At 42.5% G+C, this 117,958-nt stretch overlaps 1 protein-coding gene across 4 annotated transcripts; it reads left to right on the top strand.

Annotated features, from left to right (window-relative positions):
* The first annotated feature begins 2,961 nt into the window (after positions 1 to 2,961).
* On the top strand, positions 2,962 to 108,762 carry KDM2A (lysine demethylase 2A). 4 transcript variants are annotated; one of them, XM_033861226.2, is made up of 22 exons: positions 40,772 to 40,814; positions 40,922 to 40,977; positions 41,811 to 41,948; positions 65,290 to 65,428; positions 66,194 to 66,272; positions 66,675 to 66,721; positions 71,059 to 71,237; positions 76,841 to 76,947; positions 77,313 to 77,406; positions 78,593 to 78,746; positions 79,605 to 79,720; positions 83,264 to 83,390; positions 86,135 to 86,217; positions 95,148 to 95,231; positions 96,674 to 96,943; positions 97,487 to 97,618; positions 99,189 to 99,278; positions 101,212 to 101,924; positions 103,825 to 103,988; positions 104,583 to 104,741; positions 105,320 to 105,535; positions 105,968 to 108,762. In XM_033861226.2, the coding sequence occupies exons 1-22, from the start codon at positions 40,787 to 40,789 to the stop codon at positions 106,147 to 106,149; spliced, it is 3,357 nt and encodes a 1,118-aa protein (XP_033717117.2). In that variant the 5' UTR covers positions 40,772 to 40,786; the 3' UTR covers positions 106,150 to 108,762. The 4 variants fall into 4 exon arrangements, with proteins under 4 accessions (XP_073665340.1, XP_033717116.1, XP_073665341.1 ...); XM_073809239.1 differs by lacking the exons at positions 40,772 to 40,814; positions 40,922 to 40,977; positions 41,811 to 41,948 and adding exons at positions 2,962 to 2,980; positions 5,097 to 5,220 and having other exon boundaries at positions 85,823 to 86,217; XM_033861225.2 differs by lacking the exons at positions 40,772 to 40,814; positions 40,922 to 40,977; positions 41,811 to 41,948 and adding exons at positions 3,078 to 3,877; positions 5,097 to 5,220 and having other exon boundaries at positions 85,823 to 86,217.
* Positions 108,763 to 117,958: the final 9,196 nt, after the last annotated feature.

Below are 117,958 nucleotides of genomic sequence, written 5' to 3' on the forward strand. Positions count from 1 at the left end.
TTAATATCTTATTAAGGTACCAGCTTATTCCAGTCAGGGATTCTCTTCTCAATGCTTCTAGAAGGAATTTTTCTTTCCTTCTTTCCCTCTACTACTCTCTCCCTCTCCCTGCAGCTGCAGGTGAAGTCATATAGCTGTTCACAGTTCTAGTGGCCTTCTCGGGGAATCCCCAATCTCTGTTCTCCTTGAAAATGGCTCTTTTAGGGCAAAGCAGTGAGCCTCATGATATGCCCTTGCCAACCAGAGCCGTTGTGATTTTGGGGGGGTGGGAATCACTGGCCATCTGCCTATCTCTTATCTCACCCTGCACATCTGCTTTGGAATATTAACAAAGCCTGCCTGTGGAGAAACCACCGTGTATATGTTTAAACATCATGTTGCCCAGTGCAGACTAGTTAACAAATAGTTTTCAACTGGAAAAGAGCTGGCTGCAATCTGACAAACCTTTACTCGCAGTCCTGTTCAAAGTAAGTATTACTATTATTGTTCTTGAAGCCTTCTTAGGTTTCGTCCCAGCATACCCACCTGAGTTAAACCTGTAGGAGGCATCTGTTATCTGAAGGTGAGCAACTCAGTTCACTGACGGTTAATTACTTTAAGGGGTCCTGGATCTTAAGACCAAGTTGAGTTTCTGCTAGAGACCTCCTTCTCTCTCTCTTTGCCCCCAAGTATCTCATGGGTTTATAGGGATGAGTGGGAAGGAAATAAAGCCGTTTATTTTGCAAATAGCAATGAGGCCTGACAATGGCAAAAGTCTTTCTCTCCTTCTTAAAGACAATACAAACAAGCTGCTGCCTTTTTCTATACCTGCAGAGAGCCAGATGCCTATGGGATGGCATGTGGTAGTGCCAATGTTAAAGACTGCTGCCTTTTAAATATATTTTACTGTAGTCTGAAAGGCTTAGGCTTTAGGCCTGATAATTTTGGGTGAAGCTCTTCATTTGCCCTGAAAATCTAAGAAGTCTGAACAAAACTAGTGTTAGAATAAAGAATATTTCCCAGTGACTGGAATGCAAGAGGGTGATACCATGTTAACAAACCTTTTGTGTTGTTTGTGAGAAGTTGAAGTCTGGTGTGGCAAAGCACTAAACTCTTCTCTGTTAGAGTAGTCATGCAAGCTGTTTAACCTTTCTGTACTTCAAGTGTCTATCTTTGAAATGAGTGTAATGGTACCTACACTTTAGCTTGTCCCCCAAGGATGTTGTGAGACAAAGCAGAGAATGTCCGTAAAGCTCCCCAAGTTTGCATGTAGAAAAACCTCATGTGCTAATAAATAATGATACTTTGGGTTTACATACTGCCTTTGCCCTAGAGTCCAAACCTTGACAGAAATAGAAGATATCATTATTTCAATTATTGTCTTTCTCTAACGAATCCTAAAAGAGTTCCATGTTGTTCATGGAAGTTATATGATTCACTCCATGCCCTTCCTCTCTCCTCCATCCCCGGATCCCAGGAATCAAGAGTTTAAAAGGTAGGAAACCAAGGCAGGGAGAAAAAAGATCTATGTGACACCTCTCAGCAAGAGTGTAGTGAAGCCAACAGAGCTGACCCGGGTGCGTTAACGCCCAAGCCACGGTCCTTTACGGGATTTATAATTTAAACGGGCCCCAAAGCACGAGATTGGCTGGGGAAATGCCCTGATCGCGGTTGGGCTGCTCGCATGGCGTTGCTCAGATACCTCTGGCCGGGCTCCGTCGACGTCCCCAGCCTGCTAGCCCGTCGGGCAGCTGTCGAGCCGCGGGAGCCCGTTCGTGGGCAGGGCTGGCGCGGCTCGGCGGCCGCTGCCCCGTCGCTGACCCTCGCGCGAAGCTGCGCGCACCGAGAGAAGACATCTTCCCGGCCGGGCCTCCAGCGCCCGCCGCGGCCCGGGGCGGCGGGGTCGGCCCGCGGGCTCGGGACAGCTCGCGCACCCCTCCGTGGGGGGCGCCCCGATTCGCCGGGGGCGGGGTCACGTCCCACCCGGGCCGCCGGGGGCACGGGCGCTGCGGAAACCTGAGCGTGGCCGAGGAGCGGGGGCTTGCAGGGCCACCTCCCCGGGCGCCTCGGGCCCGCGGTGGGCGCGCCGGCCGCCACCGCCCCCGGGCCGTCGCGGCGACCACTCCCGCGCCTGGTACCTGTGGACTCCCTTGGCAAGAGCCCGGAGCTCCCCCGGGGGAGCCGAGCCCAGGACAGACATGCTACTCCCGTTTCCTGCCCCTTCGGAGCGGCGAGGAGTGGGTGAGGCGGGACCGGGCTGCTGCACCGAGGAGGCCCCCGAGCCGAGGGCGGACTGGCCCCGCGGCGAGGGCGCCAGGGCCTGCCCGGTGATGGCGGGCAGGCCGGCCTCGGCCCATCGGTGGGCGCGTGAGGGGAGGGAAGCCGGCGGGAAGGCGCTCCTTCCCTGCGCCCCCTCGCCCTGGGCAGTCTGGCCGGCCGGGCCCAGCAGCCTGACCCCGGGAGACCCCGCTTTGAGGCGGGCAACGGCTGCCCTCGCCCAGGCCGCCCGGCCCTCAGGTTGTGCGACTGTGACGGGCTGACTCGCGCAGAGGGCGGTTGAAGGGGAATGGGGCGCTTCTCCCCACTGCTTGGGGAGGGGAGTGTTGTGCTTTGTGGGGGGTCGGGGGGTCACCACCCTCCCAGAAGAGGTGGGGGAGGGCCGCCGGCGCAGCTGGCCGGCGAGGGGCGGGGTCACAGAGGCGAAGTGTGTGTTCGAGCGAGGGCGTGTGGGGGGCAGGGCGCGCGCGGAGGAGGATCTGTGGCCTGCGCGCAGGCGCGAGCAGCGGGCCGGGCCCGAGCCCTGGAAGAAGGCCGACGGGGAGCGGGGGCGGTGGGCCGGCGGGAGGGCGGGCAGGCTGACGCTAGGGGGGGCGGGGAGCCGCGTCGGCGTCGCGGGGGCGCGGGCGATTCGAGGCCGACGCATCCGCGCGTGCGCGCGCCGGCAAAGTGTCCGCGTTAGAGGGGAGTGACGCGTGCGCGTTCACGTGCACCCCGGAGAGCGGTAAGCAGCGAGGAGAGGCTTGAAGGGGGGTGGGGGGTGGAGAGGCTAGCCGAAGGAGGGGTGGGGAGGCGGCGCCTGCGCAGTGCGCCGCGGAGGAGCTGTGTGTATGTGAGAGTCTGACGGGTTCAAAATGGCGGCGGCTGCTTCAGCGGCTCCTCCTGTGTGAGGGAAACAACACCCCTCCCCGGCAGCGGCGGCGGCGGCGGCGGCTGCGGCTCGCAGAGCACCTTCCCAGCGGCTGGGCCTGTCGCCGCTCCGTCTATCCTGGGCAGGGGGCGCTTCGGGAGGAGGGGCAACGCCAGGGGGCCCATCCCCCGGAATCCCTCCTCTGCGACTGGGGAGTAGCCGGGGGCTCGTCCCGCAGCGCGGAGCCCGGGCTGAGGGGGAGACGCGAGGGGAGCCGGGGCCCCCAGCCCGGCGCGCCGCGCCGCTCCCGCCCTCTCCGCCCCCCGGGGCCGGGGCCCGCGTTCCGGGGGGCCGGGGCGGCGCGGGCAGCCTCGGGTCGGCCGGTCTCAGCTGATCGGCCGCCGCTCCCGGGCTCCGGCGGTGGCCGAGCGGCTACTTGTCTAGGGCACGGCGGCCCCGCGGCCGGGGCTGGCCCGGGGCTCGGGCTCGGGCTGCTGACCGCTGGCCCGGGGGAGGCGGGGGCGCCCCGGGCTCGGCGCCGAGGGGTCGCGCTCCCCTCTCCTGACGCCTCAGACTCCCGGTCTCCAAAGCCAGAAGAGGAGGTTTGATTCAGCAACTGTTTCCTCTCTTTTCCGGGTCGCTGTGACCCTCTGGATACTGGGTTGATCCACGGAAAAAACCCGAAGACGACGTTTGGGATTTAATTTTTCCTCTCAGTTTTTGGAATCTTTTACTTCTCACTTGGACAAGAACTCACGAGCAAAATCCCCGGTGAGATTCCCCCTCCTGTCGCCCCCCCCCCTTGGAAGTTTTGGTTCGCTGTGTTATCTAAAGACTTAATGTAAAGTTTCTATTTCTTTTTCCGATGGTTGAACGAACCATTGAAACGCCTTTTCCTGGGGGAACCCGGCGAGATTTTCCATTTTTCCTCTCCGGCCCTGGCTGCTCTCAAGCCCGGGCGGTCTTCGCCCAGGGGGTGCAAACACGGTTTCCCTCCCGACTTGGGGCGAGGGCTTCCTCCAGGAGGGCTCTGCCACGAACTGCTCTTGCAAACTGTGTCATCAGGTCCAGTGGTCTCGTAGCAATTTTGAAAGGATGCTGTTAACGTGGCCTTAATGTAGTTACAAAAAAGAAAAAAAAATCTGCATTCTCTATGGAAGCCATTATCCTTGAGAATATTTAGGAAAAAGAAAAACCTTTCTTGGTATTAGGGATCGGCCGTCGCGCAAACCGGTCTTTAATGTTTGGAAAAGATGAATTTTACTTACGTCTCTAGGTAAAATCTTTATTACTTTACACAGAAAGATCTGATACATTTTTGTGTCTGATTTGCAACTCCCTTGAATTTGTTTCAGAGTTGTACACATCTTGTGTTGGGGTGGAGGGTTGGTTTGGGAATGAAAAGATCCGGGGAGTCTAGGAAGGAAGGCGACGATTGCATACGGATTTACTAGAGGTGTATGGGAAATTGTTTTGGAGTCTATTTAAATCCTAATTTCTTGTTCTCTTCTTATATAGTTAGTCTGTCCTTTTCTTTAGTTTCTAATTACGGGTGAGAGAGAACTAATTTGGTTAGGATCTGGATTAGTTCAGTGGCTGCTTCACCTGGCCAGCTCTCTAAGAGAGAAAAGTCCTGTGTCCCACCCCCCCTTTTTTCTTTTTTTTTTTTTTTTTTTTTTGCTAATGCTGCCATTGAAGGGGAGCCTTGCGTATTGTAATCCTGTGGGGAGAAACAAGTGGTATAGCCCGACAGTAAGGAACTGAAACCAACATCTTCTTGCCTATAGGCCTCAGACAGTTGTAATGTGATTAATGTTGATCTTGACATGGAACCACTTGCCCCAGAGCTGAGAGGTCCCAAACTGATGAAGAGGAACCAGATTTCTCAGGAAGCCTTTAACTTACACATGTCCTAAACACTTCATTCCGAGGAAAGAAAGGTTGAGTTCGAGGATGAGTTCTCATCTCTGCTCATATCATTATTCTTTAGTGTTGCAATCTGGTTCCTAAGGAGGAAGAGGAAGGCAGCCCTGGAGTGGTTTCTTTCTGTAATTTCAACAGAAGAGTGAGAGATGGAACCCGAAGAAGAAAGGATTCGTTACAGCCAGAGATTGGTTAGTATTTTCTTGTCTTTTTTTTTCTTTTCTTTTCTTTTCTTTTTTTCCAATTTTGAAGCAGAAAAACTATTTTGTTTACATTTGTGAACATACTGTGATTAAAACTTTTCAGGTGGCTTTTCTCTGCACCAGAGGAGGGAAGGTGTATTAGTATCTCATTTGAATTTTAGGCCAAGTAGTTAGAGTCTTAGTAGTCATCCTATTTGGAAATGGATTTATAGGTAGCTTTTAACTTCTGCTGAAACCGTTGTAAATCAAAGGATTTTATGGATTACAGTGTGACAAGGATTCCTAATTTTGCAATACTGACATTGTAATAAATCTAATTGATTATGTTAGATTTGAATGTAAATTTGAGGGGCAAAACTGTTTGAGGAAGGATAGTTCCGTATAATTTTTTTAGATTATTGTGTACCAAGATTTTTGGCTTTGAGCTGGGGAGTGGAAATGCGGATTTTTTTTTTTTTTTAACACAAATTAACACTGATAGGGTTGAAGGGGATTGATTGAGAGAAGGGAGAATGCTGGATGCTGATAAAGTTCTGTATTTTGTATTTGGGGAGGGATGTATATGATACATCTTATAAAAGTAAATTTTTACTTTGTAATGACTTGGAAGGAATTAGCTTGTATGTGCATATGAATACTTTGTCCATTAGGCTCCCGCTTTCCTCTCAGGGTTTCCCTACTGGAGTTTAAGAATTTGATTTTTGTTTTCCCTAGTCAAAGAGAGCTTTATTAATATTCTCACCATATATTCGTTTCAGAAATTTGACTTTATTTGTAGAGTGGGGAATGAGGAAAGCCACAGAACTATATGCATTATGTAAAATTTGGTGAACTGAAAGACCTAGAAAATTACTAAAGGAATTTATGCTGGTTTTATTTGGCTCTGCATTTTAGACTGAATTTGGAGGAAAAAAGAGTGATTCTTTAATTCATTTTCTGATAATGTCCAGACTCTTTGAGAAAAGGCTGTTCTCCCCCGCCCACCCCCCCCCCCACGCCCCAGTGTGACTGTTGAAAAGGTGTGGTGTGTATTGGCAAGTGTATCCAGTAGGCAATATGTTCTAGCAAAGCTTTATTTCAGAGATTTGCTTCTTGTCTCCTAATCTGTGTGTTGAGATTATAATTCTTTATCTTTAACTTTTAGAAATAAAGTATATCATCAGTGGAATTTTGTACGTTTAGGATTTATTTTTGTTTTGACATTTCTTGAATTCAGTTTTTTGGGGGGAAAAGAAAGAAGATGCTGCAAAATTCTTTTCTTGGTTAGTTACTGCTATATGGATTTTCGTTTTTATCACGTCAGGCTGGTAGAATTGCTGAGCTGTTTCATAAATATCTGAGAGATCTTGGGATCCAGTCTTTCAAAGCAAGTTTTTATTTTTTAACAAGATAGGGAGGTAGTGGTAAGGAGATCCAAAGAATCTGTGATTTTTGTCCTGGTAAGTTTTTTTTTTTTAATTGTAAAATGATTGCTACCTGTTGCACACATTAACCTTTTCCTTATCTAGCATATTTTTTCTTTTGGTTTATGTGTTTTTGTAGCAGTGTTGTGTAAGAGGGTACAGCAAATATTTTGGGAGAATCTTGCTCACTTAGAATTTTGGGTAATAATCTTGAGTTTAGGGTGACTGATGTCTGTTTTCCTTTTTTAAATTACATGACAAAATATATATCCAAAGTGTAAATCCCTTCCATAACATAACTTTTTTTTTTTTTTTTTTTTTTTTTTTGCGGTACGCGGGCCTCTCACTGTTGTGGCCTCTCCCGTTGCGGAGCACAGGCTCCGGACGCGCAGGCTCAGCGGCCATGGCTCACGGGCCCAGCTGCTCCGCGGCATGTGGGATCTTCCCGGACCGGGGCACAAACCCGTGTCCCCTGCATCGGTAGGCGGACTCTCAACCACTGCGCCACCAGGGAAGCCCCATAACATAACTTTTGATATGAGAGCATATTGGTGGCTAATTTGAATGGCAGTCTGCCTACCAAACTTTTAAATTTATTTATTTATTTATTTTTAAAATTTATTTATTTTATTTTTGTCTGCGTTGGGTCTTCATTGCTGCGTGTGGGCTTTCTCTAGTGGTGGCGAAAGGGGGCTACTCTTCATTGCAGAGCACAGACTTGAGACGCTCGGGCTTCAGTAGTTGTGGTGTGCGGGCTTCAGTAGCTGTGGCACACGGGCTTAGTTCTTCCGCGGCATGTGGGATCTTCCCGGACCAGGGCTCGAACCCATGTGCCCTGCGTTGGCAGGAGGATTCTTAACCACTGCGCCACCAGGGAAGCCCTAAATTTATTTATTTTATTTTATTTATTTTTGGCTGTGTCGCGTCTTTGTTGCTGTGCGCCGGCTTTCTCTAGTTGCGGCGAGCAGGGGCCACTGTTCGTTGTGGTACGCGGGCTTCTCATTGCGGTGGCTTCTCTTGTTGCGGAGCATGGGCTCTAGACACGCAGGCTTCAGTAGTTGTGGCTCACGGGCTGTAGGGCGCAGGCTCAGTAGTTGTGTACGGCCTTAGTTGCTCTGCAGCATGTGGGATCTTCCTGGACCAGGGCTCAAACCCGTGTCCCCCGCATTGGCAGGCAGATTCCTAACCACTGCGCCACCAGGGAAGCCCTACCTACCAAACTTTTAATGTCTCTGTGGCAAGTGCTTATATTACAGAATTCTCTATTGATGAAGTTAGATATTTGAGGAATTTTAAGACTGACATGAAGGCATAAAGGCTAATTTTTACAGTAGCTATAACACTGTATCTCTTTAAGTCAAAGTATAGAATTTAGTTTTGTTTTGCAGTTACTGGCCATGGAACATAAAGTTTGAAAGAGAGACAAAATGACAGGTGTGCTAATTTGGCTTGGTGATTAAACTTTGTGTGGTCTCATACTATATGTTTGTCGAATTGAATTACCTAGTGCATTGATTATAGTGTTATTGGCTATCACTTCCATATTGTTTTAGAGGACAAAACCTAAATGGTTATCCCTCTGTGACATACTTTCAAAATAGCCTCTTGGGAGAGAAAATGTAGTATACCACTATTAACAGTCTGAGGCCAAACTCGTTTCAGAGCAAGAGTGACTTTAATATTGAGGATCTTTTACCTATCTTTAAAAAAAAAAAGTTGTATCCTTACTTATAAGAATATGTATTATTCATGATTGAATAGATCCTTTTTAATGCTTTTAACTGACATAGCTATTTCAAGTTCACAGACTGGATTTGGTGAGATAAATTTTGATATGTTTGTATCACCTTTGTGACAAGCCATTTTTTAAAAAATCAGACATAGCTAGTTTTTAAAAATTGGCTTGTCTTTTGTCAAACTAGTATTTATCTATTACATGTAGAAGAGAATTACACCTTTGAATATGGTATGTACGTGTAGATTTGGGGCATAAGCTCTTCTTTCTGGAACTAGAACATTTACTTATTTTGCAGTGTAGGGAATACAAGGGAGGGTAAATGCTGTTTTGATTTTTTTTAAACAAGCCACTGTTCTGTTTTTAATGAAAAGATTAGTAGTTTTGTGTATGGATTTCTAGAAGAAAGCCAGATAGATCTCCATGGGAAGTTGACATAGTTGAGGAGGTATTCAAGTGAGAGGTATAGAAGCTTCAGGTTGGTGATGGGTGGATATTTGGTTATCCTGAGGTAATGATGATTTATTTCTGTATTTCTAGTAAATTAAGATGTAGGACCTTACTGAGAAACATGGACAGGTACTAATTTTAGAACTTTTTTTCTTCATTTGGTTTCAGGAGCCAAAGTGTTGAAGTATTTCTGAATGTTTGTCACAGCCATGTATATTTAAATGTTCGTTTATAGGGAATGTTCAACATAATATCTTATAGTTTCTTAATCTAAAATATTAGTTAAATCCTCAGCAATTGTAGTCAATGATCTTTTAAGTTTTTGAAATCACACCAATTCTGAGTAATCCTTATTATTGCACAATAAAAATAAAATCAAGGACAAAATAATGTGCATCTGAAGTAAATGCTTAAGGTATAGTTACATTTAGTATGGAGAAAAATTCACTGACCCCTGCCAAAGGCAATTGTAGAAACAAATGAACGCCTAAATCAATGTAAAAAGGTGAAGACAATATACTTCAGGGTAAAAGAAGTTATATGACATGAATATTTTTTTCCCTTGACTTCACCTAAGCCTAGTGCTGTTATCTGAAGGGAGAGATGCTGATTTACTTGAGAATTCAGCTTGCTTGTCAATCTTGATGCTAAGATGAAGAGATTTTCTAAAGGATGTTATTATACTACTGGATGCTCAATCCTGTTAATGTGCCTTACATATGATTCTCTCTGAAATAGCTAAATCATTTATCTGTTGCAAGAAACTGAGGGCACTGAGTCCTTATGATATTCTCACCTTTCTTTGGGTCATCCTTAAAATTGTCTCCCCAGATTCAGGAGCAATGAACAGATTATCCCTTTTACAAACAGTCGCACTTTGAATGTCCCCGCTCTAAGGTCTTTCTGCCCAGGAATAGACCAGGCAAAATAAAAACCTAATTTTAAGCAATTTTTTCCATAGTTTATTAATAATTAAAAAAATTATAGATGGTCTAAATTGTTGAATTTGCTTATTTATCATCATTCCATTAGACTTAACTGTCAGTCTCTATTGGTGGAGGAGTACATTGTTCGGAGTGTTGCAGTCTCCTTCCTGGTGATGTAGGAAAAACTTGTTGCCCATTTTTGGCATTCAAAATGCAGATGATGAGGGAGCTAATTCTTTATACTTATGCATCAGTCTTCCACAGTTACCCGTATTTTGGGGACCCAGAATACAGGGCTGTATTTAAGCCCCATTACTTTCTCTTATTTATTTTGCTGAGCACTAATCACTACCATACTTAAGTTTGTTTGTGCATATCTCTCCATTAGAGTACAGGCTCCTTGAGAGTTGGGACTTTGTTTTTGTTTATGGTGTCTACTGGATGCTTTGAATAGTGCCTGACACATAGAAAGTGCTCAATAATTAGCCTCAAAAAGAGAGAAGAAAGTACTCTCAGTCTGCAATGTAGAAAGTGCTCAATAAGTATTTGTTGATATTGTTGAAAGCCCTCATAAGTATTTACTTTTCTTTGCTATGAGTTTTCTTGACTGCTAGGAATAGATCACTAGAATGGAGGAGAGTTTGGTATACAGGGATGAGCAAAATATTGGGGTATTGGGTTCTGTAGTATACATAAGAACCAGAAGGCCTAAGCTCTAACAAATGAAAACTTATGCTTAGCACACGTGCCACATGAACACATTTATAGTATTTAAGCCATTAGAACAGATAAGAAAATATTTAGTTAACTGTAAAAGCTCAGTCTGAATTTTAAGCTTCCTATCTCAAATCCTGTCCTAAACCCTCCATGTTACGGTTTTTGCTGACTTTAAGACAACCTTAAAGTTGTGAAGTTGCAAGCGACGGTGTTTGTGTTACTCTCAAGTCTTGGTTTTTGTAAACTGATACAGCCACTATGGAGAACTGTATGGAGGTTCCTTAAAAACTAAAAATAGAACTACCATACGACCCAGCAGTCCCACTACTGGGCATATACCCTGAGAAAACCATAATTCAAAGAGAGTCATGTACCACAATGTTCATTGCAGCTCTATTTACAGTAGCCAGGACATGGAAGGAACCTAAGTGTTCATCGACAGATGAATGGATAAAGAAGATGTGGCACATATATACAATGGAATATTACTCAGCCGTAAAAAGAAACGAAATTGAGTTATTTGTAGTGAGGTGGGTGGACCTAGAGTCTGTCATACAGAGTGAAGTAAGTCAAAGAGAAAAACAAATACCATATGCTAACACATACGTATGAAATCTTAAAAAAAAAAAAAAAGGTTCTGAAGAACCTAGGGGCAGGACAGGAATAAAGACGCAGACGTAGAGAATGGACTTGAGGACATGGGGAAGGGGAAGGGGAAGCTGGGACGAAGTGAGAGAGTGGCATGGACATATATACACTACCAAATGTAAAATAGATAGCTAGTGGGAAGCAGCCGCATAGCACAGGGAGATCAGCTCTGTGCTTTGTTACCACCTAGAGGGGTGGGATAGGGAGTAGATATGGGGATATATGTATAGCTGGTTCACTTTGTTATAAAGCAGAAACTAACACACCATTATAAAGCAATTATACTCCAATAAAGATGTTAAAAAAAAAGTCTTGGTTTTGACCATTAAGTCAGGGAATGGATACATTTGCTGTATACCATGCAGAGGGACATAACATTCTTATTTTCTGTTCCTTTTTATTTTTCTTCTTGGGGAATGAACATCCTTAGTCAGGTTTTATTAATGTGCTCTCTTTATCTCATTTTTGGGATAATATAGTGTTTTTGCATTGTGCTTTCACATCAACAGAGGTTAAAATTCAATAAACATTTATCATGTGTCAAGTACTAGGCTAGGTTCTTTCAAATGCGTTACCTTATTTAATCTTCAAAACAGCCCTGTAAGGTAGATGGTATAGTTTCCAACCTTAATTTTTTTTTTTTAAATAAATTTATTTATTTATTTTTGGCTGTGTTGGGTCTTCATTTCTGTGCGCGGGCTTTCTCTAGTTGCGGCCAGCGGGGGTCACTCTTTATCGTGGTGCGCGGGCCGCTCACTGTCGCGGCCTCTCTTGTTGCGGAGCACAGGCTCCAGACGCGCAGGCTCAGTAGTTGTGGCTCACGGGCCTAGTTGCTCCACGGCATGTGGGATCTTCCCAGACCAGGGCTCAAACCTGTGTCCCCAGCACTGGCAGGCAGATTCTCAACCACTGCACCACCAGGGAAGCCCCAACCTTAATTTTTTTTATCATGGTAATGGAGGCGTAGGGAGCTGCCTTGACTTGACCAGGGTCACAAAGTTGGTAAGGGGTGGAACGAGACTTTGAACCCTGTGTTTCTTCTTTCACACCTTATCATCTCTCTTGCCGTGTATTTCATACAGAAAACAAATGATAGGTACTCCTGTTGTAGGAAGTTGTAAACTGAGTGCTTCATCTTTTTTTGAGGCTACTGTTACAGTTTCTTTCCTAACAAATATCTGCTTAATAGCCTAAATGAGATAGCTACAAATATTTGACAGCTAACATTTGATTATGTTTTTTAAAAATTGGCACGTTCTTTCTTTTTTGTGAACTTTGAACTTACTGCACTTGATCTATTAAAATAGCAATATTCATGCAGTTTGTGTATATGTCAAGCCTTTTATTTATGCATGTCACTCATATCATTGTTTTCTGTTTTAAATTTTAGGTTCTTGGGGGTTTTCTCTATCTGTGAGTACTTGGTAAAAACTTAAAGCATAAAGATAAAAGGCAGCAGATAGTGACCAAATGAGTGGTTTTGGCAAATACAGTGGTGAAGCCTCCTTCAGGTAGGTAGAGAGGAGGAGGGAAGAGGGTGGTCTTGTAGGAGCTAAAGAGAGCGTAAGCTTTACTATAGATTAGTAGGACTAAAGTAGAAGATTTGTTTGGGAGGTAGTGTTGATAATGTAGGGAACACATTTTAAACAATTACGAAAGCCAGGTATGGAAAATAGCCGTTAGAAGCTGTGGTTTGTTTTTAATTGAACACTAATTTGATCAAAATGTTTTTTTTACGAGTAATATTTTTGTAATTTTAAGTCAGGGAGGTGTCTAGAAGAATACTGAAATAGATTACCTCTTGAGGTGATAGGTTACCTGAACTCTAGGGCAGTGGTTCTTGAAGTGTGGTCCACTTACCAGCAAGGTAAACATTATCTGGATGTCTGGGAACTAGTTAGAAATGCATATTTTTGGGCCCTGCCTCATACTTTTGGTGGATCAGAAACTCTGGGGTTTGGGACCCAGTGATCTGTGTTTTAACAAGCCAGGTGATTCTGTTGTGTGCAGAAGTTTGAGAACTACTGCTCTGGGGTATAGATAGTAGAAATGGAAAGGAAGAGATAGAAGCAAGACACTTTGGCAGTGAAGGACTGACAAAACTTGGTGAATGATAGATACCAGCATGTTAGGATGGAAAAGAGTGCTTGACTGGGGATCATGAGCCCAGAGTCCTAGTACCAATTCTATTACCAGCTATAGTTTTGAGCAAGAGAACTGACCTCTTATTGAGGGAGTTGTACTAAGTGATTTCTGAGGATTTTGGAAGCAAAGACAAATGAATTAAGGTGGACTCTGGGATTAAGTCTCGATTATCAGGAAGATCAGAGGGAGGAATTTTTGAAAGAGGGAGGAGTGAGTGTGGGCAGATGTTTTAGACATTTGGAACAGATTTGTTTAAAGCAGAGGTTCTCAGCTGGGTGTGATTTTTGCCCCCTGCCCCGGAGACATTTGGCAATATCTGGAGACATTTTTGATTGTCAGACTAGGAGAGTACTACTGGTATGTTAGTGAGTAGAGGCTAGGGATGCTGTTAAAACATCCCATTAAACATTCCCTACAACAGAACCTGCCGTATAGTGCGGGGAGCTCAGCTCGGTGCTCTGTGGTGACCTAGATGGGTGGGATGGGGTGGTGGTGGGAGGGAGGTCCAAGAGGGAGGGGATATATGTATACATATAGCTGATTCACTTCGTTGTACAGCAGGAACTAACACAACATTGTAAAGCAACTATACCCCCAAAACAAAAACCAAAACAAATTGCCCATAACAAAGAATTATCCAGTGTTAATTGGGTGAGATTGAAAACTGATTTAAAGAGAGCTATCCAGTAGATGGGTTCTAGGTTTCCATCCTGATTATCTGCTGTTAATCTTAGAGTTTTAAGTCCAACACAAAACATCTTGAAAGCATCTCAGATTGTTTTTCTCAGGGCTTTGCCCAAATAAGCATGAAGTGGTTTTTTTGTTGTTGAATTTTTGCAAAAGTAACTTCATGGTCATGGCAAATCCTCAACCTAGTTGCAGATTTCTTTATTATTCCTTTAAACTTATTCTAAGATCACTTGATTTGGGCAACCAAAGTAAGTACTCACTGTCTTGAGATGAATAGTTAAGTTATAACAATAAATCATCTTTTGGTATTCTCTTTGAAGGATAGCAAAAAATGAGCTAAAAGCTGTGGGTGTTGATGTGAACAAATATTGAAATACTTTTGATTACCATGTGGCTGAATAAACCCATGGCCATTCCTGAGAAACAACCTCATGAGCTGGTTGTGGCCCTCAGTGTGAATTTAAGGTAGCCCCAACCTTAATTTATCTCTTTATATCCCTGGATCACAGAAGTTACGAAGTCTTTTGTGTCAGGGCAGTAATCTAGCCAACCCTTTCTTGTTTCTGACAGTAACTTCAAGAGAATGTATATTCATAAATACGGTGATTGTATTGTAGGACTTTAATCATTTCCAATGTACCTCTGTGTTTACTGTCTTTTGATCATCTTATTCTTTTGATCATCACAATTGCAGGGGTTGCTAGGACATGGGGATGGTGCTACCATGTTGCACAATTCCTGAGGGACCCATTCACATTTCTTATTCTATGTGAAAGATGCTCTTGGAGATGAGCAGTGTGCAAACAAACAAAAAAAAGGGACTCTTTCTGGGTGGGTAAGATAAAGGAAGGGCTTCCCTCAAGGTGCAGTGGTTAAGAATCTGCCTGCCAATGCAGGGGACACAGGTTTGAACCCTGGTCCAGGAAGATCCCACGTGCTGCAGAACAACTAAGCCTGTGCACCACAACTACTGAGCCTGTGCTCTAGAGCCTGCAAGCCACAACTACTGAACCCGTGTGCCTAGAGCCCATGCTCCGCAACAAGAGAAACCACAGCAATGAGAAGCCCGCATACCACAATGAAGAGTAGCCCCTGCTCTCCGCAACTAGAGAAAAGCCCGTGCAGCAATGAAGACCCAATGCAGCCAAAAATAAATATAAATAAAACAAATTTCTTTCAAAAAAAAGATAAAGGAAAAGCCACCTTGTATATTTGAAACAAAGGGAGAAAAGAGTCCAGTCTGATGAATAATAGCACACATTAATTGAGTGTATATTATGTGCTTGGTACTGACCTTTTACATATATTAACTAATTTAATTTTCAGCAGCCCTTTGAGGTAGGTTCTGTGATTTCCATTTTCTAGTTTGGAAACTGAGGCATAGCACAGTTAAATAACTTGTCCCAGGTTATTCAGCTAAGTAGGGAAAGAGCCAGGATTTATAGTAGACAGTCTAAGATATACTGCCTCTTTTTCAACTTTGTTGGAACGCAGTTTGTAAATGTTCTGCTGTTGAATTTAGGGTGTTCCCCAAGTCATCTTTTCTCACTCAAGAGATTCATTCACTTAAATGTTTGCTGAGTGCTTACACTGTGTCAGGCACTTAACATGGGCTTTGCTTTTTTAGAACTTCCAAATAACTGTGGTTTCAGGTAGTGCTGAATACTTTGAAGAAATTAAGAGGGGGATAAAATACTTGTAGGGTGGGGATCACTCCTTGAGTTGGGTCATTGGTAAAGGCTCCCTGAGAAGATGGTGTTTGTAACTGAGACCTGAGCGATGAGGAGCCAGTCTTGTGAAGGTCAAGGCCTTGGGGGACCAGATCTGGGTCAGCAGAGCTCTAGGTTGAGGGACCACCTAATGCAAAGCCCTATGGTAGGAATGAGAAAATATTACAAGCACTTAACCACATGTCAGACACCATACAGGGCACTTGGGATACAGATACAGTGATGAGCAAGATAGGCATGGTCCCTCTGTCATCAAGATTACGGTCTGTTAGGGAAGTCAGACAATAAATACTTATAATGTTAATTATAGTTATGCAAAGGACTACAAAGATAATGTAGGAGGCAATGAAAGTGTATAATAGAGTGACCTAATCTAAACTTCAGGAGTGGGAAGAGGCATCAGGGAACACTTTTCCTGAGAAAACCTTTAAAGCTGAGACCTGAAGGTGAGTAAGAGGTAACCAGGCAAAAAGGAGAAGTGATTATCATATGCAGAACCTCCGAGGTTGGAAGGAATCTGACATGTTTGAGGAGCCTACCAACCAAACCAAACCAAAAAGGACGGTGTAACTGGAGAGAGGAAGTAAGTGGTGGAGACAGTTAAAATCCTGGCAAGGTAATCAGGGGTCAGGTCAAGTAGGGCTTTATTCTTTTCTTTTTAAATTTATTTATTTATTTATTTTTGATTGCGTTGGATCCTTGTTGCTGGACGTGGGCTTTCTCTAGTTGCAGCTAACGGGGGCTACTCTTTGTTGCGATGCGCGGACTTCTCACTGCGATGGCTTCTCTTGTTGCAGAGCACGGGCTCTAGGTGCACGGGCTTCAGTAGTTGCAGCACGTGGGCTCAGTGGTTGTGGGTCACGGGCTCTAGAGCACAGGCTCAGTAGTTGTGGCGCACAGGCTTAGTTGCTCCATGGCATGTGGGATCTTCCTGGACCAGGGCTCAAAGGGTAGAGCTTTATTCTGAAGGCAGTGGGAATGCAAAGTTCAGCAGAGGAGTATAACATGCTTGGAGTAATATCAGTAGCTGCAGTGTAGAGAAGGGATCAGGGAGAGGTAAGAATGGATTTGGTGAGAACAACTAGGAGGCTACTGCAGTTCAGGTAAGATAAGATGGTAGTATGGTTGAGAGTGCTGGCAGTAGAATTATAGAGGTCTTCAGGAATATTTAGGAAATGGAATCAAAGGACTTTGGTTCATTGGTTGTGTGGAGGGTGAGGTTAAGGGTTACATATAAGCATAACTCCCACGTTTTTCTCATGTGAGTGGTTTGTGGTGCAGTCCTTTTATTGAGATACAGGGCGCACTGAAGGAAGAGCAGGTTTGGAGATTGAGGGGAAGAGCTTACGTTCAGTTTTGAGTTAAGTTTGGACAGGTTGAGTGTGAAGTGCCTGTGAGACATCCTGGTAGAACTGTTGAGTAGGTAACTGGCTGTGGTTCTGGGCTTCAGGAAGGGCTTATTGGCATATAGTTGGATCTTACTGGCATACGTGTGGTAGTTGAAGTTGGGTAGACAGGGAGTGACTTACAAAGGGGGTGAGAAGGAGGAACCAGAGGGATATGAGGAAAATCAGGAGAAGTGGTGCTGGGACTTCCCTGGTGGTCCAGTGGGTAAGACTCCTCACTCCCAATGCAGAGGGCCCGGGTTTAATCCCTGTTCGGGGCACTAGATCCCGCATGCAGGCCGCAACTAAGAGTTCGCATGCCGCAACGAAGATCCTGCATGCCACAACTAAGGCCCGGTGTGGCCAAAATAAATAAATAAATAAATTCTTTAAAAAAAAAAAAAAAGAGTAGTTGTGCCTTGGGGACTTCCCTGGCGGTCCAGTGGTTAAGACTCCACACTTCCAAGCAGGGGCATGGGTTCAATTCCTGGTTGGGGAACTAAGATCCCACATGCCATGTGGTGGGGCCAAAAGATTTCAAAAAAAAAAAAGGATAAACAGTATTTATCAGGCACTGTTCTAACCATCAGTGTATTTTTACTCATTTAATGCTTGTAACTCTATGAAGTAGGTGCTTTTATTATCTCTATTTTATAGATCAGGAAAATGATACAAGAAGGGACTGTATAATTTGCTCAAGACCACTGGGTAGTAACTGGAGAAGTTGGTTTTCGAACCCAGGTTTGTATGGCTCCAGTTTGCATTCTTTTTTTTTTTTATAAATTTGTTTATTTAGTTTGGGGTTTTTTTTGGCTGCGTTGGATCTTCATTGCTGTGTGTGGGCTTTCTCTAGTTGCAGCGAGCGGGGGATACTCTTCGTTGCAGTGTGCGGACTTCTCATTGCGGTGGCTTCTCTTGTTATGGAGTACGGGCTCTAGGCACGCGGGCTTCAGTAGTTGTGGCACGTGGGCTCCGTAGTTGTGACTCACGGACTCTACAGCGCAGGCTCATAGTTGTGGCTCACGGGCTTAGTTGCCCTATGGCATGTGGGATCTTCCCGGACCAGGGCTTGAACCCATGTCCCCTGCATTGGCAGGCGGATTCTTAACCGCTGCGCCACCAGGGAAGTCCCCAGTTTATATTCTTTTTTTCTTTTTCCGCGGTACACGGGCCTCTCACTGTTGTGGCCTCTCCCGTTGCGGAGCAACAGGCTCCAGACGCACAGGCTCAACGTCCATGGCTCACGGGCCTAGCCGCTCCATGGCATGTGGGATCTTCCTGGACCAGGGCACGAACCCGTATCCCCTGCATTGGCAGGCGGACTCTCAACCACTGCGCCACCAGGGAAGGAAGCCCTCCAGTTTATATTCTTAAACACCACTTTACACTAATAGTGTTTCAAAGAGGAGAGAGTGGTCAGCTGAGGTGGATGCTGCTTACAGGCTGAGTATACTGAAGACTTGAGATTTCCATTGGATTTGGCAACATAGAGGTTATTGGTGACTTTAAACAGGAGTTTTGGTGGCATTTGGGGGCAAAAGACATTCTTCAAAATAAATGTGAGATTAAACAGAGACAGTGAATGAAGAGAAGTTTAGAGAAGTTTGGCTGTGAACAGAGAAGTGGAGTAAGTCGTTAGCTACAAGTGTAAGATCCAGAGAATGTTCTCTTCAATGTTTATTTGTTTGCTGTGTTTTGTTTTAAGATAGAAGAGACCACTGCATTTTTTTGTTAATGGCGTTATCAACTATTACTCCTTCTTCTGTTACTCTCCATATTTAATTAGTTGCTAAGCCCTGCTGGATTTCTGATATTCATCTCTTTGTAGTTCCTACTGCCACTTCTAGTTCTTACTCTTAGCCTGGACTATTGTAGTAGCCTTTTCTTAGATTTTTTAATTTTTATTTATTATTATTTTTTTTTAGTGTCAATTCTTTTTTTTTTTTTAAAGTTTATTAATTTATTTTGGCTGCGTTGGGTCTTCATTGCTGCGTGTGGGTTTTCTCTAGTTGTGGCGAGCGGGGGCTACTCTTCGTTGTGGTGTGCGGGCTTCTCATTGCGGTGCGTGGGCTTCTCACTGCGGTGGCTTCTCTTGTTGCGGAGCATGAGCTCTAGGCACACGGGCTTCAGTAGTTGTGGCACACAGGCTCAGTATTTGCAGCTCGCAGGCTCTAGAGCCCAGGCTCAGTAGTTGTGGCGCATGGACTTAGTTACCCCGCAGCATGTGGGATCTTCCCAGACCAGGGCTCGAACCCGTGTCCCCTGCATTGGCAGGCAGATTCTTAACCACTGCGCCACCAGGGAAGTCCCTCCATTATTTCTTATATTGTGCTCCTAAGGTTCTGATAATGTTATTCCTATCCTCTGTGACATTTCCATTCTGTAAAGTCACTGGTGGCATGGGACAGACACTGGACCTTGGTTCATGAAACTTGGCTTTGAATTTCAGCTTATAAACTGTGTAAACTTGAGCAAGTTATTTAACCTTGATGAACTTTCATTTTTCATGTGTGGAATAGTAAAAATAAAACTTACATTTTGGAAATAGCTTATTAGTGCTTGGTTAACTTTAAAGGTTTGCCACTATAGGCGCGAACTCCTTAGCCTGGTATTCAGGCTTTCCTGCACACTTGTGATATCCTGTCCCTACCCTAGGGTTTATCCTCTAAAACCCATTTGCAGTATTGTTTTCTTAATCCTATATGTTGAAGGAAACCTCTTTTCTGAACACTCATAGTTTTTCTCGCTATCTCTTGTGATATCTAACTGGATACAAGATAGAAAGCTTGATTATGTCTAGATTATATGCTCCTTGAGGACAGAGCATGGCACACAGATAGCACAGAACTATTTACATCACTGAGACTGTAACATTACGAGTTGGTTAACTTCGTCATGAGCACATGGTAGAATGTAATCAAATTAATTTACTGCATTCTCTTGTTAAGTGCTGACAGTACTGCTATAATTATCAGGAGGGTGGTGGTCAGACAAAAGAGAAGGGAGCCAAGGAACAAGAATTTGCCACGTCTGGTTGCCCCACTTGTTATGGTCAGTAGAGAAAGGTGGAACAGACTGCTCATGTTCTTGAGACCATCCAGTTACCTTATTTCTTATACCATGCTCACCAGGCTACTTTCTTAATTAGTTTGGTTCCCCTGTTCCTTGGGAAATGGGTTCCCTGGATAATGGGCATGAGTATTCACAGTGCTAGGCATTGTGAAGAAGTTAACTGACAATCCTTTTATCTTGCAGAGTTGAGTACTAGCCTACCAAGATCTCTCCTCTGGGGCTTCCCTGGTGGCGCAGTGGTTGAGAGTCCGCCTGCCGATGCAGGGGACACGGGTTCGTGCCCCAGTCCAGCAGGATACCACATGCCGTGGAGCGGCTGGGCCTGTGAGCCATGGCCGCTGAGCCTGCACGTCCGGAGCCTGTGCTCCGCAACGGGAGAGGCCACAACAGTGAGAGGCCCGCGTACTACAAAAAAAAAAAAAAAAAAAAGTCTCTCCTCTGAACCTTAAAGGAGACAAGAATGTCCACTTAACAGTAGTAGTGTCTACACTCTTCTTATGTACAAAGGTTTGAACGGTGTGTAGAATGCTAAGGTACCATCATACCTTAGCTCAGACCCTTTTCTCCGGGGAGAATTTCTTTGACTAGGTCAGATCTTCCAGTTATTCTCATAGTATAGAATACCTCTTATGTGTAGCACTTCTCAAAATTGCCACTTTGCTTGGGTTATTATTTGATTGTCTGTTTCCCTTTTAGAATATAAGCATCATTAAAGGCTGCTACAGTGCCTTTTCTCACCATTTTATCCCCGTGCTTGGTACAGGTCCTGGTCCACAGTAGGTTCTTGATGGATTTTTTTTCTGTGAATGTGCATATCTAAAATGCTTTCCCTCCCACCCCATTCTGTCTTCTTGGGTAAGCTCTTAGTAAGCTCTTAGTTGTCCTCTAAGACCCCCAGATGTTGCTCTTCTCTTGAGTTCTCCTCAGTTACATTCCCAAGACACTTCTTATGCATTTTTGCTCTGGGACTAGTCACTTTGTGTTGTAATTCTTTGACCACGAGTCTATTTTCACCCAGCTAGAGTAGACTCTTTTCCAGTTTTATTGAGAAATAATTGACATACATCACTGTATAAGTTTAAGGCGTACAGCATCATGGTGTGATTTACATATATTGTGAAATGATTACCGCAATAGGTTCAGCTAATATCCATCTTCTCATACAGATACAATAAAAAGAAGAGAAGGGGACTTCCCTGGCGGTCCAGTGGTTCAGCCTCTGTGCTTCCAATGCAGGGGGCACGGGTTCAGTCCCTGGTTAGGGAACTAAGATCCCACATGCTGTGTGGTGTGGCAAAAAAAAAAAAAGAGAAGAAAGGAAAAAAAATTTTTTCTCCTTGTGATGAGAACTCTTAGGAATTTCTCTTCCAACAACTTTTCTACATATCATACAGCATTGTTAGCTGTAGACATCATGTTGCACATTACATCCCTAGTACTTTTTTTTTTGTAACATCCCTAGCACTTATTTATCTTCTAACTGTAAGTTTGTACCTTTTGACCACCATCCTCCAGTTTCCACTCCCCCCACACCTCATCTCTGGTAAGCACTAGAGTAGACTTCTTTAAGGCAAGAACCATGTTGTTTTCAAGTGCTCAAGTGCATTTTATTGTGCTTAGCTTTATTGCGCTTAGCAAATATTGTAGGTTTTACAAATTGAAGGTTTGTGGCAACCCTGCATTGTCAGATGATGGTTAGCATTTTTTAGCAATAAAGTATTTTTTAATTAAGGTATATATATATGTTTTTAGACAATACTTTTGCACACTTAATAGATTATAGTGTAGTATAAACATAACTTTCATATATCTCCGAGGTATGCTTGTATGTCTATTGAAATGAACAGAAATGTGTTGTGTACTTTCTTGAAAGTACATAGACCATCATATATAACATAATAACCCTAACAATTAAAAAAACCTTAGCTTGGTAATCAGGAAGCCTGTATTAGTTATCTCAGCTTTATTTTATTTACCTACAAGGTCCTTCTCAGTTCTAATAGTTTAAACCAGGTGTTTTCAAAGTGTGACCCAGACCACGTCATCTGGGAACTTGTTAGAAATGCAGATTCCCAGGTCCTACCCCAAACTTACTGAATCAGAAACTCTGGGAGCGGGACCTGGACTTGTTTCAATAAGTCCACCAGGTGATTCTGATAGATGGTAAAGAGAACCACTGAAATTATTTTAGCAGTTAGTTTTTCTGTGCATTAAAAAAAAAAAATAGAGTTAACGACCTTAATTTAAACTTCATAGCTTAAAGTTATTTTTAAAACTTTTCTTTATATGTGTTTCGTACCAGTTGAATTTGAGGACATTTTTCTAAACTAGTTGTAGCTAAATATCAATGTATCTTTGAATCAGAGGCAGTAGATTCAGAAGTATTTGAAGACTGCTGCTTGCACAAAGTATGAGTGTGTGTATGTGCTTATATTTATATCTGTATATATGCATGTAGCATACATACATGTTTTTCTCTCTATCACTGGAAAATTCTCCATGATGAGTGGTTAAAGGAAGGGAAGGATACAGTACAGGCCTCTATTAGGCAGACTTGAATGAGTGGTATGGCAGAATAAGAAGTATTAAAAAGGAGAAGTTGCTTTTTTATAGTAGCAGATACACATATAGTTGGCCCTCTGTGTTCCTGTATCCTGCATCTATGGATTCTACCAACCATGGATTGAAACTATTCAGGGGAAAAATTCCAGAAAGTTTCAAAGAGCAAAACTTGAATTTGCTGCGGTGGCAACTACTTACGTAGCACTTACATTGTATTTACAATCATTTATATAGTATTGTATTAGGTATTATAAGTAATCTAGAGATGGTTTAAAGCATATGGGAGGATGTGCATAGGTTATATGCAAATGCCATACCATTTTATGTAAGGGGCTTGAGCATTTGTGGATTTTGGTATCCTGTGGTGGGGGGTGGGGGTTAAGGGGAGTTCCTGGAACAAATCCCATGTGGATGCTGAGGGACAACTATATTTACCTCCTATACCAAGGAGCTCTCTTAGCAACAGATTTTACCTCTGTGCTACCTGCAGCGGGTTGTTGTTGTGGACTGAAAGGTACTGATTATTGTTGATGTTCACTTACTTCCTATAGAGGGAGTTGCACACTTTACTATTGGAAACCATAATAATGGCATATCTCAGATGCATATTTTGTGTTTGGCACTATGCTAAGTGCTTTTATATGTGGCCCACTTTCATCACTGTTGTTTTGGCTTAATACCTTGAGTTTAAATTTACTCTCTGTTAAATAAAAGGGAACCTTTTGGAAATAGAGTTCCTAAAAAGAACTCCTTTTTTTTTTAATAGATTTATTTATTTTTATTTATTTATTTTTGGCTGTGTTGGGTTTTCGTTGCTGCGCGCGGACTTTCTTTAGTTGCGGTGAGCGGGGGCTACTCTTCATTGCGGTGCGTGGGCTTCTCATTGTGGTGGCGTCTCTTCTTGCGGAGCACGGAATCTAGGCGCGCGGGCTTCAGTAGTTGTGGCACACGGGCTCAGCAGTTGTGGTGCACGGGCTTAGTTGCTCTGCGGCCTGTGGGATCTTCCCGGACCAGGGCTCAAACCCATGTCCAGTGCGTTGGCAGGCGGATTCTTAACCACTGTGCCACCAGGGAAGCCCAAGAACTCCTTTTAAGATACCTACTTGAACACTTTCAGGATTTAGTAAACAGTTTCATGTTTGCTTCATTTACCTGTTGTACCTTTTGTGTGTGTGTGTGATTCATTATTTTTATAGATTATACTCCATATAAAGTTATTACAGAACAGTAGCTATATTTCCCTGTGCTTTACAATATATCCTTGTTGCTTATTTATTTTATACATAGTAGCTTGTACCTTTAGTTATTACCCATCTCATACTTTCTAAATTGAAGAAGCCTGTTTTCTTTCATCTTTCCTTACATGGAAGGTGCTTCTTCTTTTTTCTTTTTTTTCTTTAATTACTGTAATGGCCTTTCTCCAAGTCTTTTCTACCTATTAACTATTTCCTAGTGTGGTTACCAAAACTATAAGAATTGTCATAGGTTCAGAAGTTTTGTTGTTTTTGGTTTTTTGCTCATTTATTTATTCAGCAAACATTGTTGGGTGTACTGTTGATGTTTATTGCGTGTGCTGGGTATACAGAAATGAATATCTCTACCCCGTCTTCATAGTCTGATAAGAGCCATATAAACAAATAATTACACTGTACTATGATAAATGAAATTTAGGAAGTATAAAGTACAAGAGGCAAGAGGAAGGAGGGTATGACTGAGGAAAGAAAGTCTTCAAAGAGGAGGTAAACTATTTACTAAGCTCGATATTGTAACATTAAGGGTTGTCCAAGAGGCCAGAGGGTGAGGGGGGAAATTCCAAGCAGAGGAACCAGCATGTCCAGAGGCAAAGAAATATGAAACAGCACTACAAGCTCAAAACAGCATTGCCAGTAGTTCAGTGTTACTAGCGCATACAAATGGGAGAGGATCTGAGATCTGAAGAGTCTGAGTCCTGTTAAGTTGTTTGTACCTTATGCAATAGGTAGTGAGGAGACATTATCGGAACTAGAAACATGGGGATACTTGATGGTATCTGTTTTAGAAAGATCGCCCTGGAAAGGTGTTGTGGTGGATAGACTAGTGAGGGAAGAATTGCAGCGGTAAGGAAATCAGATAAGAATTTACGATAATATTTTAGAAAGAAATGATAACCAAACCTTGGTACCAAGAATGGAGATGGAGAAGAGACTGAGTCGAGGTACTTGAGGACAGAGTTGATGGGACTTGGTGATCCTGTTAGATGCCCTTGGAGAGGAAGATGACTCCTGAGTTCTTGGCTTGTATTCCCAGTTGATGGGTGGTGTCACTCACTGAGAGAGAATACCATGGTTCTATGCAAAGGCAAGAATGTAATTTTGATATATTTATATTGATCTTTATGTCTACATTAGCGTATTTATTTAATTTATTTATTTAAAAATTTTTTTTCTGCGTTGGGTCTTTGTTGCTGCACGTGGGCTTTCTCTAGTTGCGGCGAGCAGGAGGGGCTACGCGGGGGCTAATCTTTGTTGCAGTGTGCAGGCTTTTCCTTGCGGTGGCTTCTTTCTTTGTTGCAGAGCATGGGCTCTAGGCATGTGGGCTTCAGTAGTTGTGGCACGTGGGCTCAGTAGTTGTGGCTTGCGGGCTCTAGAGCACAGGCTCAGTAGTTGTGGCTCACGGGCTTAGCTGCTCCGCGGCATGTGGGATTGTCCCAGACCAGAGCTCAAACCCATGTCCCCTGCATTGGCAGGCGGCTTCTTAACCACTGCACCACCAGGGAAGCCCTACATTAGCGTATTTAAATCACCAATTATTTATTGGGTCTGCTCTATGAGAACCTTACTAGAGATTCTGGGCTGATGTCATGAGGTATCAACATAGATTTGGATGACTTTTTATTAGGTAAAACTAGTTCAGAAACCATTGTATTTTTAAATAATTAATTTTTTATTTACTTATTTATTTTGGCTGTGCTGGGTCTTAGCTGCAACGCTCAGGATCTTTAGTTGTGGCATGCAGACTATTAGTTGCGGCATGCCTGCAGGATCTAGTTCCCTGACCAGGGATCAAACCCGGGCCCCCTGCACTGGGAGCACAGAGTCTTACCCATTGGACCACCAGGGAAGTCCCAGAAACTATTGATTACTACATGGATTAATTATTTTTTCTCTAGGCCTTTTACTTTAAACTTGCCCAAATCAAAGGCTAATAGTATAATACTGATTCATGTGGCTTTTTAAGCCCTTTCTCAGTTCATTTCCCTCTGTTTGGAATATTATTCCATGTTGTCTGCTATATCATTTATGAAAATATTAGGAACTGTCCCAAACATTATCTTGTGGAAAACACAAACATCTGGAAACATCCGTTTACTTGTTACTTTTTTTTTTTTTTTTTTTTTTTTTTGCGGTACGCAGGCCTCTCACTGTTGTGGCCTCTCCCGTTGCGGAGCACAGGCTCCGGGCGCGCAGGCTCAGCGGCCATGGCTCACGGGCCCAGCCGCTCCATGGCATGTGGGATCTTCCTGGACTGGGGCACGAACCCGTGTCCCCTGCATCGGCAGGCGGACTCTCAACCACTGTGCCACCAGGGAAGCCCCTGTTACTTCTTTTTAAGTTTTTTTACCAGTTCTTCATATATGATATAAAATTCTTCCAGATTCTGTTTTTAAAATTCTATAAACTTTGTTTGTTAAGAATTTTTATAATTGTAAATAAATTATATTTCTCTTGAGTTTCTCCCTTCATGGAATCCATGTGGCCATTCTAACAGCACATTTGGGAAAGCCCCTGTTGATACTTTGCCATCCTAAGTCAGGTTGGAACTGTGAGGAACTCTCAGTTACCAGCCATGAGCCAATGAACTCTACTTTCACTGGGTAAAAGTAGAATGGGAGTTTATAGTGCCATGGTCAAGTGTCAAGTGGGTGGTGGTGGTAGTTTTAGATCTGGGAATACATCACATCTCTAGTCCTTCTCTCTCTCATTTTTTATGGATTGAGAGTTTTCTAATCACCTGGATACAGCTCCTTAATTTGATGACTTTATTGGTGGGTTTTTAAGACTCATTTGAAAACCGAAAACTATTGGCTAAAATTTCTCAATCTTGTTCTATGGTAATAATCATTTGAATGACTTAATGTATGCCCACCCATATTAATCAAATTCTGCTATTAATCAATCAATCTGCTAAAATCAAATTCCATATTAATCAATTTAGCTTCTGCTAAAGCTCTCATGGGAATAGAATGGCAAGCTGACACATGTCCATTTGAATCAAAACCTGTCTGTTCATTTCACAGGTGCCTGATAGGTTCATTACCACAGGACTTTAAACTAGGCGCACCGGCTTACGTGTGAAATAGGCTCTATTCGGTTTCTGAAAAGGAGAAGTTCCTTTGGGTATAATGCTTCTTTATATGCTATTAAATCCTAAAAATAGTCTATTGGTTAGTTGTACTATGGGATTAATATGACTCCTATTGAAATTGTAATTAAATACAGGAATAATACAAAGGAATGGAGAAAAATTCAAATAGGATTTTCCCATGGGTAAAATTTTGTTTACCTTTTCCCATACTGATCAGTCTTTTGGAATGTAATACTGATGACTCTTCCACAATTTATTAGTGTTTTTGCTTTCTTCCCTGAACTTTGATAGAATTGATATTTTGGGTGAGTGAATGAGGAAGAAGTTTAAAGGATTTTACCCTGTCTAGTGATAAAAGTTACACATGCTAGTTGTGAAAAATACAAGACAATCACTCATAATCTTAAACTTAACCATCATTAGCATATCTCCTTCCAGTTTTTTTTCCCCATGCATAAAAGTATTTTTATGTAGCTGGGATAATGCTTGATATCATTTTATATCTTGCTTTCTAAATTTATCATAATCATGTTCCAGTCACTAAAAAATCTTACAAGAGTTTTTAGTGACTAAAGGTATGCTGTGATTTCCTGTAGTTTATTTGCCCATTTCTGTTATCGAACATTAGGTTGTATCTACCTTTGGGGAGCATTAAAAATAAAAATACAGGGTCTTCCCTGGTGGCGCAGTGGTTGGGAGTCTGCCTGCCGATGCAGGGGACACGGGTTCGTGCCCTGGTCCGGGAAGATCCCACATGCCGCGGAGCGGCTGGGCCCGTGAGCCATGGCCGCTGAGCCTGCACTTCCAGAGCCTGTGCTCCGCAATGGGAGAGGCCACAACAGTGAGAGGCCCGTGTACTGCAAAAAAAAAATAAATTAAAAAAAATAAAAATAAAAAAATAAAAATACACTGAACTTATGTATTTTTTTATGTTTCTGAGTATATCCTTATCATTCCTACAAGTACAGTAATTAAGGTTATGAACATTAAAAAAACTTACTGTGGGGCTTCCCTGGTGGCGCAGTGGTTGAGAGTCCGCCTGCCAATGCAGGGGACACGGGTTTGTGCCCCGGTCCGGGAAGATCCCACATGCTGCGGAGCGGCTGGGCCCCGTGAGCTATGGCCACTGAGCCTGCGCCTCTGGAGCCTGTGCTCCGCAACGGGAGAGGCCACAACAGTGAGAGGCCCATGTACCGAAAAAAAAAAAAAAAAAAACAAAAACAACTTACTATGGAAAAATTTAAACATACACAAAATAAACAATAGTGTAATGAGCTCCATCACCAGCTGCAATGATTATCAACATATGGAACTCTTTCATCTGTATCCTCCGCTCCCTCTCAATTATTTTAACTTAAATCACAGATACTTTTATTTAAGTAATTTATTTCATCTGTAACATCCTTCAGTTATGTATATCTGAGTTTTTAGTAAAACTTACTGTTTGTGAAATATAAAGCACATACAGAAAAGAATGTAAAACATAAATTTCTAGTTCAGTGCATGATCACAGAAAATACCCTTGTAACTACCACTCATCAAGATTTAGAATTGCCACTACCTCAGGAGCTTCCTCATGCCTCTCCGAGTCACTAGTTTGTTTTTCTTTCCCAATGGAGACTTCTAGCGTTATAATTTAGTTTTAGATGAGTTTGAACTTTTAAAATTGGAATAATACAGTGCGTATTTTGTGTCTGGCTTGTTTTACCCAACATTTTGAGATTTATCCATGTTGCTCTGTAATATATATAGACTTTTTAAAAGCATAGCAGCATTACTGGGCTTCCCTGGTGGCATAGTGGTTAAGAATCCACCTGCCAACACAGAGGACACAGGTTTGACTAAATTTGCCAGTTTTCTTCCCTGGTCCGGGAAGATCCCACATGCCACGGAGCAGCTGAGCCGGTGAGCCACAACCACTGAGCCCACGCGCCAGAACTACTGAAGCCCGCGTACCTAGAGCCCATGCTCTGCAACAAGAGAAGCCACCACAATGAGAAGCCCGCGCACGGCGCTGAAGAGTAGCCCCCGCTCGCGGCAACTGGAGAAAGCCCATGCGCAGCAACGAAGACCCAGCGCAGCCAAAAAAAAAACATGGATGAGAAACAACATTACTAGTATCAAAGTAAATGAACAACTTCTTAATACCTTCATTGTTCAAATTTCCCTAATGGTTTTTCTTTTTTTTTTCCTCTTGTTTTTGGCCACGCGGCTTGTGGGATCTTAGTTCCCAGACCAGGGATAGAACCCAGGCCCTCAGCAGTGAGAGTGCAGAGTCTTAACCACTTGACCATCAGGGAATTACCTTTTTTTTTTTTTTTTTTAATGATTGGTTTGTTTGACTCATGAGTCAGACAAGGTCCATCCACATGTTGTGTATGGTTGATGTGTGTCTGAAAACTCTCTTAACCTATAAGTCACTATTCCCCCCTTTTCTTTTTCTTGTCTTGTGGAAAGATCTGGTCACTTGTCCTGTAGAATTTCCCACTTTCTGGATTTTGCTGATTGTATATCCATGTTGTTGTTTTTTTTAATTGAGATATATGTAACATATAATGAAATATAGAGGTCTTGTGTTCAGTTTGGTGAGGTTTTTTGTTTTTTTTGTTTTTTTTTTTTTGCGGTACGCGGGCCTTTCACTGCTGTGGCCTCTCCCGTTGCGGAGCACAGGCTCCGGACGCGCAGGCTCAGCGGCCATGGCTCACGGGCCCAGCTGCTCCGCGGCATGTGAGATCTTCCCGGACCGGGGCACAAACCCGTGTCCCCTGCGTCGGCAGGCGGACTCTCAACCACTGCGTGCACCACCAGGGAAGCCCCAGTTTGGTGAGTTTTGACAGAGTAGTCACTATTCAAAATAAGATATAGATAGAGAACATTTCCATCTTCATGGAAATTTCCCTTGTGTCCCTTTGTATTTAGTGTCCTCTTCCATCCCTATATCTGACTTCTATCACCATAGACTAAACTTGCCAGTTTTCATAAATATAGAATCACAGCATGTGCTCTTCTGTGAGGGGCTTCTTTCACTTAACATTACGTTTTTGAGTTGTGTCCATGTGTTTCCAGAGTTTTTTCCTTTTTATTGCTGAATATATTCCATTGTGTATATATACCATAATTTGTTTATTCTCCTTTTGATGGACACTTTGGTGGTTTTCAGTTTTCAGCTATTATGAATAGGCTGTGATAAATATTCTTGTGTAAGTCTTGATGTGGACATGTTTTTCATTTTTTTCTTGAGAAAATACAAAAGAGTGGTTGCTGGGTCATATGGTAAATATATGTATAACTTTATAAGAAATTGCCAAACTATTTAAAGTGCTGTTCCATTTTATACTTCCCCAGCAGTGTATGAGACCTCCACTTGCTCCATATGCTTGTCAACGTTTTTTTGTGTTTTTTTTTGGCCGCGCCATGTGGCAAGCAGGATCTTAGTTCCCTGACCAGGGATGGAACCCATGCCCCCTGCATTGGGAGCATGGAGTCTTAACCACTGGACCGCCAGGGAAGTCCCCTTACCAACATTTTTGACATTAGCGATTCTAGTGAGTGTGAAATAGTATCTCATGATTATAATTTGTATTTCTCTGGTAACTAATAATGTTGAGCACCTTTTCATGTGCTTACTGAGCATTTGTATATCTTTTTTTTTTTTTTTTTTTTTTTTTTTGCGGTACGCGGGCCTCTCACTGTTGTGGAGCACAGGCTCCGGACGCGCAGGGTCAGCGGCCATGGCTCACGGGCCCAGCCGCTCCGCGGCACGTGGGATCCTCCCAGACCAGGGCACGAACCCGCGTCGCCTGCACCGGCAGGCGGACTCTGAACCACTGCGCCGCCAGGGAAGCCCACATTTGTATATCTTTGATGAAGTATCTGTTCAAGTCTTTTGCCCCCTTTTTTATTGATTTGTTCATCTTTTAATTGTTGATTTGTAGTTCTTTATATATTTGGATACAAGTCCTTTGTTAGACTTACATGCTGCAAATATTTTTATCCAATCTGTGACTTATTTTATTTTTTTAATGGTGTATTTTGGTGAACAGAATTTTTTAAATAATTTTTTTGTTTGTTTTATGGTTTGTTACATGCTTTTTAAAACTTGATCTTTGAGGTAACCCTTTGAGGGGAAATATGGTAGTGTCCTCATTTTGCTCATTAGGAAATAGAGGCCCAGAGAGGTAAAAAGACTTGTCCTAAAGTTATACAACTAATAAGTGGTAGAGCAAAGCTTGGAAACCAGGTCTTTTTACTTCGGGTTGAATTTCTTTCCATTACACCTTATTCTCCCTTTCTCTTTTCCCATTACCTGAAAATGATACTGTACTCAGCTACTACTTTCTTTTTCTTGAAGTTCTCTGGCCTATTTTACCTTGGGGCCTTTGCGTATGCAGTTCTGAGTTGAACACTTTCCTTCCTCTCTCGAATTTGATTTATCCTTCAGATTTCAGCTTAGATGTTACATCCTTTGGGAAAATTTTGACATCTGTTTCTTTTCCTGCTAGATAAGGTACCTCTTCTCCCTGTTTCTTTAACATTAGATTTTTCTGCTGTCATAACAAATAATACCCTGATTGTCTTTCTACTTACTCTCTCTAGATTCTGAGGGCAGGAACCATTACCGTCTTATTTACCAGAAAATTGACAATGTCTGGCACATGGGAGATGATTAAAATATAATGAATTCGATTGAATATAATTCTCTCTTTATCTACTAGTGACAGATTTTTTTTTGTACCGTATACTTAAACCCTATTGTGTATTTAATTTAGCATTTTTGTGTAGTGTCATGATGTTTCACTTGTGATTGCTGAATTCCTGAAAGGATTGTATCATATTTTAAAGTGAAGATTATAAAAATTTATTTTTTATTCCCTATATACCTAAGGAGTATTAAAACTTATTGAATTGAATATTTGACTAGCTTTAGGAAGTTTTCTTTATCCATTTACTTTATTTTTATTCATTTACTTTTACTATTGACAATGTCTTAAACTGCAAATTTAAACTATATAATTGCCTGAAAGATATTACATCTGAAAAACTAATTTATACATTTCACAGCTGCTATCTTTGACATTGAACAGCAGGCATAGACTCCATCTTTTATTCCTAAAGAGTAGATAGGTTCTTAAAAAGTAACTTACAGAATTTACTGACACCTGGTCTGTGGTGTGGTTAAAAAAAAAAATCCTTATTCTTAGGAAATGCACACTTAAGTATTTAGGAGTAAAGGGCCATCGTATATACAACTTACTCTCAGATGGTTTGGGAGTAAGTGGGGAAAAAAATACACAGCTGTGGAATGTAAATTGGTGCAGCCACTGTGGAAAACAGTATGGCGGTTCCTTAAAAAACTAAAAATAGAGTTGCCATATGATCCAGCAATCTCACTACTGGGCATATATCTGGAGAAAACTATAATTAGAAAAGATAAATGCACCCCATTGTTCACAGCAGCACTATTTACAATAGCCAAGACATGGAAGCAACCTAAATGTCCATCGACAGATGAATGGCTAAAGATGTGGTGTATAGGCACAGTGGAATATTACTCAGCCACAAAAAAGAATGAACTAATGGGGAGTTCTCTGATGGCCTAGTGGTGAGGATTCAACCCTTTCACTGCCATGGCCTGGGTTCAATCCCTGGTTGGGGAGCTGAGGTCCTGCAAGCTGCGTGGCGTGCCCCCCCAAAAAAGAATGAAATAATGCCATTTGCAGCAACGTGGATGGACCTAGAGATTATCATATTAAGTGAAGTAAGTTAGAAAGAGAAAGAAATACCATATGATATCACTTACATGTGGAATCTAAAGAATGACACAAATGAACTTATCTATGAAACAGAAACAGACTCATGGACACAGAAAACAAACTTATGGTTACCAAAAGGGAAAGAAGGTGGGGGAGGGATAAATTAGGCAGATACAAACTGTTATATATAAAAGAGATAAATAACAAGGTCCTACTGTATAGCATTGGGAACTATATTCAATATCCTGTAATAACACCATAATGGAAAAGAATATGAGAAAGAATATGTATATATAAGTGAATCACTTTGCTATATACCAGAAACTAACACAACATTGTAAATCAACCAGACTTCAATAAAGAAATAAACAAAAATTCCACACCTGTATACACACACACACACACTCTTGTATATATCCACAAGCAGTCCCCACTTTGCATGGTAGTGTAGGACTATAAAAACGACCATGAAGACTAAGGCCATGCAAGATGACCAATGGGAAAAGTTATGATGTGCCCTTTAAAATTTTTGTCAAAATATTAAAAACAATTTCATTGTTGGTATGAGGAAACGAAAAAGTAAAACTAGTATTTATTTGATACACTGTAATCTAAAGCATTAGAAACATTGAATATTGAAGTGTTCTATATCTTTGTTAAAATTTATCAAGAGTAGTTTGAGCAGTGTTTGCCTGCTTCTTGTCCTATAACTTAAGATATGGAGCAAACGTCTTTTGGATGCCTTGGCTTCCAGCATTTTATCCTTTGTACTTCCTTTTTTTTAAAATTTATTCTTATTTATTTATTTATTATTATTTTTTATTTTATTTATTCTTTATTTTCTTTTTTTATTATTCTTTTTTTTTCTTTATTTATTTTTGGCTGTGTTGGGTCTTCATTGCAGCGTGTGGGCTTTCTCTAGTTGTGGCGAGCGGGGGCTACTCTTCGTTGTGGTGCGCAGGCTTCTCATTGTGGTGGCTTCTCTTGTTGCAGAGCATGGGCTCTAGGCACGCAGGCTTCAGTAGTTGTGGCTCACAGGCTCTAGAGCACAGGCTCAGTAGTTGTGGTGCACGGGCTTAGTTGCTCCGTGGCATGTGGGATTTCCTGGACCAGGGATTGAACCCGCGTCCCCTGCATTGGCAGGCGGAGTCTCAACCACTGCACCACCAGGGAAGCCCATATCCTTTGTTGTTGTTTTTTTTTTAAATTAAATTAAATTTATTTTTTTATACAGCAGGTTCTTATTAATTATCTGTTTTATACATATAAGTGTACATATGTCAATCCCAATCTCCCAGTTCATCACACCACCACCACACCCTCCCCCGCCCCCGCCACTTTCCCCCTTGGTGTCCATATATTTGTGCTCCCTATCCTTTGTACTTTCAATGTCATGAAATATCATTGAGAGTTCCTTTTTTTTTTTGCTGGTGTCAGTTCCTCTGGGACATCCTTATCCTTTTCATCATCATCATCATCACTTTCCTTATGTGTATGTTGATAAGTTTGCCAGTACTAAGCTCCTCTGATGCATGTTAACTCTGTTTATTTTCTATTCAGATTTTACTTTCAGCATTACCACTTTTTACATCTTTGCTTCATTTTTATCTCTGTAGGCCAGTTCCCTTTTTTGATTATCCATTTTTATAAAATGTCACATGGGTTTATTACTGGAGACTAGGAGTCAACACAGCTACACGCTGTGCTGTTTGTGTGTGAACTGAATAGCATGCCCAGTGACTCATCACTAACAGACTTTGAAAGAAGTGATGTGATTGGTCACTGATCACAATGCACATCTTCACTTACACAGCCATTCTGGAGTGAAGAACTAGCAGTAAAATTTGTACTTGAACCTAGGGGCAGGACAGGAATAAAGACGCAGATGTAGAGAATGGACTTGAGGACACAGGGAGGGGGAAGGGTAAGCTGGGACAAAGTGAGAGAGTGGCATGGACTTACATATACTACCAAATGTAAAATAAATAGGTAGTGGGAAGCAGCCACATAGCGAAGGGAGATCAGCTCTGTGCTTTGTGACCAACTAGAGGGGTGGGATAGGGAGGGTGGGCGGAAGATGCAAGAGGGAGGAGATATGGGGTTATATGTATATGTATAGCTGATTCACTTTGTTATAAAGCAGAAACTAACACACCATTGTAAAGCAATTATACTCTAATAAAGATGTTTAAAAAAATTTGTACTTTATGCAGCTACTTGTGGTTCATATACCATGGTAACTGAAGTTTGAACGATGTTGTTGGGAGACTGATGTTATTTAACTAAAGTGTGACTACTGAAATTTGGGCATATGGGATTGTGGAAAACAAGTACTACCAGTAAAAAGAGCATGTGTGGGGGCTTCCGTGGTGGCGCAGTGGTTGAGAGTCCGCCTGCCGATGCAGGGTCACGTGTTCGTGCCCCGGTCCAGGAAGATCCCACATGCCGCGGAGTGGCTAGGCCCGTGAGCCGTGGCCGCTCAGCCTGTGCGTCTGGAGCCTGTGCTCCGCAACAGGAGAGGCCACAACAGTGAGAGGCCCGCGTACCGCAAAAAAAAAAAAAAAAAGGGGGTCATGTGTGAATGAATGCAAATCCTTCCATTTTTATAATGTTAAAAGATTAATAACTCCTTGCAGGAAGATTTATGTCATTGTATTCACTTTTAGTGACTTGTAGCTGTTATTTACAGGGAGCATCAGATGATGAGACACTGTATGTATATAAAAGTTTTTTGTTAATCATGACATAGAGAACAATATATGGTATGATAGGGTAACCAACATTTGCTGAATCGCTCTAATATGCCAGGCAGTATTTTAGATATTTTACATTATTAGATATGCCGTTTAATCCTTGTAACAATCTCTGAAATTGGTAGTATTTTATATAACCTCATTTTATAGAGGGGGAAACTGAGGCTCAGGGCTTATGTAGGCTTAGTAAGTAACAGTTCCAGGATTCAAACTTAGGTCTGCCTGGCCCCAGACCTACTCATTCTGCTACCCCGTTTTTCATGGTGGTTGTTGGCGCTCCACCAGAGTCCCTTTGATCGTGACTAAACTGAGACTAAAACATCAGAAAGGAGCACTTTAGAAATAAGTTTATGGAGCTTTAGGTGATTAGCTTCAGGTTAAACACATTGGCAAAAATACTACAAAGGTCACTGCCTGTGTTTATTTATTGCATCATACCAGGAGACAGTTTCAGGTTGTCTCATTTTTGGCATTGCTATGTTTGATCACTTTGTTACAGGTGCGACTGTCATATCTTTCCTTTAAAAATGTGTTTTCTCCTTTGTAATTAGAAAATAATTTGTGGGATGGTACTTTGAGATTCCCAACAACTTTTTGCTAATCATCCGTTTATTGTCCTTGCTGTGGTATACTTTTATTGATATCTTTAAAAGTTTATTACCAAAAATTTAGAAAATTAAACAAATAACGTATTTTTCACTGTAAGAGATAATAGGTGATCTCCAAAGAAGAGAAAAAGTTCAAAGGCACTGTTGAGCTTTTATTCTTTTATGATAACTTTGCAATTCCTAAATTTTTTTTTTTTTTTTGCGGTACGCGGGCCTCTCACTGTTGTGGCCTCTCCTGCTGCGGAGCACAGGCTCCGGACGCGCAGGCTCATGGGCCCAGCTGCTCTGCGGCATGTGGGATCTTCCCGGACGGGGGCACGAACCCGTGTCCCTTGCATCGGCAGGCAGACTCTCAACCACTGCGCCACCAGGGAAGCCCGCTAAATTACTTTTGAACTGTGTACTCTGAAGTATGTCAAAGGCACTGTTCTGTATTCTAATTGTTCTCTAGTAGAACACAGCACAACACACACGCACACATTTGGCCTGTTAAACCTTTCTGAGTTTTCTTTTTAAATAATAAATAATCAGTAATCAGAATATAGCACTCAATTGCAGAAACTTTCAGGAGAAGACAGAATTTAAGATCTACTGATATAGTGGCAAAGAAAAGAGAAGAGTTATTTTATGGTTATAAATAGATAGAGCTGGGTGATTGTGATGATAGATATTCAAGAATCAGAATTAAATAATGGCTTCTCTGGAAATGGTGGACCTTAAACTGGTGAGGACAGAGAGCCAGAGAAATAATTTTAGAAAGTAAAGCACAAAAGGCACATCTTAGGGGCTTCCCTGGTGGCGCAGTGGTTGAGAGTCCGCCTGCCGATGCAGGGGACCACGGGTTCGTGCCCCGGTCCGGGAAGATCCCACATGCCGCGGAGCGGCTAGACCCGTGAGCCGTGGCCACTGAGCCTGCGCGTCCGGAGCCTGTGCTCCTCAACAGGAGAGGCCACAACAGTGAGAGACCCGCATACTGCAAAAAAAAAAAAAAAAAAAAGGCACATTTTAGAACTTAGTCGTCTTGAAATTTGAGTGAATTTACTGAGACCCAGTGAGAGGGTGAGAAGGTACCTTGATAATGGGGGTAGGATGAAAGAGGCAAGGGTTGGCCCAACATCGTGGGGAAGAAAAACTATAATTGCTACGTTTTAAAGTTTTGATGTTCTTTATAGAGTAAGTCATGAGGTCATCATTTGTAAGGAAAGGTGGTAGAACTGGGAACAGAGTTTAGGAAAGGAACTTGAAACAGCATGTGTAATATAAACCGAAGCCACTGAATACAGAATGAGCAATATTGAAATGGTGGATGGAAAATAACCATTTATTCTCTTTTTTTTTTTTTTTGCTGTAGAAAACTCTTCAGTTTAATATTGTTTATAAAAAAATATTGGTTATAAACTATAATGCCATGCTTTTCTCCGTCATTTTAGTGGGTTTTATCTGTTGATTTCTTAACTTGAGTATAAAAATGTTTTATAAAAGCTTTTAAAGGTACATAGCTTTTTTATTTCATTTGGAATTAGGTTAATATGTTTGAAACTCCCTCAGAATCTCACCCAGGACTAAAGTTAATTTGTAGCACTGGCAGTAAAAATTTCCTGAACCAGATACGGAACTTGAAATAGAACTAAGATTTGTGAAAGTGTCTGACGTATAAGTCCAGAGTATGTAATCAACTTAAAAACAATGCTGTATGGAAGACTTGGCATTTGAGAGTGGAGATAAATCTTATTTATATTTCATCCAGGCTTAACCACAGCTCTTGTTCCATCCTGGGAAAGGTCAGGTTAAAAGAGATGCCCTTCACTGGATTTCAGGAGTCAGTGAACCTAGCTAAACTTGATTAAGGTAAGAAGGAAAGAGGATTTCAAGGATCATGAGCTTCGGAGACACTGTATATATTTCCCTTACATTAGAGATTCTTGTAGCAAGACTTCTAGCTGATCTTCTAGTGGTAATGTAAATTGACTGAATACACACGTATCAGTTGATTAACTTAATTTTTACTAGATCAGTTATAGTTGGTACAAATACTTGTCATTGTTGTTGTCCTTTAAGAAAATTATGGGGGTTTTGGTAGTTAAAACTCAAATCATAGGGTTTTTCCTTTGTCAGAAACAAATAATCCACACCCTAAAGTGCAATCTAGCTGAATTTATTTGCTGTACTTTGCTTAGAATTAACCAAAAGAGCTGAGGTGGGAGCTGGTGGTACATGGCTTGTCACTACAGCTCTACTTAAATCTCTCAAACTTTCAATAGGTTCAGGACGCTGCCGCCACGATCAGCGGAGTTAGTAAGCCAGTCAAGAAATACCACAAAGTGGTCTTATAGCTTCGTTTACTGAATCTGGCAGATAAATAAGCAAATTTTTTTCTTTAACAGTAGCAAAAGTTAAAAAGTGTTTTCTCTTTACTCCTGAATTAACTGAATATTCCCTTAGCAAGGCTATAACTAATCTGTCAAATTCCCTATGGATTTGCTTTAGTGTGGTTTTGGGGTCCCTTCCAGGCCCTGACATTTGTGTGACCTTAAACAGGGCACTTCTTAACCTCTCTGAGTCTCAATTTACTCATTTCTAAATTGGGGGTAATAATGATACTTGCCTTTTTAGAGTTGTTTGAGGATTTAATGGGGTAATGAATATAGACTGCAAACAATGAACTTTGAATGAATGGTATCTGTTATAATTTTCAGAACTTAAGTTATATAACCAGCTAGTTCTACATATTTCAAATCTGACTTTTTTTTTCTTTTTAAAATTTATTTATTTTATTTTATTTTTGGCCGCATTGGGTCTTTGTTGCTGCACACGGGCTTTCTCTAGTTGTGGTGAGTGGGAGCTACTCTTCGTTGCAGTGCGCGGGCTTCTCATTTTGGTGGCTTCTCTTGTTGCAGAGCATGGGCTCTAGGCACACGGGCTTCAGTAGTTGTGGTACGTGGGCTTGGTAGTTGTGGCGCACAGGCTTAGTTGCTCCAAGGCATGTGGGATCTTCCTGGACCGGGGCTCAAACCCATGTCCCTTGCATTGGCAGGCGGATTCTTAACCACTGCGCCACCAGGGAAGCCCCCTGACCGGTTTTTAATTATACAAATAGAATAGGAACACATTATTATATAAAGTATTATAGATAAGGCTAAAGAGCCCCTTAAACGGCTCTAGTCCCAATCCCTTCCCCAGAAGTAACTATTTTATCAAGTCATGTATCCTTCCATGTCATCTTCTTTGCCTTTAAACACACATACACATGCACACGCGCACACATGTACACAAATAATACACAGGTATATATATTTTCTACTTCATAGATATATAAAAAGATAGTGAGTTAGTAATTTCGTATATATTACAAGTACTGGTTATTAGAATCTGTATTTTATAAGCTCAGTAAACAAAGGATAGCAGAATTCAACAATTTTTTTTTAAGACTTTTTTTTTTTTTTAGATGTTGGTAGGAGTTTATTAATTAATTTATTTTTGCTGTGTTGGGTCTTCATTTCTGTGCGAGGGCATTCTCTAGTTGTGGCAAGTGGGGGCCACTCTTCATCGCGGTGCGCGGGCCTCACTATCGCGGCCTCTCGTGTAGCACAGGCTCCAGATGCACAGGCTCAGTAGTTGTGGCTCACGGGCCTAGTTGCTCCGCGGCATGTGGGATCCTCCCAGACCAGGGCTCGAACCCGTGTCCCCTGCATTAGCAGGCAGATTCTCAACCACTGCGCCACCAGGGAAGCCCAGAATTCAACAATTTTTAATGTAGTGTCAGATCTTAGGCCAAATTACAGAATTCTTTTTTATTATTATTAATTTATTTTTTGTCTGCATTGGGTCTTCGTTGCTGCACACGGGCTTTCTCTAGTTGCGGCAAGTGGGGGCTACTCTTCGTTGCGGTGCGTGGGCTTTTCATTTTGGTGGCTTCTCTTGTTGCAGAGCGCAGGCTCTAGGCTCACGGGCTTCAGTAGTTGTGGCGCATGGGCTTAGTTGCTCCGCGGCATGTGGGATCTTCCCAGACCAGGGCTCAAACCCGTGTCCCCTGCATTGGCAGGCGGATTCTTAACCACTGCGCCGCCAGGGAAGTCCTAGAATTCTTATAACCCTGGAAAGGTTTATTCAAGGGAAGAAGCTGGAAGAAATAAGAAATATAGTTTCAGTCATTTAGCTCAAAAATACACATTTGCTAAAAGACCAATAAAAGATTAGAACTTATGAAATTCACTGTCTCTCCGTTTACCTGAAGTTCTACAGTTGGGGATCAAAGATACTGTTTGTTAGTCTGACAAGTAAGAAATGATGTTTCCTTTTTTCAAAAATGTGAAAAATTTGCTCTCATCTTCGTGGGGCAAGGGAGACATTTGAGGGAGGATAGTAGGGAAGAGTAATTGAACTACTATTTGTATATCATTGATCCTAAGTATATTTAAATTTTTTTTTGTTACCTATGGTATTTTTGAAATAGACATTGGGAAGTGGATTCTAGGCCACTTATGGAAAGAGATTGATCTTGAAGTGATGTTAGTTGCTCTCCTAAAGCCACTTTCTGGCAGAATTTTCTTTTTAAAGTAAGGGAATGTCAAGAGGAAGAGGCCACAGTTACTTTGGCAGCAGGAATCTAAGAGTTGGAGAATATGGATTTGACATGATCTCTCTTCTCTGGGGAATTGGAGGTCAGTTGGACAAAACAATGGGGGAAGGGGTTAGTAGACAAAGACAAATGCCAAGGGAAAATGGTGCTAATTCTAACCATTAGCACCTTTTTCTTTTTTCATCCTAGTCTTCAGACTGAACCTAGTAATGAAAGCCAAGGGACAGAACTCCCAGGCCCACCCGGTATGTGTGTAGAGGATGTGGAGTAAAGTCTCCCCTGCCCACATGGAGATGTGATAACCCCCTTTGCTTAGAGGATATCGTGGAGGGTACCAGAGCAGGGATTGAGTTTAGTTTGTAAATTAACCTTGGTAAATGGTTGTTTGGCTGATTATCATATGTAAATATAGAACAATTCCAGCATTTGTTGATTTTGGAGGTTCATATACATACATTAAATCCCTTTCTTGGTAGCTCACTTTCTAAGCTTTGCTTCTGTCGCTTCTTCTAAGAGCTAGATTGCTTTGTTCAGCATAGTAAGCCGCTGGCCACATTTGGCTATTGAGCACATGAAATGTGGCTAGTGTAATTTGAGATGTGAGTGTAAAATACACAATGAACCCTGAAGACTTAATATGAAAAAATAAAGATCTCAATAATTTTTATAATGATAACAGTGAAATGATATTATTGATTACATGTGAAATGATTTCTTGGAATAAATAAAATATATTATTAAAATTAATTTCACCTTAAAAATATGGCTACTAGAAAAAAATTACATATGTGGCTCACATTACTTTCTGTTGGAGCCCGCTGGTCTAGAACAACCTGCACAAGGGATGCGTACTTGCTGTAGAATTTCATGTGGGTCATTCCATAGACATTGAGTGATTTTAGTTCAGTAAGAACATTTAAGCCATCATTTAACTTTTATAGTCAGATTTTTTTCCCTTGGCTGGGGAAACAGCATTTGAAATTTAATTTTGTAAGTCAATGAGAATATAGGATTGCAGTGCCAGATTTTTTTTATGTGTGTGTTACATGCATGCACTTGTGCATGTGTTATTTTTCAGGAATTCCTCTTGCAAGTGCTTATGGTGCATCTTATACCCATGTCCACAAGGAATGGGTCCTACCAATCTTCCTACCTGATTAAGCCTGTCCTTGGAAAAGCGATGCTTTTCTGTCCCAGAAAAGGATCCTGGAACCAGGTATATTCCTCAGTGCAGTTCTCATAAGCCCTTACTCCCAAGGAATTTGGGACATTAGGCTTAATATGTTGTCAACCTTTGTATTCAGCTGTCTAGAGCCAGTTTTCTACCTTCACAAAATAAAGTTGCTCCCAAACTTTTTTAGTTTGAAAAAGCTCTAATACAGAAAAGTTGAAAGAGCAATATAATGAACATCTGTATATTCTTCCCCTAGAGTCCCCAAATGCTTTTTGAAAATTGCCACGTTGTTTCTATATATAGTTTTTTGAGGCTGAATTATTTGAAAGTAATTTGCACATCATGACACATATTTATCACCCCTAAATATTTCAGCATGTCTTTCCTAACAATAAGGGTATGACCTTATGACAAATCTATTGTCATAACCTAAGAAAATAACAATAGTTCCCTGATACCTAATATTCACATTTTCCTAAATAGCTTTTTCCTGACTTTTAAAAATTCTGGATTCAGTCCAAGTTTATGATTTACGTTTAATTATGACTCTTTAGTCTCTTTTAATCTAGGATAGAGGTTGACATACTACAACCCTTGTGTCAAGCCTGGCTAGCCACCTGTTTTTGTACAGCCCGCTAGGTAAGAATAGTTTTTACATTTTTTTCCCATATCATTTTTTCTTAATTGAGGTAAATTCTCATAACATAAAATTAACCATTAACCATTTTAAAGTATGCACTGCATTGACGTTTAGTACATTCAGTACATTCTATCTAGTTCCAAGACATTTTAAACATCCAAGAAGGAAACCCCGTACTGTTAAGCAGTATACCCCTCCTTTCAGCTCCTGGTAAGTACTAGTTCACTCTCTTTTCCTGTAGATTAACCTATTCTGGATGTTTCATATGAACAGAATAATATAACATGTGACCTTTAGTGTCAGGCTTCTACTCAACATGTTTTTTTTTGTTTGTTTGTTTGTTTTGCGGTACGTGGGCCTCTCACTGTTGTGGCCTCTCCTGTTGCGGAGCACAGCCTCCGGATGCGCAGGCTCAGCGGCCATGGCTCACGGACCCAGCCGCTCCGCGGCATGTGGGATCTTCCCGGACCAGGGCACGAACCCGTGTCCCCTGCATCGACAGGCGGACTCTCAACCACTGCGCCACCAGGGAGACCCCGTGTTTCTGTTTTCTTGGGGGGGCTGCGTTGGGGGTTCGTTACTGGGGCTTTCTCTAGTTGCGGCGAGCAGGGGCTACTCTTTGTTGCAGTGCGTAGGCTTCTCATTGTGGCGGCTTCTCTTGTTGCGGAGTATGGGCTCTAGGCTCTCAGGCTTCAGTAGTTGCAACATGCGAGTGCTGTAGCTGTGGCACGTGGGCCCTAGAGCACGCGGGCTTCAGTAGTTGTGGCGTGTGAGCTCAGTTGCGGTGAGTGGGCTTCTCAGTGCAGTGGCTTCTCTTGTTGCAGAGCATGGGCTGTAGACGTGTGGGCTCAGTAGTTGTGGCGTGCAGGCTCTAGGGAACACGGGCTCAGTAGTTGCGGTGCTCAGGCTTAGTTGCTCCGCGGCGTGTGGGATCTTCCCGGACCAGGGCTCGAACCTGTGTCCCCTGCATTGGCAGGCAGATTCTTAACCACTGCGCCACCAGGGAAGTCCCCATCGGTGTGTTACATTTGTTACAGTTGATGAATCTACACTGACACAACATTATCACCCGAAGTCCATAGTTTATATTAGGGTTCACCCTTTGTGTTTATAGTTCTGTGGGTTTTGACAAATGCATAATGTCATGTGTCCACCATTACAGTATCATACAGAATGGTTTTCACTGCCCTGAAAATCTGCTGTGCTCCACTTAGTCATCTCTCCTCCTCCCTCTCACACCAGCAGCTACTGATGTTTTTATTATCTCCATAGTTTTGCCTTTTCTAGAATGTCATGTAGTTAGAATCCAAATACAGTATTGCAACCTTTTCAGACTGGCTTCTCTCACTTAGTAATAAGCATTTAAGTTTCCTCCATGTCTCTGTGTCTTGATAGTTCTTTTTATTGCTGAATAATACTCCATTGTATGGCTATACCATAATTAGTTTATCCAGTCACCTGTTGAAGGACATCTTAGTTGCTTCCAGGTTTTGACAGTTCTGAGTAAAACTGCTGTAAATGTTTGTGTGCAGGTTTTTCTGTGTGGACTAAGTCTTCAACTCTTTTTGTGGATGTTATTTCCCAGTCTGTGATTTCTCTTTTTATTCTCTTAAAAGAGTGTCTTTCACAGAGCAGAAGTTTTTGATTTTAATGCAGCCCAACATAACATATTTATTTCATGGATTTTGCTTTTGGTACGTATCTTAAAACTCATTGCCAAACCCAAGGTCACCTCGGTGTTTTCATATTATCTTTTAGAAGTTTTATAGTTTTGTGTTTTACATTTAGGTCTATGATCCATTTTGAGTTTATTTTTGTGAAAGGTATAAGGTCAGTGATTGTATTTTTTTTTCTTGTACGTTGACTGTCTAGTTGTTTTAGCCCCAATTATTGAAAAGACTGTCTGTTCCACAGGAAAATGTTGAATTGCCCTTGGTCCTTTGTCAAAGATCAGTTGACTGTACTCATGTGAGTGACATTGTCTTTTAAAAAGCCCTACATTCTGGATTTGTCTCTTTCCTCATTGTGTACTTTAATTTGTTTTCCTAAACTATTTCTCATCAACTAGAACTTGAGTCTAGAGGATTAGATTCATGTTAAACATTTTGGCAAGGATGCTTCCTGGATGATTGAGCACTTCAAATTGTATCAAGTCAGAAGGTACACAGTGCTAGGTTGTCCCACTGGTAGTGATGGTTAAGACTGGTTAAGGTGGTAACCAGCAGATCTTTCCATTGTAAAGGTATATTTTTCCCTTTGCAATTAGTAAGTACTCTAGGGATAACTTTGGCCATGTAACAGATGAATATTTGAATCTGTATTTGTCAGGCATGTGCTAGATTCTTGGGAGGCAGCAGTAAAAAGAAAGATTTCTGCTCTCACAGAATTTGCCTTTTCCCCTCCAAGTTTGAAGACAGTAGTGGGATTGGGTCTATTCTTGGACGGGGTGCACTTGGAACTTAGGGTAGGCTGATATCAGAAAAATAGGGTCATTGAAAACGTATATGCCAGTAAGTATAGAGTTGCAGTATGGGATGATGTAAAACTCCTGGCTGGAGAAGGATAGTGGTGTTGGTTGCATAATAACGTGAATGTACTTAATGCCACTGAACTGTATATTTAAAAATGGTTAAAATGATAAATCTTGCATTATGTGTATGTTACTACAATTTTTTAAAAGTATATGCCATTATGATGCATCACTGAACTCAGTCCTGCCTCACTGCCTTTTTGCTGATAATTTTCATCAGGCTTTTGTTAGTCTGTTTGGACTAATTGAGAGAGAAACTGTTTCTGAGAGAAAATTCTGCAGTTCAGTTCTGGTAGAGAGGAAGAGGCAGTGATGTTATGTTTCATTCACTGCCTCCAGTAGAGTTTGTCTTTGTAGGCTCTCAGGGAGATCATTGTTGAGATCTCTGGGTGTCCTGGATTGTGCCCAGGCTGTGGGTGGAGCTTCAGCTGTTGGTGCAGACAGGCTCTGCCTTTCACTGTCTGCTGTTTCCATTTGTTGCAGTTCGCCAGATGCAGACCTGCCTTTGCCAGGATACAGAGAGAGATCTACAACTTGAACCATTGTCTGAATGCTGCTGTTTTGACCCAGGAAATCGTATAGATTCAGGATGAGAGCAGTAACCATAACGCCAGCAGCAAAGTGATTGTTGACCAGTTTGCTCTGAAGGCAGGCCCTTCATTTAGGAAGTCAACCTGTGATTAAGAGCAAGAGCTCTGTTTAGAGGGAAGGGAAGAGCACCTTTATTTGTGGCTGATGGAGCTTGGATAACTCTTGCCTTCCTATTTACCTGAACTGACTGTGGAAGCAAAGGTGGTAGGAAAGCTTTAGTGGTGGCTGTGGCAACAGCGTGATAGCGTGGTGAGGTGACCTGTGACTTTATTCAATTTATAGAAATTGTATCCACCTGAAACCTTTATTTGCCTTCATGTTGGAGAATGTCTAGCTTATAACAAATTATCAGTTTTTAGTATACAGATTGTAGGTTATGTGTGTATAGCCTCTGCTTTGGCAGTAATATAGGGAAATTAGTGTGTTGTACAGTGTTTTTCAGTGTTTGACTGAGCTGCAGTAGGAAATACATTTTCTTTTTTTTAATTTTAATTTATTTTATTTTTGGCTGCATTGGGTCTTTGTTGCTGCACGCTTTCTCTAGTTGCGGCAAGCAGGGGCCCCTCTTCGTTGTGGTGCATGGGCTTCTCATTGCGGTGGCTTCTCTTGTTGAGCACAGGCTCTAGGCGCACGGGCTTCAGTAGTTGTGACACACAGGCTCAGTAGTTGTGGCTCATGGGCTCTAGAGTGCAGGCTCAGTAGTTGTGGCGCACGGACTTCCTTGCTCCGCGGCATGTGGGAACTTCCTGGACCAGGGCTCAAACCCATGTCCCCTGCTTTAGTAGGTGGATTCTTAACCACTGCGCCACCAGGGAAGTCCAGGAAATACATTTTCTGTTAGGACCTAGTACACTCATACACATGGGTGTACATAATTTTAACAGCAGTTTCAGGAAATGGTACTTAGCCTACTGTGTTTTCTTATACTCTCCATTTCATTCTATTCTATTATTTCATTTTAAAATGCATATCTGACCTACATTGATTTTTATGACCCATGATTTAAAGAAGATTGGTGTGGAACAGTGGTTCCCACAGTATGATATATACTCAGGATTCTTTTATGTATAGGGATCTGTGAAGTCAAAACTATTTTCATAGTAATACTGAGATGTTATTTGCCTTTTTCTGTCTCATTCACTAATCAGTGGAGATTTTCCAGAAATACAGTGGAGTTTTCCAGAACTTACATGATGTGTGATGACATCACTCTCAGGGTTAATAGAGTGTGTATTTGTGTATTCTTGTGTTTTCTAAAATTTTGTAAAGTAGTAGGATTTAAATGTGTTTTTTCAGAGATTAACTCAGTTTTCAGTACTCATATTGTGCTCTTACTAGCTAGTGTTTGATTATAACTGCTGTAATCTCTGTAACTTCATTGTGGTCCAGTGAAATCCTGAAGTTTTCCTTGAGCCTTTGTGGAAATACAAGACATTGTCTTGTTTTGCAATCATATACTTAGAAAATTCTTCCATTTTAATTTGTAATCACTAAATATTGACCTATGTAACCCACATATACAAAAGCTTTTTGGGGTCCTCAGTAATTTTTAAGAGTGTAAGGGATTCCTGAAACCAAAAAGTTCGAGAACTTCTGGCATAGGGGTAAGAATGTAGGCTTGTTTCGTTTTATTTTTTGTCTGTGTTTTTTTTGCAGAAGGGGAGTCGCACTTTTTTTGTGTGGTTAAGAAATATATATATATATATATAACCTGAGATCTGTACTCAACAAGTTTTTATTTTTTTTATTGTTATTTATTTATTTAATTTATGGCTGTGTTGGGTCTTCGTTGCTGCCGCGTGGGCTTTCTCTAGTTGCGGCGAGCAGGGAGTACTCTTCCTTGCGGTGCGCGGGCTTCTCATTGCGGTGGCTTCTCTTGTTGCAGAGCATGGGCTCTAAGCAAACGGGCTTCAGTGGTTGCGGCACGTGGGCTCAGTAGTTGTGGTGCATGGGCTTAGTTGCTCCACGGCATGTGTGATCTTCCCGGACCAGGGCTTGAACCCGTGTCCCCTGCATTGGCAGGCAGATTCTTAACCACTGCGCCACCAGGGAAGCCCTCTCAACAAGTTTTTAAATGTGCAATATTGTTAATTATAAGCACAGTGTTGTGCAACAGATCATCTTGCATAACTGAAACTTTATACACACTGAACAGCAACTCCCTGTTTCTTCCTTCCCCCAATCCCTAGCAACCACCATTTTACTTTCTGCTTCTGTTGAGTTTGACTTAGAATATAGGCTTTTTTCAATGATAGTTGGCTGTATTTGAGTCCCAGCTCAGCTACATGTTGAGTAATCCTGGCTTCTTACCCAACCTTTTTGATTCTTTCTTCATAACTAAAATTGGCATTTTACTGTCTTCATAGGGTTGTTGTGAGGATTATGAATGAGCTAGAAAAATGGGCTCAAAAATGCTTAGCACAAGGAAGCATTCATATGTTACCTATTATTATGATAGAAAATGTAGTAACATCTAGTCACATTGATATTTAGCTGTAGCATTTCATAGCAACACGCACCTGTGTGAAATTGGATTGTCTAAACCTACTCTTAAGTTCTCGTTCTCATTCTGCTCTTGCCTGTGCCTCTAGTCTTTTCTTAATTAAGTGGGTTCTGTTTTCCAAAGAAATTATGAGCTTCTTGAAAATAGCCGCTCTCTTCTATTTACTTCTGTTCTGTCTTGGACAGAACTCAGCCTATAGTAAGTACTCAGGACATGTAAGTCCTGTAAGTCCTAGTACAAAGGCTGTGGGACACACAGGCTTAGAATCTCTATGAGGATGATGGTGGGAAAAGAGCTTTTTAGGTCCCTGTTTTGATTCTTTACTCTGTCTCTCTCAGGAACTTCCTTCCACTACTAAACAAGCTTCCTAACAAGTATAGTGAAGGATGAATTACAATTTATTAAATCATTTCAGTTTATTTGGTTATTGCCCTTTCTCTTGGCAGTATAAAATTCTAACATAATTGTATACTTTTCACCAGGGTTTTCTTTCATTACATCCGAACAATACAAGAGAATCATAGCAATAGATGATTTAATTGTTGTTTTCTGTAAATGTACATGATTACTTCTATAGCACTTTCTGAGATTTTAGAGCAACACAGGCAGGGAGGTGTGAAATTTACTTTATGTCAAGAATTGAACTGTGTTCTAAACCTTCTAGTTTTGTTGGTCAGTTCTCTTTTCTCCTTTAGTCTGTCTTCAGCCTTCTCTCTGTCTTAATGTCCAAAAACTTGTTCTTATATAAGCACATAGCTCTTCTATCTTCTGGCTCCGCACTTCCCCTGTTCACATATGACCATTCCTTTAAGTTCCTGCTACCCAGAAATCAACAACAGTAGAGCCAGCTCTACCACTTAGACTTTTAGGCTTCTCCCAAATAACACCTTCCAGCAATGACCACTTCATATTAAATTGCTGACAGTGTGGGGATGGAGAGGGTACAGGTGCTGCATTTCCTGAAATTTCATCCCTAGGATTAGATATTTGATGTAAGGAGATAGAGATGGTGAAAACATAAAAGAGCTCGTGAAAGGGATAGACTTAGGAAACTTATTAGAAGCTTTGCCACTTGGGATGATAAGGGAGGAAAAAATCTTATCTGATGTTTAATGCTGTTTGAGAAAAGGCATGTGAGGTATGACTTGTCTCTAGCCGCATAAACCGCTCTTTTTGGGAAAGATAGTTTGTTTCCCAGTCCAGTGTTGATTCCTGTTCAAAACCATAGTTGCTAATATTTTTTGGACATGTGCTGGCTACTTCACGTCTTTTATCTCACTTAATCCTCATACAGTCCTGTGTGATGGCTTCTATTTTAATTATTAAAGTAGCTCATGTACAGTGAGAGGCAGAACCATTATTTGAACCCTAGACTCTGCCACTACTACATTCAACCTTTTTTTATGTATGGGACGCTTTACAGTTTGCAGAGTACTTGTGCATATGTTCTCATTTAAACCTCACCACAATCCTGTGCATTAAGTGAAAGTCTTGACATTTTCACACAAGAAAATGGAAGCTTCAGGAATTTGAAGCTCAAAGTACCGGTACTTAGACCAGGCCCACACCCACTCTGACTCCAGTTCCTTTGTTCTCATTATGTAGTTTTGCTAAAAATAATAATAAATAGGGTCATATCTGAAGGTGAATTTTCTAAGATTGTTCACTTGGTTGAAGGTGATTGGTAATGTTTTAGATGTCTGGAGAAGTTAGCAAATATGTGGTCATTAATTTGCATTATTGGTTTCTCTCATAGCTTGAGTATAACTGCTTTATCTAAGTATTCCTTTTGCTCTTGGGCTTCTCAATGCTATGGGTCAGTTTACCACTCTTACACTAACATTTCTAGGTAAATTCAGAAGTGAAGACATAGTTTTCTGTGCTTTAACCTTCCTTGGGTGGCACAAATGAGTGACTGAAAGATGAGAAGGAAAAAGGTCTTGGCAGGATTATAATATAATCATGGTAGTGGGAAAGGGGAGGAGTATATGTGTTTGTGGGGGACAGTTTAAAATACCAGCTCTTCATCTTTTGCCAGTTCCTTCCAGAGCTTCTGTTCCTAAACATGAAATTTCATGACTCCTCTAAATCTCAAGTTTGACAGTTTGAAAGAGGTCATGTGTTGGTGAAGAGATTGATCTTTGTCTGTGAATCAAAACATTAATCATAGCTCCAGAGAGGAGGGCCATAGAGAAAAGCATCCTGATTAGAGGAATATAGCAAGACTGGAGATAGGTACATTTATCTAATATCATCTGGCTTCAAGTGACTGCTTGCTGTCTCCCCAAACTCACCTAAAATTTAGGAGAAGCAGCATGTGGGACACATTTAATGGTTCATATCATTTACTGAGTAAATGTCTAGAGTTAGTGTTTTCCAGAACAAGCTGTCCTTTTAGGTTTGCAGTACCTTTCTCAGTGACTGGCAGAAAGGTCACACTCTTACTTCCCCATTAGATTTAAGGTAAACTTCTAGGGGCTTTTTCTTTTTCTACAAATTGTTTTGCCTAACAAATACACTAGTCTTTACCTTCTAGGAACTGAAATGGCATGGCTTGTGCCACATATCATACTAATGGCTTACAGTTGCATCAGTTACCGAAGATGGTGAAAAAACTAGGCATTATCTTTGTTTCTGGATTCTGGGTGTCTGTTGCTATAGAAACAAACCAGGCAGTAAACATGAGTGTTTAGGGAGTATTTGAATCTCAATGGATGTTCATTGGCTAATGAAAATAAAGTTAAGAAATTTGTTGAGTTGAGGGATAAACTGAATATTACTGAGTTCATTATTGTTTCCATTTTTGGTGGGTGGTATTATCCATTTTGGTTGTGTGCAGGTCATTTGAAGATTATTTCCTAGTGATTAGGCCTTCCAAAATTCCCTTTTCTGCTCTAGGAGGTGAACAATTAGAAAAAGCAAACATTTTATGTTCCTTTTGGGTAATGATTTCACTTAATTCAGATTAATTGGGGGGGGGGTTGGCAATGAGTAGATTAATTTTTGAGTGTCATATAGTAAGAGTGCTGAGTTTAAAAATCATTCTATGGTTACTAAAAGGAGGTGAAGATTTGAAAGCGGGACAGAAGGTAGGGTGGGGAATTACACATCTTTATTTCCCAGTTATTTAAGAAATAAATCCCCCTTGGGACTTCCCTGGTGGCGCAGTGGTTAAGAATCTGCTTGCCAGTGCAGTGGACACGGGTTCGATCCCTGGTCCAGGAAGATCGCACATGCTGCGGAGCAACTAAGCCCGTGCGCCACAACTGCTGAGCCCACTTGCTGCAACTACTGAAGCCTGTGCGCCTAGAGCCTGTGCTCCAAAACAAGAAGCCACCGCAAGTAGAAGCCCGCGTGCCACAACAAAGAGTAGCCACTGCTCACTGCAACTACAGAAAGCCCACGGGCAGCGACGAAGACCCAACGCAGCCATAAATAAATAAATAAATCTAAAAAAGAAGTGAAACCCCCAACATGACTTGGACATTGACAAATATTGTTACTTATTTCCAGTTTCTCTGATGGCTTGACTAGGCTACTTTGGGAGGATAAACGGATTGAACATTTGCATGTTGATAGTGTAATATTGCTGAGTACTACTTTTGCCAGTATCCAAGAAGAAGAATGTATGTATATTCTAGTAAAAACCTTTAGGGGAATAAAAATGTGCTTTTTCTATAATGTCTGAACTAAGATTATTCCTCTTAAAGATGGTGTTGAGATGCCTGTCTTCATCCTGAATTTCAGAGAATGATTTGGCTACTTGTAGCCACAGTTTTTTTCTTTACAGAATTGTGGCGATATCATGGTTACTTGTGCAGCAAGCACACTGAACAGTTGATTATACCACATAGTATGCAGAAAAGCAGGGCATGTTGGTGGACGAGATCCAGCACTTTAACTCATTTCTCAGCCAGTTGGTTTTTTGGAGGACATGTTTGTGGTTGAGTAACTGTATCCTGACTCAGAATTTTAGGATCATTCTGTATATAGTAGGTATTTGATATTAGTTCTGAGGGAACTTTTAGGGGAAAAGTTCACTTTGTGTTATATATCCCTCTTCTTCAGAGCATTGTGCCTTCTCAGCTATCTTTTTTTTTTTTAATCAGAGACTTAGGTGTGAATAAAGCTTCTTGCCAAATTCTATTTATGGATTACTCTGCCTTGTTGGAATTACTGTGATCTGCTAACGTCTTTCATATATAGAAAGTGTTCTGTGTACTGTTGATCTCTGCAGAACGTGATCTTCAGTTAGCCCAGAAAATATTTGAAGGCTGAACTGTCAACAAAAGAAATGCAAGCTTTTCAGCCCTGTCAGTTGATCAGTACACATTCTTTGTAATACATTAAAGCAGTCGTGTTAAAACTAAGCATGTGCCTTCCTTTATCTTTGTGGTCAGGCCTCTTATTTTAAGGGCCAGTAAGTGTTAAATCAAAAGGTAAAAACTTGGGCCCAAGGTTCAGTCACTGTAAGGCAGTGGTTCCTACTGTTCTTGTACTACCTTAGGGTGTTTCCATTAAAATCCCTCATGAGGTGTAATGAAATTATCACATTTTCTAAACAAAGATTATAAGCTTTTATTTTTGAAAAATGTTATCCACACCCTCTCATTTAATACGGAGGTCCTGAGTAATCCAGTAGGGTGAGGGGGAAACCCAAAAAAGTTTGAAGAGGTCACTGCTATAGAGGAGCAATATAGAGTCTGTATCTATAGTCCTTGGCACTTAGTAGGTGTTCAGTAAAGTTATTATGAATGAACAGACATTTCTTCTCTTATGTGGAGCCTTCACCAACCATTCTGTTACTTCTTCTTGGACTCTAATAACATTTGTATCTACCTATCTTAATACAGTACATTATCACATTGAATTGTAATACTGTAATTTATTTACATATCTGTCTCCCCCTACTGGCCAGCAGTCTCCTTCAGGGCTAGGACTGTGCCTTTTATCTTTGTATGCAGAGCATCTGGCTGTTACTCCATGTTCAGTGTCCTGTTTTATGAATGAGTAAGTGTTCAAATAATTTTTTTTTAAGAACTTATTTTTCTCATTCTTTTTTTTTAAGATTTTTTTTTGATGGGAACCATTTTTAAAGTCTTTATTGATTTGTTCTGTTTTTTTTTATGTTTTGGTTTTCTGGCCACGAGGCTTGTAGGATCTTAGCTCCCTGATCAAGGATCGAACCCCCACCCCCTGCATTGGGAGGCGAAGTCTTAACCACTGGACCGCCAGGGAAGTCCCCTCAAATAATTTTTATAGCACAAACCACACATACACACATAGGAAGGTGGTAGGCAACGATCCATCTACATATGTACCTGTCCCAGTGTGTGATCTTACAGTAATGATGGGTTTTCAAAAATACGGAAAGAAAGAAAATGAGAACAACACTTTAAAGTTCAATTGATGTTTAGGGTATGTATATGTCCATACTTTTGTGATAGAGGCTAGTTGAGAACCTCAGCTGCTTTCTTTAAAGATGTGTAAGAGCTTATTAAGCACTTATCAAATAGGGGATTTGGTATATGTTGGAAAGATTCAGATTTAATCCACATAGCTTTATAAATTTGTAAAAAGATGCCCCAAACTTTTTTTAAAGCAGTATCATGATGTGGACATGAAAATCCAGTTATTACTTGGCTTCTTATACCATCACCAGCAAAGAGGCTGTGTAATTAAAAACTTTTCTATCAGGTAGTGGGGTAGATCTATCTCAGATCAGAATCTTAGAGAAAATAGGAGACATAGAAATCTTGCTTAAAAAAAAAGTTGGCAATTTCATTTTTACAGAAGGTGTGTAATAAATGTCACTGACTACAAATACAGAGAATGAGAACAAATTTTAATACCATACACAATAAATGTACTAAGTTCAAAGCACTCTGATATAAAATAAAATGATCTCTGGTTAGGAATAACAATATTTTTATTTCAGCCAGAATAGCTGAATGTCCCGTAAGATAATTTGTCAAGTAAAAGCTAGAATTAGAAGTCAGGAATGGTAGAATGTTAAATAAATAGTGGCATAGCTAGAAATGTAGTATCCCTTAGCAAATATCAGAAACCTCCAACCTTAGGGAAGGTCTTTTGCTAATCTTCTTTCTACCAAGCATGGTTTTCTGATTTATAGATAGTCTCCTTTGTTGCCAGTAGGTCCCACCACTTTACTTCCTCTCGCTGACAGAGTCATTTCAGCTGTCTGGGTGTCTTCTTCCTTTGACAGTTACTTCCAGCTGTCTCAAGCTACTGGTCTGGCTGAAGTTTCATTCCAAAATGATTTCAGTAGTATAGGGTGGTTAGACCATTGGTTCTGAAACCAAAGTGCTGGGGTTCCAATCTCAGCTGCACCAATTACTAACTTTGTAACTTGGGCAAGTTACTTCTATCCTACATTTGCCTTTTTTATTTTTATAAAGTAGAGAGGATACTATTCTTCTATGTGTTAATACATGCATAGTGCTTATTACAGTACTCGGTACGTGGTAAGCACTCAAACGTTAACTGCTATTACTACTGTAATTTTGCCCTGGCATCATAGTTCACCTTCAGAGCAGTAGCCCTTGTGGGTGTCATTAATAAAAAACTAACTGCCTTTTCATACTTTATACAATTTCTTCATTCTCTGACTCCTTTGTATCCCTAGGGGAATGGGAATTGCCTAAGCTCTCCAGAAAGAACTGCCTCTAACATCTGGTTGATTGAGATACACGGAGGTTTGTTTAATATGGGGGGTAGGCAGACAGCAGGACGATGTGGAAGTCCCTAGGAGGGCTACCCTGCCAACCCACCACTGGTCTCTCTCAGTGTCTCTGGTCAGGACAGAGAGGGCTAGGTCTGGAATTTAGATAGTCTATGAATAAGGGCAGGCAGACCTGGGGGACCCGTATGTAGCAAAATTTCAACATGGTATAATGTAAAAGGGAGCAAGGCTGATATCTTAGATGGAATCAGATTGTTGAGGACTTTATTTTAGAACACAAAGGGACCTTGAATTATTTACCTCCAGGGGAAAACTAGGATCTAGAGAGGTTAAATGATTTACTTAAGTGCCTAAGATCACACAGAAAGTAGCAATAGTAGAATTGACACTAGATAATTTCTCCCTTTAGACACTTTTACTTTCTTGTTTTTCTGTTGTTTTCTGAGAGGGTTAACTTAGGTCAGTTTTACCTTTCTTTTTCTTTGTAAAATAATACCGCCATATTTCCTGATTCTCACAGGTTGATTATCTTAGCAAGAAAAACTATTTGATATAAAATGATAGAATTGTACAGTGATTCTTTTTTTTCTTTTTTTTATTGGCTTCGTTTCTGTGCATGGGCTTTCTCTGGTTGCGGCAAGCGGGGGCTTCTCTTGTTGTGGAGCATGGGCTCTAGGCACGCAGGCTTCAGTAGTTGTGGCACGCAGGCTCTAGAGCGCAGGCTCAGTAGTTGTGGCGCACGGGCTTAGTTGCTCCGCAGCATGTGGGATCTTTCCGGACCAGGGATAGAACCCGTGTCGCCTGCATTGGCAGGCAAATTCTCAACCAGTGCACCACCAGGGAAGTTCCTGTACAGTGATTCTCAAAGGGAGATTTTTGATATATTACGTTACTAATTTTTAGAAATTGTAAAATATTTATAACAAAATTTGCCATTCTAACCATTTTTAAGTGTATTAATTCAGTGTACTGCCATCATTACTGTTTCCAAAACTTGTTTTCATTACCCCAAATAGAAATTTTGTAATCATAAAGCAGTAACTTCCCATTCCTCCTCCACCCAGCCCCTGGTAACCTCTAATCTACTTTCTCTATGAATTTGTCTACTCTAGGTACTTCATAAGTGGAATCATACAATATTTTATCTTTTTATGTCTGACCTATTTCACTTAGCATAATGTCTTGCAGGTTTATCCATGTTGCTGCATGTATCAGACCTCCATTTCATTTTATAGCTGAATAATATTTCATTGTATATATAAACACCACATTTTATTTATCTGTCAATGGAAATTTGGGACTATTTCCACTTTTTTTTTTTGACCATTGTGGATAATGCTATTATGAACGTTGGTGTCAAGGTGTCTGAGTCCCTGCTTTCAGTTCTTTTGGGTATATACTAGAAGTGGAATTATTGGATCATATGGCAATTCTGTGTTTACTTTTTTGAGGAATTGCTAGACTGTTTTTTTACACAGGCTGCAAACAGCAATGCATAAGGGTTCCAATTTCCCTACTTCCTGACTAACACTTGTTATTTTGTGTTTTTTTGATGATAGGAATCTTAATGGATGTGAAGTGGTATCTCATTGTGGGTTTGATTTTTAGTGATGTTAGACATCTTTTCAAGTGCATATTGGCCATTTGTGTATCTTCTTCGCAGAAATTTCTGTTTAAGTCCTTTGCCCATTTTTGAAGTGGGTTTATTTTGTTGTTGAGTGGTAAGAGTTCTTTATATATTCTAGATACTGATCCCATATCAGATATATGATTTGCAAATATTTTCTCCCTATTGTTTCTTTTCACTCTCTCATTAGTGTCCTTTGCACAAATTTAAAAAAAAAAATTATTTAATTTATTTGGCTGTGCCGGGTCTTAGTTGTGCATGTGGGATCTTCTTTGCCGCGTGCAGGATCTTTAGTTGCGGCATGCGGGATCTAGTTCCCTAACCAGGGATCAAACGCGGGCCCCCTGCATTGGGAGCGCGGAGTCTTAATCGCTGGATCACCAGGGAAGTCCCCAAATTTTAAAAATTTTGATGAAGTCCATTTTGTCTGTTTTTTTTGCTTTTGCTTTTGATATCGTTTAAGAAATCCTCGTTAAAGCCAATGCTGTGAAGATTTTCCCATGTTTTTGTCTAAGAATTTTATTATAGTTTTAGCAGTTATGTTTATGTCTTTGATCTATTTTGAGTTAATTTTTGTACTGTATGGTGTCAGTAAGGGTCCAACTTCATTCTCCTGCGTGCAGATACCCAGTTTTCCCTGCATCATTTGTTGAAAATGTATTTAATCTTAATTAATTTAAGTCTCATAGTCACATGTAGCTAACATTTTGGACAGCTCAGATCTAGCTGATCATGTAATTTTTCTCCTTTAATCTGTTAATGTGGTGAATTATATCAGTAGATGGAGTGGAAATTCTCAGAACTAACAAACTGCTTCTGCATTTTTGGCACATCATGGTAGTTCATTAAATACTGAACAACTTTTTTTAGTCACTTGTCTGTGTGTCCTTTCATATAAAATCAACTGAAATGTCTATGGAAATTGTTTAGAAAAAGACTTTGCTTTCTCAAAAAAATGATATCAGGCAATGTGTCTTCTATTGGTCTACATCAAACTTTATTCTTATAAAAATACATTGCTTTACTTAAACATGTATGTTGTATTACCTTTATTCTTTTACAGATTGCCCATCATTATTTTGTATTGAGATAGAATTCATATGCTAGGCAATTCACCCTTTTAAAGTGTGCAATTCAATAGTTTTTAGTAAATCCACAAAGTTGTGAAAACATTACCAGTATCTAATTCTAGAACATTTTCATTACCCCAGAGAAACCCAGTACACATTAGCAGTTTTTCCCCATCTCTCTTCCTTCCAGCCCCTGGCAACCACTAATGTGTTTTCTGGCTTTATAGATTTGCCTATTCTGTCCATTTCAGATAAAGGTAATCATAAAATATGTAGTCCTTTGTGATTGGCTTTTTTCACTTGGTGTGTTTTTTAAAGTTCATCTGTGTTTGTAGCATTTATCAGTACTTCACTCCCTTTTTCTGCTCAACTGTATTCCATTGTATGGATATATACTATATTTTATTAGCCATTTGTCAGTTGATAGACCCTTGGGGTGTCCATCTACTCTGGTTATAATGAATAATGTTGCTATGAATGTTGGCGTACATGTTTTTGTGTGGCGTGTTTTCATTCTCTTGGGTAAATACCTAGGAATGGAATTTCTGGGTCATATGGTAACTCTAACCAATTTGAGGAACTGCCGGACTGTTTTCCAAAAGATTTGCTCTGTTCTACATTGCCACTAACTGTGTATGAGGGTTTTGCTTTTTTCACTTCCTCACCAGCACTTATTACCTAGTAGTTGTGAAGTAGTATCTCGTGGTTTTGATTTGCATTTCCTTAATGACTGATGAGCTAAAGACTAATGATGTTTCATGTGCTTATTGGCCAGTTATATATCTTTGAACAATACTCTTTCAAACCTTTGCCCACTTTAATTTTATATTTTGTCTTTTCATTTTTAAGTTGTAAGAGTTCTTTATATATCCTAGATATTAGACCCTTATGAGATATATAATTTGCAAATATTTTCTCTCATTTTGTAAATTGCCGTTTACCTTTCTCGATAGTGTTTTTGAAGCACAAAAAGTTTTAATTTGGGGGCTTCCCTGGTGGCGCAGTGGTTGAGAGTCCGCCTGCTGATGCAAGGGACGCGGGTTCGTGCCCCGGGCTGAGAAGATCCCACATGCTGCGGAGCGGCTGGGCCCGTGAGCCATGGCTGCTGAGCGTGCGCGTCCGGAGCCTGTGCTCCGCAGTGGGAGAGGCCACAAAGTGAGAGGCCCATGTACCGCAAAAAAAAAAAAAAAAAAGTTTTAATTTTGAAGAAATCTAGTTAATCTATTTTGTTGTTGTTACTTGTACTTTTGGTGTCTTATCTAAGAAACTGTTGCCTAATCCACAGTCATGAATATTTACACCACAATTTCTTCTAAGAATTGTATAGTCTTAGCCTTTACATTTAAGTCTGATCCATTTTAAGTTAGTTTTTTTGTATAAGGTGTGAGGTAGAGGTCCAGCTTCATTCTTTTACATGTGGATATCCAGTTGTCCCAGCACCATTTAAATTTTTTTTTTAATTTTTAAAATTTTTATAGTTTTAAAGGTTGCTTTCCATTTACACATGTTTAGAAAAGAGAATGCCAGATGTTTCTGTGTAATAGTGGATACCTGTTTGCATCTATTCTTGCACCATTGTCTTTTTTTTTTTTTTTTGGCCACGCTGCAGCTTGTGGGATCTTAGTTCCTCGACCAGGGATTGAACCCGAACCCTCAGAAGTGAAAGTGTGGAGTCCTAACCACTGGACCGCCAAGGAATTCCCACCATTGTCTTTTCTACAGCTAACCATCTAGGAGAGGAGAGGAGAGGAGAGGAGAGTATAGTATAGTATAGTATCTGTAGCCCTTCATCTTATGTGTCAGTACTTGAGTTAACTAAATATTCCATTTATGTGGCTGTTTTTACCATTTAATATAGTTAATTACCACCTGACCAGGAGTGGTAAATATTTTTTTAAGGCAGTTTCTAAATTTTTTTTTTTCGGCTGTGTTGGGTTTTTGTTGCTGCGCGTGGGGTTTCTCTAGTTGCGGCGAGCAGGGGCTACTCTTCGTTGCAGTGTGCGGGCCTCTCATTGCGGTGGCTTCTCTTGTTGTGGATCACAGGCTCTAGGTGCGCAGGCTTCAGTAGTTGCAGCACGCGGGCTTGGTAGTTGTGGCTCATGGGCTCTAGAGTGCAGGCTCAGTAGTTGTGGCACACGGGCTTAGTTGCTCTGTGGCATGTGGGACCCTCCCGGACCAGGGCTCGAACCCGTGTCGCCTGCATTGGCAGGCAGATTCTTAACCACTGCGCCACCATGAGTTTGCTCATGGTGAGTTGGAAAACATGAGTTTGCTATATAGTTTGGTAATCTAAATAGAATAAATGATAATTGGTTATTCAGGAGTAAAACTCACTGTTAACCCTGGAAAGTACAAATTGCTTTTGAGTGAAAATGTGGTTGGAATAGATTTCATAGTTCAGTTTGTGCCTACTATTTACTGTGACACTGGGTTCAGCAAGGGCTGGTGTCTATGGGAAGCCAGAAACATCCTTTAGGTTGCCAAAAAGCACCTAGAATTAAAAAAAGCACAGCATGCTAGTTAAACCATTTAGAATTATTTGGTAATGTTGGTAGGCTGGAGGAGATTGGTGGCTGCTTTCCTTAGTGTTAAAGTGGCATTGCCTTTTGAGTTTCACCTGTAGCAGATTGTGTCATTGACTACTTATTTCCAGGGTTATTTTGAGGATTGAATATGTTTTTTAAGCACTTAGAGATTTGCCGTAGATGCTTACTTTCACCAGGGTTTACATATAGATAGGAGAATGGTGGGGGGGACCCTTATCCTTGACAGTGTTAAAACCAGCACAAATAATTTCACATTACTGTTGACCTCCCAATTGCAACAATCAAAAGAAAACAAGAATTTAATTTTTCTGTAGTCCTTCAGAAATGGGCATAGCTTGGCTGGGGCAGGAGTTTTCCTTATATCCTTACACTTTCCATATTGAAAGTACAAATGGAAGAATAATTCTTCTTGAATATAGGAAAAATAAAAGCATATAAAAAGAAAGAAGAGACAGAGAACTTCAGGCTACCATGTTAGAAATGTTGGGATAATCAAGATGATGATATCTTGACTGAAAAAGAGTCGGTAATAGTTGACCTAGGAAATGTTAAAGTTTGAAAATATGACTGGGATTTTTTTGATGTGCATATTAGAATTTATGCAAAAGAATGCTTTCTTTTCTCTTTGAAATTGAGGTATAATTGACATACAATATTATATTAGTTTCAGGTGTACAACATTCAACATTTGTATACATTGCAAAATGGTTACCACAATGGTTCCTTACCATCTGTCACCTTACAAAGCTAATATGGTATTATTGACTATATTGCCCCATGCTGTACATTACATCCCCATGACTTGCTTATTTTATAGCTGGAAGTTTGTACTTCATAATCCTATTCACCTGTTTCACACCACGCCCACCCCTCTGGCAACCACCAGTCTATTCTGTTTATGACTCTGGATTTTGTTTTGTTAGTTTTGGTTTTTAGATTCCATATATATGCAGTGTATGTCTTTCTCCGCCTGATTTATTTCACTTAGCGTCATACTCTCAACCCTCACGTTGCTGCAGATGGCAAGATTCCATTCCTTTTTATGGCTGAGTAGTATTCCATCGTGTGTGTGTGTGTGTGTGTGTGTGTGTGTGTACACATATACCACATCTTTATTCACCCATCAATCAATTAGACACTTAGATTGATTCCATATCTTGGCTATTATAAATAATGCTGCAGGGAGCATAAGAATGCATATGTCTTTTCTTTTTAAAAAATATTTATTTATTTTTGGCTGCACCAGGTCTTCCTTGCAGCATGTGGGAAATTTAGTTGCAGCATGTGGACTTCTTAGTTTTGTCATGCAGACTCTTAGTTGCATATGTGGGCTTCTTAGTTGCAGCACGCATGCGGGATCTAGTTCCCTGACCAGGGATCGAACCTGGGCCCCCTACATTGCGTACACGGAGTCTTACCCACTGGACCACCAGGGAAGTCCCGCATATATCTTTTCAAATTCATATTTTCGTTTTCTTCGGTTAGATACCCAGTAGTAGAATTGCTAGATGATATGATAGATTGATTGATTGAGTCTTCATTGCTGCGCGTGGGCTTTTGGGGGCTACTCTTCGTTGCGGTGCGCAGGCTTCTCATTGCACTGGCTTCTCTTATTGTGGAGCATGGGCTCTAGGCACGCAGGCTTCGGTAGTTGTGGTACGCGGGCTCAGTAGTTGTGGCGCATGGGCTTAGTTGCTCCGCGGCATGTGGGATCTTCCCGGACCAGGGCTCAAACCTGTGTCCCCTGCATTGGCAGGCGGATTCTTAACCGCTGCACCACCAGGGAAGTCACTTTTTTTTTTTTTGCCATTCTATGTGGCATGAGGGATCTTAGTTCCGCAACCAGGGATCAAACCCACACCTCCTGCAGTGGAAGTATGGAGTCTTAACCACTGGACAGCCAGAGAAGTCCCTGTTACCTTTTTGATAATAGTCATTCTGACAGGTGTAGGATGATACCTTACTGTGGTTTTGGTTTGCATTTCCCTGATGATTAGTGTCATTGAACATCTTTTCATGTGCCTCTTGCCACGTGTGTCTTTTTTGGAAAAATGTTTATTCACATCCTCTGCCCATTTTTTAATCAGTTTGTTTGTTTGTTTGCTTGTTATTGAGTTGTATGAGTTCTTTATATATGTTGGATGTTAACCCCTTATCAGATAAATTATTTACAAATGACTTCTCCCATTCAGTAGGTTTCCTTTTTATTTTGGTGGTAGTTTCCTTTGCTGTGCAGAAGCTTTTTAGTTTGATGTAGCCTCATTTGTTTATTTTTGTTTTTGTTTTCCCTTACCTTTGGAGTCAGATCCAAAAAAATTGCTATGACCAATGTCAAGGAGCTTACTGTCTATGTTTTCTTCTAGGAGTTTTATGGTTTCAGGTCTTACATTTAAGTCTTTAACCCATTTTGAGTTAATTTTTATATATGGTATAAGATAGTGCTCCAGTTTCATTCTTTTGCATGTAGCTGTCCAGTTTTCCCAACACCATTTGTTGAAGAGACTATCCTTTCCCCGTTGTATATTCTTGCCTCCTTTGTCATAAATTAATTGACCATGTATGCGTGGGTTTATTTCTGGGCACAAATGAATGCTTTCTAAAAGTGATTATTGTGGGAAACTACATTTATTCCGATGGTATTGTTCCTGCTTTTTGACATACTTGGAACTCATCTTTTGGAGTTCTCTTCAAAGACACATATATGAAATAAGGTGAGGAAGAGAACGGAGTGGTGTCTTCTAAAAAACGAACCTATTTAAGAAATTGTCAGTGAGAATACCACCCCCCCTTTCAAATATAAAGGTAACTAAAAATATTTTGAGCAGTGATGGCATTTTTAGAGTGAGAGGTCTACTAAATTAGGTCTTTTGGCCTTTGAGCTGTGATTTATGGCAACAAAGTGCTAGGTAAGAGTGTTATAAAGTTTTTTGTGTTTTTTTTTTAATATTTATTTTATTTATTTATTCTTTTTGGCTGTGTTGGGTCTTCATTGCTGCACGTGGGCTTTCTCTAGTTGCCCCGAGCGGGGGCTACTCTTCGTTGCAGTGCGCGGGCCAGCGGCTTCTCTTGTTGCGGAGCACGGGCTCTACGTGTGCAGGCTTCAGTAGTTGTGGCACGCGGGCTCTAAAGCACAGGCTCGGTAGTTGTGGCACATGGGCTTAGTTACTCTGCGGCATGTGGGATCTTCCCGGACCAGGGCTTGAACCGTGTCCCCTGCATTGGCAGGAGGATTCTTAAGCACTGTGCCACCAGGGAAGCCCAAGAGTGTTATAAAGTTTTTTTACCAAATATGGAAAAGATATCAGGTATCTATCAGTGTTTCTACCTAAAACTGCTAAATTGAATCTTGCTCTCCTCTGGTGTGCTCTCCTCTGTGTGTAGTTTTTATTTTTTATGACTTATTTCTGCCCTTTCCCTGATCCCATTCCCTAAGAGACCTTTCTACAGTGTCTCATTTTCTTATGTGTTTATATAAATTCAGGTGCCATGTAATCAATTCTAGATCATCAATATCTAACTTTAAATTCCAGGTTTGGTTGTCCTTAGCACATACTGGAGTAGGGCTACTTTACCATTCATTGCCTCCCACGTGAATTGTCCTATGTGTATGTATTCAAGAAACTTCGACAAATTTTAACACTGGCTAAAGTAAAATATACCAAAAGGTAAATTTGCAGCAAAAGCAACGTGTTATCTTAAAAAAAAAAAAGCTTACAAGATTATTCACATACCATAAAATTCACCCGTTTAAAGTGTACAACTCAGTGGTTTTTAGTATATTCACAGAGTTGTGCAAACATCACCACTATCTAATTCTAGAACATTTTTAATTTCTCCCAAAAGAAACCCATACTGTTAAAAGTTACTTTCTATCTCTCCCTCTCCCCAGCCCATTGCAACCATTAATCTACTTTCTATCTCTGTGGATTTGCTTCTTCTGGACATTTCATGTAAATAAAATTATGACTTTTTGAGGGCGGTGACCGAGTCTGGAGCTGCCCCAGGAGCCGGATCTGTCGTATCCTCTCTTCCACTTCCTGTTGCAAACAATAAAGTCCATTCGTACAGTAAAAAAATAAAAATGTGATTATGGTCTTCTGTGTTTGGCATCTTTCACTTAGCATGTTTTTAAGATTCTTCCATATTGCAGCACATATCAGTACTTCATTCTTTTTTATGGCCAGTTACTATTCCATTGTGTAAATATACCACGTTTTGTTTATCCACTCATCAATTGATCGACATTTGGGTTGTTGCTGCCTTTTGGCTATTATAAATAATGTTCTGCTATGAACATCTGTGTACACGTTTTTGTATGGACGTGCGTTTTTAATTCTTTTGGATATATACCTAAGATTAAAATTGCTGGGTCATAGGATAACTTACTGTGTGTTTAACTTTTTGAGGAACTGCCAAACTGTTTTCCAAAATGGCTGCAACATTTTACATTCCCATCAGTACTGTATAAGGGTTCCAGTTTCTCCACATGCCCTCCAACACTTGTTATCGTCTACCTTTTTGATAATAGCCATCCTATTGGGTGTGAAGTGGTGTATCGTTGTGGTGTTAATTTGTATTTCCCCTAATGACTAATGATCCCGAGCATTTTTCATGTGCTTTTTGGCCATTTGATCCCGAGCATTTTTCATGTGCTTTTTGGCCATTTGTGTATCTTTCTTTGGCAAGACACTATCCTTAATGCTGAGTATTGATGGTCTGCTGTTTGGAATACTGTTGTTTAGATTAACTTTCTTTATCTGCTGTAAAAGAGTTTCTGTTTCATTAATTCAAGTGTTCTAGTCTATTCTTGAAGGTTGTTTTAGAAAGCTAATCTAGAAAGGGCCTTCCCCATGAAAAAATTATGTTTTGTATCCTGGCCTGTAATGTCTATGAAGACAGTTTAAGCAATGATAGACAAATAAAATGTTAAGTAGACCCGATTTGGTCATATTTTCGTTGTAAATTTATATCTCTAGGCTCAAAGAGTTAGCAGTGGTAAAATGTACAAAGTAGGAAACCTAGTGACTCATTTAAAATTTTGTACATTCTGAGACTATTAGCTGACCTTTGGTTGAGAAAAAGATCTATAAGGCAAGGAAAATTGATGCTTAACATAGCAACTGAAAGGCATGAAAAAGTACATCATTTCATCCTTATGTCCCTCTCTCCCCAGCGTGGTACCATGCGACGACGCTATGAAGATGATGGCATTTCAGATGATGAAATTGAAGGAAAAAGAACTTTTGACTTGGAAGAGAAACTCCACACCAACAAATATAATGCAAATTTTGTTACTTTTATGGAAGGAAGAGGTCAGTATCATTTGGGTTCAGACCTGCAGCCCCTTGATGTAGGAAGTTGTAGACTCTGGGAGCTGTGGGCTCAGCATCTCTGCAGCCAAAGTACTGCCTGTTGATGCTGTGATGCTATTTATCTGTATTTTCTCTTACTACTCAATGCCACTCATGCACACACCCCCGCCCCAGTCCTCCCACCCTGTGAGTCATTCTCTGCTATATTGGAAAAAGCAAGCGTTTATTAGGGCAAGAATGTTGGAATTTTTCCCTAAAGGCCTCTTCCTTCTTCTTCTCCCATCCCTTGGTTTGGGTTTAATTAAGAATAGTATAATAAAAATCCTTTTATGCATGTACCTGCCCCACCAAAACTGAGCTCTATGTGTATCATGCAGCTTTGTTCCTTGGCAAACTTCCAAGGATGTCATGGTATGTATTGTAGTGGACAGAGTTACATATTTAAGCTATTAAGTGACAGGGCGATGATTTCTGCTTAGGATTTATGAGATGACTCAATAGTACTATCCCCTGTTGGTTAAATTCTGAATTATTGTGGAAGTATAGATTTAGCAAACCCCTTGAGCCCTGCTTCTCAGTGTGCTCTCCCTATACCTTAAGAGATGCTTCTTAATAACAAGCATGTATTATCTAACAGCAAAACTGTATACACAGAAATAGCAAATACCATCTCTACCTTATTATTTAGGATCCATTTTATGGTCCTTTTGTCTTTTTCCAGCTAAACCTTTTCCCTTTCTAACAATTGTTTTCCTATGGTGACAGATTTTAATGTAGAGTATATCCAGCGAGGTGGCTTAAGAGATCCTCTGATTTTCAAGAACTCCGATGGACTTGGAATAAAGTAAGTGTTTGCTGTTTGATTGGATGTGGTTGCAAAATGGCCACGTTACACCCAGGGCTATAGACAATGCAGTATGGATAATCCAAAGCATAAATCATTGAAAATATCTAAAAGTGTGTTGTTATAGGTAAGTGAGAAAATACAGATGAGCTATAAAGAAAATAAATTTAAATCTCCTAAAATCTACCACCCTGAGATAATCCCTATTAACCTTTTCTCATATATTCTTTTTTCCTATGTATATATATGTACATATATATACATTTATATTTCAAATATGTTTTAATCCTCAATATGAAGATTGATATGTCTTGACTGGGGAGTTCTTAGTTCTTTAAGAAAAAACTCACCTGACTAGAGTAGTTGTGCTTCCCATTATACTTACTAGTGTTTGTTTCATAGGATGCCAGATCCAGACTTCACTGTGAATGATGTCAAAATGTGTGTGGGTAAGTATTAAACTTGAGGCCTTTGAGTGTCTTTGAGGCAAAGATCTAAGATTTACAACTGAGTCTTAAATCCCTTACTGAGATTTAAGGCTTAGGAACATTGAACTATATATTTGATTGAAGTATATACTACTTGAAATAGTTTCTTGATTAGAAACTACTGTTTAGCAACTGAGGATTTTCTCAAAGGTAGTTATAGAAGTTGCTTCATTTATTACTACCCATTAGACATACAACATCTGAACATCTGCCTCTTTCCTACCTACTGTTTTTATCACTGTGCATCCTTCCTTCTCTCCATGAAGAGCCTACCTTCCAGGGCAAAATTTCAAAAGTGAAATTTTATATCTCTGAGCCAAGAATAACACTTCATTTATGATTCTCTTCCTTTCCCTAAAAGCCATGGAGAAATTTCCAGGAAATTTTCACCAATGCTACATTTGGTAACTTGGCTAAGGTTTGAAACTTTGTAAGCTGAGAAGTAGGTTCATTAAAATTTCTCTTCATTGGTTGATTGGTTAACCATTCTTGATTGGTTAACTTGAGTCTTAATAAGAATTGTATTTTCTTTCTTCTTTTTTTTTTTGGCTGCACTGGGTCTTCGTTGCGGCGTGCGGGCTTCTAAAACAAAAGTTTTCAGATGCTTCCCGCCTAACACTACAACTTTTATTATGTTTTGTCCTCTATGCTGAAGCTCCAGTGCAGTCTCTCCCTTTGAAATTAAGTATTGCAGTACTGTCTCTTGGCCACTTGAGGGCTCTTTTTAGACAGCTGGATAACTTCCGTTTATCCAAGAGATAAATGTCCTAGGTAGAGGAAGTTTCTCTAATTCCCTGTATTTTTCACTCCCCTACCTGTTTCTATGTTAGATTCCAGCTATCTGCCTGTCACTATGTATTTCCTATTACTTAGCACAGTCTCTGGAGTATAGTAGATACTCAGTAAATCTGTTTACTAATTAAAATGCTTTCCTACTCTTCACAAGGCAGGGTTCTCAGGGGGCCTCGGAAAACATAGTACTTGAGTACTTATCGGTCCATCGCTTGACTTTTTTTTCCTAATGGACCTCCAGGAAGTAATTCCTTGGATCCACAAGTTAATGGACCACCAAAGCTTTTCTCTATTGGTCAGGCATTCTTAGGGGTTTGTGGTCCACAGATGACCTGCATCAGAATCATCTGTGATACTTGTTAAAAATATAGACTTCTAGATCCTGTCATAGACTTACAGTATCCAAATTTCTGAGCTATACAGATATAAGGACTGATTCACTCACTAGCCTTCTTTTGCATTCCTTCTCACTTATCACTTTCTCATGTCCTCAATATGTTTTCTGCTAATAATGGTCTTTAGAGCCCTTCCTAACCTTATATTTTCCACATAGACCTGTGGATGGTCACAGATATCTTTGTTGTGATTTAAAATAAAGCAGTGATTATATTTAAACTGACAGACTTATCAGAAGTTTCAAATGATGATTGTTAAAATGCAGGAACAACATATTGGTGATTACAATAACCCATTATTACTAAATGTACTTTGGCTGATCCATTCTTCTTTTCTACCTAAAGTAGAATGTTACATCTCCAGTGTCAGTTCATGTCCCCAAAAGATAGTACACATGTTCTATTGTGTAAACTTTATATAATGGGATATATTGATTTTAAAGTGTGGACTCAAACAAAACTGGCTGGTTTCAAATCCCAGCTCCACTAATTACTACCTGTGTAACCTTGGGCAAGTTACTTAAATGTGAAGAACAGTGTCTGGCACGTAGTATGTGCTCAGTAAAAGTTAGCTATTTCTATGACTGTCATTATTTTATCTCAGTGCTCTGGTAGCATTGGCAGAGTGGAACTGTGTTTGCCTTATCTACATTCCTAAAGGAAAGCATTCACTTTTTAATTTTTTTTTAAATTATGGTAAAATACAGATAACCTAAAATTTATCATTGTAATAATTTTAAAGTATCCAACTCAGTGGCATTAAGTATATTCACAGTGTGCAACCATCACTAATACCTACTTCCAGAACTTTTTCATCACCCCTAACAGAAACTACATACCCATTAAGTAGTCATTCCCTGTCCTCTCCTTCCCTCAGGCCTTGGCAACCACTAATCTACTTTCTGTCTCTGTAGATTTGCCTATTTTGGATATTTCATGTAAATGGAATGATAAAATATGCAGCCTTTTGTATATAGCTTCTTTCACTTAGCATAATGTTTTTGAGGTTTATCTATGTTGTAGCATATAACAGTACTTCATTCCTTTTTATGGTTGAATAATCCATTCATTGTATGAGTATACCACACTTTGTTTTTGGTTTTGTTTTTAATTCCTTAGTTTTTCATTTATTTATTTGGTTGCGCCAGGTCTTAGTTGCAGCATGCAGACTCTTAGTTGCGGCATGCATGTGGGATCTAGTTCCCTGACCAGGGATCAAACCTGGGCCCCCTGCACTGGGAGCACAGAGTCAACCACTGCGCCGCCAGGGCAGTCCCACCACACTTTGTTAATCGATTCATCTGTTGATGGACATTTGGGTTATTTCCACCTTTTTGCTGTTGTGATTTAGAGCAGCTAAGAACATTCATGTGTAAGTTTTTGTTTGAACACTTGCATTTGATTCTTTTGGATATATACCTAGGAGTAGAATTGCTGGATCATGTGGTCATTCTCTGCGTAATTTATGGAGGAGCTACCAAAGTGTTCCCATAGCACCTGCACCATTGTACATTCCTGCTGGCACAGTCTGATTTCTCTGTACCCTTGCCAGCCCTTGTTATTTTCCCTTTTTTAAAAAATTTAAATTGTGGCCATCCTAGTGGGTGTGAAGTGGTATTTCAAGGCAGTTTTGATTTAGTGTTTGCTTTTTCTTCCAAATAATGAAGAGTAGGTTCAGTCCGTTGTCTTACATTAGCAGTTATCTTTTTATGTGTATTCTGCTATATCTGCTTCATTATGGCCATATTCTTGTCCTTTTGCCTATTATGTCTTATCTCTAACTAGACTATAAACTCCTTGAGGCAGGGGACCAGGTCCTAACACTGCTTGGTATATCCACCAAGCCAGGTGGATATATAGGTGTTTGTTAGTTTCTTACAAATTGAACAGTATTCTTAATATTTCAGTGGCAACTTTTTATTCTCTCTCTCCCCTCCTTGACCTCCATTTTCTTAACTTTTTAGGTGTGCTGCCTCTCCATATCTTCTCTTATGCTGTTGCCTCTGCTTGGAATTCTCTCTGTTGAATCTTGTTGAAATTCTATTTATTCCTCCAGGCTCAACTCAAATGTTTCTTCTTCCCCTTCCTTTTTTTCTTTTTTTTTAAATTTATTTATTTGGCTGCATCAGGTCTTATTTGCGGCACGCGGGATCGTCGTTGCAGCGCGCAGGTTCTTCGTTGCGGAGCGCGGGCTTCTCTCTAGTTGTGGCGCATGGGCTCTAGAGTGCGCAGGCTCAGTAGTTGCGGCGCGGGCTTAGTTGCCCTGCGGCATGTGGGATCTTACTTCTCCGACCAGGGATCGAACCTGTGGCCCCTGCATTGGAAGGTGGATTCTTAACCACTGGACCACCAGGGAAGCCCCCCCTACCCCGCACGCCCCCTTTTCTAAAATCCTTCTCTGGTCAGTCTAGTTTAAAATTTTTTTTTAAATTTTCTTTTATTTTTACTGCTGTTTAACTGAGCACCTATTTTGTGTCAGACATTTTACCTCATTGACTAAATCCTCACAATGGCCCACAAGGTGATATTATTCCCAAGTTACAGAAGAAGATATTAAGGTTCAGAGAAGTTAAATAACTTGCCTAAGTAATATTAGAGCTGAGGTTTAAACTTGGGTCTCTGGCTCTGAGGCTATTGTTTTCTCCCCTCTGCTATTTTATGCTGGCTCTGTGACATTCTGCTTTTTGTTGTGGTTGTTATAGTTGGTTGAGAATCTGATGTACATCTTTGTATTCATTAAGATCATTAAGATGTCTTTATCATTCAGTAAATATTTATGGAATGAATGAAATTTCTCATCTATGAATGGTACTTAGTATTTAAAATTGTTAGGATTGAGTGAGATGTTGAATATAAGATTCAATGCCTGACCATATAGTAAACATGCCATAGGGAGTGATTGTTGTTTTTAATATTAACCATTGTCTTTGTCATTCTTTATGATTTGATTTTCTGTCGATTACCTTGAAAGTGACAGCTATAGCCTGTCTATTAGTGAATACTGTAAAGAAGAAAGGATAGTTTGTTTACTTTCACTTGTGTCTTATATTTTTAACATATTTAAGGATATTAGTGGCTCAGTAGAGATGATCAATGCATCTTTCATGGCAGGGAGTCGTCGGATGGTGGATGTCATGGATGTGAACACACAGAAAGGCATTGAAATGACCATGGCTCAGTGGACACGCTACTATGAGACCCCAGAGGAGGAGCGAGAAAAACTCTATAATGTCATCAGCCTGGAGTTTAGCCACACCAGGCTGGAGAATATGGTGCAGCGGCCCTCCACGGTTAGTCTAATCATTTTCTCCACATTGTCTTTGTCACCAAGAGGGTTGATTATACACTGGGAGAATTTATAACTTCTTAAACATACCAGGATAAGGATGAACAAGACAATTTGATAAGAATAACATGTGTTTTTAGAAGGTTCATCATTTTCCAACATCACTTAGTTTTTGATAGGGAGAGGCCATTCTGATAATTTAAGAACATTGGCCTTTGCATGTAATGGAGAAAAGTCTTAAATTCATTCTGATAAGAACTGTGAATAGGAAGTTTGCCTAATAAATTTCTATCCTATAGGTTTATACTTGCAGAGATGCTTGGGAGAAAACTGATTTAGAGCCAGGTGATTGTATGAGATGGTTTCTCGAGTAGATTCTGTTGGATGACTAATAGCAATAATTTGACAACCCATCCTGAGGGGAAGTTAGTTTTTGATGCTTAACTTTCCTGAGGTAGATACTGATTTAACCCATCTCTTATGAAAGTGGCTGTCTACAGGATGCTGAGAGCACTCATTTCCCTAAGTGGGATTGGTTTCACTTTTAAAATACACCTAGTCATTTTTCGACCACTTTTATTCCTGTCACAGAACTCACTTGAGTCAAGTATTCCACCTGGAACGGTGGAATTTGGAATGTACTAATGGAAAAAATGTACATTTTTTCGGAGTCAAGTTCTCAGTGTTTTATCCTATCGCCATTTAAATTATCCTAATTGTACCCTGTGACTTTCAAAGTTGAAATGTGGTATTAATTGGTTATAATACTGTTTTATATATACATTTATATATAAAATATATATATACATATACTTTGACTTTCAAATTGTACCTTTTGACTTTCAAAGTTGAAATGTGGTATTAATTGGTTATAATACTGTTTTATATATACATTTATATACATACATACCTTCAACTTACTAGTTAGTTGCATTGTTTTTTATCACTAACACATTGGTGTGTACAGACCAAAGGGAAAATGTTGTCAGTGTTATGTGAAGAGACTATAATTTTTGTCATTGTTTCTTGTTATTGGAGATGCTACAACAAATACAGAATTTCTCAAGAAAACTTTTCCCCCCTAAAATGACAAAAATCCTTTTTATATATTAATTGTCATTTGTTTGGTCATGTGGAAATACAGGAAGACAGGTGGTTAGAATTTAGCCTTGTTATTAACCTAACAAGGTGCACTTAATAAATAAAGAATTCAATAAGAGAGATAGTAAGAATCACAATAACATTGTTTATAAATGTGTTCCTTAATATTTTTAGAATTTCAGTTTAAGAGTAGTAAGATTGTAGCTGTAAAAGTAAAACTTGGCCTGGATCATACTTTTCCATTCTTAAAATTTAGAAATGTGTTATTCACACATGAAGCCTTCTTTGTAACATCCTTAATTCATTTTGCCCCTAGTTTTAATGATAAAAATGCTACATCATTTTATAAAAATTAGAAAAGTACTCCACCATTAAATGGAGGAATAGAACCCATGGAAGAGCTCAGAAATAGAAAATTTTCTAGAGGGCAGAGAACAGTGCACCAGTATCTTCTAGAGACCTAAAACAAGGCCAGAAAGATTGAGTGAGCTATTATTACCAAAGTCACCTCCTAAAAGGAAGCAAGCTTTTTATGACCTTGCTATATAAGCAGCAACATTCTTATTCTACTAGGGTGTTATTTATTTACCGGGGTATTTTCCCCCAAGGTATATCCCTCCATTTATCTAGGTCTTTTCTAATATATCTCAATAATGCTTAATAAAAAACCAACTTTATTGAGGTACAATTGATATACAATAAAGTGTACCCATTTTAAGGGTACATTTCAGTGAGTTTTGAAAAATGTATTCATTCATGTAGTAATCTTTTACATAAACTACATAATTTCTTGTTCACTATGATCTTCACACCTTCAGAGTGAGCTTATTGGTTTAAGTGCCTGCTACATGCTAAGTGCTGTGCTTAGGTGCTAGAGGTACAGTGGAAAACAAGATCATTCTTGTCCTCAAAATGCTTAGAGTCTCATGGGGAAGAAAGACCAGAGAATTGGCATTTATAGAAACTACAGTGTGGTAAGTGCTTCAAAACTGAATAAGTACGGAATGTTGTGTGAGCCAGTAGGAAGGACCCACCTAACCTAAACCGGAGGAGAATTGGGCGAAGTTTTTTGGAGGAAGCGGTACCTAGGCTTGACATGAAAGAAAAAATGAGGCAAAGAGAAGGAAGACCAGAATCCCAGGCAGGAAGAATAATATGTGCAAAAGTAGGTGCAGGGAAAGTAAGGTGGGCAACTTTTTTTTTTAATAAATTTATTTATTTTATTTATTTATTTTTGGCTGTGTTGGGTCTTTGTTGCTGTGCACAGGCTTTCTCTAATTGCGGCGAGTTGGGGCTGCTCTTCCTTGTGGCGTGCGGGCTTCTCATTGTGGTGGCTTCTCTTGTTGTGGAGCATGGGCTCTAGGCACACGGGCTTCAGTAGTTGCAGCATGCGGTCTCAGTAGTTGTGGCTTGTGGGCTCTAGAGCACAGGATCAGTAGTTGTGGCACATGGGCTTAGTTGCTCCACGGCATGTGGGATCTTCCCGGACCAGGGCTCGAACCCATGTCCCCTGCATTGGCAGGCAGATTCTCAACCACTGCGCCACCAGGGGAGCCCAAGGTGGACAACTTTTAAGTGCCCATTGTAGGTGGTAGCATAAAGTGGGACTCTCTAGTGAAGAGAGAGAGGTGATTTCTGCTGTCATCCCAGCAGTAACTGAGAAGTAGATGAAAAATAGCAGCAGATGTAATGTGCAGATTTGTTTGGTGATGGGGAAATTAGTTCGTGGAAGGCCATGAGCTGTTTTTGCACAGTGTATGAATAGATTATGTCTTAGTTATTGCACTTCTTGCCAGTTTGTATTGGTACGGGACAGGTAGAAACTGTGATTATCTCCGCTGGAGACTTGCTGTCATATGGATGAGGCCATTTAGCAAAAGGCCTATCCAGAGCCTAAAGATTAACCTAAGAAAAATGTATGAACGCCTTACCATAATATTCTCTTGATAGTCAGATAATACCCAATAATATCAAATAAAGGGAGGCCAGAGAGTGACTTATTGCTGCAGGTGAGAAATTCTAGCCAGGGAAGTTCATCTATCTCTGAGTGAACACTTGACAAAAAATACTCATGTGTTCCTAACTTTTCCTCTCCCTATCCAGATATAAGAACTTATAGTGAGTATACTGAGCAACTCACAGTTTTTCTGTATTCTGTTAAAGGCTTTCCAAAGGACAATACCAGGAGATGGGAGAAAACTGGCCACTACATCAAGAGAGCAGAAAGTAGATTTTGTTTGATAGAAAGAAGAATCTGGGGCTCATTCAGTGTTCTTAGGCCCAGTGGATGCTTAGTTAAAACTGTTGGATCCCTGAGTGGAAATTCTTTGAAATGGGGCAGCAAGTTAACCTTCATAGTTGTTCCTCATCTTGCTTATTTAAACTTGCATATCGGGACTTCCCTGGTGGTCCAGCGGTCAAGACACTGTGCTCCCTGTGCAGGGGCCCTGGGTTTGATCCCTGGTCAGGAAACTAGATCCCACGTGCTGCAACTAAAGATCCTGCATGCTGTGACTAAGACCCAGCGCAGCCAAATGAATATTTTAAAAAAAAAAAAACCTTGTATATCATCGGTGACCCCTTCCAAACACTCTCCCACAGTTTACATCTGAGTGTCCACTGGACATTTGCCTCATATCATTACGCACAGATTGTATGCATTTATCTAGATCTATGTTGTAAGGAAATAAATGATCAAATATATACATACATAAGTTATAAAGCTTACCAGGTACATGCTTTTTATAGCCATAAGTTAGATACTTGGAACACCAGTGCTATGCTGAATCTATGGTTATTTGGTTATCACATGGTTATCACACTTTATCTACCTAAGACTGTTTCTTGGAGTTCAGTGGTTGGGTGCAGTCATTTGAAGGTACAGGGCACGTTACAATTCAGTGTGAAGTATTTTAATAAGTTCATACTGTTTTCATTTCTCATTTCTTTCAGCACATATTGGATTGGCCAAAAAGTTCGTTCGGGTTTTTCTGTACGATGTTACGGAAAACCTAAACGGACTTTTTGGCCAACCCAATATTTAAAACAGATTCCTGGACTTCCCTTGGTGGTCCAGTGGTTAAGACTCCGTGCTTCTACTACAGAGGGCACGGGTTCGATCCCTGGTCAGGGAAGTTCCCCATGCCGCATGGTGTGGCCAAACAAACGGATTCCTAAACTCTGATGACATTATTTCAAAAATTTTTTAACATGTATTTACATGTAATCCTCACAATATTCCTTTGCGGTAATTATCCTTATTTTACAGATAAGTTCCAGAGGCTCACATATGATCTTCAGAAAACTAGACCTGTAACTTCTGATTCCTAACCCAGTAGATTCTATAGCACATTGCTCATGCAAGCTACAAACCCCTACTGGAATTCTTTTCCCTTCCCCTCCACCTCTCCCCTCCCCTCCCCTCCACCTCTCCCCTCCCCTCCCCTTCACCTCTCCCCTCCCTTCCCCTCCACCTCTCCCCTCCCCTCCACCTCTCCCCTCCCCTCCCCTCCACCTCTCCCCTCCCCTCCCCTCCACCTCTCCCCTCCCCTCCCCTCCACCTCTCCCCTCCCCTCCCCTCCCCTCCCCTCCCCTGCCCTCCCCTCCCCTCCCTCTCCCCTCCACCTCCCCTCCCCTCCCCTTCCTTTTTCTTTCTTTTTCTTTTAAATTTATTATCTTAACCTTTTCTTAAATGATTTTTTTTTTTTTAGATTTATTTATTTATTTTTGGCTGCATCAGGTCTTCGTTGAGGAACGCAGGATCATTCGTTGCAGCATGTGGGCTCTTTGTTGTGGTGCGCGGGCTTCTCTCTAATTGTAGTGTGGGGGGGGGTTTCTCTTTCTAGTTGTGGCACGTGGCCTCCAGAGCACGTGGGCTCTGTTGTTTGCGGCACGCGGGCCCTCTCGTTGAGGCGCAGGAGCTCAGTAGTTGTGGCACACGGGCTTAGTTGCCCCACGGCATGTGGGATCTTAGTTCCCTGACCAGAGATCAAACCCGCGTCCCCTGCATTGTAAGGTGGATTCAAAAAGTACAGCTGACTATACTTCTCTCCTCTTCTTTTTTCTTTTCTTTTCTCTTTTCTTTCTTTCTTAAATGGTATCTTAGCTGCTCTAACAGTACTTATATCTTTTGGTAAGTTTATAGGTACCTTCCAGACAGTGCCTTTTATTGGACCAAAAAAAAAAAATTATAGCTGATTATACCAGTACTGACACAGAAGAGAGGGCTTGGTTGGATACTATGGCATCATTTAATGACTTTGTTTTCATTAGGGCTACTTTTATGATCATGCTGATGGAACCATTAGTCTTTATTTTCACTTAATAATTATTTCTAGAATGTTTGCCTATTGATCCTAAGATTCACCAACATATTATTTGTTTGCTTAAAATTAAATTGTAGTCTTTCAGTGTGTGTTTTGAGAATTTCTATTTTTCTTGACTTTAGAATTCTCTTTAATCCCAACCCTTCCTTTGAAGCCTAAATGTTCCTCCTCCTTTTTAAAGGTGGATTTCATTGACTGGGTAGACAATATGTGGCCAAGGCATTTAAAAGAAAGTCAGACTGAGTCAACAAATGCCATCTTGGAGATGCAGTACCCTAAAGTGCAGAAGTAAGTGGCTTACCCTGCATTTTCCTCGGTGTGCTGTGGGACACCAAAGTGATAGCAAGAAATGGTTCCTCCCTTCGGAACCTTGCTCTGGGTCCCAAGTGATCAAAAAGGTGAATTATTTAAAGAGTAGACTTTAGTTCCAGAGGGAAGAGTGTATGTAAGAGTACCATAGCCCATGATGACATAAAAACAAAAGTATCTTCTGATAATATGATAGCTTGAGATTGCATTCCTCTCACCGACTGGGAGTTTATTAGGTGGAAAATAGAGGGAGTGGAGTACACAAGGGGAGAGTGTGGCATTGTGGTGGGAAAAGTCCTCTTTTTCTTGTCAGTGCACTAATGCTACTGCTTTTTTTGGGTCAGGTACTGTCTGATGAGTGTTCGAGGCTGCTATACTGACTTCCATGTGGACTTTGGTGGTACCTCTGTTTGGTATCACATCCATCAAGGGGGAAAGGTACGGTCATAGTTGTGATGGGGGTTGGAATCTGAAGCTGGTTATATGAGTTTCCTTCAGTTCATGCATGCTTCATATACCCTGGAAACGAGTCTACTAGGGGATTGTCCCCACTCGTATCTGGAGAGAATTGTAGATTAAGTTGACCTCCTTGGCTAGAGTCCAGTAGGAATTACTATTCATCTAGTTCATTCTCATTTTACCAGTATTGGCATCACTACTTAGTAAACCTCAATGGTCCTGTTTCTAGATTCCCAAAACAGAATTCTCCAAATGAAGGCTAGGAACTGGTTTTAGGAGGACAAGATAATTTCTCTACATGAAAGTATAATAAAGTAGTAGAAGGAAACACAAATTATGGGTAGATTCACAGTGAAATCAGCAAATTGGGATCCAAACCTCTTTTCCCTATATAGAGGCATTGGTCTGAAATGTAGCCATAGGAAGCCTTTAAGTCCTGTCAGAGGATATAAATAGATTTTGAAAGATTATCCTCATTCATAAAGACCTTTGTTCCAGCTTCTCAGAGTGCTTCTGAATGCTGTGTAAGAATGGAAATGTAGAATTAATATCAGAGGTTTATAGTATTACACTCTTACCGTTACCCTTTTTTCTTGTAAGAAGTGAAAGCATTTGTGAGAGAAAAGTAGAACTGGAATGAAAACAGATGATGCTTTTAAAATGTGAGGGCCAAATCTAGAACAGCTGTACCTCCAAATCCAGAGTCATTTTGTTTATTTTGGATCCATTTAAGTGGTATCTTAAGTTCTGTCCTTTCAGTCTTGGTTACTATCTTGGAATAAAGCAACTCAGGCCTGTGTTTTGAAGGTACTGTACCTAACTAACTGTGCTTCTTAGGACCATTTAGACCAGCCAGCCAGGGGCAAATAAGGGACTGCCTAGGTGACAAGCTAAATGCCCTCCTTCTCTCTGAGTCCTGTATAGGTTCCGGGTTCTACAATCAAACCCCAGGGAAGCCCTAATGCTGTTTGATCAAGTGGAGGACAAAAAAGGTTCACTTCCTTGAGGCCTCTAGAATTTCCCAAATGGTCAAGTTCTGTAGGCTGGGAGGATTGCTTGTTTCTCTTCTACCTGTTGGTCTTAAGTTTGTACCTGTTTATCAGTTGAGGGAGACGACTGGGTCATGTCAATGGCTGTTAACAGACTGAAGTTTTTTAACTCACAGGTCTTCTGGCTCATCCCCCCTACAGCCCACAACCTGGAGCTGTACGAGAATTGGCTGCTGTCAGGGAAACAGGGAGACATCTTTCTGGGTGACCGGGTGTCAGATTGCCAGCGCATTGAGCTCAAGCAGGGCTATACCTTCGTCATTCCCTCAGGTAAGCAAGATGCAAAAAAGTGGGTTGTCTACTCTAGCCACTTTCTTTTCTTAAAGAAAAATAAATTGATAGATTACCACCAACACCAAGAATGGTTATGATGCTGGAGTGGGCAGAAAACAATGGCGTGTTCTTTCTTGTCATTACTGAGTAGATGACAAGAATTTATCTTCTTTTTTAAAGTCTATGATTTTCCACTAAGAGTATGTATCAGAATTGCCAGTGGCGGCTTTTCAGATCTACATGTTTGAGCCCCACATTAGCCCTAGCTCTTCAGAATCCTAGGGATAAGACCTGTTTTGCAGGTGATAAATAGCCCCCTATTAAGAGCTACCTACTCTGCTAAGGGATAGCTGTGAAGGCTAGAGTACTAAATCAGTAATAGTTTTTATCAGGTAACTAAGTTCCCAAATAAGTACTTAGAGGGAGCATAGATTTTGGAGTCACAGACCTGTATGACTGACTATGAATTTACCTGCTAATACTACTTTGGTCAAATATTTAAATCCCTGTCTCATTTTGTTGTGAGGAGTAAATGACAATACATGTAAATTCTCTTGTACTAAGCCTGGTTAATATTAGGTGCTCCAAAAAATGCAAGCACCATTTATTGAAAGTTTGTTGTAAACACTTTACATGTACTTTCTCATTCAGTGCTTACCAACCACACATATAAAGTATAATTTATCCTGATTTTATAGAGGATATTGGGGCTGCAAGAGATTAAGTAACTTGACCAGCCGTGAAGAGGCAGAATTAGAGTAAAAAGTGTGATCCAGAAGTCTTGTACTAATGCTCTGAGAGAGCCATGTTACAACGTGTGCTTACAGCCACTGCCCTCCATTCCCTTTCTTCTAGGCTGGATTCATGCTGTGTATACTCCTACAGACACATTAGTGTTTGGAGGCAATTTTTTGCATAGCTTCAATATCCCCATGCAGTTAAAAATATACAACATTGAAGATCGGACACGGGTAAGTAACTCTATGTAATAATTGGATTTGAAGAGGTTTCTTATATCTTTCTTTACTCTGCTTACTATGTAACACTCAAACTGTTATACTTTATAAATGTGTATACTGCCTTTCTCAACTGGGGTTGTGTGAGAGAATGCAGCCCTATAGAAAATGATTTGTGTGTCTTGTTTTGTCAGTTTTCCATAGGATGTTACATAGCTGATAAACCATTCTGGATATATAGGGGAAAAGTTACATGCATTGGATACCTTAAGGCAAGAATTGGCAAACTTTTTTTGTAAAGGATCAGATAGTAAATATTTTAGGCTTTGTGGGCCATACAGTATCTGTCACAAGCACTTAACTCTGCCTTGTAGAATGAAATACTTAAATAAGTGAGGATGGCTCAAATAAAATAACATTTTATTTATGGACACTGAAATTTGCTTTCATATAAGTTTCTCATGTCACAAAACCCTCTCTTAGTTAGGTTTTCTTCCCACCCCAACCCCAGCCATTGAGAATGTGATATGTTAACAACTGGTGAATCTTGGAGACGCTGTGGAAGTCTTAGTGGTACTGCTCTTTAAACTTTTTGGTGGATTTGAAAGTTTTCAAAATCAAAAATCAAAAAATAACAATTAATGAAGAATTCACAACTTTTAGAAGGAGTAGTCACTGACCAATTTACTGTGAACATGATCAGTTAACCATTTTGGTGCCTATTTTGAAACATTTATTCTGGTTGGAGCTATTATACGTAAGATATAAGATTGGTATTGTTGGAGTTATAGGGATTGCCCTGTTAGAATTGAGAGGATGCAGTGCTTTTTAAATAAATTTTATAGAATTGAACTTCTGCTTGTTTGTTAAAAGTAATGAAACTACAGAAAACAGTAAATAGTTTAGTAAGTTTTAAGTTATAGTAACAGTAAAAGTAGTTAAAATGTTTCAAAAGAGAAAAATTACATAATTTCATAGTAAAATACTCTTATTTAACTCAAAATCATTCTAAGAGGTAATACCACCTACACTGCTGTAAGATTCAATCTGAAAATGTTTTTAAAAAGCATTCCCTTTTTTGGCTAAAAATAGCTATTATACCCATAGCTTAATTGTTTGCTCAGTTTGAGGGAAGAAAGGGAGAATGTATATTCAATGGCATAGGTAAAATGATCACCTTTATCTCTGCATGAAAAATTTCCTTCAGACGGTTAAACTGTTAATAACTGATGTTGATTTATCTAATTTTCCTGGACTTTGTTTATCAGAAAATGTCAAATTTCAGTATCTAACTGCTATATTATTCCATTTTTCCTAAGAACGGCTTAATTCTTTCATTCCAAATAGGAACCCTTCCGTGTTTCTATAACATTTCATTGGGTCCTCTACATATGTACACACAGAGCCTTTTTTTTTTTTTTTTTTACTTTCTCCACCAAGCTTTCACATTGCCAATATCAACCTGACATATGTTTATTATGTTACAAACTGCTATAAACTTACAGAATTTAACTTAAAAGAGAATGTGTAGAGAATGCTTTAGGGAAGAAATATACAGTGTTGTAAATTTAAGACAATGTTTTGGCTACTTTTGCCATGCCAGTGTAGAAATAGACTATTTGAACTTGATTGTTAGTAATTATTCTATTGATAGCTCTTAAAAGTTCAGTAATTTTATAATAAGTATTAAAATTTTTTCTTCCAAAAACATTCTAACCCAGTCTTAGAAACTGCTGTGCTCTGTGGTGTCTAGCAGCATAGGTAAAATGTAATGGCACAGTTTGGGTGTGTGATGTCTTGGCTATTATTAGTACAGTCTCTTGAGTTCCAAGTGAAAAATCAAAAGTTTAATGCCCATTTTATATTTTATTTATTTATTTATTTTCTGTCAGTATTACTCCGCTCTCAACAGAGTCCCAGAGGTTTTAGAATTCTGGGTTGTCCTGAACTTTTAATAAAGACCTTTCAGAAAAGTGTTAATAAAACTTAAAAGACGAGCAGAGAAGTCCAGTATATTATGTTTAATTTGGGGGGGATCAAGTATCTATTAATTCTTGTGTTCCCTCCTACTGTACCAGAAGTAAATTAATTTGATTTTCAAATAAGGGTGGATAAACCTCTTCTAGTTGTTAAAGATGTAGTGGCAATAAGAGACCGAGATTCGGAGCCTGAAGCCTCTGCGTTTTAAAGCTAATGAAAAGTACCTGCATTGCCTTGCAATGAGGAAAGTGATCTCCTCATTCCACAGTGATGCCCTGTGACATAGTGAAGGGTTTTGAAAAGGGACTCCCATCTGGGTCTCCTTGACTGGGGAAGACTACCTGACATGGAGCTTTGAAAGGAGGTGGGAACATTTTCAGGAGTTACATATTCAAAACAATCCTAAAAGTATTGTTTGCCTTATCCTTTTGAGAGATGGCCCCTCTGAAAGAAGACGGGCAGAATATACAGGCATACCTCAGAGATATGGCAGATTTGGTTCCAGACCACGCGATAAAGCGAATATTGCAGTGAACTGAGTCACATGAATTTTTTTGGTTTTCCAGTGCATATAAAAGTTATGTTTACATTACATGTAGTCTGTTAGTGTACAGTAGCATTATGTCTTAAAAAAAAAAGTAGATACCTTAATTAAAGTATACTTTATTGCTAAAAAAATGCTAACCGTCATTTGACAGTGCAGGGTTGCTACAAACCTTCAATTTGTAAAACTCAGTTAAGCAAAAGCACAATAAAATGAGTTATGCCTGTATTTAGGATAGTCCCCATGGTTGATCTTTCTCACTCGTTGATCCATGCTGATTTGCCATTTCCTTGACTATGGTAGATCTAAAGGGCACTTATTTTTATTATAATTCAGCTGGAATAATTTCATGCTACTTTTGGGGAGAATTGGAAAGAAGACTAAAGATAGCAACTGATTAGGCCACATGGAGTAGTAACCTGATTTGTGGACATACCATTTTGGTAGACTACAATGTATGAGACGGGCAAGCTGAGAGTTAATAGTGGGGCAAGTACTCAGTCTCATGTCCTAGACTAGATATACCTTGAGAATGCATCTCTAATCATACTTTCATATATGTAAGGACATAATAAAAACATATAACTTTATCTCATGTCCTGATTTCCTATTATATTCTGTGTTTCATGGCCTTCTGGTTCAGGGTAAAACCACAGTAAAGGCAAGAGTGGTTGGTATGCCTTTGTATCCTAAGAACCCTAAAACAATTTTCTCAATTAAGTATATTGTGTCTTACTAACATTTTACTCTCTGTCTTGAAACTTGTTTTTGATGCTTTCCCACTCAACAAGACAGCTTCTTGATAGTTCTAAATGGTCTTTCCAAGTACCTTTTATCTTTAGTGATTATTTCCCAAGACCAACATTTTCTAAGTTGACAGATCCACTTAAGTTCTTGCTCCACATGACAACTTAGGTTTGCAGGTTACTTACAGAGTGTTTTTCCTGGGCTAATTATTGCAGTGATTGTTTGTTTCTCTCTTTCCTTGAAAATTGTTATCAGCTTGATTTTTTCATCATTTTTTTCCCGTGTAGGTTCCAAATAAGTTCCGCTATCCATTCTACTATGAGATGTGTTGGTACGTGTTGGAGCGCTATGTGTACTGCATAACCAACCGTTCCCACCTAACTAAGGAATTTCAGAAAGAGTCCCTTAGCATGGGTAAGTGTTCCACCTACATGAACTTTCAAGATACTCTGCAGGACTGAGGGTGAGACTGGGACTATTCCGTAGGCTGTTGCTCAGTAGTTTTGTTTTGTTTTTAATTAATTAATTAATTAACTTATTTATGGCTGCGTGGGGTCTTCATTGCTGCATTGCGGGCTTTATCTGGTTGAGGCGAGCAGGGGCTACTCTTCGTTGCGGTGCATGGGCTTCTCATTGCGGTGGCTTCTCTTGTTTCGGAGCATGGGTTCTAGGCACTCAGGCTTCAGTAGTTGTGGCACATGGGCTCAGTAGTTGTGGCTTCCAGGCTCTAGAGCGCAGTCTCAGTAGTTGTGGCACACAGCCTTAGTTGCCCCGCAGCATGTGGGATCTTCCCAGACCAGGGCTCGAACCCGTGTCCCCTGCATTGGCAGGCAGATTCTTAACTACTGCGCCACCAGGGAAGTCTAGTAGTTCTGTTTTTATAGTTTGTCTTTTTTACTTATCTACTTAGAAGTACCAAATCCATTCACTGAAGTTGAACACTGGTTACAGCTGATCCTCCTATCCAGATGTGAATTACTAGGGCTAAATGAAATATTCTGGATCTCATCTTTGTCTGAGTTGTTAGTACTTAGCTCCTCACGAAAGTAATCAGTTGGAAATTCCCTGGTGGTCCAGTGGTTAGGACTCCGCACGTTCACTGCCATGGCCCAGGTTCAGTCCCTGGTGGGAGAACCAAGATCCCGCAAGCCACACAGCGCAGCCAAAAAAAAGAGAAGAGTAATCAGTTGTCTAAAATGTTTTATTCTGTAAAGAATGGTCTTTGGCACAATAAAAACTAGGATCATATCATCATAATTACTCTTACTATATTCCAGGCACCAAACTAAGCAGCTTATATACATTAAGTTATTATTATTAGCTGTGAGGTGTAGGTATTATTATGCATATTTTACAAACGGGGGCATTAAGGTTCAAGGAGATTAAAAAACTTGTTTGTGATCTAAGAGTTAATAAGTGGGAAAGCTACAGCTTAAACCATGTTGGTAAGATTCTAAAATGTATTTTCTTAACCTTTGTGCTTTAATGTTTCCCCAACTTCTATCAAGAGAAATATTTTATTGGATGTCAAGATAGTTTCAGTTATACATTTTTAGGCTATTCCATGCCTTAAAAATAAAGAGGAGCCAACACTGTAGTATCCTGTGGTCATATATTTAATGGAGAGTCTTCAATCCAAGCAAGATACTTTTTGCCTTAGCATTTCTGAAACATGCTCACCAATACATGAAAGCAAGATACAGAATTGTACATACAGCATGATCCTAATTTTGTTTAAAAATACATCAAGTCGGGCTTCCCTGGTGGCACAGTGGTTAAGAATCCGCCTGCCAATGCAGGGGACACAGGTTCGAGCCCTGGTCCGGGAAGATCCCACATGCCACAGAGCAACTAAGCCCGTGTGCCACAACTACTGAGACTGCGCTCTAGAGCCCACGAGCCACAACTACTGAGCCCATGTGCCACAACTACTGAAGCCTGCGCCCCTAGAGCCGTGCTCTGCAACAAGAGAAGCCACTGTAATGAGATGCCCACGCACCGCAACGAAGAGCAGCCCCCGCTCGCCACAACTAGAGAAAAGCCCGTGCGCAGCGATGAAGATCCAACGCAGCCAAAAATTAATTAATTAATTAATTAATTAAATTATAAGGTTTACAAAAAAAATACATCGAGTCATAGTCATACACATATGTATAGGAAAAGATGGAAAGAAGATACATCACACTGAGTTGTTATCCAAGGGTGGAGAGATATGGGAAGACTTATTTACTTCTTTGCACCTTCCTGTATTTTCTAAATTATTAATAGTCAACATGTGTTACTTTCATAATAAAAGATCAGTTAACATTTTAAAATTCTTCTTTCATTAAAACTTTTATTTTCACTTTGTTTTGATTATCAAAATCTTTATTTTAAAAAATATTCACTTTGTTTTATTAGCCATGTTGCTAAGATTTCAATTCCAAAGCTTAATTTTATGGTGAAAACTTTGAACAAAACTACTTTTTAAATATATGTGCTTCATACTAATTTTTTAAAAGATAATGAAATCCCATAATACCCAAATTAAGTTTGAACTTGAAACTAATTTACAACTATTTTCATAGGTAACTTACTTCTAGCACACAGTTTAAAGACTGCACCCTTCCCAATCTTTTAAAAATCCAGTTGACTGTTACCTCAGTTGTCCTGCTAGCTCAGGATCCTGTTTTTACCTGTAAATGGTTTTCAACAGTGGACAAATGGGTTGGAATAGGGAAGACCATTTTTAAAATGTGACAGCTTTGTCATTTATAACCTCAAGGCCCCTCCCATACTACCTATTTCTCTGTTGATCACATGGCCATGTGTCATGTTCTTACTGCATTTTCTCTTCATACTGGCAGATTTGGAGTTAAATGGGTTGGAGTCTGGAAATGGGGATGAGGAAGCAGTAGATCGAGAACCCCGGCGCTTGAGCAGCAGGCGTTCTGTCCTCACTAGCCCTGTAGCCAATGGGGTTAACCTGGATTATGATGGACTGGGCAAAACCTGCCGAAGTCTTCCAAGTCTGAAGAAAACTTTGTCTGGGGACTCATCCTCTGACTCTAGCCGGGGCTCCCACAATGGCCAAGTATGGGATCCCCAGTGTAGCCCCAGAAAGGACCGACAGGTGCATCTGACCCATTTTGAGCTTGAAGGCCTTCGTTGCCTTGTAGATAAATTGGAGTCTCTGCCACTGCACAAGAAATGTGTCCCTACAGGGATAGAAGACGAAGATGCTCTCATTGCTGATGTAAAGGTAAGGGGTTGGTTATTTTGCATGACAGCTATTGATCTGGCTAGGGCATTCAGTTTCTGGATTCTGAGAGAAAATTTGGGAGTTTTGGGTAATCTTGGTTCAGCGAGAAAGAAGTTAAGTAAGTGTGTGTGTGTGTGTGTGTGTGTGTGTGTGTGTGTGTGTGTTTGGACTGTACAGTGTTTCAATTCCTAGAATGAGGTTAGGTCCCTGTTATGAAAATACTAACATTTGTACGTTCAGTTAGGACTTAAATCTAGTCCTAAAAATGCTGATTTCAGGCTGACCCTAAAAAAAGGAAGAGCCCGAGAAAATGTTTGTATTAAGAAATGTTACTTTGAACTTAAGTTACACTAAGATAAAGAGGCCTATTTCAGAGCAAAAGTGGCCAATAACAATCTCTAGCAGTCTTACTCCAAGCAGATTTAGAGGAAAGAAATTGAAATGTTGGGTTATGTTGAGCATGTTTAACATATTTAGCTTCAAATTTATCTAGTATTAAGACTTAAATACATTGGGGCAACTTTTGAGAAGAGTGTCATTTTAAACATAATTCATCCTATTGCTATTTCAAGTTTCTTCTTGTTGTATATTTTTCTTCTTTCTCAATAAGTCTCCAAGCATTAGTAATCTTCAAAGCCCAGCCCAGCCCTCATATATTGGTCTCAAAGAAATGAGCTTATTTTTAAGGAATCCAGATTTGAGCTGTCTGAACTGGAGAGAGTTCTATTAAATCTTTCCTTATACATAAACATTGGGGACTTCCCTGGTGGTCTAGTGGTTAAGACTCTGCGCTGCCACTGCAGGGGGACATGGGTTAGATCCCTGGTCAGAGAACTAAGATCCCACATGCCACCCGGCACGGCCACACACACACACACACACACACACACACACACACACACACACACACACAAAAGTAACCATTAATATGAACACCAAAAAGTCTTTAAGTCACTGTTTGGAATTATGTCTTGGATGCAGGGCATGGGTATGTGTATTAGAAAGTTAGTTCACCATTTGTAGTAAGTGTTATTTTTCAGACCTGTCATATAGATTGTTTTAAGCCACAGAAGAATTTATAAGGAATAATTTTAGTGACCTCAAGGAAGATGGGCAAAATATCTCATAGTACATCTTTTCCATTCCTGATTCCTGATTCAAGTTTTCCCTTGGCCACCACTAACCAACCAGCTGAGGTGCTCCCTACCTTCTGCCAGATACCTCAGGAAAGAATTCCAAAGACTGGGACAGGACCTAGACTTTTAATTTTTTTAATGTTTTCTTTCTTCGATTGACATTTTAATTATATCTTACTGTTTATGCATCTGTGAAGTGGTAAAAACTTTAAGAGACTAAAAGGGGTGGTACCCTAGTGAGGTTGGTCCTCTCCATAGTGATAGAAGCTAGACAGTTGGTTTTATAGTTTGGTTTTATACAGCTGTTCTAGACAAGGCAGGTGGTTATCATTGTGGCTTGTATTTATGGGAGGAAATAACAAAGTTCCAGGTGGGTGTGGTCCTATATCTGTCATGATTAATGTGCAGCAAAACAAACTTAGCCTACTTTTCCAGACTCACAAACCAGTTCCCAAACTCACTTCCCACCCCTGAGTGAACAAAGGGCACTTACATTTTTTCTTTTCCATTGTGATGGGACGTGTATAATTATGTTTTCCTGAGAGTTTGAGTGTAACATCATCTTTTTTTCTACAGAAGGTTCTCCTTTTTTTGGCTGCACCGCGCGGCTTTCACGATCTCAGTTCCCTGACCAATGATTGACCCCAGGTCACGGCAGTGGAAGCCTAGAATCCTAACCACTAGGCCACCAGGGAACTCCCCAGAAGTTTCTTTTTTCATGTAGCTATTCCATCATGGATGCATATAGGAAACATTAAACCGTGACTTTGGCGACTTATTAACTTGTATAATTGCCTTTAGGAACCCTAAGAAGAAAGATTTGTAAGTTTATCTCTCACTAATGTTCTTGTGGCCTGGGGAATCTGTATTTCTAATTCATGTAAAAGAAAAATATCTTTTTAATCCTAAAGGATGTCTATAGATGGATTTGATTTCATTGAATCCAGTTGTAGGAAGTCATATTATAATTCACTAACCAGTTGTACAGGTCAAATGTCATGATAGAAATACACAAACTCCCTTAACTAATGTAGTTAAATAAGGATATTTGCAGAGGCAGAGTGGTAGGGGAAAATGTAGAAAGATTTGTGTCAAATATTAAGCAGAGTAAAAGGAGGCAGCAAGAAAGGGAATGAGTTAAGAAGAACCATCTAAAGAGAACTCTTAACACTGTGAAAAGTGTCTAGAGAGAGCTTCCTGTTTATCAGGAATCGTGGAGAATCTGGCTGCCATTGCTCACTAAGACAGAGTGGCATAGAGACCAGAGCATGAGGAATGAGTGGCCCAGTAGGATGACTGCATAGACCGACAGTGTTTGAATTCTCCCTTCTCTTGTTTACCCAATACCATAGTCAACATGTAGCTGATAACAGAAGACAAAAGATTTAGAACCCAGTTCTGCAGGTAGTTTCACTTAAGATCAAACGGATTATTCCTACATTTGACCAGTTATATTTAATCTGAGCTTTAGATAACACTGAGTTTATGGCTTAAATACTTCGAGAATCTAAGCATCACCAAAAAGGAAAAAGCATTGGATTGGGTGGGTGCCGAATCACTGCCACAGCTGGAGACTGCAGTGCTAGAGAACTTGGTGCTGTGGTAGCACAGAAGGCTACACTGCAGCAAAGGACAAAAGCAAGCCCAGAGTTTACCCTTCCTGCAGAGAGAGGGATTGTTTCTTGTTGTAGCCTATGTGACTCTCACAAATAACTAGGAGAAGAGATGAGAGGAAAATTGGTGGATATCTCAAGACATCCATAATTACCTATTCCCTGAGAGAAAAGTCAATTTTACTGATGTGGTAAAAGGGCTTTGAAGATTCTAAAATGTTCTGCAGTGTTGAAGAAAGATCATGGAGTATAGAGTTTGAAGGGAATTAGATGAAAAATGAGGCATTAAAAAGTTTTGATTTATTGGCAGAGTTCAGGGGAAAGTAATGAGCGTGTGTAAAGTCCTATTTGGGAGGGGTGTGAGTAACCTTGGCTCCTAATCTAAAATTGAGAGGCCATGTCCTTGAGAAATGTTGACTAAAGAGGCAGGACCTGGAGCAGTATGTATAGTGCAATCCCATTAATGTAAGAAAAAGTGTCTTTGTTTGTATGTGCATTACAGCGGGGTTGGAGGGGGGCATATCAACTGCTGACAGTGCGTCATAGCAAGATGGTGGGAGTCAGCTGGAAGACTGAAGTTTTAATCAGACTTTACTGTTCTGTTTGTGTTTATTTTGGTAGTAAAGGAGCTCTTAATGTATGTGTGTGTGTGTGTGTGTGTGTGTGTGTGTGTGTATTATATAAAGAAGCTTTTAATATATCAATACATTTGGCTGCCCAGCTCACTTAATGAAACAATTTCAGTGTTACTGAATATTTTTCTACTTTCCTATTTTCTCTAAAACCTTTTGATAAGCTTGGCAAACATGTGACTTTTGGGCAGGATACTAGATCTATAAAAGCATGTTTTCTCCTCTGTAAAATAACATCTACCTCAGTGGGGATGTTGTGAAAATTAATGATAATGTTAGTAAAGTACTTAATAAACAGTATCATTATTACAGAAAAAAATTAACTGTTACAGATCTATGAAATTCACTTATTCCACTAATGTGAATAATGCCTGCCTACTCTCTGCCAGGAACCAGGCTTAGAGTTGGTATAAATACGCGAACATACTGTGGACCAAACCCTCAGGGGGCTTACAGTCCAGTGGTGGAGCAGGCATTTTAAGTGGGCTAAGAAAGTAAGTGCCTTCTAGGTTTACAGGTGCTGGGCATGACACTGAGGGGCGGGTGGTCGATTCTGTTCTAAGGGAAGGAGGTGCCAGTCTTTTTAATTTACCAGTTAATAAACTTTCCTGTTAGATGATACAGATTGATTACTACAACATTATCTAAATGATGAAAGCTCTCAATTTATAAATTTGAAATTTTTTCTTTGTGGTACAATTGGCTACTGCTGCTCTGATCTAAGATTCTAACATTTTATTTTGTAACTGTGATGTAAAAATTTACACTAAGCTCCATCCCAGGAGTATGATGGGACTGAAGCAGAGAGTTACGGTTGTGAATAAATACAGAAACACTAATCAGAAATTTCCCTCATCTGACACTTTGGGAGTGATTCTGACACTAATAAAGAGAAGAGCTGATAGAGGACCCAGTGTAATTAGAACTTAGTCCATTAAGCCAGATGAGGAGGGAAAAAAAGAACTTGTATAAATAAAACTTCATTTGCAATTTTTACTGACAAGATATTTGTAATAATTCACATATTCTTACTGACTAAAAAGTTTTAAATAACTCAGCTCCAAGGCATATAGGTTAGGTTAAAATAGATACAATTATTTAAAAATATTTTCATTATATTCCTGTATTATATAATGTTATATTCTTATTCTCATCTTTGTTGCTCTTTTATTCTGAATTAATAAGAGAAAAAAATTAGGTCTTGTTTAATGTGTGATTTGAAAACTTACCTGGAGTGAGTTTCCTGTCTAGTTTTTGTCCTTTTCCGGTGGCCTTTAGAATTTCTGCTTGCTACAACTTGAACTTGTGTTTTGTTTTGTTTTGGAGTAACTTGTTTGTCAAGTATTTGTGCATACTTCATCATCCCTCTAGGTTAGATAACACTAAGACCAAAACAAGCATTTTCCAAGAAGACCTCTCACACCTGTTAAGGAAGGTTTTTCTAACATAATAGGCTAGGGACTTCCCAGGCAGTCCAGTGATTAAGACTAAATTACATAGGGTCTCTGAGTCTTAAGATAAAGTGCAAATGAGGTTTAGGATTAGAGTGACCATTCAAACATTTCCAGGAAGAGCTCCACAGAAGAGCACGAAAGTCCCTCCTTTTCCTTGGTAAACTACTGTAAAAATTAAAATATGCAGAGCCCGGCATCCAAAGCCCCAGGCCCCAGAGAGCCTATTAGGCCATTGCCTGCACCAGAAACTCACTGAAACAACTGTCCTGGAATAAGCGAGAATAAATAAGCATGTTTCCAGTGGTTAAGAGCTAGGTTCTCAGTGGCCTGAGATGTTTATTTCAAAGCAGCTTCTGTCATTTCCAAAAAAGCCAAGTTACATTTATTAGAGTCTAAAAATTACATAAATCTGGCCCCAATATATGGGACACTGTAGCCTGAGAGAGTGCTCATTCTGTCTGAGCTTAACCCTGACCGTGGATCGGTGTGTGGAGAGTGGGTGACACGTGTCACTCGAGTGGCCGTCAGAAGTGGCATGAAGGTGTCTGACAGGATGTGAGGCTGGCTGCTTCATCCAGGGAATATCAAGAAAGAGGCAGGCAGAACAGACAACTGGCATAGGCAGAGGAGATGTGCAGGAGTGCTGGTGCCCTGAGGGCGGGGTAGTCCAAGGGGCAGGGTCCCAGGAGACTGGCAGGTGTGGAGTTGGCAGCTGCACTTCCCCCTGGTTCCCTGTGCCTGGTTCCGAGGTAGGAGAGGTAGGAGAGTAAAGCTCCTTGACCTGAGATTGTGCCTCAGCTGGTCTGACTTGGTCACGAGGGAACTGCCAGCAGAGCTGCCCAGGCGGTTCTCTCACTGTGGGAGGCTCCCCGGGTGGTGAGCAGAGGCCGGGATCTGTTGTGGAAGTAGCTGATATTAAACAGACGTATTGTATTGAATACCTCAGTATTGGTTGAAATGTGTCATTCTGAAGGTTTTTCTGGGAACGTGTGCTGGTTATGGATTCTGGGCTGGGGGAGGGGCAGGTGAAGCAGGCCGGTTGTTCAGGGAGTGAAGGTAACTCCAGAGGAGCTCAGCTCTGGGGCCTGGCTCAGCTGCAGAGGCTGAACTTTGGGCGACTCGCTGTCTGCCTGAGAGCGGGGAGAGATCGGTGTGTGCAGCCAGTGAGAGCACCGGCTGTGACCATAAGAGGTGACCCTGGGGGGAAGGGTGTGGACCGAGGCAAGGACAAACGCGGGACCAGACTTGGAATGGGTTAAAGCCTTGCCTTTGCTGGCGCCTTCCGAAGTCAGCCAGCGAGAGCCCCGGGGGCCGGCCCTGGGTTCTCCTCTTGCGGTGACGGAGGGAGGGAGAAGGCGGGGCGTGGCCGGCTCACCTCCCCGGCGGGCTCTCCTCCAATCGCCGGGCAGAGAGCGCCTGCCCAGCACACCCCCTCCTGACTCTGCCGCAGGACGCTGGGCCCTCTGCTGGCTTGCTCACTAGAGCTCGGCTCCCCTCCTGCCATCTTCCGTTGCAAAGCATTTCTGGGAGCTGCATGTGGGTGACGCAGCAGCATTGTTCGCAGTCACAGGAAGCCGCGGCTGAGCTGAAGGGCTCGAGAAGGAGCTTAGAGCACTGCACGCCGCTCCCTCTGGGTAACCTGAAGGGGTTAGCCCGACTGTCCTGCCTTAGCTGCTCTGGGAGATTTCAGAATTTTCAAGTAAATTGGGATTTTTCCTAGAGGCAGAAAACCTAAGTCCTTCAGCACAACTTCCAATACAGAAAGCAAAACAAAGACGCTGGGGAAACTTCAACCAAGAGCCTCGGCAGCTCCAGAGCGACGAGAAACGCAAGGTCAGGCAGGCGGGCGGCAAACCCTTTCTGGTTCGGGGTGTATGTAACTGTAGGGACTTTGTCTTGGTGAAGAGGCAGAAGAACTGCCTGCCGAGCGAGTCCGGGACAATGCTTAGGTGTTGGTTGTGCCGTCACTGCACTTGTTCCCCTTCTGGTGGGATGTGCTTTCAAATTGGGTCGTTTGGCTTTTGGGAATCTTTTCCCCTTCTCTACTCAGGCGCCCGCGGTTCTCTTCCCCTTCCTGGGCTGTGTCGGGTGTGGGCTTGTGCTTGAACATTCTCTCGAATGCCAGGAGCCTAGATAGGCGTCAGCCTTTCCGCACTCCACCCCCGCTCCCTGTCCCAAACCCCCTCTGGTGAAGGGTGGTGGCTTCTTTATATGGTTTCTTGAAGGGCCTCAGCTGGAGTCTGCCTTTTTTGATGAAGGCAGGACGTGCTTGGTCGTGCTTGGTCGTATGGCCCCGGTGAAATAAGGCTTGGAAGGAAATCTGCATTTCCCTCCACACCCACACAGACCCTAGTAACTGAGTCGTGTATGTGTGAACAGCTGCCCCCCTCCACCCGCCCCGCACCCCAACACAGGCACAGTTTCTCCACCTACCCTTCCCTGTCCCCCACAGAAGTCTTGCAGGTGGACTGCTTTTGGTGAATAGTTAGGTTCCTTTTCTACTCTTAAACAATTGCGGATCTTTCTGTGTAGTCTGTTTTGCTGAAAGTGGAAAGTCCCTGTTTGTGGACAGCTCAGTGCTCGCAGGCAGAGGAAATGGGCAGAGTCCTACTCCTCGGCAGTGCGAAGTGGGGGAGGGGAGCCATGCACTCCCTAGCACACATTTTGAATGGACCTGAATTTTTCACCCTGGGGAGATTAGGAGCCCGTACCAGAGCCTAGTCCCACGTGGCACTGCACCCCGCCTCTTCACCCCCACGCAGTGTGGTGCTAAGAGGAGGCTCCAGAATAGGGTGCCATAGCAACTCGAAGTAAATAAAACGTCTGCAAATGAAATCAGTTTGGGGGAGTGTGAGAGGCATCTGGAGCTTTGGCAAAGGGGATCATCGTGGAGGAGCTTCATGGGTATGAGTTAAAGGGTCTTTCTGAGTCCCAACTCTGGATTTGGAGCATGATCCTTAGGTTAAGGATGAAAAAACTTGGTAGAGAAATGCCTCATGCTTCAAAAAGTCCTGGTCTCTAGGCACAGACCCCACAGGGTTAGGAGAATTATTATTAAAAATGGCCCAGGCATGCTGGCCTGTCCAGGATCAAAGTTTACTTTTCCCTGAAACAGTTAATATCCTGTATACACCTAAAGCAACCAGAAAGAAATTGTGTAACTTGTCTTCTGGATTTGTGTTTTTTTGCAGTTGCCATTGTTTTAGGGCTCATGAGGTCAGATGAGGAGGGATTTCGTTCTGCTAGAAGGTTTGGGACTCAGAAATTTCTGTCTAAAACGTAAAAGATTTGTTTCAAAATAACACTCAACTAGTGTGACTCACTTGAGTGGCAGTTTCTTACTGTAGAATTGTACCTGAAGTCATTCAAACTAGATTGGCTAAAGTCATGGGAACTATTGCCCCTAAGGTAGTTCCTGCTCCCCTTTATGGGAATAAAGGCAAATAACTCTGTGTGTGTGTGTGTGTGTGTGTGTGTGTGTGTGCGCGCGTGTGTGTGTGTGTGTGCGTGTGTGTGTGTGCGTGTGTGTGTGTGTGTGAGAGAGAGAGAGAGAGAGAGATTTGAGATTGAGATTTCTGTAATCAGCCTTAGAAGAACACAGCCCCGGGTTGAATCAAGACATTAAGACCCTGCTGTTCATATTATTAATTCAGTATTAGCCAATCCTTTTTTTTTTGCCACTTCGCCGATAACATCTGCGAAATGAAGGCAATATTTAAATACATGATAATACTCGTTAACTGGTGTAGAAGAGTAATGGGATGAGGTTAAGTTTTACTGTCATATATAGAACTGTGTGACAACACTTGTCACAGTGGTAGCATAAGTGGTTACAGTAAGTACACAAGTATGGGGTTGGAAGCAAAGGTAAATTTGAAGTCTTGATAGTACTGCACTCGTTTGAGTTCTTTTCCATCTTCGATTTCTTTTGCAGTGAGTCTCTCTCTATATGAAGGGAAAATATAGACAGTTGCCAGCCTGCCCTTCACCTTGGTGCTTAGGGGGACTGAGGCTAAGTCTGGATGCTGTTAGGAGTGGTTGGCTCTCTGTTCACTATGTCCTTTTTTCCCCTCTTCTCTCCTGTCTTACCCTTAGATTTTGCTGGAGGAGCTTGCCAACAGTGATCCCAAGTTAGCCCTCACTGGAGTCCCTATTGTACAGTGGCCGAAAAGGGATAAGGTAAGAAATTATTCTTCAGGCTGCTGAAACATTTTGCTGGCTAACCATTACTGTTACTGGAAGAAAAAGAACAACTAGAGGCAGACAGCTTTGGTTGCATTAGTGTGAACTGACAGAAAATCATTACTCAGTTCTGTTTTGCCTCTTAAGTCAGGATAATTGGCTATCTTTGGAGGTGACTCTCTTAACGGAACTGTCAAACTAGGAGACCTGCCTCCAGGTTCAGATGCCAAGAATGGATCAGTTCCTATCCTTCTGGCCCAGTGACTCAATTATTTTCATACATCTGATGTAAAACTAGTTAAAATAATTGCATATACATTTAAAAGGCTAGATGTCTATATTGGAGTGAGACCACACTCTCAAGTTTCCCCTTAATTTGGACTTTTCAGTATTGAATTGAAAAGAGAGGAAAGCAGTTACCCATTAGTTAGTAAATTGTCAGTTATGAATTTTCATGCCTCTTCAGTCAGGTCCTGTATAGTTTTTTCCCATATTGTCCTTTGTCAAGGTCAGTGATAGCATTCTGATCCTGGTCGTGAGTCTGGCAAATAAATTAGGCCCTTCTTTGGTTCCCTAGCTAAAACTTGCAGAGCCATCACATTCCAGGAACGTTTAGGCAGAATATAAAGGTGTGTATCTAAAAGATGTCTTTGAAGAAGACTTCCTCCTTCCTAAGTAGTGTCATCCCACTTGGCTCATGCATGGCCACATGGGACTGCCTCAGAACAGCATTTCTGGCCCTGGCTGTTGAGTGTTCTGTGTCAGAAAAGTACTTAAGGACAGTGGGAAATTAAAGAAGTGGAAGACATAGTCCTTGTTCTTGAAAAGATAACCAGCAGGGTAAAATACAAGTGCTAAAATTATAAACATATACCTTAGAGATTTATTCCGCCCTTACCTATTATTGGAGTGTCTCCTGTGTACCAGGTTGTAGGCTTGGATTTGGAATAATAAAGAACAAGACTTGTCTCACCCTCAAGTAGTTTACTGTCTTCTTCAGGAATGTATTCTGAGTAGTAATATTCAGGATAAGGAAATATTAGAGTGCCCCTGGAATGACTTTGGTACATAGAAAGCTTCAGGGAAGGGTAGCTCAGCAGAGTGAGAGGGATGGGGCTGAAGTAGTCTGAAGGGATTAGCAAACTTTTTCCATAAAGATAATGTGTAGGTAATAAATATAATAAATAAAGATAATTTTTTTAGGTTTTGCAGGCCATACAGTCTGTTGCAGCTTCTCAGTTCTGCCACTGTGCTTGAAAGCACCCATGGACAAAACATAAACAACGGAACATGGTTTTGTTCCAATAAAATTTTATTTACAAAAACAGGCAGTGGGCGGTTTGCCCTCTGGCCATAGTTTGCCAAGCCGTGTAGTGATCTACCCCCTCCAGTCCTTAAAACTACCTGATATGTTTGACCTCACTGCTTTCTCTTTCTAGCTTAAATTCCCGACCCGGCCAAAGGTGCGGGTTCCTACCATCCCCATCACAAAGCCTCACACTATGAAACCAGCTCCACGGTTAACACCTGTGAGGCCAGCTGCTGCCTCCCCCATAGTGTCAGGAGCCAGGCGGAGACGAGTGCGATGTCGAAAATGCAAAGCCTGTGTGCAAGGAGAGTGTGGTGTCTGCCACTACTGCAGGGACATGAAGAAGTTTGGGGGCCCTGGTCGCATGAAGCAGTCCTGTGTTCTCCGGCAGTGCTTGGCAGTGAGTGATCTGCTGGGTAAAGAATATGGGGGAGGGGGGGTGGTACCAGGGGACCGAAATACACACAGTGTAGACTTCAGAGTTGGGAAGACAAGGTTTTGCTCTCTTTATGGCTTTCTTCATTTTGTCCCTTTTTTCTCTAGGTTTAGAAAGAAGGTATCTAATATTTAAAATAATCGAATTTAATCTTTCAGCCTTAGGCAGTTTTCAACTGAGGGACCAGCACTTGAAGGGCAAATCACTGCTGTCTGTCCCCTCTTTAAGTGGATTAGAAAGGAAGGACCTGAGAGGCCAAGGACAGGCCAACTGAAAATAAACTGATCTCTTTTGGTCTCTTGTCCTCAGCTAGTTGACTCTCCCCATTTTCTTCCTTAGCCATTTTTCCTGCCGAAACCTCTCTTCTCACCACCCAGTCTCTGTGCTCTCTAAGTGTTTACTAGAGAATTACAGGAACCAAATCGTCCATCTTTGGTTAAAGGGAAGCTGAAATGATAAGGATCTAAGCCTGCTCTTTTCTTGGTTTCTGTCTTTGTCCTCTTGTAGCCCAGACTGCCTCACTCAGTCACGTGTTCCCTCTGTGGAGAGGTGGATCAAAATGAGGAGACACAGGACTTTGAGAAGAAACTCATGGAATGCTGTGTCTGCAACGAGATTGTTCATCCTGGCTGCCTCCAGGTGAGGAGAGGCCTAAGGGGCCCATGAGGTCTCCGCTTATAGAATGTCTAAAGATACTGAGTGGAGCAGAGGAAAGTGGAACATCTGTCATGAGAGGCTGGCAGCATCCCTACTGTGGGCCATCAGCTGTGGGTCATGTAGTGGTCTAACATCTGCTCTTGATTCAGTGTCTGTATTCAATGTCAGGCACTGTGCTAGACCCTGAGGATAAACTGGTACACAAAATAGTCCTGGTTCCTACCCTCATGGAGCTTACAGTCTGGCCTCTGGTGGGTATGTTTGGAGTCCCCAGGCCATCGTGGCATAGCCTAGTCTGTTTTGGAATGCCTCATGCCTTTAAGTGCCTCTGTTACATACTTCATTTTATCTCTGGATATTAGTTCCTGAAAGATGGTGAGAGTAATACTGTCAGCTAATATTTAATGTGTGTTCAGTCTGTATCAGGCTCGGTGCACACCCGGAGAGCTTTAAAAAAAAAAAAAATAGTAACAGGAATTCCCTGGTGGTCCAGTGGTCAAGACTCCGTACTTTCATTGCCGAGGGTCTGGGTTCAATCCCTGGTCAGGGAACTAACTAAGATCCCGCAAGCCGCACAGCACAGCCAAAAAAAAGTAGTTAGAAGGTTCAAAAAAAAGAAGGTTCAGACCTCAACCTCAGAGGTTGAGTCAACTCTTCTGTCATGGACTCTGGGCCCAGGCGTGTTCAAAAGCTCCCCGAGTGATTCTAATGTGCAGCCGGAGTGAAGAAGCACTCTTTTACATATACTCCCTTGTCTAATCTTTAAGACAGCCCTGTGAAGTTGGGTCTGACCTGTTTCTTCTTTAAGTTTTCTTTAAATCTAAAATGCATTGGTGCTGGTACTTTCTTGGTCTTCCTGAAGGTGTCAACTATGTCATGACTGCCACCTGGCTGACAGTGATTATAAGACACTGTTAATTGTGAGAAGCAGCCCAGTTTCAGAAGATTCAAACGTGAAAATATGCATCTTAGAGTTGATAAAATAAGGTATTATCTTCATGATGATGACAATGGTTAATACAAAGTGTTTACTACATGCCAGGCATTTTTCTAAACATTTTACATAGTACATAATTCATTTAATCCTTACCACTACCCTGTAAAATGGGTATTGTTATTTATCCTCACTTAACAGTTGAGTCACAGAGACCCCAAACCATAACTAAGTCTTAACCATTATGCCCCACTGTCAAGATCACACTGGCACTGTTTCTGTGTGTCCAGTTCGTTTTACAAAGTGGCATGAGACCCTCAGGAGAATGTATGTGTCAGGGGAAGAGACCCCAGATTGACCCAGACTCTTGGGAATCTTCTCTTGGAGTCTAAACTTGATCAGGTAACCAAGAGTGAGGATGGCCAGTTTCCCACTGTCTGGGAGTGAGGCCAGATGGTTCTCTATCTTTCTCCCCTGTGGACCAGTGTGTTTAAGAGTGGGTAACTCTTCCCAACCATGTGGCTGTGTTATTGTTTGATAAAGGAAACTTAAGAGACAGGTTGGGTTTTGTCTGTTTTTTAAATGAGACAGATTTTTAACATCGTTATCTGCCTACAGATGGATGGAGAGGGTTTGCTTAACGAGGAATTGCCAAATTGCTGGGAGTGTCCAAAGTGCTACCAGGAGGACAGCTCAGAGAAAACCCAGGTAAGGGAACTTTCTCCAATCTTGCACTGTGAGAAGGAAGGAAGCATCAAGCTCAGGATAACGTTTGCCTTTGCATCTTTATTTGCAAGATTATTTTTTATTCTGTTTTGTTTGCTATCTTTTTTTTTCCTTTGGTTAGTTATATTTCTTTTGAGTTTTAAATTTTGTGGGTTTTTTTACTATTGAATATTGTTGGGGGTCTTGGGGGTCTGCAAATTCCTGAGGTTCTTTTACACTTTGGGGCCCTTGAAAAAGAGGAGCCACAGCTGGGCTGTTTGAAGAGGGAAATGAGGTGAGCTTGGGCTGCTCATGAGGAATGAAACTTGAGGGGAGGCAGTGACCCGAGTCAGCTGGTAAATACGGTGGTATACTGGAGTTTCCAGTTAGGCAGGTTTACATTTTTGTCATCTTCACCTTTGTGGCAGAAAACCCTGCCCTCGTGCCCAATTGTGTCCTACAGAGGCCGTCCCTCCTCTGGAGGGGATCAGTGCCATGACCTTGGCCCCAGGCTACTACTGTTGCTGGTCCAGTGGTCACCAGTAATGTCAAAGGACCAAAAAGACGCTGGTTACTCCAGCCAGGAAGGCAAGACCTGTTAAGGGCACATACAGAGGAGGCCGTTGGCTTCGTGTCAGTCATCCATGCCCTGGTGGATGATTCCAGGTACCCTGCGCAGGAGTAGGGACACGTTTCCTTGTTTTCTTTCTCTTTCTTCCCACTTAGGCACTGAGGTCATTGAATTTTCAGTCTAAATATCTTTGAGGGCAAAGATTTCTGGAGTTGACTAGTGCTAAAGTTCTCCTTATTCCAAGTTCTTATACTAGCAGCAAGTTCTTTTAGTAATAGCTTTTACATGTGTCTTCACTGGTGGTGGTGGTGGTGGTGGTGGGCGTGGTGGTGGTGGGCGCTTGCTGTAGCAGATGGATTGGCAGATACTTTAATATTACCTTCTAATGCATTGTAAAAGCCAGCACCCAAAAGTTGGTCATTCTCTTCCAACCATAGTGATCTAAGAATATAAGGAGAAAAGGGAGCAGAATTGTTGCATAGGGACACAAAATGTCTCCTTAAAGCAAATCTGAACTACTGCTGTGATACCTAGTGGAGCACATTGGTTAGGCTTCATTGCAGCATAGCCAAGGTGGGCTTCAGGAAGGGACAAGTGACCGGTAAGCACAAGTGGCAGAGGGTGAGGTTGTGCTTTTTTTGTGAGATGTTGGCTTCACCAAACTTGAATTCCTCATTTTCATCCTGAGGAGATTCCTCTGGGAGCAGTGCAGTTTCTCGTTCTCAGCATAATCTCTCACCTGTGGTTGGTCTCCCGGGACAGCGTGAGGCACTGAGTGGAAGAAGCAGCCTGGTAGGGTCGAGCTTAGACCCTGGTAGAGCTAAAAGTCAGTAGTGTTTACTGCTATCACAATCAACATCCTAGTTCAAATATATATGTAGGCTGCTTTTCTTCCAACAGAAGCATCTCTTGGGTGTTTAAAATGGTCAGATGGCATAGGGGTAGAGTTGTGGCCTCTTTAAAGGATTTCTTTACCCAGGGAATTATAACCAAAAAATTGGGACAAGAGCTGAATAGGGCAGGCTATGGAATCATGCAGCCCAAATTTGGATCCCACTCCTCTGTACTTGGACACAGACCTTTCTGTCACAGGTAGATTTCCCAAGTGACCTATTTCGAGGGTTTTGCTCTGTAATCAGCTTTCTCCAGCACAGACGTGAGCTCAGTTGCTGATCCTGGCAGAGTCTAGATTGCAGACGGAGGAGATGACCACCCTGCAGCAGGTAGAGATCCCTTTCCCCGTAGAAAAGCAGTGGCCTGCCTTCTCGCTAGTCCTCTGAGAGCAACAGTGAGGTTGACCCTGTAAGTGTAGAGGGTTTTGAAGAAATGAGGCACTGATGTGGCGTTTGGGGGCCTGTTTTGCAGAAGCGGAAAATGGAAGAGAGTGACGAAGAAGCCGTGCAAGCCAAAGTCCTGCGGCCCCTGCGGAGCTGCGACGAGCCCCTCACGCCCCCACCTCACTCGCCCACCTCCATGCTGCAGCTCATCCACGACCCGGCCTCCCCCCGGGGCGTGGTGACTCGTTCATCCCCTGGGGCCGGCCCCAGCGACCACCACAGTGCCAGCCGCGATGAGCGCTTCAAACGGCGGCAGTTGCTGCGGCTGCAGGCCACAGAGCGCACCATGGTACGGGAAAAGGAGAACAACCCCAGCGGCAAAAAGGAGCTGTCTGAAGTTGAGAAAGCCAAGATCCGGGGATCGTACCTCACTGTCACGCTACAGAGGCCCACCAAAGAGCTCCACGGGACATCCATTGTGCCCAAGCTGCAGGCCATCACGGCCTCCTCTGCCAACCTTCGCCATTCCCCCCGTGTGCTAGTGCAGCACTGCCCAGCCCGAACCCCCCAGCGTGGGGATGAGGAGGGGCTGGGGGGAGAGGAGGAGGAAGAGGAGGAGGAGGAGGAGGAAGATGACAGTGCAGAGGAGGGGGGTGCAGCCAGGCTGAATGGCCGGGGCAGTTGGGCTCAGGATGGAGACGAAAGCTGGATGCAGCGGGAGGTCTGGATGTCTGTCTTCCGCTACCTCAGCCGCAGAGAACTTTGTGAATGTATGCGAGTGTGCAAGACGTGGTATAAATGGTGAGCAGGGATACAGGGATCAGGAATAGGGGTACGGGAGTAGGTGGCAGGTTTCCATATGAGAACAGCATGTGTCTTGGCATCTGGAGGCTTGTCGGGTCCTAAAGGATTAAATCAACCCAGTCTGTTCCCCAGACGGTGGGTCCTGTTAAATATGTGGCCAGTTGTGCCTGCAGGTGTCATTGGGGAAATTTGGCCCTTTGCATCCTCTCCCTGCTACTTTCCCATCTCTCTTTACTGGACTTAAGGATGGATTTATACATTTGGGCCTGGGGGATGGATTTGTAGTTTGTGCTAAAACTTCAGAGTCATAATCCCCCTACCCCCCAGTCAACTGAACTTGTTATACATTTGTTGAGAGCCTGTGATATGCCAGTCACTCTCCTGGTGCTGGTGACACAGATGACTGCTGTTAAGCCCCTGCCTCAGTTATGTCTCCATCTAATGAGAGAGGTATACATGCTTTTAAAACACTTTGAAGGTGCTCACAGGCTCACAATTTGCCATAGTTTTAATTCTCATCCTCTAAACCTGGATCGGAATTCCTTTCTCCAGCAAGCAGTTCAGTGTTGAAGCTTCCTGAGACTTAGTTGTCCTTCTTAGTGAGACCTGCCATTTCTTCTCAAGTTAAACGTTAAGACAAGGGAGGGGGGGGATACCTAGAGGTGATAAAGATTTCCACTGGGCATTGTTTTCCTTTAAGCTCCTGGACCCTAGGACATATCCTTTATATCTGGGTCAAATCCCATTACAGTAGTTTTCAAAGTGTGATGCCTGGACCAGTGACATCACCTGGGACCTTGTTAGAAGTTCAGGTTTTCAGGGCCCATCTCAGACCTACTGAATCAGAACCTCGGGGGCGGGGCCAGGCAATCTGTTTTTAATAAATTCTCCACCAGGGGATTCTGATACACATTAAAGTTTGAGATCCCCTGCTCTATTGTAAGCAGCCTGTTTCTGCCATAGAAGTTTCATGTGCCATTGGTGAAGTGTTTTCAGTCTTTAAATAAAGACTCCATTCTTTGCAAACTTGAGTTTATTTCCCAAATCTGAATTAATATGTGATCTACCCAAATTCTCCTAATATTTCTCTTCGTAGGGCTAGTGGGCCTGCCTGGCTCTATCCCTCAGTTTCCAGGCCAAGCCACATAAGACTCGCATTATGTGCCGTCTCCTCTTCCCCTGCCAGCCAGACTCTGAGCCAGGCTGGGGAGCAGGAACTATAAAATATTAAACAGAAGCCTGCATGTTGCAGTGCTATTTGTGGCCTATGGACTTGTAGATTGCAGTGGAAGGGCAAGCCTCTCCTTTTCAGTTCTGGTCTGGACTGGCTAGAAAATGTAAAGATAGCACTGAAACCCAAGGGTGGTAGAGGACTCTCCAGGCCTGATTTTAATAAAGAGCCTCTTTCGACCTGATACAGTAATGGCTCTTTGTGGAGCTCAAGGCAAAATGAACTGTGGATGTGCCACGTAGCGCCCGGCGTCTCAGGCAGCTGGGAGACACTGTGATGAGGGAGAGAGTAGAGGGAAGCCTAGTAGCTTCCAGCAGTTAAGAAGTCAAAAAACTTTTTGATGTTCCCTTATATATACTTTGATGGGAGCCGTACCATTTTAATGCAAATGAGGGGTTATAGTATATTGTTTCACTGTGTGTCCCTAACAATTGTGCTGTGTTCTCAGCCCATCCAGAGTAAATCAGGGTGAACTGGTCAAGTAATCCCTATTCTCTGAGGCAAAAAATGACAGGGCATGATCCTTGTATGCATGTAGAAGAATCTAGAGAAGGTGAATCCTCCAGGTGCTCTGCTTTTCCCAGAAGCCTCCAGCAGCCTGTGATGAAGTTCCTCTGACAAGGGACATCAGGTATTGACAGCTAGTTCTCTTTCCTTCTGTCACAGGTGCTGCGACAAGAGACTTTGGACAAAAATTGACTTGAGTAGGTGTAAGGCTATTGTACCCCAGGCTCTCAGTGGCATCATCAAGAGGCAGCCAGTTAGCCTCGACCTCAGTTGGACCAACATCTCCAAAAAACAACTGACGTGGCTCGTCAATAGGCTGCCAGGTGAGCAGCCCTGCGCTGTCCTTCCAAGGGCAGGCAGGGAAAGCTGCGTTGTTGGCAGCGCTTCTTAGAATTGCTTTAGGGCAATTTAGGGCAGCAGTCTGTGCCATTGTTGCCTCTCTGCTTAGCAAGACACTTAGCCTGGGCCATCTTAACTGCCAGTCCCCACGGTGCCACTCTGGACTGGCAGGCCAATCACTGCAGTAGACGATGAAGAGAACGGGATCAGGTGCTGCTGCCAGCCCTGCAGGTCTGCTCAGCATAGCCACTGAAGAGGAAATTTGAGTAAGATGTTGCCTTGATCAGCCCCTTGTAAGGCCTTGTTCCCTTAAGCATTTTGAGGTCTTGGATAAAGAGGAAGTCACTCACACTTACATGACTCTGGTAGGAACTAAGCAGTCCATTTTACCACCAGAGTTAGATGTAATTTAGGAAAGCATAGGAGTCTTTGAGCTGGATTACTAGAGTAAGATTAGGACATGGTCCCTCTCTCCATTAGACTGGGCATCTGTTTACCTTGATCTGATCAGCTGGTAGTTGAGGCTTTGGATGGGCTGGTAGAGTGTATTATTGCGTGTCTGTTTCCTTCCATTGCAGGACTGAAAGACCTCCTCCTGGCAGGCTGCTCCTGGTCTGCAGTCTCTGCCCTCAGCACCTCCAGCTGCCCCCTTCTCAGGACCCTTGATCTTCGGTGGGCAGTAGGAATCAAGGACCCTCAAATTCGGGACTTGCTGACTCCACCGGCTGATAAACCAGGTGTGCTCTGGGCCTGATTTCTCTGTGCTCCTCTTGGGGTAGCTTTGTCTTTCAGCTGAACTTCATTCCCAGAAGCTAAGGTTCTGATGCTGTTGAAGAGTAGAAAAATGCAAATTGAAAACAGAGTGATGGACTGCGTACAAGTACAGGTTACCTGTTTATAGATAACTACCAACAAAGAAAGGAGTGAGTCCATTTTGTGGGTTAGTGGAGCTTGGGGCTTAGAGAATAAGCCCGAGGAAGCTCAGGAAGGCTTCATGGTTGAGGTGGAACATTGAAAGCTGTTTCCATGATTGTCTAGAAAAGTGCGGGAGTGTGGGAAGGAGAGGAGCATTCCACACATACCCCTTTGCTGTGTAAGTGAGGCACAGTCCAGCAGCTGGGAAGAAAGAAAACGTGTCTGGTTTCCTAGAAACGGCCCCCACGCACTGCTCACTCCCTGAAGGGAAGCGTGTGGGCAGTTCTGCTTATTAACCCCTGCAGGGGGGCCTGGCCAGCAAGTAGCTGAAGCTGCCTGCAGCTTTGGAGCTGGACTAGAGTTGGGAATTTTGATCTAGGCCCTTCTCTTGCCTGTGCAGGTCAGGACAATCGCAGCAAGCTCCGGAACATGACTGACTTCCGGCTGGCGGGCCTTGACATCACAGATGCCACGCTTCGCCTCATCATCCGCCACATGCCCCTCCTGTCTCGACTCGACCTCAGTCACTGCAGCCACCTGACAGATCAGTCCTCCAATCTACTCACCGCTGTTGGGTCTTCCACTCGTTACTCCCTCACAGAGCTCAACATGGCAGGTATGGCGCTGTGATGTTTTGTGACAAACTGCCCCCTGCCTCCCAGAAGCCCAGCCCTCCTTGGAGCTTGACCGGTGGAACAGAAAGAACATGGTCTGTTGACTAAACCATGTTAATTTGTTTCCTGACATCTGGACAAGGACATGGAACTCTGTCCCTTTTGTAACTGATGGGAACTAAGGCCTCGAGCAGTTGTCAGGTGCCTAAGAGCACAGCCACCACCCAGCTGCAGTTTGGTGAGCCTTGCAGTGCAGGGAGTGCGGTGGCAGGGGGCCTTCAGAGGCCGCTGTGCTGATGGCGCTTCTGGTCTCTGAGCCAGGTAGTTATGGGAAAAAGGGGGCTTTTGTTTAGCATTTTGAAGGCAAGCTGGGAAATTGAGGCTCCTGTGGCTGTGTGTACATAGCATTGTCCTTGTGGTCACTTTCCCCACAGGTTGCAATAAATTGACAGACCAGACCCTGATCTACCTACGGCGCATCGCCAATGTCACCTTGATCGACCTTCGAGGATGCAAGCAGATCACCCGAAAAGCCTGCGAGCACTTCATCTCAGACTTGTCCATCAACAGTCTCTACTGCCTGTCTGACGAGAAGCTGATACAGAAGATCAGCTAAGACACACCCAGCCCAGACTGAACAGGAAACCGATCTTCCCCTGACTCCCCAGCCAGGAGAGCCTCTCTCCCCGACCCTGCACGGGCTCTGAGGCCAGCGTCACACTCCCTCTCTGCTCTCCTGTCCCTTGAGCCCTTCCCTTACAGCCGGGGCAGAGAGGGTGGTGGACACCAGGCTTACCTGCCTGCTTCTCTCCCTCCTAAGGAGAAGGGGGTAGCAAATTGATCTGAGGGGAAAGCACAGGCTGTGTGCTGTCACAGTGCCTGCTCGCTTGCTCACCCACTCGCTCACTCGCCTGCCAGGAGGCTGGGCTCTCAGTTTGGGGTGTCTGTGCAACCGTCATCTGCACTGGGCCCTGGGGTCCTCCTCCCCATCCATGGTCCCCAGCAGTGCCTGGTTCTGAGCAAACTCCCAGGGAAGAAAGTGGCCCTATCTCCGTGGCCAGGTTCTCCTTATGGTGTCCAGTGCGTGTCTCTCCTCCATCACACTCTCCCGGCTTAATGCAGGAGGGGCCAGCAGCCCCAGGAATGCCAGCCCCATGCAGATCACACTGGTGCTGTTGAGGTGTCTGAAACCTCTTGTTGTGTCTGTGCTCTCCCTCCTCTCCTCTCCTTTAGCTTGATCCCGTCCGATGCTCGTGGTAGTTCACATAATGAGGTTCCCCCAGCCCAGACTTGCCTGCTAGTTTCTGTGAAGTCCTTGTTGCACTTATTGGGGTTGAGGCTCTTCAGAGGAGCTGGAACTGTCTACCCCAGGGACACCCCCATTTTATTGCTTTCCAGGCAGATTCTGGGACAGGCACCATCTCCCCATTCCCTCCTTCTTCAGCCTGCCCTGCCCTTTTCCACACTTACCTTATTCCCACCTGAATAGGGCTTTCCCAGGATGCGTGTCCTCAGAGGGAGCAGCCTATCTCCCCCAGCTGGGGGGGATCAGAGAACTAGGCCAAGTCCCCACCTGCCTCCCAGCAGGCTCCGGGCCTCAGGTGTCCCGTAGCCACCAGAGCCCAGGCCTGTGTCTAGCCCCAGTGGCTCACTGATCTGGCACCTTTGGAGGGGTGGGAGGTCCTGCTTAGAAGCCAGTCACCTGCCCTCTGCCTGCAGCCATGGAAGGGGGTGTGCATGTGCCTCTGTGTGTGTGGCTGAGTGTAGTAAGCGTGTGTGTGGAGGGAAGGAGGGGAGCGTGGTATCTCCCACTCCACCGCCCTGTGTCGAGCCCCATCAGCTGCCCCCTCTTACTTTGCATTGAACGGCCTGTCCAAAGATCCTCTCTCTAGGGCAGCAGAGAGCTTTTTGCACTTTAAAAAAAAAAAAAAAAATGGAAAGAAAGGTCGGAATTTCTTTTGGGTCAATATTTAAGTGTGTGAGGAGATGCTCAGTAGCAGCAGCCTGTGGCAAGAGCTTATAAATGATAGACGCGGATTTGCACTCTGCTCCCCATCTGTAAGGATAGCGAGATAGCACAACCTTGCCCCACCTTCTCGTCCTCCAGCCCATCCCTTCCTGGCCCCTTTCCTGCAGCCCAGTCTCAGGCTCTCCTCCTCCTGAAGCCCTTTGGGGGAGGGGAAGGAGCCCAGGCACCAGGGGTCTGAAGTGTGAGCCACCCCAAGGAGAGACGCCACATGCACCCTTGCCACTTCCAAAGCAATAGAGGCAGAGGGGCTCCCTCTTTGCCACCTAGCCCAGCTTTGACCCTGGCATTGACTGGCCTCCTAAGAGAAAACGGGGTCTTGGGAGGGGGTGGCATTGTGTCTGTTTCTTCCAATCTGCTGATTCTCTTGGCTGCACCTCAGAAGCAGCAGTCTGCTCCCGTGACCCTCTGCCCCTTCCATTGGTCTCCAGGCCCCAGCCAACTGGGGCTGAAACTTTGAGGAAATGCCAGTGACTTATTCCAGAGTGCCTCAGTTAGGGGAACTTCTCTGTAAAGAACCCTGGGTATTGAGCAAAAACCTTATTAATATTATTGTTAATGACCTATAATTGGAAGCTTCCTGCCTTTTTTTGGTTGCTCCTGTGGAAAATACTGAAAAGATTACTTTGTTTTGTTTTCTTGTCTTTTTATAAAAGGGGAGGTGGAGAGACCCCTTCAGAGCAGGGATTGTGCCGGGAGAGTGCCTCTGACTTTGGGACGTTTCATCTACAGAAATTTCCAAGCTGATGGTTTGTTTTGGGTTTTGGTTTCTATTTTTGTTTTTGGTTTGGAAAAACAAGCATTTTTACCGCGCACGTAAATTGGTCAGCAGAAAAGGGAGCTCAGGAGTGGCAGCCAATGGACCTGTGCCCTTGCTGGGTTTTCCTTTTCTCTGGGACTGTGAGGGGGAAAATGGTTTTTAGAGGTGAGGGTTGGTCCATGTGGAGGAAAGAAAGTCTGTCTTTGGGGACAGAGGAACCTGGGAGTTCCGCCAAATTTCCTGCAATCTGCTCTTAGACACGGCCTTGCCAGGAGAGCTTGCCTTCCTCAGACCGCGGGACCAGACACCCTGCCTCCATCTTTCCGAGCACCGGGGCGAAAGACCACAAGGAAAGGAAGAAAATTTATATATATATATAATATAAAATCACTTGGTGATTAAAAAATAACTGCTCCATAAATAAAACTCCTAAAGTCACTATGTTTAAAGGGTTTGGTTGTGTTTTTGTTTTCGGAGAAATATTGTAAATATATATTTTTTGTTGCTGATTTAGAGTCAATCTCCAATGTTGTGCTAAAAAATTAAATTAAATGTAAGCATTAAGGGGACAAGTCATGCTATCTCAGTTGACACATTGGGGTTATTTTGGGCCAGGGAAGGAGGGAAGCTAGTTGGACTTTTGTTTTCTAAACGTTCTCCACTATTGGTTTTAGAAAGAGCAAGGACATCTTTCCTCTGACATGTGGGAATGGGAGATATTTGTGTAATAAAATTTTTAAAAGACAAAAAAAGAAATAGCCTCCAATGGGAAATATTTTGATTTGGTTTTTTTTTTTAATAAAAAGGTTTTAAAAACAACAACAACAACAACAACAAAACCTTTTCTGCCTTGGTGTGTGTGTGTGCGTCCATGTGAAAGAGGAAGAGTCAGAAGGTCCTGCAGGCTCTCGCCTCCCACTCCCCCCGCCCGCCCCCCGCCCCAGGCCCGCAGTTCCTGCTTCATCCCTGAGTTAGCAGCAGAACTGCTATGTGCCTCTACTACTTGTCTTGCCTTCCTTTTTTGAATGTCAAAAAGCAGCACTTGCTTATGGAAACACCAAAACATTTTACTTCATGAAGGGGAACTTTTTAGTAGATGTGAAAATTTAAGTATGAGGTTACTGGACCCCCACCCCTTCCTCACAAAGCAGTGCTTGGAGTGGCCCTACAGAGTCCTCAAGGAGAGCTGGAAAGGACCCCTGTGATGCTCTCCTGAGAGCAGGCCTGGGGATTTCTAATCTTGCCATCCTCGACAGCCATTAGCCGAGGCCAACCTCCAACCACTACAGCTGTAGAACAGGCCTCAAGGACAATGCTGTTCGAGGTCACTGCACAAGGTGTGTGTCAGGCAGGCTCCATTCGGCATTTGTCCCACTGTCCGGCTGCTTATTGAGTACAGGCTTCCAGCCTTTAGACGAATGTCTGACGTGCTGCCCTCAGCCCTGACTGCACCATCTCAGGAGAGCTGAAATCCCATCCGGGAGGTCTTGAGGAGGCTCTCATCACTACCGTCAGGGCATCTGGGGATCCCTGCCCATCCTACTCACCAAGCTGTTAAGGACCATCTCCAATTCTGCTGCACATTCTGGAAAAGCACAGGGTGCTGGACGGTGGGCTGGTTCCCAGTCCACTTCCTGAGGTTGGATGTGGATGTGGCCATGTTCCATGTTGCAGGGGAAGGCAGAGTGTCAATTTTGCCACCTAAATATCACAAGAGCCCATCGTCCACCTCTCGATGACCTCACGCCTACCACCCTAGGTGAAGCCAGCATTGTCCAGAACCTTGACCCCAGCAGGAGCCCTGAGGCTTCCCAGCCTCTAGGCCAGCCCCCTGTCCTCCATGTTGGCAGCCAGAACATTTCTCTTAGATTTGACTACTTCTCTATTTAAAACCCATTAGTGTGTCTGTCTCAGGATGAAGTCCAAGCTTCCTCACTCACCATCTGCCCCTCCTACTCCCCTCCACCCTCACAGCTAACTTCAGTGCCACCATCTCTGGGCCTTTGCTGTTCCCTTTGTTGGTACACCTTCCGTAGTTTACATGTTACTTCCTCTGGGAAGCCATCTCCCACCCTGCTCAAGACTGGATCATATGCTGCCGTAGCACCCTACTGGTTTTTAGGACTCCTTTAAAATCAGTCTCCCCAGCTAGCTGGGAAGCTCCACCAGGACAGGGATCAGACTGTGTTGCTCACCATGTCATCCCCAGCAGCTGGCGCAGAGCTTGGCACATAATAGATGCCCAAGCAACAGGGTTGAGTGTTCCCAGTAGCTTGGATACCCAGAGGCCTGTGCCTCCCCAGTACAGCCAGTTTGTTGTCATGTTCTCCAAATTCACTACCTCATACATCTTTCCCCTCCTTTCTTGTGTTAATGCTGCCAGCTTTTTTTTTTTTTTTTGGCCTGTTTCCAATCTAACCTGTATTCAGCTATGAATCTTCCTAAAGCACACACAAAAATCTTCAGTCTTCATGTGTAACACTCCAGAGTCATGTGTAAACTCATCCTGCCACTGGCATCCGTAAAATGAGAAGCACCAGGTTGGTGGTAGGTGCTTATAAGAGGCCTCAAACTGGACACCTCTGTAGTCACCAGGCTTGCTGTGTTCAGGGTGTGTCACCCTCACAACTATGAAAATCTATCCTTCCTTCAAACACCTCTTCCTCCAGAAGCCCTTCCTGTTTCCCCACCAACCAGAAGGGATTAACCTGGACATACTGTACCTTTCACAGGCAACAACATAGTAAAAACAGCTGGCATCTTCTGAGCCTTACTATGTGTTGACCACTGTTCTAAGCACCTACATGAAGTAACTCCGAATCCTCGCAGCAACTCTACTTTTTTTTTTTAAGGATGGTTGATTTACAATGTTGTGTTAGTTTCTGGTGTACAGCAAAGTGATTCAGTTATACATGTATATATACATATTCTTTTTCATATTGTTTTCCATTATGGTTTATTACAAGATATTGAATATAGTTCCCCATACTATACAGTAGGACGTGTTTGTTTTATATATAGTAGTTTCTATCTGCTAACCAAGCTCTTAATTTATCCCTCCCCCACCTCCTTTCCCCTTTGGTAACCATAAGTTTGTTTTCTATGTGAGTCTGTTTCTGTTTCATAAATAAGTTCATGTCATATTTGATTAATTAATTAATTAAGGCTGTGCTGTGTGGCTTGTGGGGTCTTAGTTCACTGACCAGGGATTGAGCCCGGGGCCATGGCAATGAAAGCACCGAGTCAACCACTGGACCACCAGGGAAGTCCCTTGTGTTATATTTTAGATTCCACATATAAGTGATATCATATAGTATTTGTCTTTCTCTTTCTGACTTAATTCACTTAGTATGATAATCTCTAGGTCCATCCATGTTGCTGCAAGTGGCATTATTTCCTTCTTTCTTATGGCTGAGTAGTATTCCATTGCGTATGTATGTACCACATCTTCTTTACCCATTCATCTGTCGATGGACATTTAGGTTGCTTCCATGTCTTGGCTACTGTAAATACATAGCAAGTCTATTATTATCTTCATTTTACAGATGAGAAACTGAGTTATAGACATTTGCCTAAAGTGTCTTTGCTAGTAAAACCTGGAGACTGACTGCAGAGTTGGTCCTATCCGCCCTGCTCCCTAGCCTCTGTGTACAAGCAATGGCATTTCATGCCCATACCCCAGCCAGGGGAGGGGGTGGTAGGCAGGTGCCTTCATTCTATAAAGCCAAGGCTCAGAGAGGTAAAGTGAAGGGTCAGTGGCAGGGCTGGGACATACGTGAATTCTGGGCCTGGGACTCTGGAGCTTGAGCCTTTACCCCAGCTCCCTCGTGCCTGCTGAGCAACCAGGCTGGGTGTTTGTCCACACCCCCTCCCATGGCACTTTTTTTTTTTTTTTAATAATTTATTTATTTTTGTCTGTGTTGGGTCTTCGTTGCTGCGCACGGGCCCTCTCCAGCTGCGGTGAGTAGGGGCTACTCTTTGTTGAGGTGCACGTGCTTCTCATTGCGATGGCTTCTCTTGTTGCGGAGCACGGGCTATAGGCGCACAGGCTTCAGTAACTGTGGCACGTGGGTTCAGTAGTTGTGGCTCACAGGCTCTATAGAGCACAGGCTCAGTAGTTGTGGCACACGGGCTTAGTTGCTCCGTGGCATGTGGGGTCTTCCTGGACCAGGGCTTGAACCTGTGTCCCCTGCATTGGCAGGCGGATTCTTAACCACTGCTCTACCAGGGAAGCCCTCCCATGGCACTTTGAACTTCTTAAGGGTGGGGCTAGACTTAGCTAGCTCTGCTTACCCCCTTCATCTGCCCTGGGAGTCGAGGGATAAGGAAATTTACTGAGCATAATGAAAAGTGGATTTATAGGAGAGGGAAGCAGGACCAATTTCATGGGTGAGTGACCCACGCAGTCACACGGGGCCCTGCCCTCAGATGGGCCCCACACTTAGTTTAATGCACTGTTGTCGTCATCTTGAAATTTTTGAGCAAGAGGACGTGCATTTTATTTGCAGTGGACCCCGCAAATGATGTAGCTAGACCTGGGAAGAGGGCCAATACCAGCTCCCCCCACCCTCGCAGGCCACCTCTGTGCTAAGTGCCATTTGGGTGGCCAGCAGCAGAGCAGGCCTGGCACTTGCGGGCTGGGGAGACTCGCCCTACCACCACCTTTCCAGGTGCCAGGCCGGAAAGGAAACCTCAGCGCTGACACCCATGTACGGGCAGGAAACAGTGAGAGCAGACACCCAACGTCAGGGAGGACCTGTTTTTGCCCTCAGCCTGGCACTTCTGCCTCCCCACCCGCCCCACTCCAGAGAGCTACAAGGGGGGCAGGAAGTCCAGCTGCTATGCCCCCAGACTGTTGCCATGACAGTGCTAGGATGGCAAGACAGAGGGAGAGAAGCAGAAAGAGACACAGACCCAGAGAGAAACACCCTGAAAGACCCAGAAAAGGAAAGGCAGAGAAAGAGGTAGAGAAAGGAGGAGGGGAGAAGAGAAATGGGAGAAAGGAGACCATGGAGGACGCTGAGAGAGGCACAAGTGAGGCCCAAGGTACTCGGGACAGTGGCCACTCGACAAGCCATCTCCCTCGGCTCAACACTGCACACACATCTCCGTTTATCCTCAAAACAATCCAGTGAGGCCAGGAGGGAGGCGCCCCGGGTACAGATGAGAAAGGCAGTGCTCAGATAGGTTCAGTAACTTGCCTAAGGCACCCAGAGAGGCAGCAGGAAGTGGCACTAGCATTTGACCCCAGGTCTTTTCCGAACACATCCTCCCTCCCCCTGACACGGCAAGTACCAGTCGCCACAGTGGGGCCGGTGGGGGCTAGAGACCCCGACTGGGTCACTCACTGGCGGGCTGAGAGGGTCAAGGCACAGACACCTACGGCGGGAAGGCAGAACGACCTAGCGCCAGACTGAGCCTCGGACGTCGAGGCGCATGCGCGCTGGGAACGGCCCCGGGAGGAGGCCGGGTGCTGGGGCGGGGCTGGGGCGGGGCCTGATTCAGGGGCGGGGCCGGACTCAGGGGCGGGGCCACGCCGCGCGGAAGCTCCAAGGCGGAAAAGGAGACTGGGGCCAGGGGCAGCCGTGGGTCTCGTGACCTTACGGAGGGTTCCGAGGAGAGCCGCTGCTCCAGGGAAGTGGGTCAGGCGGAGCCAGCGGTCTGGAAGCCTGGCCCAGAGTTGTGGGCCATCAAAGGTCCTTGGACTGTGCGGGAGGGAGCAAAGAGCCTGTCTCCTGGAGATGTAGGAACCTGCTGGATAACCAGGCTCTTTCCTCCCTCAGGGCCTGTGCACTTGCTGTTCCACATGCTTGGAAAGCTCTTTTCCCTGCCCCTAGCAAAGCTGCTTCTCTCCTAGCCTAGCTCTGGCAAAAGTGCCAATCCGCAGAGGTTTCCCCGACTTCACCTGAGGAGGCTGCTGGCTCTTACAATAACATGTCACTTGCCTCATAAGGATGTTTTGAGCATTAAATGAGATCATCTGGGTTCTAGGAACAGTGCCCTGCACGTGAGGAGAACCCAGTAAGTGTCAGTGTTTATTATTATGTATGGTTTGCCCATAGATTCACTGTCTCTCTCTATGTTGGATCCCCAAGGCCAAGCACCAGTGCCTGGCATGTAGTAGGAGCTCAACAAATATTGTTGGATAAGTGGATGAGTAAATGAGGTGAAGTCCCAGCAGCCTAGCCAGAGCCTGGCACTGTCTGGGCCCCGGGACATCAAAGAGGTGGCTGTCCACTATAGGCAGGAGTTTCTCCTGGTTAATCTGCACACCCCTGGTGAGGTGTACAGATTGGGAAGCCCTCAAGCTCATCCTCCTGGATCTTCAAACCCCAGGATGCAGACCAAGAGGTGAAGCCCCAGCAGGAGGAAACTTGCACCCCTGGGCCTTGGCACATGCCAGTCCTCACCCCCAAACTCACTCATGCTCACGTGCATACAATGTCAAGTTCAAGACCTTCCCCAACTCTTCCCCTGACTCTCTTCTCCTGAGCTCCCCATCTCCTCACATTATAGCTCTTGCCAGGTTAATTAGAGGCATTCATTTAGGGGTCTTCTTCCTCACCAGACTGGGCCACCACTGAATCCTCTTTCTCCTTGTGGCCCTAACTTTGTGCCCAGTGCCATGGTAAGGGTTGAAGAGTGCACCAGTGACCACAACAAATGGGGGCGCCCGGGGAGAGCCCCCTGAACAAGAACTTTTTTTTTTTCACTAAAAATGAACAGGAAGTTTGCAGCCCTCGGGATGCAGGGTGAGCAGGAGTCTTTCTTGCCGGAAAGGAGGGAAAGGAAGGTCATTCCAGGCAAGGGGAATTATAAAGTCAACACCCAGAGGTGGAAATGAACTTGGCTTGTTGTAGTGACAGAAGGAAGACCAGAGAGACTGGAGAATAAAGGGCACAGGGATGGGCGAGTGGGCTGAGTTAGACAGATGGGCAGGGGCCAGACTGCAGGTCTCACAGGCCACAGAGAGGGGTGGGTTTTCCCCTAAGTGCAGGGGTGGTCATTGGAGACGGGGTTAGATTTAGGCCTGTAAAAATTCTGGCTAGGGACTTCCCTGGTGGTCCAGTGGTTAAGACTCCACACTCCCACTTCAGGGGGCCTGGGTTTGATCCCTGGTCAGGGAACTAGTTCCCGCATGTTGCAACTAAAGGTCCCCGCGTGCCGCAGCTAAGACCCGCCACAGCTAAGGCCCATCGCAGCCAAAATAAATAAATAAATAGGGACTTCCCTGGTGGCGCAGTGGTTAAGAATCCGCCTGCCAATGCAGGAGACATGGGTTTGAGCCCTGGTCCGGGAAAATCCCACATGCCACAGCGCAACTACTGAGCCTGTGCTCTAGAGCCTGCAAGCCACAACTCCTGAGCCCGCACTTCTAGAGCCTGTGCTCTGCAACAAGAGAAGCCACCGCAATGAGAAGCCGGCGCACCACAACGAAGAGGAGCCCCCACTCACCACAACTAGAGAAGGCGTGCGCGCAGCAACGAAGACCCAGTGCAGCCAAAAATAAATAAATAAGTAAATTTATTTATTTAATAATAAATAAATAAATAACAAAAAAACTCTGGCTAGAGGAGAGGCAGGGAGGAGGCTGGTGCAGGCATCAGTGCCAGGCAGCCCCAAGTGATGGGACTCAGATCGGGTTTAGCAGGGCACAGTGGAAGGATTTGGGGTGATACACCAGGTAGTCGACAGGACAGGCTGGATGAGAGCATGTGTATGTGGGGGCGGGGGGGGGGGCCGGCAGAGGCAAGTGAGGGAAGAGAGGAATGGAGGTTTTTTCGGAGGAGGAAGGAGCCACTACTGAGATGGGGAGGCGGGAGAGGAGCAGGTGGGACCGGGCTGGGTGCGGAGCCAGAGCTCAGTGTGGGACGCGTTAAATTTGCAACACCTACTAGTCATCTGGGCAAGATGCCAGGTAATGATGTATCTGCAGTCCTGCCAGCTAGGCAGAGACGGGGTTCCACTCCTCATTCACTCCTAGCATTCCAGCCAGAGGCTGACACGGTCTAGGCACCAAAGTTGGTTGAAAACGACTGAAGCCAGCCTGAAAAGGCAGGTTGACAATCGACCTTCCCTCAACCACCAGAGGGCAGCACTACCCAAAAAAAGCCCCAGCCCAGGGCTTCCAAGAGCTGCTTTCCAGGGTCCCAGGAATCAGTGAGGGGTGCCCTGGAGACTCTCTCGCTCTCCCTCCCTCCCTCCGTCCCTCCGTCCCTCCATCCCCCCCCCCCTCCTTCAACCCCAGCTTCAGGCCTGCCTGGGTTGTGGGTTGGGCAGTGGCTGGGAAGGGCCTTCTGGGCTTTCAGGTGGTGTCGGGGAGGTAGGGCCACCTCCGGGAGCAGGATGGCTGGCTTTTCAGAATTCACGGGGACTCTGGTCTGATGAGTTCTTTAGACAGGATTTTTAAATAGGAGTGGTTCCAGAAACCCCAGGTGGCCGTAGTTAGAGTCCAGAAGAGTTGGGGAGAGGCGGGAGGAGAGGAAGTTAGAGGCCTTCTGGTGCATCCTCCTGTGCCTCTGGCCGTCTTCTACCCCAAACTCCATGTGCCACCTTGGGCTGTGGAGCTCATTCACTCAGTCACTCATGCATTCATCAAACATTGACTCTACTTTTCTGTGCCAGGTCCCACGGTGGGCAGTGGGAGGAGGTATGAACCCCTTTTTTTTTTTTTTTTTGCAGTACGCGGGCCTCTCACTGTTGTGGCCTCTCCCGTTGCGGAGCACAGGCTCCGGACCCGCAGGCTCATCGGTCATGGCTCACGGGCCCAGCCACTCTGCGGCATGTGGGATCTTCCCGGACCAGGGCACGAACCCGTGTCCCCTGCATCGGAAGGCGGACTCTCAACCACTGCACCACCAAGGAAGCCCTGAACACTTTTTTTTATACGTTAGCATTTCTAACATCAGGATGCATTTTCCAATGGATGCAAACATTTAATAAAGCTTCACACACACACACATCCCATCCCTCTGTCAAAAACTTGAAATGATGCATCTTGCAACTGACGATGCTCTCAAATCAAGGAAGTAGGCAGTTAGTGCAGAACTGGAGATGGACAGAATTGGAGACAGGAGATTGGGGAAGGCTACCTGGAGGAGGTGGGGCTTAATGGATGAGCAAGAATTAGCCAGGGAAGAGGGCACACAGAGTGCTTCCAGACACAGGGCAGAAGAACAAAGGCACAGAGGTAAAAACTGATGGGTAGGCTGGTGGGGGGACCCCAGGCATAGGGGATGGTGGCAACACAGGCCTGAGAGGGGAGCAGGACCCACTCATCCAAGACCTTGACTTGCAGGTTAAGGAACTTGCTCACCTGATCTACTTTGGGCAGAGTGGGCCCTCCTCTGATTTCCCACTCTCAGCAGCCCCAGAGGTCCGGGAGCACTGCTTCTCAGTGCTAAGCAGGCAGTAACCCTATCAGATCTAGACTGGGGAGAGGCATCTCTGGTCAGGGCCTGCATCAGGGCAGCAGCTGTGGGGATCCTCAGAAGCAGACAGGTTTAAGAAGATTCTTATCTGGAGGCCACATAAGAGGGTGTGGTGACAGATTAGGGAAGGGGGAGATGGAGAGCCAAGGATGATGCCTGGAGTTCTGGCTTGAGTATCTGAGTGGATGGTGGTGTCGCCCACTGACGA

The sequence above is a fragment of the Tursiops truncatus genome, chromosome 8 (assembly GCF_011762595.2).
Source record: "Tursiops truncatus isolate mTurTru1 chromosome 8, mTurTru1.mat.Y, whole genome shotgun sequence".
NCBI classification, from domain to species: Eukaryota; Metazoa; Chordata; class Mammalia; order Artiodactyla; family Delphinidae; genus Tursiops; species Tursiops truncatus.

What these genes read in the sequence shown, in the direction of transcription:
- KDM2A (XM_073809239.1), top strand. Translation starts at nt 5,179, where the DNA reads ATGGAACCCGAAGAAGAAAGGATTCGTTACAGCCAGAGATTG. An exon ending in TGGTGCAGCGGCCCTCCACG is followed by an intron (nt 71,238 to 76,840) that starts GTTAGTCTAATC and finishes TCCTTTTTAAAG; the next exon opens with GTGGATTTCATTGACTGGGT. An exon ending in CTCTCATTGCTGATGTAAAG is followed by an intron (nt 86,218 to 95,147) that starts GTAAGGGGTTGG and finishes TCTTACCCTTAG; the next exon opens with ATTTTGCTGGAGGAGCTTGC.